We start from the raw sequence: 144,179 nt of genomic DNA, 5'->3' as shown, positions 1-144,179 counted from the left end.
ATCTTAAACATTGTGACTTTATATCAAGTTCATCTGGAGTCCAATCATGTGCGAATTAACGAATACCTTTGAAACCGCTTTAGATCAAGTCCAAGAGTGAAATCATTTGCAATAAATAATCTATTTAAAATTAAAAAAAAACACTTTAAAAATATGTCAGGTTTCTAATTCAAACACTTGTCAAACAGCTGAAGTTAAAAATTAACCATCGAAATAATAATAATTGAAGTCCAAGTGAAATCATATGCAAGAATATCGATACAACTTTTGATAAAAACATTTTTTTTAAAACTAACTTGCAAAAAACCTATTTCAAAAAAAGTCGTATTTTAAACCTTATGTCAAGTCATTTGCATAATAAATATAAAAATGATTGGAAAGCGGTACTTTGTGCAACTAAAGTGAATCAAGCGCTTTTCAGACTCTGGTCTTAAAGTCTTATTATAATACGAGACAGCACGTTGAAATTATATTGAAAATTGGCGTCAACCCAAAAGCGTGCCCTAACTAAAATCTCTCTAGTTAACTACTTTAAAGTCCCCGTGGACCAAACATAGTCGGCTGGACTTTTACGTCCAGCGCTTTCAGCTTCTTTTCGATGTTCGAACAGTTTAAAACCATTTAAATGAATATTAACTGCGATGTGTCCGGTGATCACCTACGGTTGGCTGGTGATCACAAACATGTTTTTTATCGTCAGCTACATGTTGGAAGTTTATACCTCACGATTTCTTGATAAGGCACAAAATAAACTCTGTTTTCCTTGAACGCCAATTTATTTTAAAAGTTTAATTAAATAAAAACTGTTTCTCAACCCATGGCACGCGACCACTTAGATATTAGGCGTAAGTAGCCTATACCGGTGAAGCTTGGGCGACCTAATTATCTTCAAATAACATTTTTGCAATCTTTAAATAAACGAAACACAAAGAACGTAACAGCATTAATAAATTCAAATTTAATTAACAGGGGGCATGTGTTGGCCTTGATTCCCCTCCCCAAATTTTTCGCCGTTTAATTTGATTTCTAATTGGATTTTTGTAAAATTGAAGAAAACTTTAGAAGCAAAGACATGACTAAAACTTATTAAATTCGATGCTTAATGCTAATTAATGTCTATTTTCAAAACCCATACAGAAGTAGGTTTCATTTTGAACGTTTCGAATAAGTCTTTATTCATTTTCAAAAATGATACCTATACTTCTGTATGGGCTTTGATATTCTTATTACGTCTTACTACAACCTCCAACCATTATGCTCCAAAGTCTATTTTGTTCTCCTAGTCCTACATAGAGTTAGTAAAGAAATTTGGTTTGCCAATTCTTCGCTGTTATCCTAGACGTAATGTTTAAAGCGCTGCGAAAACAGGTTGTAAAAAAACACTGGTTAAAAATGTTCGAACTTATAGGGAATACGTTGAATAGATGCAAAGAACCGGCCCGACTATGTTTGGCCCAGAGGGACTTTTAAAGTGGTTCGCTCAAGCGATTTGAGCTCGGGCACGCTTTTGGGTCGATGCCAATTTTCAGTTCGAAATAAGACCAAAATAAAACCTTTCCAAGAAGCGGGAAGTGATTAAACACGCCTGGTCGTTTGGGTGCTTTACTCGAGCACCGCGCAAAGCATATGTTAATTCGCAGCCAATGTTGCGACGCTGATGGATAAGTCGTCCTGGGTTAAAATTTGCACATTTTTTTTATGAATTTTATGAATTTATTTTTAAGAATTAACTCGAACTCTAAGGGAAATGACAAATAGTCGGAATAAGGTGTTAAATTAAAATAAAATAAAATGCAGCCCAAGCAAGATAAAAAAAAACGTTTTTTCGCAAAATACGGGTTAAGAAGTTTGGTTAACCTACTGTTAATAAATTTCACTGCCAAGATAGAAAACACTGCGTTGGTCACAAATTAGGGCTAAAATTTCAATACTAATTTTGTATAGGATCGGACCCATGTCACTCAAATATTGGACGAGTAACGATAGTTCCACCTTTAATTAATTATCGTGTATCGACTTCCATTCAAAATTATCGGACATTTCTAAAACTTATCCTGACATAATTCTTAACTCCACCAATACACTATCAAAATTAGACTAACGAAACGTCAGCGATGTCAATCTAGTATCGGATTACCCGTGCTACCATTTGGCATCGGTGAAAAAATATAGGTATTACAGATATTCCGCTGTAAAGCCCATACAGAAGTAGGTAGCATTTGGAAAACGTTTCGAATAAAACTTTAATCATTTTCTAAAGAAGTAGATATGGTTGCTTTTCAGGTCTTACTGTTTGTTTTATAAAAAATTAACCAATGTTTATTCGCGTTTGCAGAATGAACTTTGACCCTCTAATGTTCGGAAGCATTGAAGCGAGACAACCGAACGCTTACTTGAGAGAGCCGAGGAAATTACTGGAGAGGATTTGCGACAAAGATGAATGTCTCAAGGGAAAACGTGAGCGTTAAGCATTGCTTTAAATATAAATATTTTGAACTTCTTTTACTAAACACAAGGTAAAAAAAAGTTCTTGATGTGAATGTACAAGGGTTGGTTTAAAATTAAAAGCAAACCCAGAGCTAAACAAAGTGCCTGAGAAACTGATTGAACCCACAACATATAGAACTAGGGGTGTCTGATGCTGAATTTCCGATAAAATTAGGGACTTGGTATTAATTATTTGCTTTTTAATGATTGCAATTTTAAACGACAAAATCGTGATATAAAATCTGTTTCCAGACCAAAAGATTGTTTTTTGATTTGCTTTGAACGGTTTTGTCAGTTATCCTATTTACGTTTAACAAGAGCCTAGCATACTGGCCCATACCATTAGGCATTCCAACGATGCCTGATTGTTTCAAGTGGTCACTAAGACTACAGATAACGCCTGGTTGCCTTGATAAGGTGAACTACGAATTCCAATAGAGTTCCTTGTTGATAAAGTGAGTTGTCCTTTCTTCTTAAGTGGCGGTAAAGTGGTTTTTAGCAGGCGCGAAATCCAAGATTTTTTACATGACGTCACAAATTTACGTCGAACTGTTACGTCACAACGTTACTTTAGAATGCAAAGCGTAACTAACATCTTTGCTTTGTTTTCAAATTTCTGTTCATGTATATTTTTAAATTTCACTTTGTTTGTAAAACTGAGCTTTGTAGGTATAGTCTGTAGCAATTACGTCATACAGTGGCGAATAAAGCCCTAACAAGGGTGACGTCACTATTTGTATTGGCCTCAGGAGTATTGATTGATTAAATCCATGTTAAGCGAAGTAACAAGGGCCGCTATTGGGAATCGTTCCAAACTTCCGTTGCTAGTCCGTCTAATTAAGATTGCATGATGAGTGAGTTAATATGTACAGCTGCAGAAACCTGTGTGAAGATCAAACCTTTCTTCCCTTCATGCTTTTCGCGACTTATTTTACTAGTAAAAATTGTTTATCTTTTGTTATAGTCAGAATTTAATTTTTTTTGTCAGTTTTTTGTGAGGAATAGAATTATTTCTGTTATAAGTCCTAATTCGACTATTCGTATAATTTTATTAGTCAAATTTTGATTTTTTGTTATTATTGTCAAGTCAAAACTTGTACTTTTTGATATTGGCAATATTTTTTTTTTTCTAACATTATTCAGAATTAGATTTTTTGTTTTTGTCAAGAATTATAAAAAAAAATCCACATGCCCGAAAAATTTCCCAAAACTTTCCTAAAATTTTCCCTCCATTTTCTCGTAGAGGTCAATTGGACGTTGGTGACCTTCATCAAGTCCAAGGCCGACTATTTCCAGCGGAGGGAGCTATTGAGACGGACCTGGAACTCGGTCAGTTTTATGGACGGGGGCCGGTTCGAGGCCGTGTACCTAATCGGGAAAACCACCCACCCCGCAACCCTGGCCCTGTTGGATGAGGAAGAAGAAAGATACGGCGACATTTTGCAATATGATGGACCTGATCAATACGAGTAAGTTGAATGTTTGAATGTCATTGTAATTTTTTAATTTATTTTTTTTTTAAATCTTAATTAAGTTAAAATGTTTTTTCTTAAAATATTTTCTCTCTTTTTGGTAAAAGAGTAATTCATGTTTGATCGGTTAGTAATTTAAATTGACATTTTGCAATACGATGGACCAGATCAATACGAGTAAGTTGATGATTTTAAAGTCATTGTAATTTTTTAAATTCTTTTTTTTCTCAAGTCTTTAAAAAAAAACTGTTTTAAGGAGTAAGTCAAAACTAGGTTAGTTTTTTTGACGGGTAAGGACAATTGATTCTGGATTAGTTTGGGGTCAACTTGACTTATTGCGAAACGGCAGAACCGACTGTTGAGGATTTTGAAGTCATTAGAAAATTTGTAATTTTTTTTCTCGCAAAATAACCTTTCTTAAGTCTAAAAGTTTTTTTCTTTAAAAAAAAAAATTCTGAATTAATTTTTTTTTTTTAACTTTTCGTAAGGGCCAAGTCTTTTTTTTGCCAAGAGTAATTCATGTTTGATCGGTTAGTAATTTAAATTGACAATTTGCAGTACGATGGACCAGATCAATACGAGTAAGTTGATGATTTTAAAGTCATTGGACAAATTTTAATTTTTTTCTTAAAAAAAAAACTTTTCTTTAGGGGTAAGTCATAGGCAATTTTTTGGGGGGTAAGAGAATTGGTTTCTGGATTGGTTTGGGTAATTCAAGTTAACTTTTGTAATACTATAGGCCCGATCAATACGATTCAGTTGGGGTATTGAAGTTATTGCAAGTTTGTAGAAATAGAAAAATTTTTTTGCTGTTTTTTTGCCTCATTTTTTGTTAAAAAATCCAAGTTCAACGAATCAGTCCAAACACAGTAGAATAAACTGATGCTGGGTTTAAATGATGTCCGATAATTTCGGATCGGAGCCGATACCCGATACCAAATTAACCCAGGAATTTCAGGCATAATCTACGATCCATTGCAGCGATTGTAGTAACGCTAAAATAACCTGAAAAAATTCGAAAAAAATGGAATACATCGCTAACTTCTCGACACTAGTGAAAAATAAAGAGGAAATAAGGAATACTTTGAAAAATGTAATAAAACCTCTATTTCTCCTAAACCTTTGTGTGTGCTTTTTTTCAAATAACTGGATGGTCCTTTGAAAAGTATGCGTATTGTCGTCATATATGTACTTATTAAATTATTAAAAATTCCTAAAAACACCCCCCCCCCTAAAACCCCTATATAATTATATAATTGTGATTCCTATTTTCCAGTCTGATGCCCTACAAAGTGCTGGCCGGCATGGAATGGGCTTCCACCCATCTTCCACGCAACACATTCTACGCTTCAGCAGATGACGATTTCCTCATCGACATGCGTATCATGGTGGACAGCATTCATAAGGTTCTGGCCAATCACACGCGAACGCCTCACGAGCAGCTGCCAATCATGTGCATGTTCGTGAAAGGTGAAGTAGAGAAACCGCTGAGGGTGCAAGGCTGGAAATGGTACGTTTCCTACGACGAGTACAGACCGTCTACCTACCCGCCTTACTGCCATGGCGGCATGTACGTAATGTCGCTACCCGTGGCAACCAATTTGTACAATACGTCACGCACAGCGCCGATATTACGTCTTGATGACGTATGGATCACGGGAATACTGCGCAGGCGCATGAACTTTTCCGATCACCTTGTCTATCGAATGCCCGAGGTCACGAAACACTTCGGTTCGGTGAACGACGCCGTGAGGGTTGACATGAGCAGGACTTGGGATAAAATGAGAAAAAGCTTTGCCAATACGACCCAGTGCCGCTGCACATTGTAGCGTACGACATAGAAATCGCACGCGGCGCGCTGGGGGGCGCCCGAGGGGTACTTGTGCCAAGCGAAAAGAGTTGGAGATTTCGGCACGAGAATGAGTGCTCGGTACGAGTGAGTTAAATTACGAGTAAGTTATACTACTCGGTCGGAGGTCGATTAACTCAAAATACTTGATCGAGAGTTCCGAGTCAATCTGTAAAAATCATATTTGCGTATACAGTTAGCCAATATTGCCCACGGTTAAAAGATGTTTCACTGGTACAGTCCCAATACGGCTGTTTTAAATGCAACGACTTTGACTAGGCACGTGTGCTTTGCGCTACCGCACTCTTTTAAATCCGAGGGACAAATCACGTGTGCCTCAAACCTAAGTTAGCAAATCCTACCAATGATTTAGTAACTTTAGTTCAAAGAGTTCGCCGTATAGAACTGCTACTGAGGTAATAAGCTAAACGAGTTCTTTTTTGAAGTTAACAGAAGTACAATTAGTACATACACTTGATGCCACTTTATATTACTTTAGCAAGCCGAGTAATGCGATTAAAAATCACATCTAAAGACAAAAATTGAAAATATCTTGTAATATTGCTAATTTATAAAATAAATCTTCAGATCCTATCAAAGACAAACGACTACTCGGATTCAGTATGAGTAATCTGACTCTGCGAATTGTTACTTTCACTCGATTTATGCCAACCATTACCCAAGGGGTAAACTTGCTTACTGCCAACCTTTCGAAAAATGATTCCTCATACTATCGGTCGGCCATATCCCTAGTTTTACCTACACAGTGTTCAGAGCAAATAGTCGACTGATATGATATGAGCATGAACGTTTTGCAAACACTATTTATACCTTTACGAAACTTTCCTTGTTTTTTCGTGATGTCCTTACAACTAAAACACCCAACCATTTTGCTCCAATCAGTTTCGTTTTTTGTATTAAGTTAAAAAGATGGCAACTTAACTGCAAATCGGATACCCGACGAGTAACCGGAAAATACTCTTCATTTGACCGAATATTTTTACCGAGGTACAATTTATTAGGGAAAAAGGTGATAAAATTCTCCGTGGGCAATTCGCTTTGTCAGACCGCGTGCTTTATTGGCTTGCGTTTATCTTATTGCTTGCAGCCTTCGAATTGTGAGTAAATCCGCATGTTTGGTGTATAACTTGCTCTTCGTATTTTGCCTCACAAACCGCCAAGTGTTAATTCGCATGCTGGCCAAGCTGCTACAAACCTAATAAGCTTCTGTAAAAGAAACGTGCGAAACATTAGCCACAAAGTGATTGCGGAAAACTGTTGGTTCAACGCTTTAGGTCAGTGATTCTCAACCTTTTATGTCTTATGGCACCCCTCAAAAATATTAAATAGAAATATGTAGGAAAGATATAACGGTCTCAAATCGTACACAAATAGTTGTATCAGGAAGCTGACCAATTAAGCAAAAATCAGATTCATAAATCAAATACCTATCGGCACCCCGAGCATTAGAAATAGCACACCAGCGCGCCGCGGCACCCCGGTCGAGAACCACTGCTTTAGTTAAATGTAGGTTACGTATTCACTCGACCAAATCTCGCGATCTTTTGAAATCAATAGGTAAATAGCTTGTTTTAAAGTTTGCCGAGAGAAAATGTTTGCTTTTACGTTGTTTCCTATACTTTAGCAACAATATCTCACCAACTAACTTAAGGTAACATAAGCAATGCCCTAATTCGCACACCCTAATATAGTTAATCGCAAAAATGTACGATTAAACCCAATTTTCGTTCTTATCCTTAAATTAATGTCAGCAAACTAAATTGATATTATATTTAAAACACGTTAGCTGAAGGAAGAAAACTGTATACCAATTTAAAGAACCTCTAGTCTAGGTAAAATGTATACCAACTTAACTTTAACTATTTTAATTAGTCAAGTCTACTAAAATTGAAATATTTTATAGTTGGCTTGTTGTTTTTAGACATAATTTAAGGTACTGAAATGCTACCTTACGCTTAAAGTACTAAAATGTCGATATACCGTACTTAACCAACTCTTCTCGATGTTTTGTGCAATAATCAGCTAACAGAGCAATATTTCTGCCGTACAAAAATGGCTTAACTTAAAAGCCTTTATACTACTGGCACGTTTCTTTTTTAAAAAAGTGTAAATTTTAAATTGGTTTATTGCATCTTAGTAAACCTTAATATTTAACATACGTATTTAAGTTGTATATGATTTAATCCAACTTGATATTACCTGACAAATAATATGAAAGAGTATTTTTTTCAGCATCATAAAATCATTGCTATATTTGATCGTTTGTCCTTACTTTTATGCTTGTACTAGATCAAGGCGTATCGCTCAGTAGAACCAACACGATAGGTTTGGCGTCCATTGCACGGATTTAACGATTTATATTGGTTTGAATCTACGTTTCGTTACAATCGATTTTGTCTTGATTTTCTGTTGGAAGTTAAATGCAAAAATTACTTTAAAAGCTCGACCTTTGTAGCTGCTTTGAGGGTTAAGGTGTAAAAAAAACACACATTTTTTAACAACTTTTTACAACTGACAATAAGCACAAATAATTCAACATGCGCCAATGTGGCAAAACTATTTTTAGCGATAACGAAATTAAAAATTTATATTTTCCTTTTTCCTTCTTGCTACACGTCTTTGTGTTTTTAGCGTTTTTGTTCAAAATCATTTTAACACAAGCCCTTAAAACGTTTCAAAATTTGTGGAAATCGTACTTCTCTCTGTGACCCTGTGCCATATTGCCGTACTTTTATCAACCTGCTTTTTATTTCGTTGCCTGTGTTTATTCTTTCGCGTTTGTACATGCAGTGGCATTGTGACATAGATTCAGGACATTTTAATAAACTATCACTACCCTGAAAATTTTTTTTAGAGATGACGTCACGAAATGGCCACATGCCCCCCTAGATATGCCCCTGACAGGGGTCACTTAAAGTTTTTTTTTATATAAACACTCACTTAAAGTTTTATAAAAATAACAAGATAAATTTGTAACGCATCAGTTTCTTTGAATATAGCTGTAGCAAGATTCGGTACAACTGCAAAACAAACAAAAAATACCAAATTTGACTAATTTCTGTGATTTGTGGCTGGTATTTGGAATCTGTTAAAAAAGATTTACAAATTAATCTACTCTAAAAACAGTTTTAATATTTAAACTGGGAGTGTAACGAGCACTATAAGTACATTATTGGGCTTGTTACATGTGCACTACATAAAGGTTTAAAGCTGGAATTTACCCCGCACACTGTTCCATGACGCTAAACACAAAACCACGGCTGGCTATAGCGTTATCTACCGTTGATATAACGTGTGTAAGTAGTTCTTTGGGTAAAACATATTGGCATTTTTTTCGTTTTCAGAAGGTCTCATAATGCATATCGTTACTGCCGAATTTTGACTAAACCTAAAAATGTGTAAATTGTTCTTGATATGAACCCCCCCCCCCCCCGAATTACTACTTATATACATTTTGCTAGTTTAATTTTACCCCGTTCAAAGTTAACACTGCTGTTATGGTTTTTACGTTTTGCAATAGATACGTTGTTGTTGGGCTAAAAAATCTCTCCCAGATTAGTAAAAGCATAAATTATTATTGAAGATTTTCCAGAATGTGTAGTACTTTATGCTGCTCGTGTTAGGTTTTACTAGTAGCTGTCATCTACCTTAAGGGATTCATAGTACATCGGTTTTATTCTGTGTAATATAAATCGCTTTTTAACTCATTATTTGATTTTTGGCAAAGTTGCAATCTAGAGAGAAAAGAGTTTATGTTGCAAATTTAAAGTGTTTCAGATTGTCCGAGTCGTTTTGTGTGCAATTCAACGAATAGTGAAACCACTTTTTAAGTGTTTTTTTAAGGAACACTAACTGCAAACAAATCTTACAATGCTGCCAAACCATGAGAGTTGCCCAAAATGTTGCCTCCCAATGTACTACAAAATATCACCCAATAGTGAACCGTACTTTTTTTATCGCCCGGGCGTTTTATTGAGTTTTAAATTATCCTTACCTAAAGAATGTCTTTTCAAGGTATTTGTTTTAGTTTTGCGTTGAAATGCATGAAAAACGTAATAAAACTTACTGCGTTTTTATTTTAGCGCGCATTTTGAAGCTACTGTGAGAGTATGGTTTGTTGTGAGATGTAACAATACACTTCATCTTTCTTATTTCGTTGTTGTCCGTTTTTTTAGTTTTAGTGTGTTTTGAACTGTGCCAGGAGTGGGCAAACTTATAGGAAGGCAGCAGTTCAAAATTTATGGGTTTGAAGAGCCGTATAAAATGAATTAGAGTGTATACATATTCTCACATGAGGGTGAAGGAACACACAATAAGACCTAAACGGGATAATTTAAAATACCGTAGTCTTAAAACCAAAGACACAATAAAGCAAATTCGCAGTAATTTTCGCAGTAAAAGTACCACCTAAATCTGTCCGAATACGTCTTAAATTCATCGAAATAAGGCCTGACTAACGCCTGAAACTGTAGGGAAAGGGTATGGGACAAACGGAGGCCGTCGATCCGGCATCGGCCGTTTTGGTGTCGACATTTGGACGCCCTAGTTTGACGGGCGCCGTTTGGGCGCTGTTATTTTGGCACCGGATTTTGGCCCTGTTTGGGGTTATTAGTGGGTTTGCAGAAATTGGTTAGGGTTAAAATTATTAGGAGAGTAAGTGGTATACTTAGGGGTGGGGTTTGAGGTAAGGTAGAGTGTTGTTTAGGTCCATTTGATTTTATTTCGACGGATTTATGACTTATTTCGATTTAGCCGGTAGGCTACTACGACTATTAGGTATTAGTCCTATTTGGTCCTATTCCGAACTGTGTTTTATTCCGACGTTGATGTTGTTCTTGTTTCGGTCTTATGGCTGGAGTCCAAATAAATACCACAGCCCATACACAAGTTGGTAGCATTTTTTTAAAGTTTTGAATAAACATTTATTCAACTTGAGCACATTTTAACCGATTTCGCTGCTTGGGGATTCTAACACATTTAAACTTCCACGACTTAGGCCAACTGTGCACAAAATTCAATGTATAAAAAGGTAATAAGTTAAGGGGTGTTTTAACAAAACAACCTGAATAGCATTGCACGTGAAAAGTGCTGTAAAGTCACTGGTAACCACTCGTAACAGTATTTGACTTATTCCACGCCATCGCAAAGGTGACGCCATTCGAATGACGTCATCGCCACAATAGCGGAAATGACGTAAAAAGGATAAGTGAATTAGGTACCCGGGTATTCCCCAACTTAATTGTTAAAGTTTTGAATAAATATTTGTTCAATAATATATATTGCCAGAGGAACCTGTTTTAAATAAAAATATTTGTTCATTGTTTAAACCAGACGATATATATAGACTTTGTTAATCCAATGCTGTCAATTTGCTCACGTCATTTAAACACAAATTGCCTCAGAAACAATTATCGTCATGTATTTTCGAAGCAGTTGCATTTGCTTACAAAGCTTTTAAGCAAGAAGCGAATAAAAAAGCGCAAGCTAAAATGAAACGAGCCGCAGACGATAGAAAACATTCGGCTTGGTTGAAGAATTGAAGGTCAGGCTAGCCACATTTTAAAAACGTAAACGGTCACAAATGACAAACCTTGCATTTTGCACCTGTGAATAAAACGCACTCTTAAATAAGGAATTTAAATTTGAGCGCGAAACTTCTGCATAGAAGGGATAAAAGCTGTAACCATAATGAGCAATGATGAAAGTACGACGCTCGAGATACTTAAGAGAAAGAGATAGGCTTCTTTGCAAATACACTATGGACGTTTCATAACAGCCACATGAGCCTTTTTGCCGTTACCACTTTTGTTATGAAGAACCGGATGACTGTATGATATAGCCGGATATAAAAATCGAACTTCACTGACTTTATTGTTAAATCAAGGAAATATTGGCAACTAAGAAACAAAAACTGTAGTGAGCTTACGTAAAAAGTCGCACAGTTTTAAAATTTCATTAAAATCTGGTTTTGAATGGCATCCGACATCATTCCAACTTACTCATATTTATTCATATAATATGCCGCATTAATTAACTGGGCGGGGCGTGGTTTGGTGAACCCTTGGAATAGAGCAGTGATTCTCAAACCTTTTTCTTGTGACGACTTTGGAAAATACAGTCGGACTTAAGACGCAATAAAGTTTTACTATGTGTTTTACAAAAATGTTAATAATTTTATTCCTTGGTTGTTTGTATCTAAAAATCTTAGTCAACTGCTAAAAAAAAGTATAACCACTTGTGCAACTGCCCGGATTGATGTATAAAAAACTCTTAAAAACTGTTTTCTCGTAACAGTATTTGACTTATTCCATGAACGCCATAGCAAAAGTGACGCCATTTGAATGACGTCATCGCCATAATAGCGGAAATGACGTAAAAAGAATAAGTGAATTAGGTACCCGGGTATTCCCCAACTTAATTGTTAAACGGTCAGCTCAAATTAAAAAAGATAAATAAATTGGAAGTTAATTTAAACTGGCATTATTGTTGGGAAATATGTATTAGTTGTTTCATACTTTGCAATATGTTGAAGTTTTGCAAAGTTTAAAGGGGGTCATCTCGAAAAAATAAGGAACGCTAACCTATTAATATGCTAAACGAATTATTGCTTTTTGCTTACCATTAAGTGTCTAATTTTTTGTAAAAATCAAACTTTAAACTCCAAGCCTTAAACGCTTAAAAACAATGGCAAACATGATAAGGCCGTCAAAAAAATAGTGGTACCGTAAAAATAGCGGTTTAGGAATATTACTTCGCCAACAAAAAAGCACAATGTTTAAAGATTTTGAAATCAACATACCATCAGCCTGTAACCTTTTTCAGGCAGCCAAAAACGAAGACATAAATTCTTGGAAAAATACAGCAATGGTCACTGTTCATGACAGCAATAACCAAAAGCTGACTTTCCTATTTTTAATTCAAGAAATAGGGAAGTCAATCAAGCACTTCGTGAGAAATTTAAAAAGTTTACGATAATCATTAAAAGACGCCGCTGTCTTACAGCTTAAAAAAAGTAAAAGAAATATAATATAAATATACACGATTTTCGTTTCAGCTTTAGGAAGAGAGGAAATGGTATGAGCAGGAGGTTTTAGTTGTAAGAAATATCAAAGCCCATGTATAGAAGTTCAACCAGACCATTTTGAAAAGAATAAATAAATATTCGAAACACTTCGAATGGTATACCTGCTTCATTATGGGCTTTGATATTTCTACTACTTTCTGTGGTTTTAAATGTTGAATGGAAAAACAGTAAGACAACTTTTAGTCTACAACCATTGAATAATATTTAAAACAAGGCAACAAAGCAAATTATTTTAAATTACAAATTGGCTGAAAATGTGGTGGGGCACTTGTCTGTTGTGGATTGCGAACAGGCTTTCAGCCTACAGCCCGGAAAGTGATAAAAACAAGAATTCCATAGTAAATGAAAACGACAAACTATCAAAGTTTGGCTTTCAATTTAGCTTTATCTGTCAAATGTTCTTTAGCACAAATTATTCACCCAAAACCTATGGGTAATTTGTAGAAAATGTGGTAATGTCTATGGAACCCAATAAGGTTATAAGCGCAGAGCCTTGCAACATTACCGAAGACGGCCAAACGAAACCGTCTTTCAATCAGATCTAGATGTAAAAATAACTGGGGGTAATTAAAATATATTGCAAAAAAAGCGGGGCGTCCATCAAGCTTTTAAGCTTACGCCTACTAAAGCCACTTTACGGCGAAAAAACGCCATAAAACATCCTAAAAAACAGCTTAAAAGCGAGAGAATCAGCAAGCGCAAACGGTCGACGAGCTTTTAAAACTGTCGTAGATCCGTTTCCACTCTGCGCTCATAAAATTCCGGTGGCTGTCCGAGCCTTTGCCGTGGAACCCCTGAAAATGGTGGGCCGGGTGACTCTTGGCCATGTAAATCATCTCGTCGGGCATACCTATCCTATGACGTAATATCCCGGTGATCCATACGTCATCAAGAGGCAGGGGGTCGAGTAGCCGCGACTCTTCGTGGATCTGACGAGCTACGTCAACACTGGTGACGTAAAAGCCGCCATGACAGTAGTGGGGAAACACCGTCCAGCGGAACATCGATTCCGCTAAATACCACTTCATTGCCTTGTTGCGCATCGGGCCTTCCTTTGTGCCGTGCACGAAACCGCAGAGTATGGGCATCTCGGGCCACTTTCTGGCCGTCCTGGCCTTTATGGCCTCGTCGACGTCATGTTTTAGGCCGCCCAGGTTAATTAGGAAGTCGTCGTCGGCCGAAGCGTACAAGAAATCCATTGGAAGGTTCTTCTTGGCCCAGCTCATACCGGCCAGAGTCTTTTGGGCGATGTTTCTGTCAATTATGTGGTTAAGTGCTGGTTTGAAACAGGGTCTACAACCTTGTTTTGCATCGCGGACCGCTTTAAAACTTACATTTTATCACGGACCGGCCTTAAAAATCAAATAACTATGTTCAGTTATTATTCAAGCTCATACCAGCCGGCGTCTTTTGGCAAATGTTTCTGTCAAATATGTGGTTAAGTGCTGGTTTAAAACAGGAGTCTATAAATGTTCCTCCCTCTATATCAGGGGTTCTTAAAATGGGGTCTATGGACCCCTTGGGGGTCCGTGAACTAGTTTTAGGGAGTCCATAAAGGCCTAATTAAAAAATTAGTCTATTTTCACAGACCGAAATCAGCTGATTTATAAATCATTTTTGACTTTATTTTGCCTACTATGGTCCACGCAAACACAAAAAAATGTGAGGGGTCCGCGGTAAAAAAAGTTTAAGAACCCCTGCTCTATATCAGCTTTGATAGTCCTACTGGGTTAAAAAGTTGTTTTGCGCCAAAATCCCGCCAATAATCGTCAGGTCCCTGGAACACCAGGATAAAACGTCTTTTGGGCGATGTTTCTGTCAATTATGTAGTTAAGTGCTGGTTTGAAACAGGGTCTACAACCTTATTTTGCATCGATTTATCACCGACTGGTCTTGTTTTGCGTATAAAGCCCACCTAGAATTGTAATCATTTGGCCCTTGGAACCCCAGGATAAGATGTAGAATGAACAAGCCCATAAAGAAGGAAATAACATTTCTTTTTACGTTCGGAATAAATCCTAAGATAATGGCTGTAGGTTGTAGTTGGACAATCTGCGTATAGCTGTAACACTTTGTATGAACAGATGAAAACGTTAGCCGTGGTAGGAATATCAAGCCCAAACATTTAAAAAAAGTTTTACCTCTTTCGGCTTTACTATTCCTACTTAAAAAAAGGTTGTTTTGCGCCCAATATAATCGCCAGGTCTTAGAACACCAGGGTAGAATGTAGAATAAATATCAAAGCCCATATAGAAGTATAGGTAGCATTTTGAACATTTTGAACTTATACAACTTTCTATACCTCGTTCTATAATAAAGGCTTAAATTCCTACTTTGTTTAAAAGTTGTTTTGCTCCCAACCTCACCTATAATCGTCAGGTCCGTTAAACACCAGGATGTCTCCATAACGTTGATGTTCCTCCATCAGCAGCTCTGACCGCTTCCCATCCGGGGTCTCCCCTATGACGAATATGACGTAGAACCTCGCTCCGTCGACGAACCTCAAGGACGCCCACGTGCGGCGGAGTAAAGCGCGACGCTTAAAGTTGCCGGCTGATGATTTGACGAATGTGATCATCGTCCACGTGATTTCTGCCCATCAGAAACACGGATTTGCAAATTCTGTTCGCTAAATTCGAAATCAGTGTTTCTCAACCCATGGGTTTGAGTTGGTTGGGTCGTCGACTGTTGTAGTTTTATATTTGTATATATTTAATAAACTCTTATTTGGCATATTAACTAAGTGCCATAATGCTTTAAAAAATCAAAAAAAAATCGAAAATTTGTTGTTTTTGAGGAAACTTTATGGATATCGATATATCGGTAGAAGCGAAATATCGGCCGATATGATCGATTTACCGATATATTGGTATATCTCTAAATTTCTCTCCCTCAAGGTATGACGTAACTATGTGACGTCAAGGTATGACGTAAACTTATCACATCACGTTATCACCTAACCTTTAGACGCAACGTTATGACTTAAGTTTGTGACGTCACGTTATGACGCAACGTTATGACGTAAATTTGTGACGTCACGTTATGAAGTAACTTTGTGACGCAACGTTTTGACGTAAATTTGTGACGTCACGTTATGATGCAACCTTGGGATGTCACGTTATGACGTAACTTTGTGGCGTCACGTTATGACGTAACCTTGTGACGCAACGTTAAGACGTAAATTTGCGACGTCACGTTATGACGTAACCCTATGACGTCACGTTATAACGTAACTTTGTGGCGTCAACTCAGAAAAAATAGTAATGTCTTACGAAGAAAATTCCTAGATCCGCGCCTGTTTTTCAAGTCCACCTTATTTTGTCGGCAACCCTCTGCAATAACCAACCTTTAGATGCAAAGCACTCCAAGTTGTCGCACGAGTCGTTTCGAATAATCCACGGCTCGTACATAAACGTCACAGGAGGCCGCTGCGTGACGTAATAAAGGGGTTGTTGCGTCCCAGTGACGACCGAAGGGGGAGGGGCGATTTGTTTCACTGACGTAATATTGGTGACGTTGTAGATAACCTTGGTCAGACAATAACTGGAGAGAAATAAGCAAAAAAATTAGGCACTGGTCTAGAATATTACCACAATGTTTAAATTATTATTAAATCAACAAAATATTTGGGTTAGCGTTTGGGTTGGTGTGGGACCACACTGTGGGTCAAGTATTATTATATATTTATTCTCGCAGTTTTTAATATTGACGGCTGATTTCGTAACTGTAAAAAGGGTGGTAGGACTCCAAGTTAAGGACGAGGCTTGTTGTATTATTAAATGGCTTTGGTGTTTTTTGGCATAGAATAAATCCATTTTAATAACAAAAAATATTGTCTCCGAGATACTTTTAATTTAAGTAGAAAAAAAATGGTCAGAAAACTGTTTTTTTTTTCAGTTTAAGCGAATTCGATTATTCCTAAAATTCTGATCTAACTGTTATGCAAATTATTTTTAGTTTTTTTTTAAACTGAACAGATTATTTTTAATATAAAGTTTTAGTGAGTTTATATTTGCTGGAAAGCTAAACATATATAAAAAGTCAATGTTTTAGTGTTAAAAAAATGATTTCCGTTTAGGAAGACATCCAGAAAATATTTTTTTAGATTTTTAGTAAAATTACTAACTCTCAGAATTCAAATTTAATTAAAAACAAGTTCTCCAAACCTAGTCCTAATCAATGTACAATCACTAATGGGTGTAGGCGTAACACAACAATCCGGGTAAATATCCACTTTCTTTAAAAACATTTCTGTAACTGACCTTTTGACCTCGCGCCGTTTCGGTATCCCGTGATAAAGAACAAAGAATGACGTCATAATCACCGTGCACGCGACGACGGGATAGAGCGTCTTCATCATTATGCAGTCACAGAAAACTATTGTTACGTCATGATTCTGTCATAGCAAAATGCAAACCTTAAATTTAAATGGCAAAATGAAACATATAAGATGAATAGGTACGAGAGAATTGATGAAACAACAAACTGCTATTAAATCTATCTGACTTTTGGTAATAAAACAAAAATTGAAACAAGTGTAGAACAAGGCATAGAGTTTTCTTTCGAATACACTTATCTTCCTGAAACACGAGATAAAAAACAATGACAATGAAAGCTCGTTTTAGGTTGTTAAACTATAAATAAATCAATATTTTGTTTTCTGTATTAGAATAGTGCTTACTTGTTGTTGGCTAAATCTATATGCGATTATCAATAATTTTACTTCAACCTTTCCTAACCTTTAGCTGTGTTTTCAATGAAACATTCGCAAAACCTAATTGAAACACTCAAGAGCAGTCTATTTTTGAAGTCCTATTTCATCCTAGTGTTGGTGAACTAAGAAAGCTCTTGAAAATCCCCTTTCTACCAACGCGTGCTCTCTCTACAATACACCCGGGGAAAGCTAAAGAACGCTGTTATCGTTAGAATTTCACACATGGCTGCTAGTATTTGGGCTAGACAGCTTGATAAGGCCAATGGAGTTATTAAAAGTTTATGATACTTAAAAACTTTTTTACATAGGTACGTAATAAGAATATCAAAACTCATAGAGAAGTAGGTATCATTTTGATCGTTTCAAATAACTCTTTATTCATACTTTTTAAGGGGCTTTGATATTCTTACTAGCGTTTACCACAACTTTCAGGCATTATGCTCCTAAGTTTTTTTTGTTTAGTTTAGCAATGTAACTTTCCTTTAAGCTAGAAGTAAGTAAACTTTTTTTAGTAACTCAAACGCGTCAAAAATAACATTTAGGGTCGAACTTTGTTACCTTAATTGTTACGAATCGTTAAACGAAGAAAAAACAACAAACGACTAATTACCGAAAACTATACTGTGAGATTACAAAATGGCCGTTCAGCTTAATTTGTCATTAAAACTTAGTGTTTAATTCCATCCTACGACATTTTAACAGTATTTTTATCTTTATAAAGGGAAATGTGCCGCAAACCGACGAAACCACGCGGCTGTAATTGTCTGCGTAACCCTTCCTTTGTCTAAGCGGCATTTATACGCTTTATAAAACATTAGACAGTAATTAGCCAATAGGCCGTACAGGGGCCTACGTAATGAGTGTGTGAGCCACCAAAGCAAGTAAATCACCGACTAGTTCTGCATAAAACTGTGGCTAACGCGTAAGGTATACTTTAGCCGTGATTAAAGAGGTTTTGGGGTTGTAGCTAAAGGGCACACCTAAGCCTTTCGGAAACTATAGGCTATATTTGGACTATTACTTTATAGCATTTTTAATTAGCACTGTATAGTTAAGGTGTCGTTTTACGTGATTAAAAGTGAAGTGGCTTTTTTCTAATAGTTTAGTAATTTGCGTTTCGTCCAAAAGCAACTAAAAACGTTGTACAAATAACTCGGTCATTCTTGCTGTTAAAATTATTATATTTTAAAGCAAAATCCTGACAAAACCTGCATTTTTTGCTTTTTCATTAAGAACTATTACTTTTCAAGACAACGGGCGTTATAACATACAAGTGATGTTTACAATAGCAGCCATTCCTCTACATAAGGCAACGTGTATATATAATGCACCTTAACGAATGCGTTCTACCTACTTCAAAATACGCTACCTATCCTCGTATGCGCTTTGATATTTGTTCTACTGTATCTATATAAAATATGCCTAAACGCATACGTTCTTAATTTCTTGGTAATCTCTTGAAACCAGAAATCAATAGAGAGTTGTTTTTGTCTAAAAGAGCTGTTTTTCGTTGATAACTCTGTATGCTTTCCAATACTGCGTAATTTCGTCATGCGTTTCTCTATCTAATTCAAATTTTAAAGCTCTTGCTGAACATAGTTCTCCTACAGCTACATTGAGATTTATAACATCAATGAAAACAACATGGTGTGTAAGTACGAAAGCATGGCTGACACCACACAGTCAGTGCTCTACTCACTGTAAGTGATTCACCTCTCAAAGGAAGCACACGGCTATACTGAGGCGATTCGCTTCCTTGAACAAAAGTAGTAGGCTTTCTCAGTTAGTTTGAGCAATTTCTAATTCTAGCTTATTTTACCCGAAGTATTTTAGTCAAGAGTTAGGTGACCGCACCTGAAACCAAGTCAAGGTAATAAACGAAATGTATGCCGTAAAATAAAAAGCATTCTCAAACTAACCTGAACAACAACTTAGTATAATTAGACGTTTTTCAGGGTTTTTACATCCTTATAAAAACCCTTTAAAGAGTTAAAACTCTACCGTTTTTAAAGACCTAATTTTGGATAGCTCTACGCTTTTAGAATCTGGAAGCAAAACGGTGCTACGGTTAACACAATACAAGATAGTTTAAAAAAAATGGTTTTGTATTGGAAACAAATACTTTTGGAAAATCCAAGGGTTTTCATAGACTTCAACAATACACAAACTAATACCAAGACTATTCTTAAACTTTTGGAAAATCCAAGGGTTTTCAAAGATTCCCACAATACAAAAATTAATACCAAGACTATTGAAAAACTTTTGGAAAGTCCAAGGGTTTTTGAAGACCTTTGTCGCAACCCTTTGAATTGTAATGTTGCAACCTGGCAGGTTAATTTTAGAACTGTACAGTGTACATTTCTCTGTCCACTTTGACAGCTAACCTGCGTTGAACCGCGTTGCAGCAATTTGTCAGACATTGCGGACAGCGCCACTATTACTCACACATCGCCAAACAACATGCACCAGCTAACTAAACGGGGTGATTGATGATGAGTAAGTGGAAACGTCACTGATGAAAACAAACAGTGGACTGTCCTTTCAACAGAACAAATGTTATTACTTTTTCACTTTTATGATTACACAGTTCAATGTTTTGACTGAGTTTTTTTTTTTACTATTTCTCTTCATATATAAATCGAAAAAGTTAAACTCGGGCAGGGATAAATTTATTTACCTATAATGAAGGCGTACTCAGAAAATCAAAAAGGGGGTCCTGAATTTTCAACTTGAAGAATTCCCCTATTTTTCGTCTGACGTTAATGAATAATGACGTCATAAAACAGTGACAGTATGACGTTATAGAATCGTTATTGCAGGACGTCATAAAAAAACTAATCATAAAAAGCGAGCACGTGCGTCGTCGACAATCCTGTCAGACGCCAGCTGCGAAACCACGGTGTGCAATCGTTAACTTCAGGCAAAAAAAAACAAACCAAGACCTTAAAATATGTGTGTTTATTTGTGGTAGAATCGTACATAATTCGACTATCAGCAGTGCAGTTTTCAAGTTCCATGAACGGAACTAGCGCTAAATTACAAGCACGCCTTTCACCACGTGCAATACTGAACCAAGATCGTTTTTTCCGGGTGTTATTATGCCACGATTAGCGCAACATCTGCGCCGAGCTGTGTGCCAAGTCACCTAAATTACAAGCTGCGGTTGAGGGGAAATAAGTTGTGTCCATTGCACACTAAACACGTGGTCTTAGAGTATGCATAAAGAGCATAATTTTGCGTTAACTATCTTTACCTAAAAATGGAGACTTTGAAACGCGCACGACAGTCACCATTATACCTCCTTTTAAGAATCTGCTTCAGTTAAAACAATGTCGATGTCACACCAACATCGGATATTAGCGCAGAGACCGAACAGCGAGGAACATACTGCGTATAACTCGACGTTTTTTAGCGAGAAAAAAAGAAAGAAGGTTTCAGTTAGCGTTGTCAATTGTCGAAAACACACTTGCTAATCAGTCAACCTAAACAAATAACGAAAGAGAAAAACTTCCAGCGTTTACGGTCGACCAAACAAAAGACGAAAAACGGCGTTTTGCGCTCGATTTTGGTTTCGCATTAGATTAAGACGCGTGACCAAATTACTTAAAAAGCACGCCGCTTCGAACAATTTGTTAAATCATGACAAAAACGAACAATAAACGATAATATCACTTACAAAAAGGGGGTAAGAACTCCCGCCCCCCTGGATACGGCAATGGATAATGTATAATATTTTTAACCTTCATAAGTAACACATATTGCACTTACAAATAATGCTAATAATCGCATTTTCAAATTCCAGGGAGCGGGGCAAGTGCCCCCCTTGCCCCTCCGTGTAGGCGCCCATGTTAAGAGCCACATTTGGTTCTCGAATCGCTGATCTAGAACTATTAACCAATAACAAGTAGAAACTGATTCATTAACTTGACATTTTAAACGAGTAATCTATATTTTAAAACACAATAAGCGATGTCTGGTTTTAACGGCGATATTTATTACAAATCCTTATTTTAAACAGACACGAAATGCTACATACTTCTGAATGGGCTTCGATATTCATTTTACGTTTAACTACAACCTACAGCCATTAGCTTATTTTTTTAAACGTTCACAAAATGCTACCTACTTCTGTATGGGTCTAGAAATATTCATTCTACGTCTAACTGCAACCTCTGGTCATTATCTCAAAATATATTCGTAACGTTTAAAATGCTACCATACTATTCATTTTACGTCTAACTAAACAACCTAATCCGCTAGCTTTATATTTATTCGAAACGTTCACAAAATGCAACCTACTTCTGTATGAGCTTTAACATTAATTCTACATCTACTAACCACAACCTCCAGCTATTATCTTAAGATTTATTCGAAACGTTCACAAAATGATACCTACTTCTATGCGGGTCTTAATATTCTACGTTCAACAATAACCTCCAATCATTTCTTAAGATCGAAACGTTTACAAAATACAACGGACGTTTGTATGAGCTTAGATGATTCTATATCAGAATTTACGAAATTTCAATTGCGTTCTATACATGCACTCTGAAGCATTATGTTTTGCTGTATTTAAATTTCTTTCATTATAAGTGGAATTCAAATCTCTTTCGGTCATTCCATTCACTCTATTAATAACGTGAATTACAAATTACCTGGCAACTCTATTCACTGACTATATGTAATAAGAATGGCCTTTAAATATATTCTGATTAATTTGATAGCTCTTTTTACCTTTTATTGCAATCAATTCGAATAACCTGCAACTGTCATTTTTCCACCTATACATTCTGAATTGCGTTATTACCCTATAAATTAAATCACTTTCTTTAGATGTAATTCGAATTTACAAGTATTTTGAATCACATTCACTTTCACATTAGGCAGCAATTCGAGTCGCGTCCTCTATCAAAAAGGTGCGGAAACAAGCTGTAAATATCACAAATCTTTGTCCCAAGTCAGGGGTCAGCAACCTACGGCCCGCGGGCCGGATCCGCCCGTCAATGTAATTCACCCGGCCCGCCTATTTGACAAATTAAACACAAGTACATTTCAAATACGTTTTGACTACTTTAACTACGTAAGTGCGAAAATTTTGCGCGCTTTGCGGAAATGATCTATATACACTCGGTCGGTTTACGTTTTGAGGCTGTCTTTTAACCTAGATCAGCGCTTCTTTACCGTTGCGCCGTGGAAGGCTGCCAAGTGCGTCGCGAACAAACGGAAAACGTATTCAAAGATATTGGACATATATTTTTTAACCTTTATTTTACGTTTTATTTTCGGCAATGTAATAAAAACTTGCAAGAAATGTAAAATAATTTCTGGTATACCAAAAGAAAATCGCGCTCGTTTCGCTCGCGATGTGCGCCTTGACTTACAAAGGTTACCAAACACTGAACTAGACTGCTATTAAAAATTATCGGGTTGTTTTATTATACTTTTCATTAGATGTTGGATGCCGACTTGTGGACTCGAATTTTAAACCAAACAAACGCATTTTTTCGTGATTCACGTCAACACTTTACTGCCTCCTTAAATGTAGTTCAACACGCTATTAAGTGCAAAAAGATCCGAGGCCCGCCTGATTCACAGTTGTTCTAACATTTGAATAACACAATTATCAGTTAACATTTTGTGCGATCCACATAGATCTCTGAGTTTGGTTGTGGTCCGCGACTAGTATAAGGTTGCCGATCCCTGTCCTAAGTACTGTATAGCATTTATGCTTTTTTACTGTACTCCGAGTAGGACCGAAATGCGTTTTGGTGTTGTCAGGCTAACTGTATATAGCTGTAACTTAGTGTAACTTGAGCGGGGTTAAGCCATTCAAACGAGATAACAACGAAAACCACACACTGTTAATACTAATGGTGGCACAACGGAAGGCTTAACGAAAATTAACGGAATCGTTGCTCAATGTTTTCTTTTCCATAGACGCTGTTATAATAGGGGGCCTAACAACGGTCTTTGTTAAGCGATTTCACATGATTTTTTCACCAGTTGGGCCGGATAATGCCTTTTAGCGGCCCTAAGCACTTTGGTGCCCTAAGTGTGTCAAACGAAAATGGTGTTACATGATATCTGTAATTGAATGAGTAAGTTCCAGTATTCATTACTATTGAGGCTTAACCTCAGCCCGTGTTTTGCTTCAAATATCACTCGCCTTGTTTCGTAACAAACAACAATGGCAAGATTCAAACGACAATGGCCCCGTGATGCTCTTTTGCGTTTAAACGCTAATACCAGCGCAAATCGCAGCAAATTGCTACTACAGGATACTAGAACAAGAAATGTAAGCAAAATTTCAACCAGGCCACTATTAAGGTCTCAATTCTTGCTGTCACTTTATTAAAATTTCAAGCCACCAACTTTGAATTATTGCTCAATTTAAACAACTAAGTGGTTTTATTTTGTGCTAAGTCTAAAATGTCCCGAACCTAAGCAAAAAAGGTGTTTTTGTTTTATTACGTCACTCTTTTTAAATTGCTATAGCGATGATAACTTAATGCTCGCTGTAAATTAATGCTCTATTTAAACAATTAGGCCTTTTTTACGGTAAGTCCAAAATGGCCTTAGGGAGAAAATATCTATTCCACTTGTTTTCTGTCACTCTTTTGGGATTTTAAGCCACCAATTTTAAATTAATGGCCCATTTAAACAACTAAGCGGTTTTACTGTTTGCAAAGTCCAAAATTGGCTTTAAGTAGAAAAGATCCTTCCCACTTTTTTCTGTCACTCCATTTAAATTTCGAGCAATCTACTGTTAATTAATCCTGAACCTAAAACAACCAGCGACTTAGAATTTGTAATCATATAGCGTTTATCACCCAAATAATTTCATCGACTAAAAATATTTGTTTTTATAACCTCTTCAGATGCGTCCCCCTCGAATAGTCTTTCCTAAACAATGATGCCAGCCATAGAGGGATCAATCATTATCAACTAGAAGTGGTTCTAAAGTGAAGACCTGAGAGTAAAAACCACTGAGTCCCATTTTGTGAAAAAAATTTCGCCTGAAAAACGCTGTGGTTTAAGTCTTCGTGCAAAAATTCATCTGAAATCACTGTATTTCGGTATATAGTATTTAATTCCCCTTGCATGCGTTGATAAGTAAAAAGGCTAGTTGGGCCTTTCGTTAAAAAAAAAAAAATTATATGGGCCGAAAATTTATTTTCGGGGCATATCTCGTTTTTGCCGTTAAATGTTTCCGACCGATTTTTGTCCGAAGCTTTATAGAAAAAGTATATATCGTAGAATCTTTAGACAAAACGTCATAAACCTGCAACACAACAATCAATAGGCCCAAGATCGTTATACCTAAGCTTTAAAATCGCACCAATCAACGCATAAAGCGTCCAGCAAAAAAAAGTAACCCCTGCATATACGACTACATTGGAATCAGCAGCTACTGCCAAAAGCCCGGGTACGCGCTCCACAAAAGCCGGGCGCAACTGATTCGATCAATTTTCCCCCTGCAACCACAGGGGCCTTCTATTGGGGGACAAAAAACCTAAAATATTGTGACGTCATCGTTTTAGCTCTCTGTAGCTATCGACTCACATCTAGTTTTATATGTTTTTGTAAAGAAAAATAATTTAGGCCACCTTTAATGAGTTGCCTGTTGAATACTTTAAATAAGATATCAAATCAATATCATTAAAAACATAATTTTTTAGCTTTTTAATCTTTAACATCGATTGATTATCTCCAAAGTCGTATTTTGCGACTTAAGTAGTTTTTATATTCATGTCTTTCATTGCTTGTTTGTAGTAGATGCTCAGTGTCTTATTAAAATGTAACGGAGCTCTTATGCTGTAGTGGGTGAAAAATACAAACTGACTAATTTTTAGATGGCAAGTTTTGCCTGTAAAGAGCCCTGATTTTTCTCTATTTGTATGAGATGTTAGGATATTTAAAAATGAAAGATCAAACCAAGTGTAGAAAAATCTATTTTCTACATGGCGGAACTGATAATCTCAGTACGTGATAATCTCTGTACCTGTGTACATGCATTTATGTCCTCTATTTCTAAAAAAAACAAAAAAACATTTCAATCTACAAACACTTATTTTCAAATGGATTAACTGTATTAACCCGTTAAAAATTAACGAAAAATCATTTAAAGACAATAATATTAGCGCTTCATATAATAGACAAAATCTGTTTCAAACTCAAATGTCTATGTCTCTCTCTATAGCTCACAAAATAATCGCATCGTGAACTCTTCACGCTTCTTTAGACAGCGCGAAAGTACTGGGACTTGCCAAGAAGTAAGGCGCAGAGTGAATTACCGGCTAGAATCGACCTTTTTTGTTATTTTCGTGCAATCATGTGGTTTGCCGACCTTGTTAACTTAAAAATTGCACAAACAACAAAACGAAAAAAAGGTCTCGATATTTTGTTCGCGCAAACACAATCGAATTTGTTGTTTCTGTGGCATTTATGATGGAGATAAAAAGCAATGGTATTCACGCTTCTTAAGCAGCGGGAAATTACTGGGACTTTCCGAAAAGTAAGGTGCGGAGTGAATTGCCAGATACAAGAATCGTCGGTAAAACGACCGTGATTTGGAATTTTGACCGTTTTTCACCGATTTGAGCTCATTTTCCTCTTAACTGTAAGTCCACATTATCTGTTAGCTTTCAGAAGTAGATTTAAGCGTATGCTATATATATATACACATATACATAGCAGTGGCATGGCCACGTAGATTTATTTGAACGCAACTTAAAAAAAATTTGAACTTCTGAATGTATTATATATAACTTTATTAATAAGCGCCGAACCTTTAACTTCACGCAATGAACTCTTCATGCATAAATCAACTGCAAAACGGGAAGTCGTTTAATATTTTTGTACCGATACTACCACTTGGTATCGGGTATCGGCCCGATCCGATATTATCGGACATCCCGCAAACAATGAGCGCTATACAAACTAGAAAATCAAGCTCAAGTAAAAAAGGTTACCAATGGCACAAAAGGTCCGGTCCGTTGTTCTAAATTCAGCTATCTTTGACAGAAAGTTAATAAATCATTGATTGTGAAATACGCCCTAACAGACCCTCGCATGGTTTACTTCCACACAAGGGAGACAGTTCTTAATAAACTTGTCGGTTAAATATGCGTCACACGATTTTATAACCTTGTCGCCGCCTTTAAAAGTAAACACCGATGTTAGAAATGTCACACAAGATAAAGAAATCGAGTTGAAATAAGTGCCGCTTTGAGAGTTAGCGAGGTTCGAGATTTCATTGACACGTTACGCCATTTTGTAATGTAATGTATAACTACTGGTATTGATCTTTACTTAGTTTAATAAAATTCAACTCCGTTAAAAGCCTTGCATTTTTTGCCTTGTATTTTAGCTTTATTAAGACAATAATAACATGAATACAATTTTCGTGAGTGGTAAAAAGGAAAAAAATGCCGGTATTTATTGCGTTACATAAGCTAGTTGCCAAGATACGTTGTCGATCAAAAAAACATGGAAATAAAACAGAAAACTCGTATTAAACCCCGTTTTACAAAGATTCCAAGCGATTTTGCACACAGCTACGTTTTATTTTGATAATTCGGACATAACCATGGAAAATACCCTGAATTTTGTAAAATTGTAACATAAGATTTAATATTTTCTAAATACGTGGTGGGTTGTCGAAAACCACAACAAACAGCAAGGTCGTATTAATTCCCGTTTTACAAATTGACCACGTTAATTTGAGCACAATGGGATCGCTTTATACGAATCTGTAGACGAGAGCCGACGGCTGCCTAAATCCCTTACTAGTTATGAATCCGACTCCAAAGGAACAGGCCGCTAAAATACCTTCCCTTAACTTCTTTGAACTCTAGACAAAGTCACTTCACTCAGTAAATAATTACCCGTTGAGTATATTAACAAATCTCAAACACAACGATAAACGGAGCGGTGATTCAAGCCGCTATTAGTGAGACGTATAAAATAGAATGAATGCGAAACGTTGAAAGCGCACAATTCGGCGTTAGGTCACGCGTCAGTGAACAACGGTCACGTGTATAGTGACGTCGAATTAGGCAATGTCGAGTTATATTGCAGTTAAATGCTACACTTTATACGATAAAATCGAAGGTAATTTTGACAAATCGAAGATAAATAGATTTTCTAACGCAAAAGCAAGCTCCATTATCAACTTCATTACTTTGCTTTAATGTCGTGGTACCGGGGTTTTATTGGAACGGATGGTGATAAAAATATTGTCAAAATTGTCGGGTAAAAAGGAATTTGATTCGCTGGTTAAGAAGTTATTAGAAATACTCCAAGTTAATGCTGTGCCAAGAAGCGTTTTGCGTCTGGCGTTAGGCACAAGTGTCAGCTAAGTCTATTAGCGTAGGACGGCCCTGCAATTTGCCCACAAAGCTAGCTCAGGCAAGTGATGGCATCTGCATTTACGTATTGCCGGCATACTCCAGGATGCTATCCCGTTGCATTGCGGCTAATAAACACAAAACGCGTGGGAATTTTTGACGCTCGTGGATTCTTTAACATGCGCTGATAGAATATTTAGCATTTAAAGCAGTCTTTCTCAAACTGTGGGTCGTGACTCTAAATCTGGTGGGCGTATAATTTGGTTTGCGTATAATTACGCAAAGCAATAAAAAGCATACTCAACTCTAGAAATATCAACAAAATATTAAAGGTAATAACCTATAAGGTAAATATCTACAGTGGTAAATTAAATGCATTCCTAAAACTGGTAAAATTGTGTATATAAGGCACCATAGGTTAAAAGGATTTTAAAACAAACACTTGTTAAAACAAAAAGTATCTCAAAAAAGTATTCTATCTTTGAGAAGTTACAAAATATGAAACGTATGTGTCATTTCAAAATGACTGAAGTTCAAGTCAAGTCTTTTGCAAAAATAACAAGTCAAGTCCCAGTCAAGTCATTATGAGAGCAAGTCAAAGTCATGTAACACACTTCATATATGGCTATGGCTAATTAATTAAATATTTGTTCTGTCGCCGACTACAGTAGTTCACATTGTTAAATTTGTTAAATCTGCTCATAAAATTTTAGAACACATGAGCGAAATACGCAAATATATATGACTATGGCTATGTTAATTAAATTCACACTCATAAGAATAGTGTCTTAAGTTTTGTTCACTTACAAAAAGTTGAATAAATAAAATTGGATCGACAAAGCTTAGCTGCTGCTTTTGACAACCAAAATATTTATCCAACGTTGAAAACATGTAAAGAAACTTTATTTGATACTCATCAAACAGATTGGAACCAACCCTTAAACCCCCAAAATCAACCAAACCCCAAAACCCTTGTTTCAGAATTTAGTAGAAAGAGAGTGGCCCAAATAATAGATAAAAGATTCATTCTTTTATTTGCAAACGTTTCGGCAATTTCTTTTGCCATCATCAGTGCAGTAAGTGAGGCTAAGATAAAAACGTCACTATATAGACTATATAGTCACTATATATTTTTATCTTAGCCTCACTTACAGCACTCATGATGGCAAAAGAAATTCCCGAAACGTTTGCAAATAAAATAATGAATCTTTTATCTATTATTTGGGCCACTCTCTTTCTACTTAAGATAATGAATAGATCCGTGTTTAGTGTTCCTTGTTTTAGAAGTTGTTAAAAAAAACCCCAACATTCCTAAATTTGCTGGTTAAACACTATATGCTAGACTGAACTTTGCTCAATGTAAGGCAAATGCCACAAGCGTTGGCCTGTCTGCTTTCTTCAAAGGTGAAACAATTAATCATTTTGTCACTTTTGCAAAAAGCAGGAAGTAGGATCCACGAGCACACTTGGGCTGATATCAGCAAAAAGGACCAAACAGAAAACTTCTATGTTGTGGCAAACCGGGTACATTTATCAAAATATAAAAAAAAATTCTCACAACACGTGTGCAAACAAAGATATGCTAAAAATAGCAGCAGTACCGACAAGCGACATATACCTGTGAAAACAGACTTACATGATCTATGATATCTATATACTCAGTAAGATTTGTTAAATAAAGGGGGGCATTTGAAATCGAATAGACCATCTAATCTTTGAAATCATTTGGCCTACAAGGATAGCTAAAAAAGGGGGATAATGAACAACCAAAATGTAATACCTTTAGAATTCCCTAATGTCTGAAATCTATTGACACACTAGGATATGCTAAAAAGAGAGTAATGAACAATTGGAAAGAAAGTAATGGCTGTGAAATCTGATTTACTTAATCCCTACAATCTATCGGCACAATAGGATTGCTAAAAAAAGATCATGAATGCTAACAATCCGTTGGTGTGAAGTGCTTTGCTAAATGTGCGCATTGGCTTAACACTAAAGGATCGATCGTATCTAAGCTTTTACAAGCTTCAAAGTGCCGAACTTGACAAAAGCAGTCAGCGTTTCTTGCTTAAACGAAGTCAGACGGTCGGAAGAGTTTGGTTGAACTCATTTTCCAAAGGGCTTGCGTTGCGTAAGTTAATTATTTCGAAATTATAAGTAAGTTGACACTAACATTTGTCAGCAAGTAGACATTATCTGTGTGGACGAATACCTTGTAATTTGGAAGCAGTAGTTAAACGTACAATGATACCAAAGCCTAAATCTTAAGATAACGGCTAGAGGTTGTAGTTATACGTAGAATTATTTCTACGTTAAAATTATGTTGAAAATAAATGAAGTATTATTCGAAACGTTGAAAAAATTCTACCCACTTTTGTATGGTATTTAATATTGATTCTACATCTAACTACAACCTCTAGCCATTATCTTAATATTTATTTGAAACGTTCACAAAATGCCACCTTTTTCTGCATGGGCCTTGATATTGATTCTACATCTAACTATAACCTCTAGCCATTATCTTAAGATTTATTTGAAACGTTCACAAAATGCAACCTTCGCATGAATTGGCTTGATATTCTTTCTACGTCGTATAACTAAGAAAAGCCACAAACAAGCTCGGCCATATATTCCAAAATCTAGCCGTAAAATGTGCGAACTGCTTTTCTATAAGCAACACGCTCGACACGAAACACTGGCTTGTCAAATAACCCAGAGATTCTCAAACTGCGTCGCGGCGCCCTGCTGCGTCGTTTTCAAGTTAGGTAAACCAAAGTTTTTTTATGATTAAAGTATATATTATTATCCCTTGACATGTACATTTGAAATCATTGTTAGGAAAAAAAATGCAGCGGTTGGTTATTTCTTGATACAAAATAAATAAATCAAATAAAAACTTAAAAAACTAGCTCAAATTCAAGTTTCATTTTAGCAAATAGCAAGTTGAGAAGCATTTAAAGTCATTGCCAACACAATTCAAATCCAAGTCATCTTTTTCAGCATTAAAATCAAAATATATTATGTGAAACTTGTAAAATCGATAAACGTGTTACAAAGCGATGTTTTGCATAGCAGACACTAAACACCGAAATAAACGGCAAGTTAACATTTACTAGATTTAATAGTCGGCTGAAATAACCCAGTTGTACTAAATTGTTCTAAAATCTAAATTAAAGCACCTCAATTTAAGTCGGGGCATTGCCAAGCCTAAGTCAAACCATTAGTTTAATCTAAAGTAAGTCAAGTCGAGTAATTTTGCCCAACATCCTTTAGTCAATTTATTTAAAATCAGTGACTTAAGTTACTATAAAACTGTCCAGCCTCCTAATGGCACAAAAGGAAAATCAAAACACCAGTGATTTCCGTTTATACTTCCTAACGTCGCGTGACGTCATAATAACAGTCTGCCTCATTGAATGAGTTGAATAGGATTACCGAAGCATGTATTAAGAGTATTTAATGTACACAAGTATAGAGCTTACTGCGCTTTGTTTAATCGTAAACAATCGAATAGGGTTTGTTCAATGGCAGTTAGGCCTAGCCATGCGAAAATAAGAACCAAATGTACGCTGTATATACAAAATAAGGCTGAGCAGACAGTAATCCCAGTTGTTAACTTTTTAGACTAATTGAGAAATAATTTACACAAAAAAATACAATTATTTTAACTTTAGAGCCACCCGAACTACACGACAAGGAAATAGAAACGAACCATCAGTTATTAAGTGTTTCTCAACCCGAACACTAAGCGCAGGTAAAACAGCAAAGCTTTGGCGACCCTACTATCTTCACTGAACTTTTTCTAAGAGACTTAACATAAGCCAAAGCATAAATAAGTTCGAAACTATTTAATATGAGCCATGTCTTGATATTGCTTTCCACAATTTCAAAATTTGGAAGAGATCTTGCTAAGAACCAATCTCATTAAATCTAAATATGCGAACTTCTGCAGCGCTATCTATCTCGATATTAACAGATGTACCGCGGAAAACAGCTTGAGAATTAAAGTCCTATGCTCATACAAAACAGCTGGTGGCCTCGCTAACAAACACCTACGCATCTTTTGTGAGAAAGTATAGCGGATATTGAATTGGCCCGAGCTAAACGGCCGGCACTGTACTTCTTGGCTACTTGTATTTAACGGCCTGGCGGCTTCAAAACCGGGTGGTTTAATTTCTATACAGCACTAAATGCAATTTTTCAAAGAACTGGAAGGAAGAAAAATATTTTAAAATTGCGGTAAAGACAGCTCGGATATGATATTTTCTAATATTTATATTCATATTTTATAGAATGAAGAATTCGTACAATTTTCAGGATTAAGGGTTCCTGCAAAACGCGCATTTCTTAACTGCCTGTGTATTTTGATACCTATGATAAAATTTCTGTAAAATATGAAATTTGATTAGTATACTAATCGTCAAACTGCCCGAACAAACTCTATAAAATTAGAAAATTAACAACCCTTAAAGTTAGGGCCCGGTTCCATAGTTGGCCAACATTCAAATTTAGTTTTGGTGAGGAGTTAGCAAAGCAAAGTCTATACCTCTCACAACAAACAGATTTCGTTTTTGTATTGGGACAATTGTTTTTGCCATTATGCTTTATGCTGGAGAATTTGCCGAATCCTTACTGTAAACCTGCATGCATCAGTGCCTCCATTATACCTTCAAGGCCACTTTTTACAGGATATACGAAAGTGTTTGGCAACCTTTTGTAGCTTGCGGCACCCTACAGAAATTATAAATAGTTTGCGGCATCCTTGCTCGTAGCTGTGTGGTTAAATGTAACGTTACCAAAAGCGAGATTGAAAATGTACATTAACTGTGCAACAAGGTTGAAAAAAACTTTTTAATTTTGGGCATTTTTATGGTACACAACAAAATGTGCCAAGAAGCTTACTAATAGAGCAAGAATCTTAAATAACTTGAAATATCTCTCGGCACCCTTGAACGTTAATTATGACACCAAGAGTGCGGCAGCATCCCGGTTAAGAAACACTTCGATACGGTGGCACATACTTCAATGCTCCTATAAAATATTTGCAGAGCAACTTTTAACAAATGCTTTTCTTTATGCAAATTGACTAAATCATGGTTTGTATTTTATAACCAAATTTTTTAACCACATTTCCTTAGTATATTAAGAACTGCAGATTTAAAACTACACTGCGTATTATCATGTAGCACGCAAACAACTAAATCCTTTCTGATATAGCAAAATCCTTTTCATGTTCATAGAATATTAACCGCAGACTGTATATTGGATGGAAACTGTCCGAATTACACTTGACACAATAGTTTTTATCGAACGGTGAAATTTTTATTACCGGGACGCCATGAACATTTCCAAGCATGACGTCACAAAGTTGCGTCATAAAACAAGCAACCTTAAAAAATCTGGGCGTGTCGTTCGATGTCGCGTATAAAAGTGTAAATCAAAGAGGCAAACATTGTTTGGCGACATGACCTCGTTCGAAAATACATATTCTTGCGAGTGCTCATAATTATGTTACAGGGAAATTCAAAATTACTTTAATCACAGTGTATACCACCAACAAATGATTGTGCATTTACACCTAACTGCGGTAGCACAAATCGAGTGCTGGCCACTCAATTATTTTGCTTCGCATAATCAATCATGTTTATATATTTTTATCAACTTGTGACAGACTGTTTGACTTAACGGCAACAAAAGTATGTGAAGTTAAATCGACACGTCCGTTTTCGCTGGGCGTGCAGGCGCAAATTTGCACAGGCCATTTATTATTATAACCTCTTCTGAAAATAAAATTCATCTAACCATAAACCAACAACGTAACAGGAATTCTCATATGGTATTTATTTCCCCATTAAGAGACGACTCAATTTTAGCGTCTCGGGTACCCAGCACTTCTGTTATTAGGCTACATTTTTAGACACATTTTTTTTAATCGAACTTCAGATATAGTATAGTAAGTGAACCCAAACTGTCACGGCTCTAATAGCGAGACGTTAGATGACTTCAGCTAAAGCTTAGTTTATCCTTAGTTTTGAGCAGTACATTTCTTCCTAGTTGCAGCAGAATATTTATTAGTTTAACCTCTTATGAAAACACAAATCAGCCGACTATAAGCATTAAACAATTTACAACAGGCGTATTTTATCCAATAGGAAACACCATTTTTTAAGGCGTGGTTATAGCATTTTACCGTTTTGCAGTTTGATTTTTAGACACAAACCTTCTGCAAACACAGTTCAACAAAACATGCAACAAGTCAGCGTCCTAGTAAAACTTCGCCGTTTTGCAGTTTGATTTTCAGATTTTTGAAGTTTTGAATTTAACTATACATACGTAGCAAAACGATTCAATTTAAAGTAAGCGTTTTGGGCACACAGCACTACGTTTTGTTGCTACAATTTTGACACAAGCAGAATATTTATTAGCTTAACCTCTTTATGAAAACATATAGGAACAAGCATTAAACAATTTACAACAGGCGTATTTCCTCAAATACCAGACACCATATTTTAAGTCATCGTAGCAACACATCACTGTTATGCAGTTTGATTTTCAGGCACAAACCTTTGAATTAAACTACAGATGTAGGAAGTAACGTTAAAATGCAAGTCGCGGCTTTAATAGAAAGACCTGGCTAACCTGACCTTAACTAGTTTGATCGGCCGCGTTCACAAAGCCGCGCAGCTAAAAAAATATAAATTCAGCTAAAGTTGTTTACCCTGGGTTTTGAGAAGAACATATACTAGTTTAACCTCTTCTGAAAACACAATTTACCTGATAACAACAAGCATTAAACAATTTTACAACAGGTGTATTTTCTCAAATAACAGACGCTATTTTTAAGTCAGCGTCGTAGCAACACTTCGGGCTTTCGCAGTTTAATTTCCAGATGTAAACTTTTGAATTAAACTACATGTAGCTAATATGTAGCTTATAGCGTTAAAATGCACGTCTCCGCTCTTATAGCAGGACCTGACCTTCACTAGTTTGACTGGCCGCATTAACAAGACTTCTTTACCGGCAAGTTTAAGCAGCCTGATCTTTATCAGCACCTGTGTTCAATCACAACATTTCGAAGGGTGGTATTATCTCGTCTGCATATCTCAAACTGCGGATAAAAATGTATTTGTCAGTGGCAATGTTCTTTGCGATTTTAAAGACAAACCATGACTGAATAGTTTAAAATGCGCATAGCTTAACTATGGAATTCACATTGAAACACGTAAAAAAACGTTAATGCTAAAACGAACACAGAATTGATAAAGAATTGCAAACCAAAAAGTTCGAGCAGGTCGACATCATCTTAATTAGGACGTTTCGATACGAACTTGTACCATCTTCATTTAATGTAACTATAAAGTTTACGAAAGCATCACTTATAAAAGATGGTACGCAGTTGTTATAATTTTGAGTTTTTTTCGTCAAAGCATTAATTGTTTGGTTTTGACATTCATTATCAAGAAACAATACAGTTCCGTGCACAATGTAACCCAGTATTATAAAAAAAAATAATGGGCTATTTGTTTGTCATGTTCCGCAAACGATCTCTTTTACCAGAAAAACTCAATATTTCAAATATTGTTCATAAATACATAGCGTATGGCTGTAGCATGTTTTTTTGCATTGTAAAAATACATGTTTTCCGGTCGCATGTTTACCTGTAGCTTACAAATATGGGAAAATAATATAAACGACTGCATCACACAATACATCGCTACACTAGAGGTTTGTAGCAAAACACACCAACACCTATATCTAACTTACAACACCTGTACTGTTTATTAAACTTACAACACCTATTCCCTATACTGTATATTAAACTTAAAACACCTGTATACTGTATATTAAACTTACAACACCATGTCGGTAGAAATTAATGCTGATTCGAGCAGTGGTTCTCAAAAGTTTTTTTCATATTCCTTCCTTACAAGCCCAAACACTATTATTTCTCCAGAGCAGAAACTACAAATTATTCTACTTTTTTATTTATTACTTTAATGCATCCTGTTGGCAGAAAAACAAACCTATAGGAAAAAAATCAACAAAATTAAAAACATATGCAAAATGTAATAGACACAACATCTGCGCCAAAAGCCAAGACTTGCTACAAAATTAGGATGCGCTAATCGTCTGAAAGTTTTTTGAACGTATAACACAGCTATTAATTTTACACCAATGTAAAATTGCTTGCATTGCTTTATGTTTATTAAATGGCTATAACTGTGAAGAAACAATACACTTAGATTATGAACGTAAAATACTCTTTTCAATATCAATCACTGTTAAACAATCTTTTTATTGCATTATAACGGATCAAGTAACTTCTTTGGTTATCCAATCACCCACCCTTGGCTACTAAAAGTTTGGCTCTAGAGTTAGAAAAAAAAGTTAGGCTTACTTACCTAGATGCAGTGATTTTTTTAAGGTGTTTTGGGGGGCCGAAACGGTCCCCCAAATTTCTCCAGCGGTTTCCCAAATTTTGGACTTGCAACTTTTTGGTATATTTAAATGAAATACTTGCGGTCTCTTAAAACTACTTAGCGGTCACCCAAACCAAACCTTAAAAAAAACCTGCCTAGATGTTCCAAACTATAAAACAAGAGCTTTCAATAAAGCTCAATTCGTAGTTTATTCCGATACAAAATGACGCCTTTTCGATGAAGTAAGTCAAATTGGTCAAATAAGTGCAAACCTAATGTTTTAGCGAATTGTTTCAAAATGCTTAAAGTTAGTGGCATATATTGTAGATCAAAACGGGTTTAGGCCCTATTCTGGCATATTTCGTGTGCTAACTTAACTGCAGATCAACTAAACCAGTAGCTCACTAACGTACCAGCAGTCACCAAGGTTGCAGAACAGGTGAATAAAAATCACGTTCCCTTGATTTGCCCTTCAAGTCAATAAACAAACAAAACGTGGGTTAACGATTTTGTTGGCACCTAGTTGTGTAAAGAGAAAGTAGTAGGTTGTAAAAAGGCAGAAATGCTAACACCAGGGGAGGGTTCACTAGGCTAGCCCCCCCCCAAAAAAACAAAAAAACAAGCTATAGTCAGATGTAAAATATACATATAAACCTACTCGGATGGGCACTAAACATCACTTCTCAACGCATTGTAGATTGGGCCGTCGTCAACCTGAAACTCAAAGTAGGAACTACACTTTTCATTTAACAAAAAAACAAAGGAATGAAGGATAATTCAAATGGGTTTACATTTACATTTATCCTTTTGTTAAAACCGACAAAACTGGGGCGGAAGTCAAATCAAAGAATTAAGACGGGCACCTTAAAAAAAAAACAAGGAGAAGAAACAAGACGATATGGACTATAGACCACAAACTGTAACAGTGGTTCTTAACCTTTGGTAACCTGTCGAACCCCTATGCTATTCTGCAAGCGTTCGTCGAACCCCAAATATTCGCTCAGTATTCGTTTTTTCCTCCTAGCAGCTGAAACTGGGCATATTCAAATTATAAACTTGCATTTATATAGGTTAAATTGGAGCTTTCAATTTATAACGTTACAAGACACCTTGGCACATGAAAGAGATTCGAATTAGTTTGAAATGACAGCATTTATGTTTCAGAGGACGTTCTCACCGAACCCTTGAAACAGCGGCGTCGAACCCCAACCCTGGTTAAGAACCACTGATCTATAACATATAATTTTCCCACGAAATTTCAACTTCCAAGATGAGGTTACATTACACGTGAACGACCGGATATTAAAATCGTGTTAACAAGCTAATAGATCCGCACTATGCGAGTGTACAGCCGTGTATTTACTTTAAACACGCTAGTTATCTTTAGAGGGGTCGCAAGGCTGGATAAAAACACTAACCAAAACAAGTTTGTGAAACATCGTCGTTTAGTACCTTCGTGTGCGTTTGAAACAAATTATGAGGTATTTAAGGGTTTAATTAACGCTTAAAACGTATCTTTATTTATATAACACTGCATATGTCATATTTTGGGCCATTGAACTAATTTTAACGCATAAACACCACGAAATAAGAACAATGCGTCATATGACAACACGTAATAGTTCGTATTTTACATAGGAAAAGTTGGGGAAATGTAATTTTGAGAAACAAAATATATGTTTTTTGGCCTGGTGACCCTGGAACATTTCAAACACAGATAACACAGTTGAAATATAAGTTCCGAATATTTGGGAAAACTTCACAACGCAAATTAACTACCAATTATTTTACCTTACATAACGTTCAAAATAACTCAACTATACCTGCTGTAATACAGTTGCTTTTGAAAGACGTATATATCAAATAAGAGACATGTTTATCGAAATAAGTACATTCCGGTTACACTACTGCGGTTAGATCAAGTTACATGTTAAGATTGCTTTGGTAAAGTTGATCTTTTTCTGGTCAGTCAGTTTAAGCCAGTGCTTCTTAAACTTTTTCAGTTTTGTTCACCCCTAGCATCTATCTGCAGATTTCATTCACCATTGTTTCATGATATGATAAAACTATCTCGTCTATATATAACAGCACAAAATGACTTAGGTTATTTCGCATGCTACCATTCATTTCTGACGGTTCACCCTTATTCACCCCTTTTGCTTCGTTCACCCCAGCAAAAATTTTATTCACCCTGGGGTGAACCATTCACCTGATTAAGAAACACTGGTTTAAGCGATGGGGTTAAGTGAGAGTTAGGGTTCGAGTTTGGGTGAGTGAAGTATTATTATTATATTTATTCTCCCATGTTTATTTTTTCTTGCAATTTCATTTTTAACACTTCGTTTCTTAAATTGTCAAAAAACGTGGTAGGATTCTAGACCAGCGCTCTAACTAGTTCTGCTGCATATTGATTTCAAACAATATTATTCACATACCATACAACCATGAAAGATATTATCGAGTTAAAACAAATCAAATAACATAAACCTATAGTTAAATACACATACCCTCCATAGACTTAGTGCTAGTCACAATTCTGACACACAAAGTTACTCTTTCCCGGCAAAGATATGAACAAGGATGAATTAGGCATGAAATAGGCTACCTATAGCGTAAGTTTTTGACGATTAGGTATGAATGGCACTAGCTAACTGATTGCAACAGAACTTAAGTAGTAATCACAATTATACAGAACAAAACTAAGCCATAAAACAACTTTGCATGTATTCACTTAGAAACACAGATAGAGTAGCAATTTGAGCCGCAATCTAGTCTTTACAAAAAAGTTCTGCAAACCGTATTAACTGTGAAACCTAAATAACATAATCAGCCAACAATAACAAGATTTGCTTAGCGACTTCTAACTCTGAATGCTAGGCTACCAACATAAATGTTAACTGCTAACTGATATAAGCACGCTATTTTAATCCTCCAAATTTCCTGGTAACTAAATTTATTTCGCTAATAAATCAGACAAAGGTCATTTTATCTATTGTTCTAATACGTGCTCTTAATATCTGTGATGAATTAATCGCTTGCGTCATAGCTTCCCAGCATAAACATTAAGCAACTGAAAAGTATAAGTGCAATGAAACACGATTCTTTAAACAAAACAACGTCGATGCAAGGCATTAGATTGTAAAGCAGTGCTATGCCCTCTGGACAGCATTACAATTATAAGCCTAAATTGCTTGAACAACGCACAAGACCTAACGACTAGTAATTAGTGCTGATCAGCGCTTATTATTATGCCTGAGAGCACGAATCTGATTTTATAAGCTTTGCAAGCGTGTTTTTATAAACGCGATAAAAAAAAGCTGTCGATAATATTTAAACATTACTGGTTTTACTTAACCATTAACTTTCGGCTTACTTTGTCTGAGACTTTGGGTCTGCTGGCACTAATGCGTGAAATACAAAAAGCAAAAACGAGTAGGCCCTACTTCATTCTTTGCTAGGATGATTAAACTATAATATTAAACACAAAACTTTGATCAGCATTTGTGTTACACATAGAGTTACATGTGATTCATAGCAGTAACAAACAAACATTTTCCAACAGCCCCTAAGAATCAAAAAAAAAATTTATTTTATTTAATTCACGCTTGCAAAGCCTAAATTGCTTGAACAACGCACATGACCTAACGACTAGTAATTACACATAGAGTTACATGCGATTCCGAGCAGAGAAAAACAAACATTTTCGAACATTACCAAAATTTGAGTTTAAAGGTCTGTCTTAACTGTCGTATTTCCAAAATTAAATTAATTTACTTAGATTAGTACTAGGGTAGGTCGGGAGGGGTTGGGAATTTACGGCTCCTTATGGTAACGACAACTATAATTGACATACACAGTAAACTTAAGCTTTATTAGCGTGATTTTCACAAACGAACCTTTTGCGGTAATTTTCCATTACGTCACAGCCCATTCGGTAGAATCGTGCTAAAATGCCAGCCGTTATTTCTGCTATTTGAACATGTTTGCCAGGATTTTCCTGAGAATCGAGTTGTTTTCGAAAATATTTTGTATTTAGTCGATTTTGTGGAATTATTCCTTGAGGCTACGGGCTCAACAATCGATTGTTTTGCTTTTTTTTCATGAATATCACAATTTTCGCAAAATTGTTTTATAGTCGTATTTAGTTTGTTTTAAGGATATATTTTTAGCCCGAAGTTATAGCTGCGTTTTTGTGCCCTTAAAATTAGTGCTCTGCAACCTTTTCCACCTGCGGTACACCAACAAGGTATAAAATGTCCCGCGACACACCCACTAAAGCAGTGGTCCTAGTAAAGAAATACATGAACAGAACCAATCACTGGTCGAATTTTTTTATAAGTTTTCATTTTTTTCTTTTACGCACTACACGCCCCCGATTGAATAGTTACCGTGGCTTATACATTTTTACAAGACATATGTATAAATTATAAGCAATAAGTTTCAGTTAAGTGTTGCGATTCGAATGTGACCTACTGTGATGTGCTCATTAAAACACCGATCCACGACCATCAGTTAAGCCAAATTTGTTTCTCAACAAATTCCTTGCACCCCTTTAGAAAACATTGTTCGACTCATCCAGCGATAATAAATTTTACTTACTTATTTGCTTGGATGAGAAAATGATATTTAATTGTATTTGCATGTATGAAACTAAATTATTGTGCGACGCTCTTTGAATGTTAAAACCACGCCACAGGGCGCGCTCCGACGCACAATTTAAGAACCTCTGAATTGAACTATCCCAATTCAAAACAAACAACAAACAAACACCGATGTAACGGTCAATGGAAATTATTTAATTGCAAGACTGCCGCCAGATTGTTGCTAGATTTAAAAAAATATTGTTTAATGAAAACACTTTACCGGAAAATAACGTTTAATCTCTTACGCGACACAATCCACGCGACACGCGACAGTTGTGTTTCGCACCAGTGATTTTGATGTGGAGCATTTGTAAAAACAATAAAATCACAATAGTTGTTAAGAAAAAGATCGTTTTTTAGTGTTTTAGGTAAATTTTCTGCGTATATTTACACAAAACATGCTAATTTGATTGTGTACAAACTGTAACAAGTTCACAATTATTGCTACAAAAATATATTTTGGCGTGTTTCTTAAGTTTATGAATAAACAACTATAAGAACGAAGTAAAACCTCTTTTATTTTGATTTTTACTGATTTAAATAAAAAATACCAAGTTATATCACTTTCGAATATTGATTTGTTAGACTACATTAATTTTTTAGGGAATAAATTTGTTACCTAAAAAATATGGATTTCTGTAAAAATATGTTTTCCTTTTGTGATTTGAGCCATTTGAAAGCAAAAATGTAAATGTAAACACATTACAGGTGCTTGTAGTGGTTTTAAATACCACATTTCACCACAAAGCCTCGTTTTTGCTATAAAGTTGTAAAAGTTTCTCTTATTTTGATTGAAAAAAAAAATTCAGATTTAGCAAAATCCTGAAAATTAAACAAATGTCACAGTGGCTCAGTCAGGGAGTGATTTTAATCGTGCTTTGAGGGAATTCAACTTTGACCCACATCCAAGCACAATGGCTAACAAGTGGGAAGGTAAGAATAATTTTGTTTAAATGGCGTTTAATCATTTTGTCCATAATAATCATATTACTTTTTTGAAAGCAACATAGCATTCACTAAATTATGTGATTAAGGAAACTACCTGTTTGCAAAAAGAGTAAATTATAATCTCCAATTTGTAAAAAAACAAGTCCCTGTTTTGTTTATTATCCTTAAGGAAAACTTACCTTATTTAATTTTGTTTGAATTTGTTGACTAATTTGTTTTAATTTTGTTTGTATTCTTATGCTTAAAAACAAGCTGTTAACTGAATGTATATAGTCAGGGCATTCAAAATAATAAAATGTTTTTTTTTTGCATTATTATTTTTAAATTTCAGACCTTCGAAGACAGGCACGGAGACTTGAGAACGACCTTGATTTAAAACTTGTGTCCTTCAGCAAGTTGGGGACCAGTTTTAGTCACAATGCTTCGGCCACCAACGACAACACACCTCTTCTTAACAGTGTGTCCAGCGAACACATGATCGAAACCATGGCAATGGAGATTGAACAGCTCTTAGCTAAAGTAATTATGTGTATATGCATACTTTTAAATCTGGGATATTTAGATATAAATCAAGAAAAATAGAAAATAGTTTAGAGCAGGGCTTCTTGAATTATGGTATGGTGTGTGCAATAGTAATTTTGGGGAATTGTCTCACTGGTACTAAGACAATTTTTGCATCAGCATTTAAAAAAAATTGTTGCTTATGTGACAAGAGAGAAAAAGTCTAAGCTGCAGCATTTAAGCTAAAATTACCATGCTACACCTAGGCTAGGCTTATGGTTAATTTACTGTTAGTTGATGTTTTCAAGGAGTTTTAGTAATGTAATAAATTGGGTTTGGTTTTCAGTAATAAAACTTTTCATTGTAATAAATTTGTTTTGTTTTTTAAGCAAACTATAATTGAAAAACAAAGCTAAGATTACAAATAAAACTGTAAATTGGTTGTGTGTTTAATTATATTTAACAAAACATTTTATTATTTGTGTTTATAGCTGACTGGGATGAACAATCAAATGTCTGAGTATTTGGAATCCACGAGCAACACAAATCCAGCCTTGCTACACACTGTACAGCGACACAGAGACATACTACAGGTAATAGTATGTCAGTGCTACAAACAGCGACCTATGTAAAAGCGCCCTGGTGTTTTCACAACTTGCCTATATGATTTAAAGTAAATTATATGTTAAAATATGTGTAAATGACACATAGTTAGAATGCCGTTATATAGTTTGTATAAACAAAAATGATCTGTTATTAAAACCATGTACTGATGGGCTTTCATGGCATTTTCATTAGTAATCAATCATTTAAATCCTTGTAAATAAACAACTACACAGCATTTTCAAGAATGCTTTGACTGGGATTTAAATAGCATTTTTAAAATGGGCTTTATGAGAAAATTTTATGAGATTGGAATATCTAGTTGTCAAAAAAGGGCCCAAAATTCCGGGTGTGTTGCAAACTATTCTATTTATCCTCTCAAATATCGGCACAGGACTACAGCCATGAATTCAGGAAAACAAGAACAAACATTCATTCGTTCAGAGAAAGAGAAGATCTTCTTGGATCGGTCCGCCGAGATATCGAGTGGGTTTTATAATTAGTGTCAATGATTTACTGGTATATATATATAATCATATATATATGTTATACAAGCTCTAAAATTGACATAAAAAATCTTAGTTACATAAACGATGCAGAAAATGGTTTGCATGAAATATTCCGGAGCGTTTCTAATAAACTGGAAATGTTTTGTTTTTTTTGCAAATTATTGCCAATTTACCTTTTTCTTATAAATTTCTATGCTTTTATTTTCAGTGCTTACAAGAACTCAAGTGGAGTAAATAATCGCCGCACAGACATGTACATGAAAGAACAAGACCATTTAAGAAAGTAGGTTCATATTAAAGTCAATCTGACGCAGTATGAATCACACCTCGTAATACAAGTTATACTGGCAAATTTATGAATTTAGAGTAATTTTACAAATCTAAAAAATGTACTTTGTTCAAAAGTAAAAAAATAATTATATCTTGAATATAACAATTGCCTTATTTTATTGCAGTTCAGATCGTCTTGCTGACGAAGCAATCGAGTAAGTAAAATTTTGTTACCTTAATCTTTGAAAACACCTATATATATATATATATATATAAAACTGGTCGGTTTCTGCCTTTTACTGTTGAGCCTGTGTAGCTCAGTTGGTAGAGCGACAATCCCAGTATGAATAAGGTCGTGGGTTTGAACCTCACTACAGGTTAGTTTCACAAACAGGATGAGCAGGCAACGGTGCTAATTTGCTAACGTTGGTTGTAGACTCGCTCCTGAGCCTAAGCTCATTAGGTATAGCGAAGCTGGGGTGTCTGATTATATCGGATAAAAATTAATACCAGATGCCAAGTGGTAGTATCTATACTTTTGCGATACTTGGGTGATGTCGGTGGCAGTCCGATACTAAATTAATATAGGTATGCGCAGAGTACTCTAGAAAGCTAGTGATTCAGGTCAGACACCATTAAAATATATAGATATATATATACTGTATATATCACCAGCAAAGATATTGTAAGTATATCTTATTTTGAATAAATCATTAATAGTATCTGACCTGAGTTGCTAGGTTTGCTATAAAGAGTATTCTGTTGTTACTGATCAGGAGTTAACGTCGACATTTATCTTACAAGGGTCAAGGTGATTTCCATTATCACATATTTAGTACAACAATGATACAGGTATTTCAGCAATAATCTGCCACCCAAATTCACACTCTAAGCCTCAAGGCTTGTAGTTTAAACAATCCAGAGCTTTCAACTTAAAAATATTTTTGATTTATTTTCCAGCATCGCCATGGCAACAAGGGAGAACCTTGGCCAGCAGAGGGCGCTGTTCAAGGGCATTACAACCAGAATGAACAACCTGGCCAGTATCCTTTTATAAAGAGAGCTTATTAGTTGGAACTCTAAAGTAGTTGTTTTTGACATTTGTTAATAGTAACTAGTAAGGAATTATTTTTTAAAGGGCTATAAGATCTTTACAATACATAACCACATCTAAATCTGGAACAATGCCTAAATATTACAACAGTAAAAACGTTGCTTTTTTATTGGCTTTGTGAAAATGTCTGATATTTGTGAAATGTAGTAAATTCAGGCAAACCCGTACATACAAACCAACCTCAATCTTAGTAAGATATTGACTGGGGCATTAATTCATAAAGTATACTTAAACAGTTTAAACAGGCATATTTTTAGGTGTGTTAAAACGTCATATTTTGAACGGAAGCTAACACACTTTTTAAAAAATGCATTTGCTATGCCTGGCAGGAATTCAAAGCCCATACAGAAGTAGATAGCATTTTGAACATTTCGAATTTATTTATTTATTTTTTTCACCTACTTCTATATGGGCTTTGATGTTCCTTCTACACATAATAATTTTTTTTAAAGTGTGCAAAAACGTCCCATTTAAAACGAAAGCTCACCTACCCATACACCAACAAATATATCTCATCTAACACAACGGTTCAACTTTATTTCCTTAACCACAAAACCCCGCAGACCGATTCCCCGCAATCAACAACCTCGTGCAGAAAATCAAGCTTCGCAAGCGAAGAGACGCCCTCATAATCGCCTCCGTCATCGCATTCTGCATCATCCTTATATTAATCTACTGGCTGCACTGATGACGTGGCTGTACTGATGACGTCATGATGATGACGTGGCCTCAAATAAACAACCTGTTCTATTTGGAGGGACCTGGCTCACGTGTAGCCACATTTACGTTTACATTTCGGTTTATTTGCATCAGCATTAGGGATGTCCGATAATATCGGATTGGTGCCGATACCCGATACCAAGTTGTAGTATCGGTACTCGCCCGATAATATCGGATCGGAGCCGATACCCGATACCAAGTGGTAGTATCGGTACTCGTCCGATAATATCGGATCGGAGCCAATACCCGATACCAAGTTGTAGTATCGGTACTCGCCCGATAATATCGGATCGGAGCCGATACCCGATACCAAGTGGTAGTATCGGTACTCGTCCGATAATATCGGATCGGAGCCAATACCCGATACCAAGTGGCAGTATCGGTACTCGTCCGATAATATCGGATCGGAGCCAATACCCGATACCAAGTGGCAGTATCGGTACTCGTCCGATAATATCGGATCGGAGCCGATACCCGATGCCAAGTGGTTGCATCGCTACTCGTCCGATAATATCGGATCGGAGCCGATACCCGATACCAAGTGGCAGTATCGGTACTCGTCCGATAATATCGGATCGGAGCCAATACCCGATACTAAGTTGTAGTATCGGTAATCGTCCGATACTAGGGTGGTATCGGTGCCGATCATATAACAAATTAATTTGTGCTTTACAGTGATGTTTTGCGAACAAACCTAGAATTTTCTACCTTTAAAGACAAGTTTCCTAAAAAATTACATTATACATTGAATCTAAATTTCCTTACTACCACAAAAGCCAATTTCGGCCTTAATAGCCTAAAGATCATTACCATCGCACTTTGCAATTTAATCAACTTTATTTAATTATAGTAATGGCGTCACTTGTTATCGAATCGCGATCTTTGTGCTCAAAATATCGTGTATCGGTATCGCAATAAGTATCGGACATCTAATCAGCGGTCAATAAACTACGGTCAGCGTGGTGAATTCTTCCGCCCACGAAATATTGCCTAAATAAGGTGGTTCTTAAACCGGGCTCCGTGTACATTTTGCGGGACACGCAATTTGTGATGTGGCGCCAATTTTTAAAGATTTCAATTGTATTTCAGCTTTCATGGAATAATACGTTACGGAATAATTGAATTGATTTTAGGTTCACAACACAATGTAATAAAACCGCCTATTATATGATATCATCGTTTAAATGAATTTGTATTTATGCACAACTAAAATAAAGGGTTTATCTTACAATTCAGCCACAATGGCGAAATACTATAAAGCTGTAAAGAATTGAACGTTAAAATTATGTTGTGTTTTTTGCATATACGTTTGTAATTTATGCAGATATTGCTGTTGTGTATATAACCGAATTTCACATTATCGTATAAACAACTTAGTTGGTGATATTATTTTTTTAAAGGATCTTTTCTGGGAAATGTTGTTTAGCGTTCCCCATAAATATTGTCTATTAATTTTAATTTTTCACATATAATTTATGATTTTGTGCATTGTTACAATCTGCACGTTAGTTTTATTTATAGCGGATAACTTTGTATGCAGTGTGGGGCTACTGAAGTTAAAAAAAACTTCGTTTATTTTTTTGTCGCGTATCGTATTTTTACTCACCACTGCTTCGCAAATAAATGGTGTTTCGTGCCCAGCACTTACACAGTTTTATAAAGCTTAAATGAAGAAAAAGTTGCGAAGAGTTCCGTACAAAATTGAGGTGTGAGATACAACTCAAAGATTGCTGTTTTCAAACTGATGAACTTAAAAAAACTACAAAAAACGGGTTTATTTTAAAAAGAAAACGATTTCTCATTAAATAGCAAAAAAATTGTCTTCCAACCTGGTATATGTAGTCGGTTTGTTTCAAGACCGAATCGACATGCGCATTACCAAATTGCGAAACTTAAAAGGCCACAAACTCTAAACCAGGGGTTCTTAAACTGGGGTACATGGACCCCTTGCGGGTCTTTGAACTAGTTTTAGGGGGTCCATGAAGGTCTAATTGAAATATTAGTGTATTTAAGAAGTAATCAATTTATTATGGAAAACAATTTAATTAAGAATAAAACGGTGTTGCACTGAATGCATTTAGACTCCATTTCACTTTCACATTTTCGAACCAAAATCGTCAAATTTATGAAGTCTGTTTGTACTGTGACGTCAATTTATGGCGTCATTTTTGTAATTTTTTTGCCTGCAGTGGTCCACGCAAGATGAAAGAAAATTTTAGGGATCCGCTGTAAACAAAAGTTTAAGAACCCCTGCTCTAAACTGTAAAGATGGAATATTTTTAACCATGTGGATATCTCAATATTTAGTTCAGTAAATAGGTGAAATACAAAATGTAAGTTTGCACCAGGGCTCGCGACTCGACGAAATCGCACATTTGGTCGGAGTCGAACTCGGGTTCGTGTTTGGGGGGCCGGAATCGGAGGTTATTTTTAATCGACTCCGCGGCCCTGCTTTTAATTATTTGAATTTTATCGACATTTAGCATCAGGTATTTAATCCTATTGGTGTAGGTGTAGCAGTTAGCCTACTTTTACGTCACTAAACACGTGACCGTTGTCCACTGATGTGTGACCGCCGCGCCTAGCGAATCGCTTTTCCGCGTTTCAGAATTCATTCTACTATACTCTTCGTACTGAAAACATCTTACTAATAGCGGCTTGAATCACGCTCTGTTTATCGCTGTGTTTCTGAGATTTGTGAATATACTCAAAGAGAAATTATCTACTGAGTGGATTGTCTTTGCCTAGAGTACAAGAAGTTAAAGACAGGTATTCTAGCGGCCTGCTCCTTTGGAGTCGGATTAAGAATTTGTAAGAGACTTAGGCAGCCGTCGGCTCTCGTATACAGAGTCAGCAGCCTTCTTACATCTCCCCAAGAACCCTCCACGCTACATAGCTTCTTTAAACGCAGAAAAAGTCAACTGTTTTGGTAAATTGAAATAATTTTTTAATTAGGGTACGGAAAAATAACAGAATTTTCCCGATTTGGAAATCAGTCGCATTAGGGTGACTTATTCAGAAGGCCAATCCACAACCTACACATAGAGGTTTTATGTAACAGTAAATCAGCCATTAACAAAAGATAATTAAAAAATATTCAAATAAATGCTATTCCAACTTTATAATTTCCGGTTCGGTGTCTTAGCGATTTCGAATTTGGGACTGCGTGTCTTACTGGGGCCCGATTCAGACAAAATAAACCGGCTCCACAGCCCTGGAGGCAGGACTAAAGATAAACACGTCCAAATTGTATCTTTCGAGGAAACCAGGCCTAAGAATATACACTTTCAAAAAACAACTTAAAAAATTGGAAAGCTAGAGTATTACGTATAGGCTCGCCTGTTTTCAAGCTTAACTGGACAACAGGTAAGCAACAAGAAATACCATTAGGTTAATTTATTCTAAAATAATCATGCTCATTATAAAAGTTTTTTTGTAAATTCAACTCCATGGTCAAACTTCTGTCAAAACCATTAGTGTTATCTGAGACGAACTTGAAAATGAACAAACTAAAGCTTCGGCTAAGTATCTAAAAGGTAATTAATATAAGCAATTCTAAGCCAACTCAAAAACAATACTTCAGTTTATTTCTTTAATCCTTGTCACATAATTGCAATGAAGAAATCACAGGCTTTAAAGGCACAGGTGTAACATGCTATTGAAATCAGCAAACCAGGTATTCACAGTATAGTTTTACAAGTTAATTTAAAGCTATAAAGTCACTTAAAGTAGCCAGCAAATGCGAGGCACAGTATTGTGTCAAAACGCAATCAGTAACTATAGTTTAAAACCTATTTTCGAACTAAAAATTATTGTATATCAGTGATTCCCAACCCTGGGTCCATGGGGCTCTGAAGGGGTCGTGAAAAGGTTCTCGATTTAAAACTTGTTGGTAAGTGAGATGTCCAATAATATCGATTTTGGTCAATTTTTGTCAATATTTTTAATCGCGATAATTTTTGTCAATTTTTTTAATCGCGATAATTTTTGTCAATTTTTTTAATCGCAAAAATTTTTGATAATTTTGACAAAAAAGTATTATGGTGAGGTTAAATCTAAAAAAACGGGTTTTGTGACTAAAAAAAGGTTGGGAATCACTTAATTGCAAAGTACTCTACAACGATTGTACAAGGAGGCACTAAAATTGTCACAGTAATTCGTTTCAACCTTTCGATAGGCAAGTAACTAAAACATTTCCACAAGGGCGGACGGGAATGTTAACAATTAACAAAAGTTCAAAAAATAAATGAATAAAACGAGGCTCTCGGTACATAACAATGATAAAATATGTGCAGCTAAAATATAGAACTGTGTGTTGGAATACGTGGTATATAACGATTTAATAAAAGAGCTAAAATGTACATACACCTGAATGAGTGTTTCTCAACCGACGTGTGGCTGTTTAATTTGGTTGGGTTGCCGACTGCAGTAGTTAGGAGGTTTATTTAGATTGTTTTAAATCAAGATTTCTCCTAAATTAAAAAAAATGGCGTGAAACGAAGACTTGACTCATTTTCCTAAAATTTAACTAATTTTTCCAAAAAAAAAAATGTATTACCGCTAATGTCTTCATTGTGTTATGCTTACAAAAAGTTCAATGAAAAAACAGGTTTGCCAAAGGTTCGCTGTTATACAGTACAGTAGTACTGGGTCGTCGACATAAAGAGGTTGAGAAACACTGGTCTATATGCTACGCGCATATGAGGATGTGTTATATCAAGGCGGAATAAAAAACGCATTTTGTGAACAAAATACAAACCACTGCTGTACAATACAGACACAGCGAAACGAAACAGTTATATTGGTTTACTAAAATAAACTATTCGAAATAGGGTTTTTGGGGTCAGTAGTATAATCCAATTTTGATTTTAGTCAAACATGATAAAATTTTAAAGCATGAATTAAATTATCCTCAATAAAAAAACGAAGTTAAACACTTGTTTGGCGTACAATTATTTGATTAAGTGTAATTGGTTTTCTTTACTTGTAAATAAAGGTGTAACATACGTATAAAAAAAAATAAAAAAACATTTTTAAAAATCACTGAACTACAATAGAATGTTTAGCAGTACAGTTTGAGTCAATTGGTAGAAAAACTACTTAATCAGAACCAAACAAAATAGTTACAAATACCTCTGATTCAAACTAACAACTTCCCTTTATAATTTATTTCATTTCTTGGTAATTCTAAAGTAGTTAGAACAGTCTCGAGTTCATTTAATGTGTTATTTGTGTGTAAGTGTTAAGTATGCTAAACATCACTAAAAAACACCGAGTAGAAAACTAGAAAAGAGGCACTGGGTTCTGGGAATAAACAACCGCGCACGGAAAACAACTGGACTTAAAACACAAGACAGATAAAAACGCTTCATTATAATTCTTATTAAGGCTATTGTCTCTCGATAGAAGAGTGGTGCAACAACCCTTACAAAAGTTAGAAAAATCGAAAGACGGAGATTTTTGCATTAATACTCGAAGAATTGTTGTCTGGGCGGAATTCCAAATGGAAGAAAACTGTAAAAAACTCTAAAAGTAAGAAACAACAATCCAATCACCAAATATTTTCCCACTAAATACTTAGAAGCTTTCAAATTAAACAAGAAAGTGTCGATTTACAATATAAACCAACGTTTAAACTTAATCTGTTTTTCTACAACCCGAAATAATGCCAAAATCACTTGTCTTTCAACCCTAATCCAACCCACCAATGCTATGAGCATCCTCTTCTTCTTCACATAGTCTCAGCCATCAGCTGCGATCTGTAAACATCGTTCCTCAAGCTCCTGTACATCTGCCGGGAGTGGGAGCGAATTTCCTCCGCGGAGCGTTCGGCTCGCTCCATCGAGTCATCCAGGCGGGAGTCAGGGAGCAGGAGTAATCCTCCGCCTCGTTTTTTCCTCTCACCTGCTCCGGAGTGGAGACGAGACATTGAAGAGGATCGACGTAGACTCAGGTGGCTCCTGTTTGACGAGTTTGAGAGTGACATAGTTGGAGGATTGTGACGTCAATAATGCTATTGTTTTATTAGAATGTGCACACAATGCCGCCTGCATTTGTATGGGCTTTCTATGTATCCTATGCGCGTCTTATTTTAACGGTAACATTAAGAAAGGATTTTTTTCCGGAAAGCAACAAGATGAACGTTATCTAAAAATGAATTGCAAAATGTGGGATTTCTTGAAAGAACTTGTTTTCTTAACTCTTGAGAGGTGGCTTAATGTTGCGAACTTTTGCACGGGCGTTACTTGTGTTTAGTTACTGTTTGACTTAAAATCATTGTAAGTTAAAAAAAAAATTATCGAAACAGTTGTTTTAAAGCCTATCCTATTTGCACAACAGGCAGTTTTTTGTTTCGACCAAATTGAAAGCAAGGTTTTTCGTTACTCGTCCGATTTTTAATAAATAAACTCTTTGGAGCATAATGATTGGAAGTTGTAGTAAGAAATAACAAAGCCCATACAAAAGTAGCGAGCATTTTAAACGTTTCGAATAACTCTTTAGATAATGGCTAAAGGTTGTAGAAAGACGTAGAATGAATATCAAAGCCCATACAAAAGTAAGAAGCATTTTAATTCGAATATGACTATTCTTGCTTTCAACATCTACTCTAAAAAAGCAAATCCTTGAACACCATCTTACCTTCTCATCGGTTCTTCGTCGCTCTCGTCCACAATATAAACACTTGCTTTCCTCACACCAGAACGCCCCACGCTATGCTTGGGTGAGATGTACACAGACGCACGGGGCTTGCTGGGGGTGGGGTACACCCTGCTTTGACCCATGGGGCTCGGAACGTACACCCTACCAGTAGTGGGGGCCTGTTGGGGGTCAAGGTACACCACGGTGGGCGGGGGGCCAATTATGGGGGCCGCGTGTACAACAGGTGGGGGTCTGTACACAGGGGTGGGGTTGTGCATTGTTTGTACAGGCGATGGGGCCCTTGTGTAGGTACGGGCCATCATGGGGGTGGGGGATACCCACCCTGGGGCCACAACGGGGGCCGGGGGCACATAGGTCCAGTACCCCCCCTGCCAGGGGGTCCTGGTTTGGGACCTGGAGCGAGTTCTAGGGGTTCGTGACGTAGTTTCGGGGCTCGATTCGTTTCGCCGGCTGCTCGCTTCGCTGACGTCATCACGACCTAGTGACCTTGACCGGCGTGACCTTCGACCGCGCTCCGATGACCTTGACCTCCCGCTGGCAAGGTCAGCTGACCTTAAGCTTGCCTGGTCGACGTCTTCGGGCTGTTGAAATAAAATTGAACGTCAGATAAAAACTGACATTTCTGTTAATATATAAAGATATAATCAAAGTATTCATTCGAATAACAGAATCTGCCTGATTCCGAATGGTGAAAACAAACGATTCTGGTTGCACATCAATGATAAGGATTAAACTAAGACAACTTAGTAAAACGAAAATCAGTTTGTTGTATGTTATAAAATTATAAATATATTTCGCTACTAAAATCATCATCTTAATTCGATTTGATTAAGATACTGATGATGCTTTCAGTAGCGAAATATATTTATCATATTATAACATCAAAACAAACTGATTTTCGTTTTACTAAGTTCTGTACTTATAAGTAAAAACAACCGACTTGCTTCCAAGGTTTTTCATTTAAAGCTTTTATTTTTTTTGTGTTTTTCTTTCTTATCACTAAGTCGCATTTAAACGCACAATTTACAGATTAAGGTTAAGGTGGTCAGTGTTTAGAGTCATTTTTTTAAGATTCAGCTTATAATTAAGTTTGTGCTTATTTTAAGCTATTTTAAATATTTCGGGGCAGGAAGTTGAATATAATTAAAGACATTATGTTGAATAGGTCGACTTTTCAACGTATAAACTTACCTTTCTTGATTTCTTGTTTACTTCGTCTTTAAGGGCCTGGAAAAGAATATGAGGGATTAGAGAGAAAGCAATAACGTAAATAAACAAAATCAAATACATCGGTTAATTGAATCAGCACATAGTGACATGGTTATTAAAAAAATCGAAAAAATTAATTCAACTATTTTTTTTCATGTGGCTCATCAACTGATAAGTAGGTTTACAAACAAAAACCCTCCATAAAAATAAATTTGTGTGTTTTTTTCGCCGCTGTTATAACGAACCTCTTATACCGGTTATGACGCATACAGCGTAATGACGTCAAACAACAAAACGCGTGACATCACAACATGTCATAAAGCCAAGCTTTGTGACGTAACACATGTGTCACAAACGAGAAAAAAATTCAACCCTATGTGAAATTTTCCCGGCAATTAATAACCGACCCTCTGATAAATCCGCTGCGCTCTCGTCCGTGACCTTGGACTGTCGTTTTTTGACCTTGACCCGAACGAGCCGGCAGAGGGAGCCAGACTACCGACGTTTCGGTACTTTCCCCTTTGATAGATCTGGTCTTGGTCGTCATCGGAGTAATGTTGTCTGGGAGATGACTCGTCTTCGTAAATTCCCGATTCAGCGTCGGAACTAAATTCTTCTTCTTCGTAAAGCGGCGAGCAATAACGCCACGACATTTTTTTAGTGTTTTTTTTTAACTTTTTTGAGTCATAGTTGCTATCTCTGTTGTTTTTTTAAAACAATGATGAGTTTGCGTGTAGGTCATCTGCGAAATTTCCTAACAACTTTTTCAACATTGTTGCACCAATAAGCTGAAATAATCCGAAATTCAACAACTAGATTTACACGAAACCCTTAAACTTGGCCCCGAGCGAGCAACAGGGGTGGAAACGAGAGGACAACGGGCGGGGGTACATCCACACCCCCCAAAAATCTATATTTTACCTTTTTAAACACGGTTATGTCTATCTTTTCAGTATGCCTCAGTCCTCTGTGATAACACTTTTTCTGCAAAATGGGATCGTGCTGCTCATCTTACCCTCTACAACAGGGTTTTTAAACTGGGTTCCGTGGACCCCTTGGGATCGCACGAAGTAAAAATGCATTAACTTGTACTATGGGTCCATTAGAAACCCTTTTAAAATCTTGGGTAAAAAATTACAAAATGGATTTTTTTAACAAACATACTTCAAGAGAGAAATAAGTTGTATATTCGGTGAGATGACTTAAAGCAGGGGACACAAAACTTTTCTCATGAAGGGATGGATAAGGTCTGACGATCACGAGCCAGATAACAAAATTGTCGAACTTTATTAAATATTTATTGTTAAAAGGAAATATAAATAACTATGCAGTAACAAGTGTGGTGAGCTTTAACAAATTGTCGCACAGTTTAACCTTGCCCTAAACCCGCTCTGTCAACACAATTCGAAGAAAATTCTTGAATGGTTTTCCCAGGCCCTGTCATTTTAATGTATATTGGGATAAAGAACCGACGGAAGTTTTTGCAGACATACACACAATTATCTTTGAATAAATAACTCAATAACAGTGCCTTCACCAACAATGTGAAACGTTATTTGTAGTTTGTACAAGTTGTTACAGCTCTTTTGAAACTCTGTAGCCCACACAATGGAAGGTCAAGGTAACTAAAACCGTTGTCATTACAACAACAATCCAACATTGCCTTGTGTTCCAATAGAGGAAAATGTTTCAAATAATAATGACAAATCACTTTTTGTAAAAGACGACGATATCTTAAAACCATAATGTATGCTTAGAAAGTTGAAATTCCAATCATATACGGTCGTTTCTATCGTTTACATTTCAACGTTAAGACTAAAACCTGCGCAATTGTGAATCCGCCCTGGTCAAACTAAATACAACTTAAATCAACTGCACATAACAGTTTAACGGAATACCTGTTATAAAACTTAAATTATGCACATCTAGATCGAAATGCCACAACACATATATCTGTAAACCCAATGTGCAAATTAACTCCTTTTGTTTATCCGCACTTTGAACACGTTAAAGGGAAACAACAGAAATGAAACAACTGATTCTTTTCTATACACGATTTATTTCTATCTGGAGCTTTCTTTGGTATTATAGAAGTTAATACCAACAGCATACAACAATAGTACACCGATGTTAAAAAAGCTGGCTTACCAAAAAATGCAACAAATTTATAAATCACACCATAAAGCACAACCGAATACATTCAAACTAAAAAAAAATGCCACAAATCGCATCTAAGATGCATGTAGAGTTGTTTATAATCCAACATTATTTTTTCTCTGTATATCTTGATTTAATAACAGGCTAATCCTTCACGCCTTTCTACACAAAGTACAACCGAATAAATTCAAACTGCCCAACAAAAATGCCACAAATCGCATCCAGATGCCATAAAGGCATTTTAATGAGCACCTGTTCCACACACTACATACGCACATAGCAGCCTCAGCTTGGCAACTACTTGCCCTGCGTGTCTCTTCAAACAAAGCGGACTCTATTCTTGTCCCAACCCGCCCCTATCTTTTACTGGCCGGCTACAATGCCCGGGCGTGTTATTGTTTGCGATCCAGTAACAAGCCGCAGTCTTTTTGTCGCGAGAGCTTGATTGTTTCCAAATTGCGCGGCGGCCAAATTTGGAATTTTGATAGAGACGGATTTTTATTCACAACACAGTTTGACGCAATTTTTGGTGAAGTTTTTTTTAGACTTTTTTGGTCGTTAAATTTTTAAGTTTTTTTTACAGACTGTTCTGGAAACATTTTTGCGCGCCCTTTTGCCAAGTAACTATTTTGAGCTTATGTATGGATTTATGTATGTATTTTATCTGCATTTTAATACATAATTAAAAATTGTTCGTTCAGTTTAATACTAAAGTTGTTGCAAAATATTTTTTATTGATATCTTGCTAAGAAGAGGCCCACTTTTTATGCAACCCCTGTTTTACGCAATTTTTATCGATCGCAAACAACAATTTTTTTTCTTGTATTCAGTTCCAGTGACATGCATAGTGCATATGGCAGAAAACTTACTATACACAATACACAGTGTTTTCAGGGGGAATTGCACCAGGTCCAATTCTTTTTTTCGCGATATGCGCAACGATTTTTTAGTTTTAGCCCTTGTGCACCGTTTAACAAATATCGAACCTAATAAGCTGAAGTATGTCCGGGTCAAGTCAATTCATTACTCATTTGTCCAAAATACTTCAGTCAAGTCAATTCATTTTGCCCAAAAGACTGAAATCCGATCAAGTAATTTAAAAACATTGACTTAAGTTCACTTAAGTCGAGTCAGTACACGAAATCTTGCCCGCCAACAGAACACATAATGCGCACCATAAAAATTCTAAAAGTTTATAACAGCTTGAGAAGCACACCGCTTCGAACAACAGTAAGTCAGCAAGGTCTAAAACTTTCAATACAAATATGCATTTCGGCATCATTAATTTATCTATACAAATCAATAGTAAAAAAATTTTAAACTTTAAAATTCTAACATAAATATAATACATCAGTTCAGATAATCACACCTCTCTTTCGAATAACAGAATCTGCCTGAATCCGAATTGCGAAAAACAAACGATTCTGGTTGCACATCAATGATAAAGATTAAACCAAATACAGAAGTTAGTAAAGCGAAAATCAGTTCGCGTAGTGCACCACTCGTCTAGAACAGTTGGTTCAAGTTTATATTAGCGCACTTCTTGACTTATATTGTGTTATGTTTTTAGATACTGATGATGCTTTCAATAGCGAAATATATATTTATCTTTATTGTAACATCTAAACAAACTGATTTTCGGTTTACTAATTTCTGTGCTTAGTTTAATATTTAACATCAGTTTAGAGCAAGAAATGCATACGACAAATATCCAACCTTAATATCGTCCCTTATAAGCTGGAGTGTGTCCGGGTCGGCGTGCTCTGTTTGTTCCCAGGGGGGTCTACGGGGGGTCGACATGTGCCGTGGGTGCACGTTCTCCTTCTCGTTCGACTTGGCAGCCTTTATTTCGTCACGAAGACGCGCGATCTCGCCCCTTATGACGTCAAGCGTGCTGTCCTTGGAGGTGCTCGCGATTGACCTTGAGAAGAAGAAAATAAGAGTTTTTTTGTTTAAAAAAAATATTGAAATTTTTTTTTAAATTTAGTTTATAATTCAAATCGATTTGAGGGATGTCCGATACTTGACCTTTTGTTCCGATATCGATATTTTGATAAAAAGTATCCCATACTAAATGATCTCCTTAAATGCTAAAGCAAAGTACAAAATTTTAAATATTTAGGTAAATTTTCCGAATTATAATAATTTTTAAAGGTGAAAAGTTTAGTGGGCATTTACGATACTTGGTTATTTATTCAGATACCGATACCCGATATTCTAGATAAAAAGCGTTACAAGCAAAATAGATTTTTTTTTGAATATTTAAAGGTAAATTTTTCGAATTATTAGAAATTTTTAAAGTGACGCGAAAAATAGAGTAGGGATTTCAGATACTGGACATTTTATTCCGATACCGATATTCTAGATAAAAGTATCGCGATCCCATACGACACAAAAATGACGTCATTACTATGCTTAAACAAGCAAAATTGAATAATTTTAACTATTCGAAGGTAAATTTTCCAGATTTGGACGCGAAAAATTGAGTATCGGATCTTTCCGCCAACATATCGGTATCGGAATAAAATTACAAAACCCGGGCGAAAGTGACGCGAAAAATAAATTCACGAAATCTTTTGTTTACTTTCAACTTTTGAACTATGACGTCAACAATGCGTTTTGTTTTATTAGAACACCAACACAATGCTACATAATTTTAAACCATTTTTATACAAAAAAGTCCCCAAATACCTTTTGCTGTCTCTCGACTTGACGCTCGTCCCGCTTTTTGACCCATGTGGGTAAGCAGGGGCTTTCCCCAATCGCATGACGGCGGTTGCTTGGGAGGGGACGGTGGATGTGGAGCAGGAGAGGGAGGGGTGACGAGGACGCAGCGCATCCCGGACCGTGGAGGTCGTACTAAGGTCATCCAGGGAGTCATCCTGGAAATTGGGAGCAAGAGGAAAATGTCGGACGGGGATTTGATATTACAGCTGAATAAAAACATTTTCCTGGAGGAAATTGGAAGCAGGAGATTAAAATAAATGTTGGAAATATTTATCAGCTAAAATAGAAACGCCAGGTGTCCAGGTACAGTAGCTAAACTACAGCATTCAAAAACAAATTGGACCACAAAAAAAGTAAAAAAAAAGAAAAAAAAGGAGTAAAAACCATAGAGAGCAGGAGAAGATGTTTAGGAGGGGATAGGTATTTTTATTAGAGCTTAAAGTTGGCTAAAATGGGTTAACACTTCAGTAAAAGTTTTAAGAAATGAGATTGAGATTAGTTTAATAATTAGTACTAAGGTCAACCAGGGAGTCATCCTGGAAAATTGTGAGCAAGATGATTGTCTTTACGACAAGAATTGGGGGGTTTTTACTAGATCTGGAGGTTGGCTGAAGTGGGTTATCGCTTCAGTGAAAGTTTCAAGATTGAGATTAGTTGAGAAGTTAATACTCAGTTCATTCAGGGAGTCATCCTGGAAATTTGAGAGCAAGATGAACTCTTGTCTTTTGAGAAAATGATTGGGGAGTTTTTACTATATCTGGAGGTTCGCTGAAGTGGGTTATCATTTTTAATGCTTTAAAAAATGAAAGTGTTTTTTCAAGAAGTTTAACTTAATAAATTAGTGCACGGGACGTTCTAGGAGTAGTCCTGGATGAAATCGGGAAAAGGATGAGAAGTTTTTACTAGAGTTCATTTTTACTTTGGTGAAAAGAAGGGTTTTGAAAACAGAATCTATGTGAATGCTCAAAAGAAATTATTTTTAGTTTACTTTGGTATAATATCGCTTTACGAACTTAGTTTTTTCGAGCAAATAGCCTTTAAAATGTTAAAAAACAATAAGGGTAATAAGGACATATCTTTAAACTCAGGCCCACACGAAATTTGACAATTAACCTAGACTCAAATGTTTTTTTTTATATTTTTTACAGGTCAATAAAAAGCTTTTTGCGTAGCTAAGTTTGCTTAAAAAAAAATAGTCTGTCGTATTGAAAAATACTTCTTCTAAAACTGTGTGCATATATAATTATATATATATTGCATTTAACCAGCAACTTACGTGCATTGGAGGCGGTGGCTTGAATATTCCAACTTTATCGATGTAACTTGCCTGGGGTCGGTGCTTGGGAAACCTAAACATAAAAAGCAAGTGTAAGATTCATCGAAATCTAACAATACACAAACTTTTCCTTCACGGCAAATTTTAACTTTTTAATTTGGTTGTTTTAACTGATTGTGGCGTTTTAAAATCTTTTACAATTTATTCCCGATTTAAACCCAGTAACATTTTAACCTCTATTTGAATGCCATCGTTTTTAGTTATTTTACAAAACTCAATTTAAGCAAGGTACTGTAGTTTTTCATTTCACTAATACCTTAAACATTATTGCCCGCAAAAAAAATTGTCCAATTCTGTTTTTTTTTCACAGTTGATACATTTTGGGCGAGTTCAAATGCTGTAACTGTAACAGTTTGAGGTCACTACAATTATTATATATTTTTTATGTCTTTTATCTTCGGTAATATTTTGAGCCTGCTGTTTAAATGCAATTGCTGCAAATATTAAGCTCCTGAAAAATGTTGAAAAGGAATATAGGTATATTCGAAAAGTTCAAAATCTTACCTACTTCCATGTGGGCTTTAATAATCCTACAAAACTGATCTCCGATATATTGCAACTGTAATAGTTCGAGGCCACCTCAATTATTTTATACTTTTATTTTTTTTAATTTTTTTTTATCTTTGTTAATATTTTGAGCCTGTATAAATGCTATTACAGTACCATATTGAACTTCAATATGCTGTAAGTATAACATTTACCTGTCGTTTGTTGTCATGGTCGAGGTTGTATCTCCCGACACAGTCCGGTCTCGCTTCTCGGGATGACCACGTGGTTTCGGGGTCGGTTGAGATATGACCTCTGCAGGGGGGCGTGACACCAGTTTGACCTTGGCCGGCTGGAGGGGCGTGGCCGACGCTGATTGGCGGCTGCTCTCAGAACCAACGAATCCGCTGTCAGTTCCTTTGTCTGAAAAGACAGACGTCTTAGTTCATGTAACAGAACATTAAAGAAAAAATGATGATATTACCGAAATCTTTGAAAACAAAAGATGATAATAGAGAAATGTTTGAAAACAAATGATGATACTGCCTAAATCAGTTGGCCTAAGCCCTAATCAGTAGTGAAGTGCAACAATGCCAGGTTATACAAATCCAACATGGTGGGGTTCGAACTCACGACCTCTGGAATACAGGGATTGTCGCTCTACCAACAGAAAGGAGCGAGTCGAGAAACAACCATAGCACCATTACCTGCTGCATGCTGTTCGTAAAACTAACCTGTGGTGAGGTTCGACCGCATGACCCGAAATGTTTAAAACAGAATATTTGACGTAGAATGAATACAAAAGCCCATACAGAAGAAGGTAGCATTTTTCGATGTTTTCGAATAAAATTAACGCTATGTAAAATGAATCCGGTTTTATTGGTAACGTTAACAAATGCTATATACTTCTGAGCATTATTCTTTAATATTTGCAGAAAATTTCAATATTGATATGCTTAAATAACACCATATTTATATCTAATCAACCTTTGACCTTCAATTTTTTAAACTAAATTATATCTAGCCAACCTGGTAACTATATCAGGTAATCATGAGTACTTGAACAGCTTTCAACCACAAGTTAGTATAAATAGCAGGCACTATCGTCATTTATTCGCCGATCACTCGGTGATAGACTTTAATAACCATTAAGTTTGATATACATACTTAAAGCCATAACGATTTTAATTTGAATATAGGTACGATTATTATTCAACATTATATTGATATCCAAACGGTCCGATCCCTTTAAAAGTAGAGAAAAGTACACTTATAACTTTCAAATAAAACACATAATATACCTTTCTATATAATGCTTTGAAACCTTTTCCAACAATTTCTAAATTAAATGTTGTAAAGTCAACCTGACCTGACAACTAGCACTTAATGGCGGTTTTCCTAATTGTAGTTAGTCTTGTAAAAAGTGCTATACTGTACCTTTCAAATAAGGCAAAAAAGTTAACCTGATGGCATATGATACAAGTTTTAACCTCGTCTAACAATTTTCCAAATTAAATGATATCAAGCCAACTGACAATTATATCAAGTAACCCTGAGTAGTTTGATGAACAGCTTTAAAACACACTGGCTTGTGTGCTGGCAGCACTAGGTCGTTACACAAGGGACGCTGGTGCATAATTCAAACTTTAGCGGCGGATGTAAGTTAAACATTAACCTAGGGACAAAGCGTAGAAGCGGATACAACGCTGATGCGATTTGAGCAAATATAAGAACAAAAACGTTTAAATTTCAACTTAAGATTCTCCTCAAATCAAGTCTGTCATATTTTCTCGGTGCCGGTGTGAAGCATATTCTTGTATTTTGTAAGTTTTTTGACCGTTACTTTATTAAATGGGATGAATAAACTGGTTTATAGTATTTTAATTTTTTGCAAGTTTGTATTTATACTTCACTGGTATATATTATTTAATCATCTACGCACTATGAAGTAACAAGTATTAGAACGATCCGCTACAAATAGTTGCTATCTATTTATTTTATTAAGAGGCTTAAATAGTTGAGAGCAACTTGATAATCCTTTTAGTAAAATGGAAAGATTTGCAGACCGGCAACCAGCGGTACGCAAGAAGTGTGTTTCCCGGTCCGCGGTTCTCTTCTTTATCAGGTGTCGGTCTGTCATTTGTACATTTTCTTTAAAACAAACTCAAATGTCTCATTGCATCAAAATCGTAATAACACTGAACATTCGACCTTTTTCGGTCTGTGATAAAATTTCAGTTCAAAAAGGTTGATTGGTACAATGTAAAATGAGACCAAGTTACAGCACAAAGCCTTCAACACAAAAATAAAAAAATAGTGCCACCTACCGGTGTTGTGTTTGCTCTTCCTATCCTCGCTGGAGGGCGCCCTGCGTTCCCTTCCACCTTTTCCAACTGGTCGTGGTAAGCGCGTCTGCTGCCTCCTAGTGGGGGATGTTGGTGACGTGGACATGATGCTGTCACCCATACTGCTGAAGCTGGAGTAAAAATATGAGAAAAAGTGGTTATTTGTTACGTTTTGAAGGGGTTAAAAGTTTAATGCGAATTTTTCTAAAGGATGACCTTTAATATTGGATCTTTCGCTGCTAAAGCTGGAATAAAAAATGATAAAAGTGTTTATTTTTTAAGGTTGGGGTTACATGTTTTGTGTGCATTTTTCCTAAAATGCATTTGCTATTGATGTGTGGCAACGTTTTCGCGTTTGTTTAGGCATGATAACCCTAAAACGTTGTAAGGATATCTTTACTTATACGTCTAATTAAAACCTCCAGCCATTAGGCCCTAAAAAATGAGAAAAAGTTTTTTGTTGTTTTTGAGTCATAAGTTGTATGTGCATTATTGAGTAATAGCAATTTTTTTGCGCTTTTTACGCCAAAACTTACTATTTTAATTTTTGATAACCCTAATACTTGCTCGTTACCTAAACGTAAAACAAGAGCTCTGATAAAATTCACTTTCCTGAGATCATATTTAGGGAATTGGCGGCATTCCCACCTTAAGGGTGACATAATTAATTATGCAGCAAGGGTTCGAATTACCACAAAATTTCGGTTAATTTTTTAAGTCAAAGGAAAAATAAACCAGGAACGCTTTCATCGCTTTAGCTTCACTTATTTTATTTTAATAAAAGTATCAAAAAAGTAAGTAGAATAGCAAGAAGCACCTTGAATTGAATCGTTGCCTCGCGTTGGTTTGTGGAGATGAAACTGGTGTTGGTGAATATTGGGTCTGTGACGTTGTAGAGGTGTCGTTACCAGTTGGCTGCAGGTACCTGGGATAATTATAAAAAACAAACTAAAGCATATTTTTTAACCAGGGATTTTAACGTTATCTGGAGCTACTATCTTGATGCCAAAAAACACATCTTGGCATTTTAAGAGTTTGATATGATCTGCATTGCTGTAGGCTTGCTTCGTTTGCAAAATTTCCATAATATTGATAAAAAAAATAAATATAAGCAAACTTGAGAATAATTCTTTTTTGACAATTACTTAAGAGTAATGTTATTTTAACAACAGTCAACTCAAGAGTTTTTATTAGATGTTTAGTTTATATCATATAATATGACTAAGAAGTACTTTAAGCTTTAGGCATATCGAACCTTTTAATTTTTTCAATTGTAAAATTGTTCTTCCGGCATAATTTGATCAAAGTGCCAACGCTCCGACCACCTATTCGGGCAATTTTCTTCAGGCAATATTATTGCAATATGTTTTTCGCCTTTAGTTGCAATTATATTGCCCCTGAAGAAGTTTCCCCGAGTTGTAAAATTGTTCTTCCGTCAAAATTTTATTAAAGTGCCAACGTTTCGACCACCTACTTCCTTCTTCAGGGCAATAAGAAGATTGCCCGAATAGGTGGTATATGCCTGGTAGCCAGGGCTGCGGAGTCGGACTCGGACTCAACGGAGTCGGTTTGTTTTGCTGGAGTCGAACTCGGGACTCGAGTAAGTTCGCGTGAAACTACCCGAGTCCCGAGTCCGACGTGCGCATGCGCAGTATCTAATTTTAAAACTGTTAAGGCGGCAAAATGTAAGTAGTAAAAGTTTAATAGCAAATAGTGAAATATTTTTAAACCATGTAATGCGAGTGGATCAATTATGACACCAATATGAGTGGATTGCAGAAAATCGACCTTAATTTAGTTGCATAATTGGTGAAATAAATACTGTAGAGTCAGAGCTGGACTCGGGACTCGACAAAATCTTACTTTTGGCCGGAGTCGGACTCGGGACTCGGGTATATTTTTTTGGCCGGAGTCGGACTTGGGTTGTTTTCAACCGACTCCGCAGCCCTGCTTGTAGCAAAAGCACATTCATTTTAATTTTTTGGTTACTGGCTATCAACGACACGCCTTAACCAACTTAGTGTAATTTTACCTGCTCGACAAAGGTTGAGGGCTGACGTCATCTTCCTCAGATGACAGATATTGGCTCGGAGCGGTTGTGTGGCCGTCATCGGCAGGGAGGGAATTGTTGTATCTGAACGGTTTCACAAGATTCTTATTTAGAAATTCGTGAAGAATTTTAAGAAATGCGTGAACGCTTTCGTTTTTAATTCAAAAACTGAAGACTTGATAACTGTTAGTTAAATGCAGATTTTACAAGGATTAACAAATAGCGTTTAAATTTTTTTCGCAAAGAAAATTCCAAAAAAAAAAACTTGCTTTTTTTATATTCAAGTCGAAATAAATGACGACAAATATTTGAAAAGTTATTTTAAACCGGAAAGTTTAATTGAATAAAATTTTTCAAACATAAAGTTATAAAATCTGTATTTAAATCTGATTCATAAACAAAAAAAATCAATTAACAAATACAAAAAACAATTTTTCCCTAAAATTAAAAAAAAAATTGGCAACATAATATGAACAAACTTTTTTTGGTTTGTTGTTTATGGAGAAAAAATAAGTGTTTAAATTATGTGTTTTTACATAAAATTTAAGTTTTTAAAGATTTTTTTAGTGCTGCCTTGGATAAATATTAAAAAAAATATTTATTTTTGCCTATAAAACTTAAAAACCCATGTTCAAAATCTACAATTCAACAAACCTTAGAAGCAACTGGTTGAACTTGCTGTCAACGTCGCCCTCTGGTGAGCTTGGAACTTCTTCGTCGACAAAATTTCTTCGAGAAGATGCGGGTGGAGGGGGCGACACTTGGTGGAGAGATTCCTCGTTGATGCGACGCTGCAGTTGCTGGACCATGTCGCCCAGGCTGAAAATTAACAAGTTTTTAATTTTTTAAATAAATTTTTATGTCGAATTTGATTGTATTTTCGGCTTATTTGCATAGGTGCTATCTCTCTGCAAATCAATGATTTGAAAAAACTCTCATGAACTTTTTTCAATAATATATTGGCAATATAGTAATATTTTTATTTGTGTCTATTTAGTAATAAGGCAGTAGTTCTCAACCTGAGTGCCGCGGAACCCTGGGGTGCCATTTCTAAAGCTAAAGGGTGTTGCGACATGTTTGGGAATCTTCAAGAATCTGATTTTTGCTCAACTTTTACAACTTTTTGTGTCCAGTATATTTATGTTCAATTCAGTGATTTTCGTCTTGTTTTTCTAAATTATTGCATTTCTGTTAAAGACCTGCGGTATTTTTTATCTTCATTCATAAAGAGCATGATCATTTTTAATTGTTTTTCTTTGCTGAAATTTCTGGGCAATTATCGATGTGACTGACAATTCACAAAGTTTTAATATTAAATTTAAGTTAAAAACGATTATGTTATGTTGATATACATTGTGTACTGACATAGCATTTGTACTCAACTTTTTTAATAATACTATTGCATATTTCAAATATATTTTTTAATTAAAAGATATAAAAACATATACAATACTGAAGTAATTTTCCACTCTATTATTTTATCAACTAAACTGTCTTATGAAGCTTTTTTTTTTCACCAAAAAGTTGTGATTTTAGCCAAAACTTTAGCAATTCAACAAATTCACCTTCCAATGTCTCTTTCCATTGACCTCGAAGGGTCAAATTCCTGCTCTATACCGCCACCAGTGGCCATGGATAGTTTTCGTTGTTCAGCTGCATGCTCGTCGATTGCGTTCAGGTAATCTTTCTCGAGGTTTCTTAGCGTCGCTTCTATATTCTCCATGGCGCGTCCCTTGTCTATCGGATCCAATACTCCCTCGTTTAGGAGAGTGTTGAGAGACTCAATCTTGTCCTGAAATTGAAATACAAAAATTATGTGCAATAATCTGAGATTGCAGTTGTAAAACACCAATAAATTTGACATTATTTTTTTCAATTTTTTACGAAATTTTTGTTTTGGAATCAGTCATTTTTTGAGGAATCAAACTGGTATTTATTAGTTTGGTTAAATTGTGTTTTAGTTAGGTAAAACTTTTTATAAAAAAGTATTAAGTTCACATAATCCAATAATAGCAAATCAAATTAAGGGCTTCTAAAGCAATAAACGAAAAAAAATTTTGGTGACAAAACCAACTATTATAGCGTTTACATATTTACCTGCAAGTCTTTGGCTTGTAATTGCAGGGCAACTTTAAGGAACTCGGTTGTGGCTGCAGCGGGCAGTTGGAGACTACTTTCGACCATACTGTCGCGCTTCGAACCACTAGAGTGAGCACCAGAGGGTGTTCTGTGATGCTGAAAGTTGTTCCCGCCATCCTGGTACATCGCAGGACCAGATTCCTGGCGAAATATGGTGTTAGTTTCCAGAAAACATATAGTTTTAAGGGAATATCGTAGTTTAATGAGAACTGTTCAAACAGCTGATAAGTTGATAACTCTATACCAGTGATTCCCCAACTGTGTGTCGCGGCACACTAGTGTGCCTCGAGAGATGGCCAAGTGTTCCGCGAAACTTTTTGTAATTTTTTAAAATAATTTATTTGTATTACCAATAGGCATACACGCAAGCATTTTACTTAAATACACACCATCCATTACAAATTAATCATATTGAGACATTTACATATAGTTTGTGGTGTGTTAAGGGCGATTGTAAAATTACTCCATTGTTGTTCTGTTAAAAGTTTGCCGCGAAATATTTAAGATATTTTTAGTGTGCCGCAAGCCAAAAAATTTTGGGAACCACTGCTCTATACTATAAAGTAGAATTTAGAACTACTATTGCTCTTAGAATCTAGATCTATCATTGCTAGGTCTATGCAGGGTCACTATAGAAGCATTTAAAATCTTCTATAGGCCTTACATGTAAAAATAGAAATTTTGTGTCGAATAAATTGTATATTTAGACTGTAAACAAAACAGAGAACAAAAGCATGAATCCTTTCTTGAAAAGACCAGAAAATTTCTGGTAAATTAGGCAACAAAAACTGAATGAATAAAGACACAACAGGCATTCGCAATAAGCATTTTAAAGCACATTTCCTTAGGACACAGTATAATTTCCTTAAAGATACATAGTGGTACTGAAATATTGTGGTTTGAAAACTCCTGAAACTGCTAACAACTCTCTATGAATATTAGAAATCTTCTGTACACCTTAGATGGAAAAATAGGAATCTTGGTAAATAAGTTAAATATTTAGACTGATTCATGAAAAACAAGAAAGCATACATCATTTCTTAGAATTACCAGAAATATTTTAGTCTATTTCGCAGCAAAAACTGCATCGATAAAGACAGAAAGGCTTTCGCATTGAAGCATTTTAAAGGGACACAGTATAATCCAATAAAAATGGAAAAACAGTGGATAGTTTTTAGGGTAAAAAATTATATCAATAAAATAAATTAATTTAAATAATAATAAAAAAATCTTAATACTAAAAACCTGGGGAAATTGTTGATTTTCTTGTTCTTCTTGTTTTCGCAATTCCGCCTCCTCAAATGACAGTGTTGGGTCTTCGGGATTCGCTCGAGGTACAGCAGCAAAAATGTTGATCTAAAAGGTACAGTCTCAATTAAATTCCGCCATAAGCGCAGTATTATAATAAATAACTATGTAATAAGATTAAGAACATTGACTATCTTCAATGTCCAGAGTTTTCTATATAGTTTATTAATTTTGTTTCACTAAATGCAACTACAATAGTATTGGTATTAAATTATTATAATTAAGGATAGATTAACATTAAGAGCACCAGTTATATTAACAGAACTTAAAGTCTTTTTTATACTTTACTAACTTTAATTGTTCAGTAAAATATTAAAACTTGTAAATTAACAAAAAAAATCAAGCAAAAATTTAAGAAAATTAACATTATTTTATTATTTACGACTATAATTGTATTTTTAATGCCATTTTAAAGCAGAATCATTATTTTAGGGTCGTTTTTACATTATTAACCGAACATTTTTCAGCAGTGTAAAAAAACGAATGGAAAAATGACAGCTAGAATATATTTTTTTATGTAGGATTTTAAACTCACAAACTCTACCCTAAGCTTATTAAATAAAAGTTTGATAAAAAAGCAAATTATACCTTTGCACCGAGTCGAAGGTGATCTATTGTATTCTCTGCTTGAGCGTATTTCATCAGGAGCGAATCATAATTGCTCTGTTAAATTCAAAGCAACAATTCTTGACAAATACAATTATAAAAAAAAAAAACTAAATTAAAAATTTAATCAAATTTAATTTTTTTCATCTCGTGAAACTCTGTTTTAAATTCAACAACAATATTCACAAAAAATTAACAAAAAAAAAAAATTAAAAACCGAACTTTGTTCTTTATTATAAGTGGAACTCAATCAGCATAAAATTCAGCCAAAACAAACAAAGTTATATAATACAAGCTTTAAAAAAATGTTATGTGGTAAAAATTATTAAAATGCACCTTGAAATGGTAAACTTGTAATCAAAGCTTCAATCAACTTAATTCACATTCTGTGAAATGCCTCATATTTTATTTACTCAAAAGTTGTCCAATATTAGTTTTGCTCAATAAAGCTTCTTATCAGAAATATAACTCTTATCAGCAATATAAGCAGAACAACTAAATTAAAACTTCAACCGTTTTTTTTTATAAAGAAACTCTGTTTTAAATTTATACACCATATTCACAAAAAATAACAAAAAATTAAATGAAACATTGATCACTGTTCTTTTAAATAAATGGAACTCCGATCAATCAGCATAAAATTCAGCCAAAACAAACTAAGTTCAACAAGCTCTAAAAATTTTGGATGAGCTAAAAATGATTAAAACGTACCTTAAATGGTAAACTTGTAATCAAAGCTTCAATAAACTTAATTCACATTCTGTGAAATGCCTCATATTTTATTTACTCAAAAGGTGTCCGATATTAGTTTTGCTCAATAATGCTTCTTATCAGCAATATAACTTAAAAATTTTAGTTAAAAAATAACTATACTGACGTAGTAAGAATATCAAAGCCCACACAGAAGTAGAAAGCATTTTTTTTTATCGTTGCAATAGCAGGAGAGAAATGGTAGGTTTACAAGCATCCTGCGTAATATCTCTTTATTCATTTACAACATTGTATTTCTAAAATCCTAATGCTTCCTACTTCTGTATGGGCTTTGGTATTCTTACTACATCGTACTACAACTTCCAACCATTATGCTCCAAATTAACATTTGTACCTACATATTCTCTTTAAGCGCGTGTCAGTTTGACAAGCCATAGCTGTTAATGTCTTCACAGAAGTAGAAAGCTAACAACAAGGGAAACATCCAGTAACCACACAATGCCAAAATATTTTTCACCTTAGGCCTCAAGCCATTGTCATAGAGATTAAATCGCTATGTTTTTTTAATCCCTTCACAAGATTGCTAATCCATTAAATACACATTAGCTCTAAAGTTGATTTAGGCTGGCTGGCAAAATCAACAAGTTAAGGTTTATTATATGACTGTCTTACAAAACTGTGAAAATCCTTAGTGATTTTGCGACAAAGAGCTATAAAAACAAAAAGCCATTTAAAACCTACAGATTTTTATCTTACATACGAACAACTCTGAACCAAACAATATAATATTTATATCTTTTTAATACCTAGCTGTATGCACTGACCCATACCTCGCCTTTTTTCGTTGCTATTTTTTGTTATTTTTGTCCTTTCTTTTTACGTTTTATCGCTTTATCTTCACTTGATTTTTACACTGATGATGGCATGAGTTATTGCTGAAACGTCTGTAAATTCCGATATGTCGTTGTTATTGAATATTATGGCTTTGATATTTTTATTCAAACAATATAACCTTTCACACAGAACGTGATAGCATATTTTTAAGATCTGAAATATCCTTAGTTCATATCTGCATTTCTCTTTGCATTGACATATTTATTTTACATCTAACTACAACTTCAAGCCAGTATCTTAGATTTATTTGAAATGTTCCCAAAATATGCTACCTACTTCTGTATGAGGTTTGATATTAATTCTACGTCTAAATACAACCTCCAGCCAATATGCTTTAAAAATAGAATTTAAGTAAAATGCATGAAACTTGGCAAAATTATCAATAAAACAGCAAGAATTTCAACTAAATTCTGACATCTATAACTTGGGACACAATAGAACAGCTTTGCCACAATGGCTTTTTCCACACAAGGGCAATCCTGCTATGTTGTTATGGTGAACAATGGAGGTTTAGTGACTACAATGTTTATATACAACATGTCGACACAACTTGGAAATTCTTTTTCAGTTTGGGACAAAAACAATTTAAAGGTACCTAATGGCTTTTTAGCATACTCTTGTTGTTCTTTGAACACAATTACTTGCTGAATAGTTAGTTTACTTCCATAAAATACCATTTTTTTTATAACTGTTGACAAAATAAATCTGACAAATCTAAATAAAGAACACCAATAAAAACAACATTTTTTTGTAAAACAGAACAATATTTCCAGCTTTAATAGCCTTCATTTTCTCCAAGAGATAGTATGTTATTTTAAATATCATCAAATGTGACCTTTAAAAATCGAAAAACTAAAATATATGCGTAATCCTAGATATTTATATTTTTATGCTAAACAAACATGAAAACAAATAAAAATAAAGGTCATACAAGGGTTAATAAAAAACTATTTTACCTCATAAATTATAAATATGAAACTTTCCCTTGAGTATAAGTCAGACAAAAATTTGAGAACCTCTGAACTAAAAAAAAAGGTTGCCAAACAAAAAGAAATACATTCAAGTACATGATTATTTACCGTGTTTTTTAAGCGACTATTCAAAAAAATGATAAAGCAATTCTTTAAATAGTGAAACCTAAACTTAAAACCTTTGAAATAAGACAAACAAAGTCAACAAATAAGATTAAGAAAATATTAATTGGACCCATTTATTTAAGTACAAGCAATAAAAAAACACCCTCATTTCACCTGGAGTTCTCGCACAAGATCTTCTTCTCTCTTTCTGCTCAAAGCTTCCTCCTTAAGTTTCGATCTCAGTTCGGTCCGTGAGATGTCGGACCTTACACTCATGTCATCCGTACTGCTCTCACGATGAAGGGTGCTCTTCCTAAAAACAATAGCGACGAAAAATTGAAAATAGTTTATATAAATTTTCTATATTTTTTTATTCAAAACAAACTACAATTGTAACATTTTATTCTTAGGGTGTAGGACTTTCGGCAGTTATTAAATAGGAAAAAAACTGGCAATGAACGTTTTTGCGTATCTTTACTTAACACAGATTTGTAGAGCCTTTGAACACATTTCGTTAATGAATAATAAAAAGTATATATTTAAAAAAAAAATTTTGATTGCTTTATTTGAAATAAACAATCTTTTTTTCAAATGTAATATACTAAAAATCAACATTAAAAACATCAGTTGGCTGATATGTGCGTATTTTAAAAAGATTTTAGCTACAAAGTATAACTCTATAATGGTTAATTTTCATAATTAGCTTTTGTGCAAACCTTCCATTTGCCGCGTTGCTCTTTCTACGTGCTCTACTTGCAGCTGGAGAACGAACAGGGCGGGTTGAACGACTTGAATAACCGGGGTTTGACGACGTTAAGTTTTCTCTGCAGGAATCAATCAAGGATGGTAAAAAACAATTAAAATATAGGTGGAATTTTTGATTTCTTCTAACAAATAAATTGCTCATGTGGGGTCTATTTTTGAGAAACATTAGTTTTTTTTAATATTACATTTATCTGTCCTTTTTTTGCTGTCAGTGCTATAGCAAAGAAACCGAGCGTTATTTAAGTTTCACCTAGATGACTAAGAACCTAGAAAGTCACATAATAGTGGTATGTTATTAACTGATAAAAAACAGAACATATTGCATTTACCTGCACTCAACGAAACATAAGGTTTATAAGGTTGAATTACTTTTCTAAAGGTCAAGCACCACTGTGCTAGTTTAGGGTCACCAAACTTTTACCAAAAAAGGCCGGATAACTGGAAGAACTGATGATCACCCGGATAAAAATTTTGTGTCAAACTTTATTTACTTGATTATCTTTAAAAAAAGGAATTTCAACAAAACTGCAGTGAGCTTTAACAAATTGCCGCTCAGTTTAAAATTTAATCAAAATTCAGTTTGGATTTGAGTCCGCCAAAAACTGTACCTTTCTTTAAAAAAAAAATATGCCAGTAGAAATTAACTATTCAGGTCAAATTAAACCCAGACCATAGTTTAGTGATCTGTGCCCTATATTCACCCCTACAGTTATCAGCAGGCTATAGTTAAAATAACCTTGGTGACGATTTGTTGCTTGAGGACAGCTGTAGTTTGTTCTTGGCTTGAGGTCGGACTTGCATGCTGCCTTTGTTCGATGATTCTCTTGGTGACGATCTGCGACTAAATTATAGTAAATATTAGCTTTCAACTTAATATAAGACTTTTATAGTATTATTTAAACGGCATACTGTTTGACAACATACATCAGTGTTTTTTCTTATTTCACAGCAACCCCAAAATTAAAGTGTAAGTATAAGAGTGCCTCAATTATCTTCACTGAACTTTTGTATGCAAACAAAAAAATAAGAAATTTGAAAAATTTATTGCGAATTTAATTATTATGGGCCATGTCTTTGCATTGCGTCCAAATTATTCTCAAATTTGGAAAAATTCCCAGAATTAATCTTAATATATCTAACCATATAAACTAGTGCAATCGGTGACTTAACATAAACAAACGGCGACTGAATTTTAGTTGTGACTAGAGATAGACCGGTATCACTTTTTTTGGACCGATACCGATACCTGATCTTTTACAATTTTGTCAACCGATACCTGATACCGATTTTTTTTATATATCTGCTAAATGTTCAAAACTTGAATTAATTGAAAATAAAATCCAAACAACGTTTTATTATATTTACCTTTATTAATTATTTAACTATTATTTTGCATATTAACTTGGCGTGATGTTAAAATCCAAATTTCTTCGATCACAAACTGGGTAAATCATTTGTTGAACAGGAAAAATTATATCATATTTTCATACTAAAATATCGGCCAAAGTATTGGCCTACATTCACCGATACCGATATATCTATGAAAGGCAAATATCGGCCGATATTATCGGTAAACAATATATCGGTCCATCTCTAGTTGTGACCCATAGGCTGAGAAAAACAGTATACATTATTAATAGAACTCATAAGAATGTGTATATGGGGGCAATTTCAAACAGGGACCTGGTTTACTAGATGAGACAGAAAAAACAAGATAAACTCAATACTAGGACAAAATGACAACAAGGCTGCAACTTTTTCATAAAAAAACGCCTGTAGATTTAAAATATTTGCTGGAAGAACAATTTTAAAATTATTAAATGTTATATACAATAAAACTAAAAACTTACCTTGATCTAGCTGGGGACTTTCCCCTTTCTCGTGGCTCACTGCATTGAAATATTTAAGTTTTAATAATTAAAACGACAACACATCAGCTTCAGGTGTCAGAGTTATCTATTCAAGCGACCAATGTGAAATATAAACATGAAAAACTGCTAAATAAATTATATATACATATATACAATAAATATAGCAGTCAAGAGTCAATGTATGACTTCAAATTGCAAAAAAACTATTTTTTTGACTCAAAGTTAAAATAAAATTGCAGCACGGCCTTTTTACTCTGCTATATACAAATAACTAAACAGCAAACTGGTCTTACTGTGGTTTGTACACAGCCAATGAATTGCATCTACTTGCATGACAGTTCACAAGCTCAATTAGCACTACAAGCAATTATGATTAAGACAACTTAAACCTTGGAAATGAAATGATGGCCCCAGGCTACTTCACTTACTCTGGTAACTTCTTTCTCCTTGTGGAAGTTAATGGCCTTTGTTCAGCTCTGTTCTCTTCTGAAAAATAAAGGTAAAACTTACAAGTGCAACAAACAACCTATTTATTATTAATGAAATTGATATAGTTTCATTTGTAAAAACTTCACTTCTGAAAAATAAAAAGGTAAAACTTATAATTACAACAAACACCTTATTTATTATTCATAAAATTGATATGGGTTCATTTGTAAAAACAGCTAAATCTTTACACATTTAATAAAAAGTATACAACTATAGAATTCCAAAAGGGCTTTAATATATTTTTATTGGTAACAATTTGTTTTTATATGAATTTTTTAGTTGAAACTTTGTTTTATTTCTATTTAGTTTCTTTTTACCTTTTATTGCGGCATTTGTACCAGTTAATCTGCCAGATCCGTCTAAAAAATATAAAATATACACAATTTATTAGGGTCTGCAACTTAAAAAAAATACTATAAATCAGAATCAGATCAAATGTGTTCCAATTGTGGAGGAAATTTTCATAAAGTTAATTTTAATACATTTTATCTAATAAGAGAAAACATAATACATTTAAAAGCGGAAAGAAGAACCAACATAATAACCATAAAAATAGACTTGTTAACAAAATAGGCAGCATATTTTAAGGTTGTGCAAAAAGCTTTTGTTTCACCCAACTTAGATATGCTTAATTGCTTATACATCGTCGCAAAAAGTTTACGGTGCAAAAGAGTAACCAATAAAATAATAATAAACCGTGCAAATCTCACCGAGTATTTCTTCAGTTCCCATATCCTCAAGCTGTTGTTGCAAAAGAACCTCAAAGTCCTGCGTTGTTCCAAAAGTTGCAACCAGACTAAAAAATTTAAAACAATTACAAATGAAAAAAACGGTATTGTTGAATACCACGTGAAATTACGAAGCCTCAGTATAGGCAAAATATAGTAAAACAGTAAATATTTTCACATATCACACATACCAAAATTATGCAAAATGCATTTTCACTAAAATAACTGAACCCTTGTATGCATAAAGATCTCTTACATAACAAATTAACAAAGGTGATTTTTTTGTTATTCGGATCGAAATGCTAAAAAATAAGATATAAGATGAAACTATTTCCTCAATTTTGAATTCTATGCTTTAAAACTTTTTTAGTTGTACAATGTAATTCAAGAAATCAATTGCAAGTGAAAAAACAGTTTTAAAATACTTTGTTCCACATGAAATTACTGAGCCTTACTTGAATGCAGCAGACAAAAAAATGAAAAAGTAAATATTTCACATACCACATAACAAATTTTAGTAAGAATGCATTTTTTTGAAAACTAAATCCTTTTGTGTTAGGGCATCTCTTTTTTGTTCTTTAATTCAGGTCTAATTTAATATTATTATTTTTTTTTTAACTTCTAAGGTCAGACTTTATTATACTACGATTAAGAAAGAGAAAAAGTTGAATTTTATGTTTTAAAGCTTCATTTTTGGTTGTAAGTTGCTATTTAGAACTCACCTATCAGGTTGATTAGTTTCAATGCGAGTTGTTGGCACCATGAACCTGTCCAAGGTCACATCAAGGTCAGTGTTGTTGGTCTCATCCAGTTTTGGCGTCTCTTGATCAGAATCAGTTGACGAAGATGAAGATGACGATGACCTTTGACCCAGATCGGAGGTGCGTGCATCGGGAGAGTAAACTTGGTTGAGCTCGCTGTGTGATTTTCCGCTCGTTGATAAAAATGACTCATTCTGTTGGTTTTGAGCCGGGGACAATTCAGTTGTGGAATTACCTGAAAAGTAAAAAGCTGATAAACAAAAAATTAAGAAACTCACAGTTATGTGGCAACAAAAGGTTTGTGCTAGTTTAATGTGTAAAAACGGGACTGTGGATTCGGTTAAAACAACCGGATTTTGATTGAGGCCAAAAAATCAAGTTAAGTCTGACTTCAGAGTCACAACTCTGCAAATTTGCTGATCCAATTGAGCCCTGTGTCCGGCTTCTACAGCGTGTATTTCACCCATTTATGTAATTAAAATAAGGTTGATTTTTAGCAATCCACTTATAGGGGTGTCATATAATTCATCCACTCACAATGCATGGTTCGAAAATATCCACTATATGCTATGCTGCCTTTACAACTTGAAGTTTGCGGCCTTATCAGTTTCAAAATTTGTTACTGCGCATGCGCTTGTCGGACTATGGTAACCTTACACGAGTCACAAGTTCAACTCCAATAAAATAAACCTATTACAATGAGTCCCAAGTCCAACTCCAAAACCGCAACCCTGGTTATGTTTTCAAGGCAATGACAGAATAAATCAAATTTAGATTTAAAAATTTATTTATTGCACAATATTAATAAATTCTAAACCTTTTGTAAAATCTAAATATTAGTGTAATTTGTAACTACTTTTGTCAATTGCATTTTAATAAGTTAACTTTTCAGGTGTACGCTATAAATCTTGTCTACTTGCAAACTAACAATTGGAAATGACCAAAAAACTATTTTAGACCTAAATTAAATTTCTTATAAATCACTGCAGCAACTGGTTTTTATGATTACCTTGTGCAGAGGGCTGTGGAAAACTATTTCCTCCGATGTGTTGAGATAAGTTGACATTGGAGGGACCTGGAGAATTTGTGAGAGCACCTACAAAATTAGAAGTTTAATCAGGTTGTCATCAAAATAAGGCAAATGACAAAATCAGAATTTTACACTATAATATTATTTTCATATTTGTAGTAAAATGTATATCTGGAAAATATAGGCTCAAATTTGCAGATATCGATATATTGGTAGGAGTCGAATATTGGCTGCTATTATTAGTCAACCAATATATCGGTCAATGTCTAATAAACGCAATTTTAAAATAATCTGACCTTCGCTCATATAACCTGTGTCGTGATGGCCAGGCATAGAGCCAGATGCAGCTTTCCTCTTTGATTGACCCACTATAATATAAAAAAATAAATGTGTTTTAAATAAACAATCCAGTAAGAAAATGTTTCACTTCAGTAAAAACAATTCAATGGTCAAAAACTAATGAGATATCATCCACTTGTTTTTTTCACCAGTTAATTACAGTGTTTTTACTGATAAAATTTTAAGGTCGAATTTGCAAAATGATAAAAATAATGCTACAGAATTAAAAATGTTTTAGTTATGTGGTTAGTATACATGACTTTAACTGCATTAATGTGCCCCGGTTGATTCCACATTTGTTATTATTAAGGTGGATATTTTTGACTTGGCTAAACGGTTGAAATTACCAGTTAGACCTGAATTATTTTATGTCGAACTTGTTCACAAAATGCACAAAAATTGTTTACAAAATTAATATAAAATGTTAGTGAGTATTTTGGAATTGTCTTTACTTCAACTTTTTTTTGTCTATCTCTAGTCTCTTGTTTTGAATTTATTTAATTGTTTAACGATCAATAATTTAATTTCTTTTACATTTACCTGATCTTCGTGAAGAAGACGTAGAACTGGTGTCAGAATGATTGGAAGCTTTGAGACTCAAGATTCCCTTCTCGGACCTTGTGTCGCTTTTGTAACTTTCTGTAAAATCAGGCAAAATTTATGTAAAAAAAACTTTGTACTTACAGTGAAATCGTATTGGAGAAAACTCATCCAACAATAAAGTATGATTGACTTTGCAGTCAAATTACGATTGAGTTTTTGTAAATTTTTATACTTATATCTCACTGTAGGGCCAGAAATAAAAGTAATTTGCTGTTTGTTTGTTTTTTGCTAAAAAGGGCGTGAGTAGAATTTTCACTGCCTTAGCAGCCATTCTATTAAGACAATATCTAAAAAGAAAGTTCAGGCTAGGTCAAAATATACAACTGTTTTGGTTTGTTTTTTTAATTAGTAAATGGACACTGGACAGCATTATATTTAAAGAAATACTACAAACTAACTAGATGATAAGGAATATAGTTTTAAAATAGGAAAAATTGTAGTTAAATAGAAATGAATAGCATAAAAATCTCCATAGGTATAATAATAAAATCTCCTAAGAAAATAAAACTATTCTTCTTAAAAATACATTAAACTTAATTTTGAAAAAAATCGAGATTTTGTTCCTTACCTCTGCTTTTCCTTCCAGAAAGAACCATTTGTTCCAAATCTTCAGGGATGTCCGACAGGTCGTCGTCGCTATCGGCAACCGTGTTTGCTTGAATAAGTCGCTCGATTTCCTCGAACTCGGTGAGCGACTCTGTCTCCTCCTGGTGGGCACCTGGAAAGTTGATCCGGAAAAATTATGTATGTGCTCTGTAACAGATCTAGTTGGATGTAAGGATTAAAGATAGACCAACATAACGCTCCTACAAATACATCGGTATCTGTAAATTTTAACTGATATTTTGTTATAAAAATAGGGTAGACCTTTTCCTTTAAAAAAAAAAATTATTTAAAAAAAAAAAACTCATTCAGCATCGTTCAATGTTAATATGCAAAATAAGGGTTAAATACATATAAGAAGGCTAGATAAACTGAAATGCTATTCAATATTAATTTTTAATTAATTTAATTTATTATCATATTCCAGGTATATTAAAAATGGGTATCGGGTAGTGGTTGGCAAAAACATAAAAAAATGGGTGTCGGTATCGGTCTAAAAAAGTTAAATTGGTCGTTCTCTAAGAAGGATGTCTGAAAATATCGGATCGGAGCAGCTGCCAAATGCCAAGTGACACTATTCAAGGGTCGAAATGATGCAGATCCCATACCAAATATACATGTTTATAGCAATATTAGTCATGAATTGTAACCTAACGTAATGATTTTTGTCTTGAAACAAGGTATAATGAACAAAAAAAACTAAGGGAAGAACAAAAGGAAATTGAACTTCTTAACATAAAGGTAAATTTTGGCCTAATAACCGAGAAAAAAAAATTTTTAAACATTTAATTTCATCTATTCTGCCAATCTGAACATAGTAATGATCGTCATTTGGTATCAGATCGAAATGCATTTACTTTTTGTCAGAAATAATGGGTATCAGTATCGAAATAAAATGACAAGAATCTGATTTATCTAGCTGGAGCTATAAATTCTGTGTCTGCCAATTGAAACTTGATTTCAGTAGATTTCTAATTTCTATCTAACTTCAAAATTATTTGTCCTGATAACAAAACTTAGAAAAAACGTAAATATATAAAAATACTGGTAAATGCAAATATATATAGTTTACACAAATGTAAAAAAGATCACCATTAATTTTTTGTTCGATTTTAGCAATTTTTGGGGGGTGGAATTTAATCCGTTTCTCGTCTTTACAAACTTACTTCCTGATTCCTGAGAGCGCTTTGTTCTTCCTCCTGCATCGCTGGCACGAGAAAAGTCCTCCGAACAACCAGTTAAATCAGCTGTGAGATCTTCAAGTTGGATGTGGAAGTCCGATAATCCAACATTGCCTTTTAACAACATATTTTATAAATATAATTTGCTCCACCAGAAAACTTATCAATAGATAGAAATCGCTCTATTGGTGTAAACGAATTATAAACTGACGTTTCAGCAGCAGATACCAGCTGACCTCATCAGCTTAATAATTAAAACGAGAGTGCGTTAGCCAACTTATATTCTAAAATAAAAAATCTATCGATAAAAATACGTTGGTATATACTTCGTTCACACCAGAAGAGTGATTTCTATCTAATATATTCTTGTATTTAGATATTGGGTCACAAGGAAGAAGTCCAAGCCATGTCATTCAAAGCTAAATAAGTATGTCAATTATCAAAACAGGCAATATGAGTAAGTACTTAAAAAAAATGGGTATCAACCCTCACTTATATTTTTAAACAGTTACAAAAAGTACATTTTCGTTGCATGAAGGTGGAATAAAAGTTTGATGTGGTGCGTAAACCAGAAAAATCTTTCAAAAAATTTAAATGAATTCAACCAAGTACCAAAACCACTTTTGTGATAATTTATTTAATAAGCATATTAGAATACATATGTCGTGAATTATTGTCCTCTGTTTTATTCACAAATAATATGTTTTTAGCAATAATAAATTTGAACTCAATAAACGCAATACAAAATTTTTCAGACGTGTGTCATTAAAAATATATTAATTTGACAAAAAGTATTATTTATAAAAAATCTTTGAGATTTTAAGAGTTGATATTGTTTGAAAAATAAAAACGTTTTTGGGCAAATAAAAAACAAAAGTTTTTTGGCAAATACAAATGCATATATACTTTTTATTAGATGAGCAAATATATCACCTGATGTTGCACTAAGTTCCAATAGAGGCTCGGAGTCTGAAGTTGTTCCGATGTGGTTTAAGTCTATTGCAGACGGGGATTCATTCTCTAAAAAGTTTTAGTCAACGAAAATAACAACGAATAAAAGTTTTGACTAATCCTAAACTTAGACTTTTTTTATTGTTGGCCGGAATCAAGGCTATTTTACTTTATAAACAAGTTTAAATTACATACAAAACATTTATAGTTACTGGGTTCTTTTGAAAAACAGCATAATTTATATATACTGTAAGATGCTAAAAAAACACTTAAAATACAGGGTGTTTTTCAGCAGATTTACAAAAACATATACTGCGCTATCAGCTAAACGATGGTTGTTTAATCGACAAAATATTTAAAAACAAGCACATGTAGCAGTGCAAGAATGGGGAGTATTTCTGTGAAAATATCACCATTTTCATTTGAAGAACAAAACACCAATATCTAAACTTAAAATTTATAGTTTCGCTCACAACACAAATCCGAATCCGTTGAAATATATTTATGACTTTTTTACGAGATAGGTTTATTTTTTTCATTATTACCAAAGGAAAGCCGATTTTTCGATGAAGGACGTGAGTTAATTAATAGCAACCTGAAGCAGTAGCGTCGAGAATTTGTTGACTCAAATCGTCGTCGGTCGGACTAAATCCAGCTTCTTCGTTTTGCGTCGAATCATAACTCATCCCTTCCGCTCTCATGATACCAAACTCGTCAAACATTTCCGATCTACCATCTGTGGAAGCCTTGCTTTGGGACTTTTGCCTGTAACCACACAATTCTTATTAAAAATATCAAAGTCAATACAGAAGTAGGTGTGATTTTTCAGATGTTGAAAATAAATAAAAAGTTATTTGAAACGTTTACAAAATGCTACCCATTTCAGTATGAGCTTTGATGTTCTTAATTACGTCTTCTCAAACATCCAGCTATTATACTCGCAAATTAAATACTTAATTAGAAATTCCCAGAGTGAGACAAAAATAGTAAGCTTGATAACCATTTTATGCCTCGTCTTTAAACAAGCGAATTATACAGGTATAATATAAAACCAAGATTTAAGTCTCATGTATGGTGAGTGTCTGCCAATCAGCATCCACCCAGATAAATTTACACTCGCCAAAATAGTGTAGCCATGCTCTCAGTGAACTTATGATTTACTAATTGTTTTCATTGATGATTTAACCTGTCTTCTATTCATGCGAATTTTAAACCGTTCTGTTGAAGGTTCAAGATTGTTCGACTTTTACCAAAGTACAACGCACTTGTTTAATTCATTGCGTGAGTCATTCAAACGTGTATCGTTAGCGATACACAACAATTGACTGTTCATGTTTGGCTTCACCATATACTACAGTAAAATTGAAAAGCATAATTATTCAAATGTGTTAAAGTTAAGACCATGTATCGAGATTTTCTAATACCTTTTGACAAGTAATATTTTAAAATTTTAATAAAATTATTGAAAAAAAATTAAGAAAATCTCTAATTTGCAATATTAAAAACTCGTAATTGGAGATACACAATAAAATTGAACGTTAATCTTTGGCATTTTCAACATATACTACAGTAAAATTAAGAGCATATTTATTCAAATGTGTTTACACATTGTATTGCTAGAATATGAACCTGAAATTTGTAATCATATTAACAAGTAACCCGACTTTAGAAATAAAGTATATATAATGGATATAAATACAAAAATTAGGAAAATCTCTGCATCATTGTAAACTAAGGGATATTTACCATTATTCTAAACTAAGATCTACTTACCTATACATTGCTTCATCTTTCTTTCTATTGGTTGACATTTTGAAACTGAGAGATTTATTCTTTCATATTTCACGAAACAAAAGCTCACTACTAAAATTAACAAAAAAAAACTAAGCTGTGAAAAATAAAATATTGTAATATTGTTGTTTTGAAGGGGAATGAGCAATTTCAATTTCATCGGCAACAAAACAAACATAGTGTGTACATTGAAGAGCAAAACACACATTGTTCGATGTACTTTTCACTGATATGCATTCAAGAGGTTGGGAGCTAAATCAACAAGAAGCAAAACCAAAGTAAACACAACAATTTAAAGGCCAGAATAGCGTCAAACACACAAGTGCCATCTTCGACAAGTTACTCGGCTGCTTTCTTAATAAAAACTGTTATAGAAGCTGCTGTGTATATAATAATATATTTGACAATTTCAAATGTATAAATTGTATAAATCTCCTTTTTTAACTAAATCTATACAATCTAGCCTAAAAATTATTTTTTTTTTATTAACATACGCTGTTGAGAGGCTGTATATTTAAAAAATAAAGATGTCTATCTGCTCTTCCAATGTATAAGTTGTACATATACCCTTTATATCACAGTATTTTATAACCACATTTTGTGTACTTCATAAAAAAAGAAAAGCATATAATAAACTTTGATGTGTTGATATACAAAAAAAACTAAAAAAATAATGGAAAACATTGCTAATTTTATAAACTTCATAACAAAATACTACATTACATGTCATTCCAATCCAATGTATAAATTAAACATAGTTAAATTAATAAATCAGAATTTTCTTTCGAATTACAAAATCTGTCTGAATCTGAATGGTGAAAGCAAACGATTCTGGTTGCACACCAATGATAAATATTAAACTAAGTACAGATCTTAGTAAACTGAAAATCAGTTAGTTAGGATGTTATATGAGATAAATATATTTTTAGTTGCAGCTAATAAATTAACTATAATTCTGAAGCAACTATTTTCAGAATTTCTCAACCATATTAGATACGACTATTCTTTTTTAATTGCAGTTATAAATATATACTAAGCAGAAATTATGAATACCTAAAGTTATTTTTATCTGCGATTGGCTACCAATATTCAACTGTTTACACACTAACAATCCAACATGTCTGATCTTCCCAAGACAAATGACTTATTACGATAAGGTCACAGATTACAAGCCCACACGAACAAAGGTATGTGAGCAGAGTTTCAAATTCCACAAGCCTCGCTATTACGACAGGACGCAGATAGAGTGAGCAGCGAAAAGCGAAACCGCGTAATCTGGATTAGGTTACCGGACAAAGGCTAGCAGGGTGTCTACACACCACTAACTGTGAAATTAAAACCGATTGCTGTTAGCACATTCCAAACAATTGTTACTGACTCATGGTAACTAGAAAAACATTTTTTTTTAATAACAACATAATTTTATGAAAAAAATTCCAAAACATTCAAAGACTGTTCAAAGCCAATTTATAGCCTTTCAAAGACCTAAAGTTGGATCGAGCCACTCTTTTTAAATATATATATTTTTAAAAAAAGTATAAACATAAAATTGATTTAAAGATTTTTGGAAAAACATAGGGTTTTTCAAAAAAAGAATTTTAATACACAAGTTTATTTATTTGTGGCAACGGTGTATAGAAATCCGCATAATTGCATGTAGCAAAATCTAGTCAAATATTCAACACCAAACAAAAGAAAAAACTTTAGGAATCGTTTTTTTTTTATATGAACGAAACAAAAATATTGCACTTATAGTAGTTTGATTACAACAAAGCTACTGATATTTGAATAATGATATTTGAATGATAATATATTGTACCCAGAACACCGTTTTTAAAAGACAATTCTTTTTATTAACAATCTTACATCAAAATGTTAATATTCATTTAACTATACATTTTTTGTCATAATTAGGACTTCATAATGAGTCAATACTACTTTATTCTAAAAAAATAAGTGGAAATATTAATGTGTTTTCCACATGCTGAAGATCAAAAAATATATATATTAAACATAAAGTGCTACTTACACAGAACCTGAACCCCTCTTACAATATTAAAACTACTCTTACAAGACCACAACTATTCACATAAGTCAGTATTATAAGATGGCATACAATAATATCGTTCTTTCAAAATATTTCAGGCGCCTATAATGGCAGGGTAACAATGGACTGAGAACCACAATTGCCACATCACAATGGAAGGCATGTACTTAGGGGGGCAAATCAAAACGATAGAAAGGTGCTGGTAAAACAAATAAAGTTTTGGCATATTTATTCAATGCTCTGTCAATTTTGGGAACACATTTCTGGCATAGAAAACAATTATATTTTTACTAGCAAAAATTTAAGTATAATAAAAATATACAACTATTTTTTAATAATTGTAAATACTTATATATATTTGATATACATATGTTATAAATAGTAATTAGGTTTATTCAATTTTAGAAAAGGATGGAAAAAAATAAAACAGTTTGGACAAATATATTTTAAGGGTGGGAAAAATAATGCACTTCAGGATTAATATTGCCATGCAAAAAATACTTACAGGAAACAAATGAGAAAGTTACAACATTTAACAACAAATTTAAACAAAACAAAATGGGGTCCTTCGCATTTTAAATAATTAAAAATTAAAGCTTAAATAGAAATATAAATTGTTGAATTTGTAACATCGAAAAAAAGCACAACATTAAAAACCATATGTAAAAACTTTTTGGGAGCCAAAAAAGGTAAACTTTAAAAAAGTGACAAACATGTTTTACTAGTAAAACAACTTGACCATTTAAAAAAAATTGTAACTTAAAATTTAAATCAGACAAATACAAGTCATTGCTTGTTGACTTTTTTAATTACACTTCTTTACAGATTTTTTTTAAATAGAACCCACAAATAATAAGACGGTTTCCACAGCTTTCATCAAGAATAAACCTAGCTAGTGTATATTGGTCTTATTAATTTGTATACAGGCGCATCATTATTTTAGCTCATCCGTAAAAATGCTCCATGTTTTGCCTTCTCTACAGTTTCAACTGCTTTACTAAAATATAATACAAAATAGAGCAAACTGTCTGCTCTTGGTAGCATTTACATAACACCTTTAAATTATGGGTCTTGGAGTTAATGCAGTGGTTTTCAAACTGGGGTCCGCGAGACAATTTTCTGGGACCGCAAAGCACCTAACAAAAAATCAACATGACGCTTCTCAAGAAGATCATTTTTTGTGCAATAAAACTTTTCCAAACCAAGCTGATTAGTTGTTTATTCACGTTATTGCACACTTTAAGTAGTATTGTGCATTGTGACCGTAAGCAATTAAAAAAATTTGGGAGGACCGTTGCATAATTCTTTTTTAAAGTTTGAGAACCATTGAGTTAATGTGTAATACCATCAATGTAGGGCTTTTGTTTAGTAGTCAAACATTTAAAACTAGAGATGGACTACATTTACCACAAGTTAATACTTTACATTTTAAAGTTTGGGTCTGACTATGAAACCAATTTCAACTAAAATATGTTCTGTTATTTATGTAGACCTAAACCTCCTTTAAACCCTAATGAAAGGGTTTGGAGCAGTGATTCTCGACCTTTTTAGTGCCAGAGCCGCATTTTAAACCTAAGGTTTGCAAGAATCCCGTATAAAAAACAACAGTTTAGGCATATAATTAAAACACAGTAAGAAAGCAAGAAGAAAACAACTTATATGTTGAAATAGATATTTCTTATTGCTATAGCTTGTCGGGAAGGACTAAATATATAAGGATAGGATAATATTTTATTTGGAACGTCAAAAAAAAAAACAAAAAAAAACGAGAATCGCCGAAATCACAATGTTTTGAAATATTTGACGTTCCCAGGAGACAGCGAAAGACCGTAAGGTTCATCGAGTCAGCTGTCTCCTGGTTTAGATTCAGTTCGAAAAAACGATAAAATTGGAATGCTAAATTCAAATTACATAATTGACATTACTTGTATTACTTACAATACAATACATAAGACATATACCATATTATAACATCACAAACCACAAAATTATTTTAAACAGCAGGACGGAAGTAACCCGGTAACATTAATACTTCGTACTCGGAATCCTTGCTGATACAATTCATTAATTCTTGGTTTCTCTTACTTCCTTTGTTGCAATTCTGCTACTGCTAACTAATTTTTCACTCCGTTAGTGAGAGCCGCAAAATGTACAGTTGAGAGCCGCATGCGGCTCTGAGAGCCGAGGTTGAGAATTACTGGTTTGGACACATTTAAAAAAGTTCAAAGATCTTAGAAAAAATAACTATTTTTCTTTCCGAACCTAAACTTGATGAATCTATCGACATGTTTTGATTATAATTCAAAAACAAACCAATATAAATGCCATGGCCAGCACAATACTAAATAGTTCAAGATTGCTAAACACATAAATTCAAAGACATATCTTCAGCTTCGCATAAAATCCATGTCACAAAGTTGGTAAGCACCAGGTTGAAAAATTAAGCCAGTTGCACTCTCAGTCATTGCTGTAGCAAGGCATTTTGTGTAATATCGCCGTAAAATGCAGTCAGCCATTAAAAGTCTCACGTCAAGCAAACGGTTTTGGTATTTTATATATGCCATTTTCAGCTGTGTAAATTTTAGAAATGAAGTTATTCCAGACGCGCAAATTTGAGGAGAAATTTATTCTAGCCAGGCATATTTAAGCTGCATAAACGTATAGCCACTCAACACCTAAAGGTTCCAATCTAGATTGAGCATAGTGCCCATTTTTTACTGTTTATGGATTTCTGGAGCAAACCAATTGCATTTGCCAGGTATAAATTATAAATTGGTGCAAGTCTAAATCTCTACTACCGTGATTACAGTAACTTAACAATTTGTTAAAAATTAAAATGTGAGGAAAAAATGGGCACTGGTCCAGAATCCTACCACAGCGTTGAAACAATTATTAGGGCAACGCACATTATTAAGGTTAGGGTTTCGGTTTGTGTGAGGGTGGGTCGAGTAATATTATTTCTTAACCTCCCCAAACCCTATACTAACCCACACCCTAACCAAAATATGTTTGATGTGGTAGGATTCTAGACCAGCGCCAAAAAATGTAATATAATAATAATACATGACCAAAAATATAGCCCAAGAAGTGTTGTTTAAATTATTGTATAGAGTGAAATTTGAAAAAACATGGCGCAAAAAACATAACATAGGAGCGCATATGCTCAAATATCAACCAAAATGTGTGCCTTGTCCTATTACACTATATCTATGCAATACTAAAAGTGCTGTTTTAACATATTGTATACTGTTAATTTGACAAACAGCGCGCGCAAAATATGATAAAAACCATAACGGTAAAGCGTACAGGCTTTAATTTTCAGCCAGTACTTGTGCAATGCGCTATAACACGAAGAAACCTCACAAACCACCGAACTAATGATCGTTTCCGGAAAGCAACGAGCAAATATTCAAGTGCGTAGAGTTGGTCAGCGAGGCGTGTAGCAACCAATTGTCGTTTCCATTGACTTTGTGACGTCACAACTGAATGGAATTCTGCTCTAAAATCAATTTCTAGAACGAGCCTTTGTAAGCAATAAGATATTGTTTATTTAACAATATGACGAAACAAAGCAATTTTACCATTATTGAGTTATCTAACGTTTTAAAAAGGGTCTTTTTGACTTTGGACTAAAACCTAATGTAAAATAAATTTAGGGTTGCGTACAGTTTTTTTTAATCGTTCATCCGGAACAATTTAGGAAAACCATTGGATACTTCACGTGTGCTGTTAAAGCTTCGAAGAGACGGCTTAAGAAAAGCCTAAACCGTTGTTAATTTATCAAAATGGTTTCTAAATCTACCTTGAACAGACCTAAACAGGTAAGATCCGATTATGTTTTGTTATCTGCTCTTAGAACAGTCAATAGTAGCTAAAATTTCGTTTTCTTCAAATAAAGCTGTCTAATAAGCTTTGTATTACACAGCACCTTTACAAAAGCAATGAAAGGTTGCGAAGAGTTCAAAAGCAGAGAAGAAAGAAGAATCAGCATCAGAAAACTGGCGCAATTCCCGATAAAGAAATCGTGCCAAAAGGAATTCTAAAAAAGCGAATGTAATATTAAAGGAACATTTTTGGTTAAATTTACAAATAACTTGTTGTTTTAAATATATTTTTTTGACTTCCATGTAAGTTATTGTTTTTAATAGTAAAGTTACTGACATTTGTAAAATCTTGATTACTCTAAATACAACTTTCAAAAGCTATGTTTTATTAAATTCTTACGTTAAAAAGATTCGATTAACTAATTATATATTTTTGCAATATTTAGGACTTCATCGCGAGCCAATATTACTTTATCCTCAAAAAAGAAGAGAAAAATATTGAAACGTTTCCGACATGCTGAAGCAGAAAATTCTAAAATGGATGGTAAGTTAAGTTATTTGTGAAATTATTATAATTAAAAAAATTCTGATAAACCAGTCTGAAAAGTATGGCAGATCTCGGCAAGATCTTGCGGGTGCACGGCCAACAAAATCTTGGTTATTGGGTGCAATAAAGGTAAAAGGTGCACCTTGGGTGCACTTAAATTTGCGTGTGCACTTTATGATTTTCCGATGCACTGTGTATTGCATTCATCGCACAGTAAACATATGCAGCAAAAGCGTTTTACATATTTGTGGTGCAGTTCAGATTTTTTCGGAGTGCATTTTTAAAAGGTTGTAAAAACCTGTGGGTGCACTTGCCATACTTTCAACAGTGGTTGATAATCTATGACGTAATTGTGAAAAAATGAATATTTATTTTAGTTTCAGCTACTGTTGTAAAGCCAAAGAAGCAAGCACAGAAAAACAAAAAGAAAACTACTGATCAGAAAATGGACTGCGATTAAATGTTGTTCAATTCAGCTGTGTATAATTTAATGGTGATAAATTGCCAACCCAAGGTGCCAAGTGAAGAGAGGATGGGTTGTTAATTTTTCGCATGACTTTGTTCTTCTTAAGCTATTTTTGGCATAAAATTTAAATGCTGCTCTGTTATATTGCAAATGATCACTTGTGTTCAAAGCTGTTTGCTCTATATTTGCCATTGGTATCAAATTATCAGTGGTAGGTTGTGTTAGGAAAAATTGTAATGTGTAATGAAAATAACAGCTCGAAGAATAAATGTTCGAACTATATGCTGGGTGTTTTTTTTAATTTACAGCAGCCAAAAATATGTGGTTTCAGTCTAACAATGATTACTATGTTGTTTTATTTATTTGCTGTTTAAAGTTAAACATTTTGCCAAATAAAGGTAATCAGATTACCTGATGTTCATTTTTAAGCAGCATAAAACCGTAAAATAATCCTTTAAGTGTGCCTTCTAGATTTACTTTTTTAGAAATCCCAGTGTTATGTAACTTTGTGACGTCATATCTGAAACTTTTTTATGCGTTTCGCTGGAAAATTTCAGTGTTTCTTTGTCAGTAAATTTGTGTATAAAGGTACAAAAAGAATGACTAATAACCACGTTAAAGTACCTAGAAAGGGCTACGGTTTGGTTGCAGCCCACTGTATACTGTACTGTTGGCTTCTTAAATTACTCTTTAACATAAGGTCGCATGATTGGGCTGCGGAGTCGGTTAGAAATAACCCAAGTCCCGAGTCCGGCCCTGACTCTGCAGCCTGCATTCCTCCAAATTTCGTACGTAACTAAAATAACGTGGATATTCAGCAATCCACTTATAGGGGTGTAGTATAATTCATGTACTCACAAAACATTGATGGAAAATATTCCACTTTTACAATTTCCAGTTGGCGGACAAATCAGTTTGAAAATTTGATACTGCGCATGCGCACGTCGGACTACGGACTCTGGTAGTTTTACGTGGCCTTACTCGAATCCCGAGTCCGACTCCGCAGCCCTGGATTGCAGTAAAGAAATAGATATTACTATTTTGACTGGGAGACTAAGGCGATCTCCTTTAGAAGAGAAAAGACACAGTAGAGTCTAAGCCAGCGCTTGTTAACCGATGCGCCATGGAAGGTTGTCAGGTGCGCTGCGAGCAACGGGAAAATATTTCGATTTTAAAACATACATATGTTTTTTACTTTTCTATTCGGCTGAGCACATTGATTACGCAGTACTTTCAAGATATGTAGCTATAGAGAAGGGGTGTCCAACATGGGGCACGCGTGCCCTAATAAAAAATGGCACGCAAGTCCCCCAAAATACTGCCAATTGTCAAAAACGCTATATTTGTTATACAGCATATTGTCTTTGTTTATTCACAATACAAAACAATAAAACATAATAATTAGCAACTATTTGCTAAACTTTGGCACGGGAAGAAGTTATAAGATAAAAATTGGCACGTCGGCATGTTTGAGTTGGACATCCCTGATATAGAGGCTAACTATTGAGAATATACCAGCAATTCAAATACCGGTATTATACGCCAAAAAAATCGCGCTCGTTTCGCCAGCCAGATGCTTCAAAAAATGTCTCTAATGCGCTAATCTAATGCAATATAATACGAATTCGATTGGGCGAATAAATAAGCTACTGCTAAGTATTTACTACAACTATCTAATAATCACACCACATTAGGGAAATTCCGAAATTTTATTTGGGGGCTTAATTATAATTAATTTAGAGAAAACTGTTGTCTGTCAAACTCTTGCTCAAATGTGTCACTGAAATGGCGTGTCTAATTATTTATTCCACTAAAACAAAGCGTCAGCGCGAAGAAAACTGGTTTTTATTTGTTTTAAATTTGACACACTTTTAAGTGACGCGTAGGAACGCAAAACACCCACACATTGCTCGATATATGGTGTTCATCAAAGTTTTACGCAAACAATGCTGTAAGTTGGGTGGGCCATTGATCCAACAACTGTACAAGGCTGTGAAAAACAGGTGATAAAATTGTCTTGTTGAAGTTTTTGATGTCTTGTTGAAGTTTTTGAAATTTATTTTTTCCCTGTCCAATTTTAATCAACGCACATGCAAAGTAAGAAAGTAATTAAGTTAAAGAATTAGGAGAAGGTCAGCCTTGAACCACTAGTGGTTATTCAGAGAGGCTGTCCCTAATACTTTTTTTTGCAATACTTTGAAGATTGATTTGCGAGGAATAAATATGAAGTCTTAAGTTAGAAAGGTTTTACATAGACTGGCGCACGTTGTTTACTAAATTAATTTTAAGAAACAGTGATTTTTCACAAGTGGATGCCAGGCTTATTAAGCTGAAAGGTAAAAAAAAAACTAGTCGAAATTAGGTGAAATTCAGGACGCCTTGTTTACGTGTTTCTATAGTATTAATTCACACATTACAATTTTTTTAATTTTTACACAGACTTCTAAAGATTTTTTTGATTCGCGTTGACCAGGGTCGACATGACATTTTGTATAAAAGACGACCTTAAGTAGACCTGCGAACAGATATGCAAATACAAAGCAGATCTATTTTAGTTCATTCACAATATTTTTAAATAGTCCTTGATTAACCCTCTAAAACCAATTCGCGTTTAGCCCCAAGGGGTACATGGACTTCAGTTAAAAGAACCCCTGACATAATACATCAACGCTTTGTATTAAAAACAACAAATGTGCCGTATGGGCGTTTATGGTGCTTAACTATATCTATAGCCCTCTGTTCTAAATTCAATGTTAACTATTAGCAGTGTTGTAATAACTTAAGTCAATGACTTGACTTTAAGTCAATGACTTGACTTAAGTGCACTTAAGTCTCTGTTTTTAAATGACTTGACTTGACTTGAGTCTTTCGGACAAATGACTTGACTTGACTTAAGTCTTTTGAACAAATGACTTGGGTTGAAATAAAGCATTTCTTGAAGTATTTGTTTTATAAAATTGAGCTATTTGTCCAAATTTTTGCACAAAAAACAAATTGCTTGCTATATGTTCCGTTTTCCTTATTTTTTAGTTCAGTTATTGTTCATAATCATGCGAGTGTAAAAATTCTAATAGTTTAACGTTTTATTTTTATGACAAGGACATGACTTGAATTTGATTTGCTCTAATTATGACTTGACTGGGACTTGACTTGGCAACCGATGACTTGGACTGGTGCTTGACTTGTTATTTATTTGAAAAGACTTGACTTGGACTTAAGTTATTTTACGAATGACTTGACTGGGACTTAAGTTATTTTACAAATAACTTGACTGGGACTTAAGTCATTTTAAAAGGACTTGTTTACAACACTGACTATTAGTCTCATGTGATGGATGTTTTGACATAATCTGACTTTACTATACTTTTACTTCCGCAATATAACTCCGCCCATGCAATGAAGGACGTAAAAAAACCTGCGACACACTTCCCCCAATAGTGTAAAGCTCCGAAACTCCTTGTCTGCGATTCATTTTAAATTATCGAAACTTTCGACGACCCTTTAGGTTTATCAGTGTTAGGCAAATCATTAGCAGTTGACTGTATGGGTGCAAGTTTGTTAAGGTAGTTTGTATTTTTAGGGTTTTGTTCTGCATCTGTTGTCAATTTGTACATCTAAGAAAGAAAAAAACATAGTTATTCATAAATTTGGATAAACCGATTTGTCCGGTTTGTGCCGATTTATGCCGAACCGATTTGTGTCACATTTATGTAACCTTATATTGTGACCCCTACAACTCATTGAGCTACTCCCAGTTTAAAAACTCCTGCATTAGGTATGCTGTATACAGTACAAATATTAAATTTAACTCATGTTGTGGTAATAATAGCGCGTAATATTTAGCAGGATGTATATTATTGGAGACGGCTCTTTAAAATTTCCATTAGACTTAATTAATCGTTATTCGGCTAGACTGTACGTTAATTAATAAGCCTAACAACTGTTGGACAGACTTCATACTTTTTTGCTTTATATAGCCTACGACTGTTATGAGAAGCAGACAGAAAGACGTTGAAGGCAAAAGTGGCTAAAAATCTGTTATGGTAGTAAGACTAAAAACGGAACTATACTTTACCTGTTTTAAAATTGAATCTCAGTTGAACTAAACCAAAATGGATTTGCCTCAAAACGCATCGATGTAACATTGGTCTTTGTCATTATTTGGCTAGGTTGGAACATAGCAAACAGCTACGGTCTATATAACTGTCGAGCCATTTAGTTTTAAACGGTTTTAACTTTTAAGGTATTGTTTCTCGACATATTTGTTTGATTTGGTTGGGTCGCCGACTGTAGTAGTTTTATATGGTTAGATCAGTGGTCCCCAAACTTTTTTGGCTCGCGGCACACTTTTAACAAGCATCAATAGAGTAATTTTACAATCGCCCTGTACTCTATGGAAATGTCTCAAAATTATTAATTTGTAATGGATAGTGCGTATTTAAGTCTAAAATGCTTGCGTGTATGCCCATTGATAACACAAATACGTTATTTTCCAAAATTCCAAAAAGTTTCGCGGCACACTTGACAATCTCTCGAGGCACACTAGTGTGCCGCGACACACAGTTTGGGAATCACTGGATTAGATGCTATAACGACTGGTTCTGAGAATGATTTATCCAAATTTGAGAATATTGCTGAAGCAATGCGATGACATGTCTCATGTTAATTGAATTGGCACTGATTAAAGCTAAATTATTATGTTTTGTTCGCTTACAAAAGTACAGCATGAGAAATGTGGCGCTAAAGTCTTTTGAACAAAATGACCTGATTGACTTGGACGTAAGTCATTGTTTCAATTAAACTAGTTAAAATTAAGTGTTTCATTAGATATTTATTTATTTTGTTAATATTATTGGAAAATTAATATCAAATTTTGCACATAAAACAATATGGTCGCTTTATATTGCGTTTTTCGTATTTCTAGTTAAGTTGTGGCTCATGTCGGACGAGTTTACCCATTTTAGTAGTTTTGCGCTTTATTTTTATGTCAATGACTTAATTGCTCTAACAATGACTTGACTTGGGAAACTTATGACTTAAACTGTGACTTGACTTTATGTTTAGCAAGATAATTGTCTTAGACGTAAGTTTTTTACAAATGGCTTAACTGGGACTTAAGTCATCCATTTAAAACATAACTTGTTTACAACACTGGTGTTCAGCAGTAGCTTGCAATCAGCTGTTGTGACAATTAGGCAATAAACATACAGAATGTTTGCTCTATGTTAAAATGTCGGGCGGGTGCAGACTCTTGCGTACGACATCCGTTGTTAGCAGCAGTTTTTCTGTTAAATTAAACAAGAGTATTTACAGTTTTGGAGCATAATGGTTGGAGGTTGTAGTAAGACGTAATAGTGCCTTCTCACTATGTTGAAAATGTATAAAGATATATTCGAAGTAAAGCTAATCGCGCCAAGCGAAAAAATATATTTGTTTAGCTTAAACAGCAAAATACTCTAGCAAAGCTAGCAATTTAGGTCATACACTTTTAAAGTGCGTCTTAAAAGATAAATAATCGCCAGCAAAGGCATTGTCATTCGAATTAAGACATACTGGTGTTGCCTTTGCTGGCGAAATACTTATATATAAATATTTTAAGCTTTTTTTAATAACGCCTGACCAGATTTCCAAGCTTTCCTAGAGAATTATGCTGTTACTGATCAGAAATTAAGGTCGACATTTATCTTGCGAAGGCCTCCAGTTTTTAACCTACTACATTGATTGATAAATTTAACTTTAAACGTAGAATTGCTGAGTTTAATCGCAAAAAATCACTGAAACTCTCATATTTATTTGGTATCGGATCGGCACCGATACCACACTAGTATCGAACGAGTATCGATACTACCAGTTTGTATCGGGTATCGGTTCCGATCCGATATTATTGGACATCCCTACTGACCGTATTATCATAACCACCAAAAGTCATTTTTTCAGGTTCTAATTACACAATGAATAGCTGTCCAGCAGCGTTTGTTCTGTGTGTTCTGCTGTATTTTCGTCTGAGCGATTGTAATAATGTTGAAACTAGATTGTTTCACGTCATCAGGCCTTCCCTTAGCAAAACGTCGACGGGATATGGCGCCTCGTCTGCAATAACAAAAACAAGGTAAGCTGATATGCTGCTTTCGTTATATACTGCGGTAACTCGCAAGCCGTTCAGCAAAACTACATTCCGTAACAGATTTGCTGGGTAACTAAATAAATTTCTATTTCTATAAAAAAATGTGGCTAATTCTAATCCAATTTGAGAACTGATTGTGTGCTCTAATTCTAGTTCTAATCTAATTCTGTGTTTACCAAAAAAAATTGTTAACTTGAAAGCCTTTATAGCAATAAGATGTAAGACTCAATCATTCCGTAACAGACTAGAACATCTCGATAAAATTCTAGTTCTATAATTTAAAAAAATAGAGCTAAATGCGTCTAATTCCAATTCGAATCCAATTTGAGAACTGCTTGTGTGCTCTAACTCTAGTTCTAATCTAATTTTGATTCTACCAAAACTGCTACTTTTTCAAACGGCTTTTTTAGTCGCTCATTTCGTCGGTCTGGCATCGGCCGATTTGGTGTGCATGTTTGTGCTCCCTAATTGACCGGTGCCGTTACGGCGCCGCTGGTTTTGTCCCTGGCTAGTTTGTCTCTGTTTGGGGTTAGTAGGGGGTAATGGTAGGGGTTAGAAGTTGGGTTAGGGCTGAAATAATTAGGGGAGTTGTTGTTGTATTTATGGGACGTGTTTGGTGTTAGGTAAAAAGTTTGTTGGGGTTAGGTAAAAGGTTAAGTGTTGTTTAGGCCTTATCCTCACCCACTACTATTTTGGCGCATTTAGGACCTATTCTGATTAAGATGTTATTACGACTATTAGGTAATATTCCTATATTGGCAATTTACGTCTTATTCTGACTGGTCTGGGTCTTCTGATTACGTTATTACGACTAATAGTTAGGCTATTGATTTTACTAAACTTCCTTACTCCAAAGCAAATTTTATTCTCATAACCTAGAAAAGCGTTTCTTAACCTTTTTTACTTGGGGGCGCACCTAAAGACGTATGAAAACGTGGCGGCGCACCTTACGAGCGAAGCGAGCGCGAACTTTTTGAGGTGTACCGACATTTCTCTTAAATTGCCTGCAATTTTTTATTATATGGGTTTTAGAGTTGCATATCTTTAAAGGGACTTCCAGCCTTTGAGACTAAAAACGTTAGTTTGTCCATTAAAGTCTTATTCCGATTAATTTTGGACATACTGCGACATATTGCTCGCGGCGCACCTAACAGCCTTCCATGGCACACCAGTTGAGAAACGCTGGCCTAGAAGAATGGCTTCAACGTTCGATTTCATCAATTTGCTTGCTGGGCATGGAATGACGTCATAAAATATCGGATCGGATCGCGTTTCAAATAAAAATGTCGGATATCGGACAAAAATCCCAAGTACCGGATGTAACCGTTACGAGGTCTATTTATACGAGACAAGAAGTTTTAAACAAAAGTATTTTTTTTTTGGAAAAAAAAATCCGTTTAAAAAACTTTCAGCCCCATGACGTCACTCTACATCGGAGCCCCCCTCTTTAATGCGACCCCAGGAGAAGTCCCGAACGGTGCGCTGTACAGGTGCGCCTTGGACGGAACCAGGAACGGAACCACAGTTTGCGACCAAAGGGTTACAGGTGAGGTACTTGTGTAACCGGGAGCTAACCCCCATGTAATAAAAAGTAATTAAAAGTATCATGGTAATGATTTTCAAAGTATTCGGCGGGAATTAGCTTTTGCGCTGGGAAGCCTATTTATCTTATATTTTGTATGTAAGAAGCCTGTGGAAATACAGTGTTCTGATGACTTAAGTGCACATAAGTCACGTTTTTTTACTTTAAAATAAATGTCTTTCTTTGTCTTTAAAATTATTTGACTTGTAATCAAGCTTGTTTTGCAAATGACTTGACTGGGACAGCAGTCCTTTAGAATGAGTTGTTTACAAGCATGGAAAGACTGAACTTAAATAAATCAGCCTTTAAACATCTTAAAGCAACAAGCACATTTCTAGAAATACCTCGTTTGTGTAAAGATTTAAACTCAACAACTGTTCTACAATACGGCCTTGTGAACTGTTTTGTTTTGCACCTCTTAAAGGTGGCCATTTGTACTTTATTGGGCAAGTGTTAGCAACTTGTTAGCGTACATCGCTCTTTTGATATTAGGCTAATGTTAAAACACATGCTCAATCTTGTTATTGACTTTTGTTGCATAATGAATTGCTTTTGTTGATATATATACAGACTTGGTAGCCTTTTGTATGAAACCCCATACGGAAACCAGCGTTGTTTGAACATTCTACAATGCACAATAAGCATTGTTGACGACATAATGGCGTGACATAAATTCCAATCTTTCTTTTACATTTTATGGTCTGCGGGAGATTCCTTACTTTCTCAAAGAGTTTCAACCTATTTACAGTGTATGTAATATCACAGTATGAGGATAAACAACAGCATTTAACAAAATGCGCAATATTATCTACGACGGAATAGGTCCTATATCCGTCAGAATAAAAGCTTTAAACGCATAAACAACATCTAAACGTAGAGCTAGGATTTGTGACGAATGGCTGCCGCGGGTTTTGGTTTTATTCCGACAATGGTGTTTATCTAGTTTTTGGTATTGCCGTAGTTAGAATTTAAGGTTATTCCACGAATTTAATGTTGTTCTTCGGTATTATTTCGACTTTGGTGTAATTCTGAAATTTAATGTCATTCCCGCTATTGCTGGAGTCCTTTCGCATGTCAAGAAACATTGTTGAGTTTTATTTACTTAGACAGCGCTGTATCTACATCCCACCATCCGTAACCCACATTCTTTGTTAGCTTAAAACTATATACGCCTTCACCTAAGACCATAAATACACAAGGAGTAAATACTAATACCACTGTAGCAGGTTATAACGTGTTTTGAATAGGTATTTGCAATGCAGAGGTTTGTTTTGCAAGCGGCTTAATGTAATCAAACCTCGAACACGCATGTGTTCACCTGCGATTTCGTTCTCTGAAAACGCACTGACCGACGATAATGGCACACTCTTTAACAGTATTAGCTCATTACAAATGGTGTTTGACAAACTCGGAAATAACTTAACCGTTGTTATTCATACACAAATGTTTATCTGTGACTTGATGCAACTTTAATAAAATCGTATTGACCAACAATAACTGCACACATATCAATAGTACACAAGCAGATGCGTATCTATTTTTTTTTAAACATTTTCGGAGTTGACGTCGCAAAATTACGTCAATATTTAACGTCACCAGCTAAACGTTTAATCGTGACGTCATGAATAAGTAACCTTAAGAACTTCGCACATTGCGTTTAATTCTTAAATTTTAAGGTTGGAGAGGTGTTAAGAATTGTTGCATTGAATCGGTAAAAACAGGTAAAAATACAGTCTGGTGTTGGGTGGGGCACAGTCTCTAAAATTAACTAGGTTTCGGACCGGTTCCGCTATGACTTAAGTATCGAACAAGTACCGATACTGGGGCCTGGTATCGCTTTTTCCCCGATATTGTCGCACAAATTTCTACGCTAATCATATTTTTGCCGAGCGCAGCAAAAAGTGGAGCTCTTGGAATGTCGATTGACCTCATCAGAAACTCAGAAGACGTGATGGTAAGTTGACATTTGTAGCAATATTAGAAGGAAAAAATGTCGCCTTTTACTCGCACTTATGCTTTTACTTCGTGCATTTTAATTGCTTTCATTTCTACTTTGGCCTGACGAAGCACGGTTGTGCGAAAGACCCTACTGAACAAACACGGCCATTTACAAAGATTAGAAGGATAAAAGTGTCCGCGATTAAGATCTTGCAAATCTATTTTAAACGAAAACCAGTCAGAAATAACCAAGTAGGGGCCTGTATTCGTAAAATATTCTTCAGCAAACGATCTTTGCTCTGAAAAACTTGCAGTTCGCTTCAGGCAAGTGCTGATTGACACCAACCCGTCCGACTGGCGAGTGCCGAAAGCAAGATTGGTTGTTTGTGTAAGTCGCCAACGTAGAACTGAATATGTGATAATGGAAATTACCTTGACCCTTGCAAGATAAATGATGAACTCTATTCCACCTTAAAAGATATATATATATATATATATATAGTTCGCCAGCAAAGAAATCGTCATTTGAATTAAGATAGAGTGACGATGCCTTTGCTGTCGAAATATATATATATATATATATATCGTCACGCTCATAACCAAAGTACTTAAGTCATTTTTGCACATGCGCATGCGAAATGACCTAAAAAAAAGACCTAGGCAGTTTTTCTATGGATGGGGATGGTCATACGCTTCCAGGCCATTGCCCCCCTTAACTAATCTGTAGTTCAGGCCTAGGCTAACTTCGTCCCACGGGCCGGATCCGTCCCGCAAAGCAATTTGATCCTGCTCCGCTGCCTATGATGGTTCTAAAATGCATTAGTAAAAACAAGCTTATCCTTTAATGGTTTTGAGTGTACATTTTTATATATGCTATTTGGTTGTACATTTTTTCCTGAGCTCAATGCGTCACGTTCCTTTCTAAATCTAAATTAAAGTTTGCATTTTAAATCAACTAGCCGCAATTATTTAGCGCTTTGCGCGAAGCCTTTTCTTAAAGTTGAACTTCAATGGAACACAACCACCAATGTAATAGCAGTTTTTTTAAGTTATTTGTTTTAAAACGTCACAGTATGACGTCATATTGTGTGATTTTAAGATGTCATTTTGGACCCGGCCCGCCACAACATTTTATGTTTCCCATACGGCCCGCGGTAAAATCTAATTGCCTACTCCTGCTCTAGTTCTTGGAATATATAGACCAGTGCTTCTTAAAATTTTTTTGTTTTGTTCACCTCTAGCATTTATCTCCAGATTTCACTCACCCTTGTCTCATGATATGATAAAACTATCTCGTCTATATAAAGCAGTACAAAATGATTTTAGGTTGTTTCGATTTTTGTTAAGATCAACTCAAGCTAAGTTTACCATTGAAAATCTACAATTTCTCGAGTTCAGAAATATAAAGCTAAAAAAGCACAAAACACAGTCACAAAATTTTTGTAGTTATACACTCAGTGCAAACCAACTTCATTATTACAATAAGCGAAAAAAGAACACCAAAGAACAACAGTTCTGTAGTCAATTTACTGCAGAGCTATCATCCATTTCTGATGGTTCACCCTTGTTCACCCCTTTTGATTGGTTCACCCCTGCAAACATTTTGTTAACCCTGGGGTGAACCATTCACCAGTTTAAGAAACACTGATATAGACAACTACAAACTTGTCTAGTTGTCAAAGCCTGCAACAACCAGTCAGGCTTAAAAGTATAAGTTCTCATTGTATATTTCCAGGCCTGTGCTCCTCAATACAGTGAGGGTTGTACATCGCTGGGTCAAGCTCCTTGGATGATGGGAGCCTGCTACAAGGCCGGACTTCACGGAGCCACTGAGATGTCCAATCCCTGTCGGGAAGGTACGTCACGCTTGATGACGTAGTTTCGCTACAGTCAACCGCTTTTTAATCGATAATCCTTGTACTCAAGCCTGCCATCTAGTATACATAAACAGTTTCCACTAGGCAAAATATTAGTCAAAATAGCTCATCTGGTAATTATAATTGTTCGAAAATTGAATGTCGAGAAATCATGTTGATAAATACGCTTTGATACGAACTTGTATAATCATCAGTTGATGTAAGTGTGTAGTGTGCCAATAAGACAAGTTGTAAATGTAAGTTGTAAAAGTGTAATAGCAAATGTGAAATATTTTTAAACCATGTAATGCGGGTGGATTAATTATGGCACTAATATGAGTGGATTGCAAAAAATCCACTTTAATTTAATTGCGTAAATGGGTGAAATACAGGGTGTAGAGTCAGAGCTGGACTCGGGACTCGACGAAATATTACATTTGACGGAAGTCGGACTCGGCACTCGGGTATATTTTTTTGGCCGGAGTCGGACTCGGGTTATTTTTAACCGACTCCGCAGCCCTGGTTTGCGGTCCGAAACATTTAAAGCTTAAATGGAGTCTGAATATCGAATCAGATCACGTTTTTTCAAAAATATCAGCTATCACCAAAGTGCTGTCGCCAAATAATAATAAATTATTTCTTTATTTTGCAGAGTCGGTATGTCCGAGCAAAACTCTGAAAGTCGACATGATTTTTGTGATGGATCACTCTGGCAGTGTTTATATAAACCCTTTCAAGCAGGCCTTAAAATGGGTCAACGATGTTTTCGCCAACTTCAGGTATTGTATGTTTGAAAAAAACAAACATTTGATATCTTACGCGGAAATATTTATCATACACAACTGCGATTTAGCCCTCCAAAAGCCTTACTAATAAATAATAACAGCGCAGATACATAGTACACCTTGGTCCTACATAAGAGCTGACCGAAATTAGTCAATTTATTAAGGAAAAAAAGTCAATTTCGGCCTAAATTTATTAAAATTTATTATCACCTTATTTTAAAATTTAATCCATTTTGCTTATTTGAACATATTAATGACGTCATTTAATATCGGATCGGATTGAGATACGATAAACCGAATGATCGGAATAATATCGGTATTGACATTTCTACTCTGGTTATCATTCTATTTCCTAATAAACTTATAGTACACCGAGAGCCATTGCAGACTCTTCACCGAGTCTGTAGATCAATGATGCAAGCAGGGCAGACTAGAAAAACAACTAGCCTGCAGTGAGGTTCGAACTCACGACCTCCGGTCAAGCCGGGACCGTCGCTCTACCAACTGAGCTATGCAGGCTCAGAAGGGTCGAGAAAACAACCATGCGCCAATGCTTGCTCAATCTGTTAGTACAAGCAACTTCAATTGAAGGGGATTCACAGTACCATATCATTATCCAATGAAACATGAACACACATATTTGTGTTTTTACAACTGAAATTTAGCCCTTCTGAAGCTGCTTTTTGACCAACGTTTACGGCCGTAATCGTTGATCAAAAAAGCAGCTTCAGAAGGGCTAGATTTCAGTTGTAAACATACATATGTGAGTTCATGTTTCATTCCTAATAAACATATACAATCTTTCTTGCTTGAAGTGTAGCTTTTAAGCATAATGCCTGAACGGTTTTGATTTGACGTAGAATGAATATCAAAGCCTATACATTAGTAGGTAGCATTTTGTTAACATTTCGAAAAATATTTATTTTATTTTTAACATTATTTTATTAGTATCCGGAACCTTCACAAAATGCTGCCTATACTTTTGTGTGGGCTTTGATATTCATTCTACATCTAACCACACAAAATGCTACCTAAATCCGTATGAGTTTGATATATGTTTTATGTTCTGTGTTTATTGCATTGCAGGTCGGAGATAGAGAACGGTTCAGTGATAGCGGGAGTCGTACCCTACGGTAACACTGCTTCTGTCGATATTCCGCTTGTAAAACGGTCCTACTCTTCATTGACATGTGAGTGCGTTACGGAAAAGATTGATTTACGCCTTTTTACTTGTTTCGCACTAAAGCGTAAGTGTCTATACTTGTCGGTATTTTAAATTTTTTATTTTTTAAATATTATTATCTAACTTAATGTTACATTCGATGCACGAACAATATTTACGCAAAGCTAATATCATTTGTTTTGTTTAAATAACCAAAACCAAAAAAATATGAGGAATGGCCTTGTTCCGGTCCTCATAGTTGACATCAATATATATTAGTTTAATCTAAAAGCCCTAGTACCAGTAAAAATAGCCCTAATAATTTATAGCTGCGAGATCTATTCGCTTAAAGCGTGATATATCGAATTTATATAAGGTTACATTACGCAATACATGGCAACGGCACGTTGTAATTTGAAATATATTTTGTAGTCAATAGAACGGTGAGTGTGTTTCTTTAGTGAAAACATACAAATCCTTTTAAGAGAGTAATTTTGTGCAATCAAATAAAGTGGAAAGTTCGTTATGCGAAAATATAGTGCCCAGTTTTTAAAATAGGTCGCGGGCGGCATGATTAGCGTTGGCGGGCCGTAGTTACCCCTGCACTAATTTATAAACTATGGCAGCATATCGGTTACAATCTGGTGTCACCGCAACTTCTTGTGTTTTCAGCCAAGGTAACATCAATAGAGTACAAAGGAGGTGGAACTTCAACAGACCTCGGTATCGAAAAAGCTGTGGAAGAGTTTGAAGACAAGGGCAGACCAGGAGTGCCTCGGCTCATGGTGGTTATAACTGACGGGGTATCAAGAAGTAGAAAGAATACGACTGTTGCTGCGAATAACGCAAGGTAAAGGTGCCAGGCTTAGCGTACTTCATCCAATGTTCATTGGTTTATTCTTCCATTTTAAACAAGTTTAATCCTAAAACTATAGGGAAAAAGGCATTAATAAAATGTTTTCGGCGCTGATATAGAATCCTACCACATTTTTTTCCGTTTTTTTTTTATTGCTAACATTATTTGGGTTAGGGTGCGAGTTAGCGTTTGGGTTCGAAGCGGTCAAGTAATATAGTTATTATGTTTCTTTCTAATTATTTAATTTTTTCTTGCAATTTATTTTTTAGCAACTCGTTTCGTTCCTGTAAAAAAGTGGTAGGATTCATGACCAGCACTATTTGTTCCAACATGAATTCTGTTGGTCTGCTTTCGACTGAGGCCCGTAAACGACTAAACGAACAACGACAGGCTTAAGCGTGTTTGTTTGTTCGCCGCTGGCCTAGACCAGAGCTCCGCAACCTGTTTCACTTGCGGCTCGCATACAGAGTTAAAACAATTTGGCGGCACTACTAGAAATATATGTTGTGCTACAATAGAGAGCAGCCAAATGTCGCATTGGCAGCCAATAAAAAAAGAAGCGATTAAAAGTAAAACATGTTTTCCTAACATTTTACGTAGCCTACTACATTTCTTTGTCTTCTGATTTTGCAGACTCCCTAAACTTTCCGAAGCCGGTTAAAGTCCTGAAAATTGTACCAATTTAAATAGCTGGTTGGAGAACACTTATTAATAAAAAATTGCCCTTAGAAGCACAAGTAATCGGTAATGTCGCGGCTCACCGGTTTCGGAGCACTGGTCTAAAATCCTACCACATTTTTGTCCGGGTTTTTAAATTGCTAACATTATTTGGGTTAGCGTGCGAGCTTTTTTTGTATTGGGGTGGGTCAAGTGTTATTATTATGTTCATTTTCTTTTGACAACTTGTTTATTTACTCTGAAAAAGTGATTCGATGAGTCTGCAATGGCTTTTCGGTGGACTTCATCAATGTATGCACAGCCGGTCACCCGCAGCATACTGACACCACCGGAAAGTAACACTACCAGAACAGACAATATCACAAAATGACACAAACGCGAAACTAGACCGCCGCAATCACTATTAAGAAAAGAAGCCTAAGTTTTTTAATCACCCCTAAGAATAAACACTATCGTAAAATGACATAATCGCAGAATGACACTGCCATAAACTGGATATTCCCTTGATCTACTGCAATAGAGCGAAGGTCCCGGTTTGACCGGAGGTCGTGAGTTCGAACCTCACCACAGGCTAGTTTTACGAATATGATACAGCAGATAACGATGCTATAGGTTGTTCGACTTGCTCCCATTAAACCTGTGTTGTGTAACTCATTTGGTAGAGCGACGGTCACAGTATGACCGGATGTCGTGAGTTCGAACCTCACCACAGGCTAGTTATACAAACAGGATGCAACAGGCAACGGTTGGTAGAGCGACGGTCCCGGTATGGCAGAGGTCGTAAGTTCGAACCTCACTGGATGCCAGTTATTTTTAGTGGTTTTTCCAGCGGGCTTTGCTTGCATTTGTTGATCAACAGATTCGGTTAGTCTGCAATGCTTTTTCGTTGTACTAATCTGAAAGCGTTCAGTATTTTTCCTTTATTAACATAATCCTCTGCTTACAGGGCGAAGAATATTATAATGGTTGCGGTCGGGGTTGGGGGGTACAACCTGTACGAACTGGGGATCATCGCGGGAGGTGTGACGTCACACGTCCTTACCGTGTCCGACTTCGGCAGCCTCGGAACCGTCCTGTCCACCCTTACTGACGTCATCAGTCAGTCGGCCCAAGTTCAACTTGAAGGTTAGGACTTTTTTTTTTAGAATTTATGTAAATAACACGTAATAAGAATACCAAAGCCCATACAGAAGTAGGGAGCATTTTAAATTGAGAAGTTCTAGAAAACTGCTAATGACAAACTCAAGGCAAAATTAATCTTATCCGTTAAAAATCATTTAATTTTTGATAATTAAGTATATTCCAAACAGAGTTGAAGGCATTTCGAGGCAAAATATTTATTTACACATCTCAGAAATTTTTTGACTTTGATCAGATTTGATTTTGACAAACAGAAAAAAGTTAGTTAAGTAAAGGAAATTTTGACATTCCAGTTAGTTGTGATGAACTTATAATAACATTGCGTTTCTTTTGTAGGATCCCGAAGCAACGTGACTTCTGAGTTCGTCAATTGTCAGTACGGAATCTCGCTCGGCGCATCGCCGGTAAGTTGCAAATACGCGTCCGTAGACGCCTGTACAAACACGGCCTTGTACGCTTCTGTACACAATAAACATGCCTACAAGTCCGTTCGCGTACGAACGTCGTACGCACTCATCTCTGTATGAGTAACTGCGCATTCTTATAAACCCATGCGCACGCATCCTAAAATATCCCAAAACGTAGCTACGCACCCTAAAACGTACGTAGGCATCATAAAACCTAAGTACGCACCCTATAACGTACGCTTGTATCGTAAAACGTACCTACTCCTCCTAAAACGTAGGCACATATCCTGACCTAAAGCATACGTACGCAAAACGTAGGTGTACATCCTAAATGTATACCTGTACATCTTAAAGCTTACGTACGCATCCTAAAAACGTACGTCCGAATCCTAAACGTACGTACGCACGCATCCTAGTACGTAGGTATGTATCCTAATACTCATCGTAAAACACACGTACGCGTCTTTAAACGTACGTACGTACGTATGTAAGCATCCGTACGTACACATGCTAATACGTACGCACACATCCTAATACGTACGCACACATCCCAATACGTAGGTACGCATCCAAACACCATCCTAATACACAACCTAAAACGTACGCACACATCTTAAAGCATACGTACGAACGTATTCTAATAACCATATACCTAAACAGTGAAACGCAGATGAACGTTTAACGCGATTAAACGGTCATCGAGAAAGTCCAAACATATAAAACAAAAAACTAAATTATAAAATTTTGGCGCAGGGAGGCATACCGCTAGTGGGCGCCGTCGGGTCGTTCGATAGAGCCGGATCTTTTGCCAAGTATGGGAAACTCCCAGGTGATCTACCCGAAGTTCTCAACCTTACGGCGCTGGAAACAATAATGTGGCCGGAGAACATCACTCAACTAAGAGAAGCATATCTGGGTTGGTAACCGCCACTAAATTACAGGAATTATTCTTCTATCCGTTCGTTTGTCCCCTGGTCGTCTGTCTTTCTTCTTTTTTTGCCGGTTTGCTTGTTTGTCTGTATGTTCGTGGGTGCGTATCTTTTTGCCTGTTTTTCTGTCTTGTTTTTTTGCCAGCCTGTGTTTCTGTCTGTCCGTCTTTGTGACGTTCCGTTTCTGTACGTTACCTCCCCGTAAGTCTACCTGTCTGGATGTCTGTCTGTGTGTTTGTCTGTTCGTCCGTGTTTCTGTCTGTCTTAATTTTTGTCCGGTTGGCTGTTTCTGTCTGCCTTGCTTTTAGTTTGGTTGTCGGTTTGTTTTCCTCTTTGCGTGTCTGTGTCTTTTTGTTCTTTTCGGCCCTCTTTGTCTGTCTTAGCGCCTTTATGTTTATCTGTAAGTTTGATCTTCTGTTTATTTGTAAACTTGTTATTAGTGTTTAATCTCTAAACAAGGTACAAATAACTAATGCATTCCTTTAAATTTACCGAGGGTTGTTTTGCTTGTCATGTGATTACAATCAGACTACATGTCAGGGTACATTAATTGGATTGTTTTTACTATTCTAACGGAGCTGATGCTATTTAAATAGATTAGGTTTAATCTGATTTTTGTCGTTTAAGGTTATTCGGTCACCAGCGGCAAATTCCTCGGAAACGGCATCGCATTTATCGCAAGTGGATCGCCACGTTATCACTCCAAAGGACAGGTGACTTGTAAACTTCGATGTTCTAGGCCAGTGGTTCTCAACCTTTTTCCTTTCGTGGCAAATTTTCGCTGCACAAAAATTCTGGCCCAATAATTTTTTGTGAAAGAACAACCTATAAAAAAGGTTTAAAACAAACAAAATAGCGTAGCATATATAAAAACAGAATATTATTTATTCAACCGTATAAGGTACTTGCCTCTGAACAAAAAATAAATTTACATTCCTTCTCAATTTCTCCCCAAGCCATTATTCCTGTAAAATTCGGTGTAGTTACACAAATGAAACTAAATTCTTCAATAAATCTAGATTTTTTAAATTGGTCTGTGGTCCACCGAAAACGTTTTCATGGCCCACTGGTTGAGAACCGTTGTTCCAGGCGAACTTTTTAATCTGCGGGTCAAATGTAACTAGCTGTGCCTTTCCAACTCAATTCTATTACTTTTCTGGTGATTTATAAAAATCGCAAAAAATTTTGCAACGATTTTGAAAGCGAAATATGAGGACCTAACGTAGCGGTGCTCGACAATACTGTAAAACAACCCTGAGAAAAAAATGTAACAATTTTTTTATATAGAATTGCCTTCAAACTTAAGCCCGTCAGTTAAAGTGTTAAGTTCAGTTCATAACCAGTATGTATATTTAACTGGGCGCTATAAAGATCAACAAAAAGCACCTTTATACGATTGTAACAATGAACATCTTCTAAATGTAAAAATAGGGTAAACCGCCAAAACATCGTTCATATTATTCATATGAAGCTCAGGTTTTAACATTTATACGGGTTTACCTTTCTCTTTATTTTTGAAGATTTACAGATCCGCAACTTGTGTATACATGTAGTCTGATAATGATTTTAAAGTAAAAAAAGGTCGACTAAATTGACATCATCTTGATTAAGACGTTTCGATACGAACTTGTATCATCTTCAGTTAATGTGACTGAGAAGTGAATCAAAGCATCGCTTATAAGGTGGAACGCGATTCTTATCATTCTGAGTTCTATAGTCGGAGCATTAATTTGAACAGGTACAGCAATGTAAGGAAAGGTGTCAACGTTCTTGTCTTGATGATGTCGATCTACTCGACCTTTTAGACTTTGCTATTCATTTCAAGCTACAATACAGATCCGTTCATAGGGTACCTAAGTGTATATTTTATGATTCAAATTTTGTAATCAACTTTAAAACGAAATTCTCGACAGGTAATAATCCTTCCCACTGACCAAGTGAAGCATCCCACCTCAAGCTACTATTCGCTTCATCCTAACGGAGCTGATTGGCAGCTTGGAGCGTACTACGGTCACTCGGTCGTAGCAGTTGACCTGAACAACGACACCTTTGATGACCTGCTGGTGTCCTCACCCCTCTATTGTGACGTCAAGGGGTTCGATCAGGGGAGGGTTTTCGTGTACATGAATGACCCCAAGAACCCCGGACCCCAGAAATGGGTAAATTTCTGTGTAATTTTGTTTAAATCTTTGTCCCCAAAAGCTCAGTATGTTTTTCAACAACAGAAGTAAATGGCACCATCAGTTTATCTTATTCAAGTAAACTCTACTCTACAGTTTATTTGATTCAAATAGACTACGAATCAATCCGATCGAACTTTCGAACTTCAATTCAATGAAAGATACACACACATGTGTTCTAACACTTTTAACTACAATTCATAAAAATGCCGTTACGAAGCGTTTTCTAGTTTTTGAAAGGCAAATTAAAATTAAAAAAGTAAGCCTAAGATCATCAAAGCAAATTTTGGTCATTAACAAGTTCTATAGTCTTTGAAAAGAGTTATATATTCCTTTTTTTTAAAGACTAGAACTCATTAGTAACTGACTTAGACTAAGACAGGAAAGTTTAAAGAATATTTGCGGTTAGCATCAGGTTGCATCCTTTGTCGAAAATATCGGATACCGGAACGAAAACAATGTATCGGACATCCCCATAAGAACAACCAGCAATTACAATCAAATTGTTTCCAGGCTTTGCCCAACTACGTGCCCCTCAATTTGACCGGTTCCGGGGCCAGCGGCGCCAGGTTCGGCTTCTCAATCACCCCCGCCGGGGACCTGGACCGGAACGGGTTCCATGACGTCATCATTGGCGCTCCCCGCGAGCTTACAACGCCCTCTAGCGGAGGATGTATTTACGTATATTATTCGAGCGCATCCGGACTGTCGGAATCGCATAAGCAGGTTCGATTGTGTTTTTATTTAACTCATGTTTGCAATAATAATATCAAAGTTCACACAGAAGTAAATATAATTTTGTGAATGTTTTGAATAAATCTTAAGATAGTGGTTTGAGTTTGTAGTATTTCGTACTTAAAATATCAAAGCCCATACAAAACGAGGTAGCTTTCAGCGGATAGGACATTTGTTGAAAATAAATAAAGAGTACAATATCAAACCATTATCTTAAGATTGCTGCGAAACGTTCAAAATGTTACCTACTTCTGCATGAGCTTTGATATTCTTACTACCTATAACTAAAACCTCCAGTCATTATGTTCCAAAATTGCTTAAGTTTGAAAAACCTTAGAAAAAGCTGTAAAAAAGCTTCATTTTAATCATAACAAAAGCCGCGCAATAATTAAAACACTAATTAGGCATCGGAGCTAAAAAACTCGAGAAATTCTTTTCCAGAGGGTTCTCGGAAGCTCTGTGACGTCAGGCCTTGTCCAGTTCGGTTATGACGTCACAAAGGGCATGTCGGGCGGCTATGACGTAGACGGAAACAGCTACCCGGACTTGTTGGTCTCGGCGCCCGGCAGTGACGTCATTGTTGCGCTCAGATCGCGTCCCATTGTTGACGTCACTTCGAGCGTGACGTTTCGCACGCCGTCGATTGACGTCATCGCATGCCTGAATGACGTCACTAAGGCTTGTGGAAGTTTCGAGGTTTGCGTCACTGCTAAACGGAGAGTGGACGGGGGATCCCCCGCGCCTAGATATGGTGAGTGCTGGAATCGCTTTATCGGAACAACGTTGTCCGATAATATCGGCATTTGGATCTTTATCGGATTTTAAACTTAGGGCCGATAATATTGGATCGTCGAACTAGGGTAGTCCGATAATATCGACACTTTTATCCAATTTTGTCCAATAATATCGACACTTGGATATAGGGTCGTCAACATTTTTAATGACTTTACTTCGCTTGAACTGGTTTGACTTTCACTTATATATTATTTTTTTAATTACTAACTAGCACTTACATATGAGTTGAACTTGAGTCATTTAAAAAAAACGCACTTTAACTTGAGACATTTACAAGGATTTGGTTGTGATTTAAATCTCATAAAAATGGCTTGACTTGGACTTTCAAAATGACTTGGTCACAAGAGCAGCTGATTGCTAACGGAGTACATTTTAGAACTGAAGACCTCTGTGGATGTGGATAGCCTAGTGACGACCTTAACATCGAAGAGACTGACGTTTTACGGCAACGAGACTTCCAGCAGAGTTGAACAAGTCGGGGAAGTACCGACCTGCAGGCTGTTCGACATCAGACTTAACGTGAGTGTTTTAAAAAAGAAGTGAAAACTAGATAGGAGTTGATAGCTACAGAGAGCTAAAACAATAACGTCACAATAGTTTAGACTTTTTTCGAAAGGCGCCTGGGGGTGTAGACTCCTAAATATGATATATGCACCCACATGTCTGGAATTTTCTTTCTACGATGTATAGTTTTTCTATAAAGCTTTGGACTAAAATCGGTCTAAAACATAGCAATAAAAAACAAAGTAACCAAAAAAGAATAACGGAAAAAAACAGTGACTAAAAAACAAGCAAAAATTCGAACAACAACAACCAGTCAGCAAGGTGTAAAACTTTTAATATAAATATGCATTTCGCCATGTAAGTGAATGGCATCATCAGTTTTTCTGTACAAATATTAAATGGCAAAAATGTTTAAAATACTTGATAATGAATCTCAAAGCCAAAAATTTTGAGTAGATCGACATCATCTTGTTGATGTGACTGAAAAGTAATTCAAGCATTTTTTAAAATAACTGAACTTTTGTTTGGGTACACTATGCACGTATCTGTAAAGTAACTTGATAATAAATCGCAAAGCCAAAAAGGTCGAGTAGAACAACATCATCTTGAATTAGACGTTTCGATACGAGCTTGTATCATCTCCTAATGTGACACTAACTGAAGATGACACGCTCGTATCGAAACGTCTTAATAATCAAAATAATGTCGATCTATATCGACCTTTTGGGCTTTGCCAATCTTTAACAAGCTACATTACTTTTTTTTAGTTAAGCCAGGTTATTGACGTCATTACTACACAGACTAAATTTCTCCATATTTTTCAGCCGAGCGCATTTAAGAAGGCATCCAGTCTTGATCTTCCTGTGAGGATTACTTACTCTTACGACTTTACAACTTCGCACAAGGACACGCCCCTTTCCGCCGTCATGGATCAGTTCACATCGAGCCACGCCCACGCGGATTGGCCAATCAACACCGGGTGCTCGGGTGGCAATGAAACGTGCATTCATGACCTCACAATGAGCGTTACATATTCGTAAGTAAATAAACTGGTGTGTCTCGTAACAAGAGATTTTAGAATTTTTGAATATATCCTTAAAATCAAAACATCAGGGTCAAGTCAGTTAATTCTTTTGAGAGAAAGTCCTGGGCTTCGTTTTTATCAGGGATTTATTTATTTTTCAAACTTGGTTGATGCACATAAATAATTTAAAAGTAGTATTTTTCGGACTCCAGCCATAATACCGACATTACCACAACATTAACGCAGGAATAAAACACAGTTCGGAATAAGACCCAAAATGGACTAATAGCAAAAATTCGTAAAAACATCTAATTTGGAATAAGACCTAAACACGTTGGAATAAGACCTAAATAATCTTTGACGTAACCCTTTTTCGTCACAATGAATCGTCTTTTTTTTCAAAAAAAATTGAGTAAAAGCCAGGAATTTTTCCAGTTTGTTCGCCAAATTAAATTTTCATTTTGTCGCAGGATACCACAATCTAACACACCTTACGTCATCAAAGGAAGTGAGTCCTTCCTTCGAATCGACGTTGCTATCGGCAACAGCGGCCCGGACCACTCGATCTTGATTGCGATCAATATTAATTCAAGCGGTGTCCTGCTAACCCAGGTATCAATATACGACCTAAATATTCAATGAAAGATATACACACATATGTATGTGTTTTCATCGACTGTGATCTAGGTACAGTATGCATGGATGGATCTGTAATGTAGCTTGCAATCTCAAAGCGCAAAACACATTAACTGATTATGATACAAGTTCTTACAGAAACTTCTAATTAAGATGATGTCGATTTACGCGACCTATTTGGCTTTATCAAGCTACATTCCAGATCTATGCATAATATACCCAAGTACACTGGCTTTGATTTGGCAAATTAATGGTGCAATCAAGGAAGGATAGAAAAACAACCAGCCTGTAGTGAGGTTCGAACTCACGACCTCGGCCATACCGGGACCGTCATTTTACCACCAACTGAGTTACACAGACTCACAAGGGAGCAGGTTAAGAAACAAGCCTAACACAACATCCTGCCTTAATGTTCGTAAAACTGGCCTGCATGGAGGTTCGAACTCACGACCTCCGACCAAAGCAGTACCGAGTTCCTCTGGGCCTGTGTAGCCAATTTGAATTTGGAATGTCAGCCATGATTTTTGATCTAACCCAGTGCCTTTTACCTTCTATAAAAACACGCCTTATCGAAAAACAGCTTCGAATAACATTAAACATCGTTCTTTTGTGATGATATTGAGACATTTTCAACTCATTGATCATCCATACAATCATTTTGGCATAAATTAATATTACACACTTTACAATCCGGCAAGCAATTGATAACTGCTTCTGACATATCACGTGCTTTTTTAGGTCACCGGATCTTGTGCCGTTCTCTCATTGGACGAAAGTACGCCAGAATATTCTGTGATTGAAATAAAGTCACACGGATCTGTGATCCTCAACAAAGGCACAGTAAGTCAACAAGAAATAAAATTACAATTTACATTTTATTTAAATATTTCTTTCGAATAACAAAATATGCCTGAATCCGAATGGTGAAAACAAACGATTCTGGTTGCACATCAATAATAAAGATTAAACTAAGACAACTTAGTAAACCGAAAATCAGTTTGTTCGGATGTTATAAAATGATAAATATATTTTGCTATTAGAAGCTTTTTCAGTATCTTAATTCGAATGAAGTTTACATTTTGTATAGAAATTAAGTATAAATTAGCAGCAGCGATTTTTTAACATTCAAAAACTTTCTACCATACCTAATTCATTCAAATATAATTTGAGCTTTTTTCTCCAAAAGACTTGTTTAAAAAATTTGGTTTAGTTACATAGCGTTTGCCAGTAAAAGCATCGGTTCAAAAGTAATGTTAAGACATATATTTGTTATATATATATATATGTATTTAAAGTGCAATGTATTCCCAGTATTGTAATGACTTGACTTAAATGCACTTAATTCACTATTTTTAAATGACCTGACTTGACTTAAGTCATTTAGGAAAATCACTTTACTTGACTTAAGTTTTTGGGTCAATTGAATTGACTTTACTTAAGTATTTCGAACAAATGAATTGGGTTGAAATAAAGCGTTTTTATTAGGTTGTTTTATAAGCTCCTTGTTTTATAAAACTGGGTATATATTTAATTTTTTCTACATAAAACAATCCGCTTGCTATATGGAGTTATATTTTTGCGCTTCATTTAATGATATATGTCATTCGCTTGATAATGACTCGTTTTTTCATAAAATTGCTTTCCCAAGAATAAATAGATTTATTTACTTAAGTGCTCTTTCGGCATGATTTTCTCGCTGGAAAAGATGAAACGTACAGCGTCGATCAATGAAATGTCAGTAAGGGGAGAAGTAACATCAAGGTGAGAATTTTAATGCGCTTCAATATATCGCAACCATTACCGCTAAAAGAGAATTGGAGTTAAAATGTCAATTTTTATATAATTGTAAAATTGTTTTTCCGGCGAAATTTTATTGAAGTGCCAACGTTTCGACCGCCTATTCGGGCAATCTTCTTCAAGGCAATAATATTTCGACAATATATTCAATTTTTATATAAGTTTCACCACAAAAAATATTTTTTTTAATTAAAAATAGAATCCATTTAATTAGGCTAATTGCACTAATCAATAAGCCCTTGATTTGGTATTTTTGTGACACATTTAAGGCTTTAGTATTATTATCGTTAGAATAATTTGTAGACATTCTTTATTCACCAAAGAGGTAAGTATTCGTTGGTCACTAGTTTAATGTGGACGTCCATTTTTTCTTATACGCCAAATGCTAAGGCACAAAAACACTCTGTTCATGTCTGTTCATCACACAAAGTCATAAACCAAACAATTGTAGCCTAAAACCCATAAAGACTGGGGTTTTAGTATTCTCCTGGGCAACATTTCGGCATTACGTCTCTTTACTTGGGCTTCCTAATGAACTTAATCTTTTTGCAATATTTAAGTAAGTTCCTTTATCAGTTGAATGCCGTGGAGATTGTTAATTATCCTGCTTTCGACAATTTAACTCAGTGTTTCTCATTAGTCTCGACCCAAAATTGTGTCGTCGTTTGATTTGGTTTTGTCGCCGACTGCTGTAAGATTTTTTGCTGTTTTCTTATTTTTTCAAGGTATTTTTTTAGTCTCCAACAGTTTTTCTTTAAATGTTAATCACATTTTCCGTTTTTAGGCCAGTGTTGGTGAACCCTTGGGTTAATTGCGGGCCAAAAATTGGCTGGAAGTTTAAGTTATTGGGTCGATGTTTGATTTGGTTGGGTCGCCGACTGCAGTAGTTCACATGGTTGGATTTATAAATTGGTTCTGAGCAAGATTTATCCAAACTTAAGAAAAATGCCGAATTGATACGAAGACGTGATTAATAAAAATTTATTTCAAAGTTATTTATGTTAATGTTCATGTTTTGTTCACTCACAAAATGTTCAGCAAAAGAATGGGCTCGCCAAAACTTTGCAGCAATACTACCGCTTAATATTTGGGCCACTAAAAAAATCAAAAAAGGTAGAAAAGCAGTGGCGTAACAAGTTTTTTATCGCTTATTATTTGAAGATCCAGCAACTCGAAAGATCCAAATTCTGCCAACAATTTGTTCCTGTACAAGACCTCGGTTCTCTACGATGTAAACCTCGTTATGAGTGGGTGAGTGAATGTTTGTAAAAAAAAGAATCGCTTTTGCCAACGAAGAAAATATAACTGACCAGTCTAAGCGATGCAGGCAATCCTGCGAACCGGGTTCGATTCCCGCCTAAGGTTCGCGTTGAGCATTCCACAACGGTAGCCTAAATTTTAAGCCTTAGGATTAAAGGATTAGCCAGATACTAAGTAAATATTCAAGGCGAACTTGAGAACCGGGTCGGGGTGTGGGAGCGGAACATTTGGATACTGTAGCCTAGAGCAGTGCTCTTCAACCGGTGTGCACGGTGCACCCAACGGTGCATCAAAATATACATTGGGTGCACCACTACGAAAAGGTGTACAAGGGTGCAACACAAACTTTTAATGAACCATTAACACTTTTTATTGATAAAATAGTCATTAAACAGTCTCTTGCTATTTTCCTAAATTTGTTTGAATGCTGTTTTATGACATGCAATAGTACTCGCAAGCAGCCTGCAGTCATAATCAAACTCTCACCAATAATTTGAAAAACTTTGGTAGATCCGCTTGTTTGATATAATGATATTGATATGCATAACGATTTTTCAAACTGCTTCTTACCTCAGTACACCTTTCAAGTAAACAGGTTGCATGAGTTGGTCACAACAACCTAAAAGAGAGCACTGGCCTAGAGGTTCTCAAACTGTTTTTAAAAATGTCGCGCAAATGATTTCGCGTTTATCTGAACTCAATCGCGGCAATAACATGTTTTGTGTACTAAGAATATCAAAGCCCATACTGAAGTTGGTATCATTTTAAACGTTTCGAATCAATCTTTATTCATTTTCAACATCAATGCTTCCTACTTCTGTATGTTTTTTTACTACGTCTGACTTGACCTCCAACTAATATCTTAAGATTTATACGAATCCTTCACAAAACGCTAACTACTTCAGTATGGCCTTTGGTGTTTATTCTATGTTCAACAACAACCTCCACCCATTGACTTACAGCAGGGACCAAACATTTTCTCCAACATGTTATTATGGTGGGCCGCATTCAAGATTAAGTATTGGCCTTTAGAGTTATATATACATTTTTTTACTCATACTATACTATTGAACACGCCCCTGAAAGCTGACTGGTACATTGTAATTAGGCTAATATTGAACGTTTAAAATACTACTTGGGGGTGAAAATGACTAGCGGGCCGCACAAAAATTTTAGACGGGCCGCAATGAGCCCGCGGGCCGCAGGTTGGACATCCCTGACTTAAAGGTTTGTCCGAAACGTTTACAAAGTGCTACCTACTTCTGTATAGGTTTTGATATTCTTACTAGTTACTACTTATACCGGGACTGTCGCTTTACATAATAAGATCAAGGTTTAGAAAACACCGCCTTAGCATTTAAACGCGTCCGTATTTGTCAACTATTATATTTTCTAGCCTCTCTTCTCGTGACCTTGAAGTGTTCAATCACACGAGCAAGGAAACCTTGATCCGGACCACTAGCGACCGAGTATTGGGGACTCCCCTTATCCACACACACAGGGTAAGGATAGGATTTTGTGTGAGAGAAGTAGCGAAGAAAAGTTATAGTAATTTAGCCTGGGATAAGTTGAGATGCTACAGTATTGTTTATATCGATGTCTGATAAGATGGGAATTAATAACAGCTTGTAATCAAAATTTGTACACAAGGCAAAGCAGACAAGGGTACCAAGGTAAGGTACGATCATGCGTAACCAAGTTTACGGCGTTATATGCGGCGGGAATTTGATTCCGTTCAACAAGAGTATGACGTCACAAACACAGTCGCGATTTTTCGCACGAGTTTAGGGTGTTGCAACTATGCACCAACTGCTAGTGGGAGATACACACACTTACGTGTTAAAAATCAAACCAAGTTTAAATTAATTGGTATTTTTGCTATGAAAATGAATGCAAAGCCCATTAGGTCGATTTAATCGATAACATCTTTAAAAAGGCGTTTCATTATCAGATGATGTGACTGCAATCTATTCCACTATCACTAATTATTAATGTTTTAGGCAAAAAGAGGTATGGTAATTAGGCTCGGGATGAGTTAAGATGATAATGCTTTGTTTCTAGGGATGTCTGTCAATATCGTATCATAGCCGATACGCGATGCTTGATATTATCGCAACTAATCTGATAGGGTAATATATGCCGATTTAATTGCAACATAATATAATTTTTGTAAAATCGCCGTAATATCTTCCACTCTGCTATTTGGCGTGCTAACATTCTACCAATCTTTGAAAATGACCGTATTTGTCTAACTTTATATAAACATTTTTTCAGATTTTGTGTTTTTGCCTTTAAAAATAAATATTAGGAAGTTTAACTAAGAAAATAAGTTATGGCGTTTAAAACTTGATTTGTACGCCTCAATTTAAGCTATTAGGGTTAATATTATAAAGTTATAAATTGGTTAGTAAAGTATTGGACATACCTATAAAAATTTCCACTGTTTATCCCACCCATCATATTTTATGTGTGAAATGACAAAAATTCCAATATGAAGTCGCAAATATCTCATCAAGGGCGTTTTTTCCTTTACGTAAGCCAAAAACGCCACGCTCATGAGTTGCTCTGAAAGTCTTCCATTTTTTTCCTCTGTTTTAGATTTACAACCGTGGGGCCAATCTGCTGTCCTCAGGTTGGTTTGAATTTACTTGGCCCAAACTCACAAAGGGGGGATACCCTCTGCTCTACCTTCAGGACTTCGAATGCAAGGTAGAAACAATTTTTCGTCAATAGTCTCCATTAAGAGTAACTGTAAAAAAATTTAATGGTATGACAAATTGAATGTAAACTAGTGGGTTTGTTTAGTTTGGTCGTGGTAGATTTTTATGTTCAGCCCTTTAAGTCAACAAGATCGAGTTTGCATGACGCATTGAAGAAAAGCTGCTAAAGCGGATTTACCAATTTTTTGCATCCAGCCTTTAAAAAATTGTCGCTGTCAAATTGGGAAGGGAACCAACAGGCTGGGAATCCCCCAAAACGCAACCGACTTTAGCTACAAAATCAGCTATCCTTCTCCCAATCAAGCCGTTGTTCCAGCGTCTGTGGTAAGTATATTGTGTGTCTTGTACTTTGTATTTTACTCCGATAAGTAAAGTTTTATTCAAAACCTACGGATTTAATACCAAATGACGCCATCAATTTGATAAAATAAACATGTAAATCGAGTTAAAATTTTCGAGTAATTATGCTTTTTCAGTTTATTAGATCTAAATTTGCTTCAAACAAAGTTCAGTTACCTCCAATTGTTATTCACCACTTTCTAAGAACCGCCTTGTAAAGTAAAAACGCTGCGTAGGATCGTAAACCAGGACTAATGATATTATTGGGCATATTATAATTAGGTATATAATATAAGATAAATTTACGATATTTGTTCTGACTAGGGTTGTCAGATAATATCGGAGTTTTTTTGATTAATTTACTATACCTACATTAATTTGGAAACAAATATCTATATTAATATGGCATCGGATTAAAACCGACACTATCGGTCAAGTACCGATACTCTACCACTTGGCATCTGCTATCGTCTCATATTCGATATTATCGGTCACCCCTGGGAAAGTACACTACAAGAATTTTAAGTAAGAGCTGCATTTTGCTAATTTAAAAATTGTGTAAATCAGATGGCAGATATCGTATAAAAAATGCAACCTGGCTAATGGAGTACATCAGTAATTTTTTTCCTTCTTGTCTTACAGCGAACTATATAAACATAAATAGATTGCGGCATCCTTATAAGCCTTTTCGCAAGTGTTTTACTCTAATGCCACAAAAATGATATTAAAACAGTGCATCAATTAAATACTTGTCGATTGTAGACTTGTGACACTGTCGTGTGCGGTTCAGTCATGTGTGACGTGTTCAACCAATCACAGCACGAGACGATCAAGGTCGAAGCGACCTTCAGGATTTGGTTTCCCACGCTGTCCCAGGTAAAAAAAAAATTTAAGAAAAACACAGAGAACTACTTTTTCTAAAGAATTACTTTCTTTCTAAAGAGACCGATATAGAACCTCTATGATAGTTGGGTGTAAAGTGTATGGATCTGATAAAAAGCCTATTAAGCCTGTGATTTAGTTTTTAATGCTTGTTTTCAAAATAGTTAAATTTTATCAACGCCCATACAAAAATAAATAACGTTTTAAACGTTTCGAATAACTTTTTATTGATTTTCAACATAGTCATTGATATTTTTACCAGGTCTAACTACAACCTACAACCGCTATGCTCCATATAGGTTAATTCGGTTTTATTGTTTTATTCGTATAGTTAGTTGAGTTATTCAGCCAAACAAACTGACCACTGAACTGGTTATCCAGGCTTGGTTTAACTTTAATTGGTGTTACATTTTTTCCCGTCGACATTAAGCATAAGTATTACAGCAAAGCTTAGGCGCCCCAATTACATTCACTGAACTTTTGCTAAGGCAACAAAATATAAGACCGCAGCTCAATAAATTCGAATTGAATTATTATGAGCCATGTCGTCGAATTTGTCCCACGGTTTCTCAAAGTTTAAAAATATTAATCTCAAAATCAATCTAAATAAACCTAACCATTTACAACTACTGCGTCCCAACCCAAAATAAACAACGACCCAATTTTGGATGGCGACCTTGTAAAAACGTTTAGTTTACAATCCTGACTTATACAAACGTTTTCCCACGGTCGATGGTTCGATTCTCACCCAGGGAACAGTTGATTTCGCAAGCTTGACAATTAACTAATTTTGCAGCCGACGCTGAACGTGATATTTTCATCCAACATTCTTCTCAAGACTTCAAACTCCCCAATATCGCCCACGAACGCCAAGCGAACGTCAACTGTAAGTTTTTAACTTTTGCATTGGTACCAAAATATGAAAAACCGTTATGCTGTTATACACAAACTGTTCGTATGCCAACAACAGACAGTAGAAAGATGATTATATTTAGATGGGTACTGTAAATTTAACTTTTCTATTGATACCAAAATAAGTAGGACTGTTATTCTGTTGTCCACAAACTGTTCAAATGTAAGATTTTAACTTATGCGCTTTTCTTTTGTACCAAAATATGTAGGACTGTTATGCTGCAAACTGTTCGCATGAACAGGCAGTAGAAGATGCTAATATTTAGATAAGTACTGTAAGTTTGGCCATTTGGGCTTTTCTAGTAGTGACATATGACTATTTTGTTTTAAGCTGGAAATGTTTTTGAAAGGCAATAACCGACAGTACAAGCGGGCTCTTTTTAGATGGTTGTTGTTATAGGCGTTCTTTTATTTTGGTTTGGCCTCGCAGTATTCCAATCCCTAAATGGTTCCACCCCTTAACAAAAATACAATGACATGTGTTATAGGCCAAAATCCATAATGAACCGCAAAATGCTAATTTGGCTCAATTTATTTTTCTGTTTTGGAATAATGTTATCAATAAAAACCTGCTAAAACTACAAAACAGCATTAAAATGCCAAACTTGGCTTTGTTCGGCTACCCTACTTCGGTAAACTCAGCTATAATTAAATCAAGCACCAAATGCAATGAATGAAATCCTAGGCTCTGATTGCGAACAAAGTTTTGTGAAGATTTAATCTTTAATCGTACAGGATTTAGCGCTGAACACATACAAACCGCTTTTTACGTCAATTCACCAAAACGTAACAACAAATTACAGCTTTTGTATTGTTAGCGCCAAACCCAGGAGACCGCAAAAAAATAAACAAGTTGCTATCATATCTGCTATAGTGGCAACTCCACACGCACACACACGCACGCACGCACGCACGCACACACACAAACGCGCGCGTAGTGATGTTCGGAAAGGTGAACATTTACAATTGTTTGATAATGAATTGCAAAGCCAAAAAGGTCGAGTAGATCGACGTCATCTTGATAAAGACGTTTCGATACGAGCTTGTATCATCATGAACTTATCAAGATGATGCCGATCTACTCGACCTTTGTGGCTTTGCTATTCATTATTAAGCTACATGTTCAGATCCGTGTATAATATACCCTTTTACAATTGTGAATAAAGAAAATGTTTGACGCGTTTAACTGATGAAAGTCATCAAATAACCAAAGTTAATGAAGCGTAACGTTGGAATTTAAATAGAAATCTTACTTGTGAACGCGTCAATCGTTGTGAGAAAGCACTTATCAAGCTTTCGTTTGGTAAAGTGGTGTTTTAGGCTTTAAGGAGCAATGTGGCAACACAAACATGGCTTGTTATATACAAACACATACTACGTGTGGTGTGTTGTATATAAAACGTTTTCTAAACGCAGCGGCACAAATATTTTTAAGGCGTGGACGACTTTAGAAACAAAATAAGTGTAAACGTCAATTAAAAAAATTGATAATGAGCAGAAACAAGATAAAGATTTTCACTGCGTTTTTGTTAAACATGTTGAAATTGGACTTGTGATAAACTCTATTGTTTGCAAATGAAAAACATCTGTTTATCCCTAGGCTCTCAAAATTGTATTTAAAAAAAATAAAAAAACAAAAAATTTCGGCCCCCATAAAACTTTTTTCTAGCATTAGTCCACGCAGTTCGTATTTTTCTGCTTATTCGCAGCTCATAAAATTGTAACAAATCCTCGTTTTTAACGTGCACTTGCGATGAATGCGTTTTTTAAGGTTAAATTGGTATATTTAGACTCTTTGAAATTGACTATCCCCACCCGACATTTAATGGCTGGGCTCCACACAAGACAATTATTGAGAAATGTGTCCATTATGTTGAACGAATTGTGATCACAATGAGTATTTATAACTTGCCCATGCAACGCTATATAATTCAACACCGTTCTGTCGGATTATGACTTAGCTAAATTAACCTTGCAGTATATTTGCACCTTAAACGTCATACACTCATCACAAATACCGATTTCTGACCATACAAACAGCTTGTATTTGTGCAACATGTATGCTATTATACAAGCTTGCTTGAAATTAACTGTGTCCTCATGTCTATACCACACAACTACATGTATATATAGCAATAAGGAAAAAATACTTTTTAAGTATAATAATATTTTTATCGAAATAACCTGCTCGCGATACTTTTTAGAAAGGTACAATAAATAATATAAATTGAACAATAAATCGAGTAAAAATATGAGAAATAATTTACCATTGTGGGCGTATCTGGCCCGCGGGCCGTAGGTTGCCCAGCCTTGTTTAGACCCATCGAAGATTTTGTAAGATTCGATTTGCTTTACAGGCGAGCACAGCTGTGAGAACATTCGTTCCAACAGATCCGAACGCAAACCAACCAGAAGGCTTGAATATTGGGGCGATTATCGGTGGAATAATTGGAGGTCTTGGCCTCATGGGAATTGTAATCTTGATTCTATGGAAGGTGAGCAAAGTTTGGTTACTTTGATGAGAGATACACACATTTGTGACCAACAACTGTTATCTAGCCCTTCGGAAGTCGGACTCGGGACTCGAGTAAAACTACCCGAGTCCCAATTCCTACATGCGCATGAAAAAAAATGGTTAAAAAATTATTTGACAGGTTCAAGATTTTTTTGAGAAGTCTACAAAAAAAAAATAAAAAAAAATTCTCAAAAAATGTAAATACCACTGCAGTCTTGTTTTCGCTATAAACCGCAGCTCTGCTTTCCGATACAACAAGTAAAAAAATAACAGAAAGCTAAAAAAATCTCATTTTTTGGTTCAACAGAGCGGCTTTTTCACGAGCAAGTACAAAGACCTTATAAAGGCGGCTCAAGAAGCAGAGGACAGCGGCAAAGCAGAACCACTGTACGTCAACAACGCTCAGCCGCCCGTCGAGCTGGACGACTAGTGACCTGTTTACGCTTTATGACGTCATCAACATGGAACGTCAACCTTTATACCCTATCCGATTTTTTTTTTGATTTTTTTTTAAGTTTTAATTTTTGGGTCGATTTTTTTTCGTTAACCATGCGCCTTACTTTTCTTGGTATTTAATTTATTAGGTTTATTAGGGGGATTCCGATACTTTGTATCTTGTTCCGATTTCGATACACGATATTTTGGGCCAAAGAACGACCGAACGATATTTTATTCTTAGTTTTAATAAAATTTCTCTGTTGATTTTACAATATAGATCAAGCGATAAACGAGGGAAATATTTTTTTTTCGCTGTGCTCTACAATTGTTAAATAACGCCCTTATTTCGAACTTTCATCCCTATTTTGTTATATCTATTGAAGACATTGCTTATAATAAACAATCATATTTGACTTTGTTCTTTATTTTAATGTTAAGTTAATAAAACCTTTGGGTGAAAGTCGTTTCATTTTATTATAACACAAACGTGATGTTATTAAAGTATATGGATAAGCACGGATTCATGAAAAATAGCAACAAAACTGTTGGAGACTAAAAAAAACACCTTGAAAAAATAAGAAAACAGCAAAAAATCTTACGGTGCAGCATCGGCCAGTCGATACACTGCAAAAACAACACGTATCTAAATGTACGACTGTACCTTAATTTTACTTGCATTTGTTTTGATATTTGGACTGGGTTTGCTGTCAAATGTTTTGAAACAGTGTTTTTTGGCAAATAGAGAGGTGCGGGTAAGCCCAACAAAACATAACGTTACGCATTTTTTGATACTTGACAGTCGCTGTGCTGGCCAAAAAACACGTACCTCTTGGTTGGAGACTAAAATATATTGTTTTTTTGTATAGCTTGCTTGATTGTGAGTTCTAAGGAATATGGTGGGACTTAATAAAGAGCTTACAACAAAAGGCGAAAGTGCCTGAAAAACCATTTTGAAATTGGGCACTTCAGCTTGTGAGGCTAAGTGGTACTCATCTGCCGTCCTATGAAAACAAATCAGCTTTGGACAAAAAAAAAACGGGTCATGAATATTTCATCCCAGTAGAAGGACAAAAAAGCCGAATAATCCGTCGCGGCAGAGGGCATCTTAAATATATATTGCTAACTACTAATTTTACTGTTAGCTTGTTTAGTTTATTCATCCCAGAAGGATAAAAGGGAATAGAATGACGAGAGAAAAAGGCCTTTGCCCGGGTAACTACATTAATCCAGGGATGTCGGATACTTGACATTTTAAAGCGATACCGATGTAGGGCATCTAACATGTGTATCGCCGAGTACAAATTGTACCGTTAGCTTGTTTTGTGTTTTTCTATTACAGAAGGACGCTCCTTAATGAAATATCACTGAAATGAAATTGTTATTTAATTTTATGGCATTTTATCAAGTATTTGTTTTTCCATGGCCTATTTGAAAATTGTGAAAATGTGTAAGACTCAATTTAACAAACCCCAGTCAATTTTAAATCTGGGTAAAAACTGTGACCTATTTCCCACAACGGACGCGTTTTATTTTCTAGCTAAAGTATACGAAATGAAATTTTATTTTGAATACAAGGCTAAAAGTTGTGCCTTGAAGCCTAAAATTAAAAATAAAATAGAGGTGACAGCGACCAGAGAAAGCTATTCTGGCCTGGGCGAGGGACAGAGCTCGAAGATAGAAAGTACAAATGATATAAGCATAATACACGGGAAAAAGGATCGTTAGAATTTAACAGGAATATGACCACTGCCGTTTTAAACAGGGTTACCATATCGTGCTTATTTGCGTTGTCTTAGAAAATACTAATGTGCTTATTTACATAGTTGCCATTTTTTTCTTACAGTGAACATCTAGAATTACAATACATTTAATCTAGAAACATCTAGATTTTTATAGAGAAATCCAAAAATAAATTTAAAATTTAAAAAGGATTTTGAAAATATTCAACATCTTTGGACAAAAAAAGGCCTAATGCTGTATAAAGTTGCATAAAACATCTTGCTTGAAGCTTTATATCTAAGATTTTCCGCTTTATAAAGCATTTTACTGAACATGACCAGTTACTGAAATTCTGATTTTATACTTCATTATTTTTTACTAAATTTACAAAAATTTTAATATTTTGAAAATTACTGAAATATTTATCATTGGGTGCGAATCTGTCACTAATTTAAATTATACAATATTTTTTTATAATAATACCAAAAAAACATCTAACATCTAGATTGTATAATCCTAATCTAGAATCAAATCAAAACATCTAAATTTAGATTAAAATAATCTGGAATGGCAACTATGCATATTTATAAGATTTGTGCTTATTTTGTGCCGTTATGAAATAAGTTTGATGAACCCGGGCCGATGGCTTGACGTCTTATTTTATATTAAAAATTTTGCCAATTCATCCTAATAAACGCATTTTTTTCACACTTCGAGTGCATTTGGTGCATTTGGCGTGATTATTTTTTGTCTTAGAAGATGGTAACCCTGATAATAAATTGCAAAGCCAAAAAGGTCGAGTAGATCGACATCATCTTGATTAAGACGTTTCGATACGAGCTTGTATTATCTTCAATTGATGTGTTAAATGACAGTTATTGACATTACCTGAAGATGATACAAGTTCGTATCGAAACGTCTTAATCAAGATGACGTCGATCTACTCGACCTTTTTGGCTTTGTGATTTATTATTAAGCTACATTACACATCCGTGCTTGTGTACCCAAACAAATGGTAACCCGGGTTATCCAAATACCCACAGAGTCCCTACAGCGGCGTTATAGGGTGATTAAAGCCCCAGAGCGTAGCAGCGACCCCGGTTAAGGTAATTTAAGATTCCGCGAGGTTTGCAGAGCTTTGGTATCAAGTCAAGCGTTGCTGAGTGACGCCGGTTTGTGTGATATGGTGAACAGACTGTTTACAGAATTACTGAGAAAGTGTACAGTTTCTTAGCGGTTAGAAAATGTTGTGGCACCCTTTAGATGCAAGCTGTTAACCTGTGAGTATAGCTACCACCGAAGGTTTGAATTTGACAATTAAATCGAGGCATCGCTTTTATCTTCAATTAAACTTTTACACCGATGATGACGTGAAGTATTGCCAAAACTCTGAGCATAATGGTTTAAAGTTGTAGTTAGACGTATAATGAACATCGAAGCCCATACAGAAGTAGATACAATTCTTAAGATAATGGTTTGAGGTTTTAGTTAGACGTTAAATGAATATCAAAGCCTATACAGAAGAAGGCAGAAGTATTTGATATTTCGCGGTCCTGTCACAAGAGACATCATAAAACGCGCTAAGTTATCGAATGTTTAAGCATAACTTATGACTAAAAAGGATGACATATAAAATGTTTAAAACATAAATTAATATTTAAAAACATTTTCTAAAGCCTAATGTTTAAAAACTTAAAGACTAATTCTCATTGCGGACCTTTCTGAAACTGCCCCAGTTTGAGAACAGCTCTGTTTTTTTGAAACGCTGTTTTGCACACTTATTAAATGGGTTATGCAAACTAAAATAAGTTTCTAGTGTTGTGCAGTGAACTTAATAATTTTGACCGTTTCGCGGTTAGATTGTTTGTTTTTTTAAATGCTCTTTTGACACCAAACGGGCATCATAGCATAAAAAAGTAGGTTTTGAAAAATAAACCAAGTTCTCCACTTTGTGTAGTGAATTTTAATTAATGTTTTATATTTTAGCCGTTAATGGTATTTTAAAAAAGTGTTGTAACATCAAACAGGCATTATAGCAAAATAAAGAAAAGGTTTTGTACACTCCCGGGCTGCTAGTTCTTCCGCGTGCTTTATATAGGGTGTGTTCTGATACAATTCGGGGGTTTAAGATGACAAAGGCATTTTTCTCTTCATCCGTTTTTACAACGCTGTCACCAGCCGTTGAAAATAAGGTTCAGGTTACAGTGTTACAGCTGCTAAACGGATGAGCTAACACATTGATAGGCACTTTTGACAGGGGTTTGGATGGAGCGGTTAGTAGCAGTCCTGCAAATTAAGGGTGTGGCACCAATATGGGTGAAGAAATTTTTCAATTATTTTTAGGCGAGCAGATTGTGTCTTTCAAAAGCAAGCATTACTAGCAGTTCTGTAAATTAAATGGTGTGGCACCAATATGGGTGACCAATTTTTAACATTTTCTTCACGAGAAGAGTTTATATCATTAAAAGCAAGAATTACTAGCAGTGATTTAATTTAAATGTCGCGCACATATGGGTAGAGATTTATTTTTTTGTATTTTCGTCCAAGAACAGTTTATGGAATTGAAAAGCAATTACTAGCATTGCTTTAAATTAAGGATGTAAATATGCTGTTGATAACAGTTATAGTATACTTAAAAGAAGCTCTTGCGACACTTATGTATTTCAACCTTTAAATGACTTTTAAAGAATAAGGAATTGCCGTAAGTGCTTATTTCATAAAATAAAGTTTAGGTGCACATATGGGTAGGCTACAGATTTTTGAATTTTTCGCCACGCAAACAGACGATGTATTTAAATAAAGAAATACTAGCAGTGCTGTAAATTAAAGATGGCGCGCACATGTGGGTATATTTTTTTATTATTTTGTTGTTAATCGAACAGTTGATGGCATTTACATCGGTGAAATAAAGTGAAAGTTTTTTGCCAGAATTACTAGCATTAAACAATATATTAAGTGGTAGTGCCGCCAAAATAGGTACTGGCTTTGCTTCAAATTCGCGTTACACTAACAATTTTATTTTAAATCGGTGAAAGACAGGCGGAGAAAAGTTACATCACATCTATATTTAACGCGATGGATAGCGTGTGTTAAACTTGCAATATCCCTCAAACAAAAACCTAATCAGCCACAGACTTGAACAGCAACATCAAACTAAGAACATTAAGTTTCGTGTTAATAATTAACTTATGTTTTAGAGTTTTCAGCAAAGAGTTACAAAGCAGTGTAATAAGAATATCGAAGCCCATACAGAAGCATAGATATTATTTTGAACGTTTCGAATAACTCTTTATTCATTTTTAACATGGGGTTAAAAAGGCACTGAATAACCAAATGAATATAGCGTTATTCGAAACGTTCAAAATTTTACCTACTTTTGTATGAGCTTTGATTTAATTATTTCTTCTTACTACAACTTTAAACCACAATTCTCCAGTGTAATTAAGTTTTAATCTCATATGGTGAACGTGCAAGTAACCCAAGTACAGTAATTCCTTTGCTTTATCAAAGACACGAATCATTCATAAAGTAGGAAATGACATAATTTCCTAAGATATTTTGTGAAAGTCATCAGGGTTTGCTTTGTTTGTCTTGAAGGTTTTGAAGTACAGTACAAGAACTAGTTGTAAAGCATAGCGGCTGGATATTGTATAGTTAGATGTGGAATAAACACCAAACAGAAGTAGGTACCATGTTAAAACGTTTCAAATAAATCTTAAAGTAATTGGTAGAGGTTGTAGTTAGACGTTGAATAAATATCAAAGCTCGTACAGAAGTTAGAAGCATATTGTGATCGTTTTGAATATATTTTAAGATAATGGCTGAAGTTTGTAGTTAGACGTAGAAAGAATATCAAGTAAATAGCATTTTGTTACGTTTTGAATGAATGTTTTATTCATTTACACCTCAAAATACGCTAACATATACGTCTGTATGACCTTTGATATTTATTGTCGGACCCAATAAGTTTTAGAATACAACTTTAGCCAAGCCTATTTTTTACAATTTTCATAACCTTCTAATTCTAAGAATTTTTTGCATGGCCAACAACAATTTGTGAATTAAATGTAGTTGGTTTTATAACAGATGCTTGTTTTATAGAGTAATCAGGTGGGGCTATATAAAGACAAATTGTATTGATTCTCGACAAGCTTTCCCACAAGCGTGCTTTATCGATCAAAGCGGGAATTGATTTCTACTTTAACCTAATGAAGCACGGTTGTGCAAAAGCTTGTCGAGAATCAATACAATTTGTCTTTATGCAGTGCCTTATACCCTATTCAGAATCAGACAAATAGGCTAGGACGATTTGAAAAGACTGCTTAATAGAGTTAACAGCAGGCCTTCGCAACTAGACAACGACACAAATAAGCTCAAGGGACCTTCTAAGAAAACATCAGCTTGTTCTACAAAAAATGCGGCTTAAATTGAAGGAAGGAACAATTCTGCTTCTCTCGTGCATCTGTATTGTACTCTACCTGAAAATTATCAAAAACTCGGCGTTTCAAGGTAATTTATGAGCTTGTTGACTAAAACATTTATATACATAAGTGTTGAACTGCGATCTAGCCCTTCAGAAGTCTTACTGACCAACTATAAAGGGCGCTCATATCTAAATACACGGGAAGCATACAGAGAGGGGCTAACCGAAATTCGCCATTTTATTTAGGATTTTTGTGACACCAAGGAGCTTAGATCAGTGGTTTTTAATATTTTTTTTATATTCCTCTCTTACTAGCCCAAACACTGTCAATTCTTCGCCGTAAAAAAACAAGAAGTATTCTACCTTTTTCGTTTATTACTTCGATGTACCCTTCTGGTATAAAATCAAACCTGGAAAAATACATACAATGAAACATATGTACACACATATGAGTGTTAAAATCTGAGATCTAGCCCTAGGGACATCTGAGACCATATGTGTGTGCATATGTTCATTGAACAAATGATATGGTACTGTGGATCCCCTTCAATATGAAGTTGCTTGTACTAACAGAGTGAGCAAGCATTGGCGTATGGTTGTTTCTCGACTCGTTCCCTTCTGAACCTGCATAGCTCAGTTGGTAGAGCGACGGCCCCGGCTTGACTGGAGGTCGTGAGTTCGAACCTCACTGCAGGCTAGTTGTTTTTCTAGTCTGCCCTGCTTGCATAAATGATCGACAGATTCGGTGAATCTGTAACGGCTTTCAGTGCACTACAGGAAAAGAGTCGCAAAACATTAAAAAATATGTAAAACTCCAAAAAGACACATCTGCGCCAAAAGGAAAGCCTTTTAAACTAAAAAAATCTCCGATTTGGTCAACTAACTTCAGTACGTCTATCTGAAGGCCTTAATTGATGACCTAATTATCTAAAGTAAAAGCTAAATAGGGCATTAAAAAAGATGCTTTTTTACGTTTTTTTTCGTGTTTTTTGAAGCGCATTTCACACTGATTGTCAGGTATGACTAATTAATTCCAAAGTCTAGAATCTAGATGCTTACATAATTTTTTGCAATTTTGTTTGTTCAACTTAAAAGCTTAAACACGATTGATATGTTAAAACATTGTGTTTTACACTGTAAACAGGTGTCCAGTTATATAAATTAGGGCAAGGCAACAAACAAAGAAAATAAATATTGACAAAAAATTACAATAAATCAACCAATAGAAAACAAACATACATATTTCATCGTTTCATTGCAACCAAAATAGGGAAATTTAACTTTTACTTAACTTTGGCATATCTTTAGATTTTTACCTTTCGTTGAGCCTTTGAATTAAAATTTGGATTTTCCGTTAAAATATAAATAGAAACTATTTAATAGGATCTCGACTCGTTCCCTTCTGAGCCTGCATAGCTGACATTTTGTTTGCCTTTAGTACTGTATTGTAATGCAGCCTCTTTACTTTTCTTCGTTAAAACCATTGTATTTACCCACACAGACCTGACGGAGGGGAAATTGCGATTTGGAACAACTGATTCATACCGGGTGAAAATGTGGCAACACGTCGTCGAAAAGATTTCAAACCAGGTACACGAGATATTATAGCTTTACTGTTACACACCCAAGTTTTCTGACACCAACTTGAAATGACTTAAGTCCCGGCCAAGTCTTTTTTGTAATAACTTAGTCCGAGTCAGGTCGTTTTAAATAAATAACAAGTCCAAAGTCAAGTCATCAGTTGCTAAAGTCTCAGTCAAGTCATAATTGAGATAAAATTAACCTGTAAGTAAACTCTTTTTCATAGAAATAGAATCATCAAACTATCAAAAAAACGAAACTCGTCCGAATAGGAGCAATTAACCTCCCAAAACAATACATTTCATATAGCAAGCAAATTTTTTTAGGAAGTTTCAAGTCTCTTTTAATTCTTTTAGATTCTTCGAAAGACTTAGACCGGGCAAAGTCATTTTTACCAAAAAATTAAGTCAAATCAAGTCTTAGTCATTTAAAAGCAGTGACTCTGGTCCACTTAAGTCAAGCTATTAACTCATGTCGTTACAATTTGTCAAATTCTAAGTAGATGAATCCGGTCCGCAAAAATTGTTTTAAAATTTTACCGGTCCGTAAGCTAAAAAGGAGAAACACTGTTCTACATTAAAAATAAGCACCAATACCCCAAACTATACGCCGCTGTATCGATAAACGTTTGATACTTGTATATAGAAACCGATCCAAAACCAAATGTAATAACGTTTTTCAACCATGGTGTGCAATCTAACATAGCGTTGTCTATTTAAAATGTTTTTTTTTGGGTAAATTATCAGATTACAAACTAAAGGTAACTAAGCTATAAAACAAACTTTGGCAAGTTACCTATTTAATATACTCACTATAGCATTCGCATATTGAACCCAGGCGCCATGCGTGGTACGATCCAAACCTACCTAATTAGTTTCAAAGTAACAACACATTTGCGTCAAATGATTGCTTCACTCATATTTCAACTAATTGTATGTTTTTGTGAATATCTTCTCAATAGAAGCATGATTTCAGTGAAAAATATATCAGTTGAAAATGATTTATTTTTATATGATATCGCTGTGCGTTGTTTAGTAGCAACCTGGAAAAACTAGGTTGGCACGTCATAATGACGTCATTCGGTGTTTGATTGAGTGGCTACAATTCTGTTTAAACTATAGGTATTCGAATAATACACGGAGTAATGGATTTAATTCAAAAAATCAAATGACTAAATCGACTGTGATAGAAATAGTATTAAAATTAAATTATTCGCCGGAAAAAGTTTATGATTTTGATGTTTTTGTTCGTGAAAAAAATTTATGCAAACATTCCAAGAGCCTTGGAATACGAAAAACTCTTTTCAGTCTTGTATTTAGAAATCTTTTAAAAAATATAATAAAAAAATTATGTTTTATAAAGGCTGGTGAAAAATCGTTTTCCATAAGTGGGTTTTAAAAGTCTCTGGAGTCTTTCGTTTAAATAATTAATGACATTGGGACGCGAGACGACCATTAAAAAATTATCTGTAACTTGAACGTACTTTGTGGTAAATTGTATTTCCAATTGTAGGTTTTGATATTCATTCTACGTCCAACTACAATTTCCAGCCCTTATCTTAAGATTTATTCAAAACGTTCACAAAATGCTACGTACTTCTGTATGGGCTTTGATATTCATTCTACGACTTACTACAACTTCCAGCCATTATGCTGCAAATGTTCATGTTACGCTCTTTTTGAATTCCTTTTAACCTGTGGTTCTCAAACTTTTTTACCTGCTGAACCCCATTTAATTATTTTCAATAAGAAGGACCTCATAATTTTTTAGAAAATATACCAAAATTCCCGATTAAAAATTACTCTAATTTCCAAATCAATAAGACGGAGGTGCTTCATGTCAATAAACGTTTTAAAAAATAATTTTAAAGATGTTTCGCAGACCCCTTAAAACTTGCTCACGTTCCAGTTAGAAACTTACTGTGTTAAACTCATAGTTAGAAACTTACTGTGTCAAACTTATATTTTTAATTTTTTTATATCTTGCAACTTTTTTGTTTGTGAATCACAAAATCAAAAATATTACAAAATAATTACGCCATATAGTTTAGTCCTTTAAATCATGATATTTGCACTTAACAGTTGAAAGCTTTTAAATGAAAAAAATGATAAGAATTAGTTAGATCCAGATTTGCGTTATCTCAGTATTTCCTTTTGGTTGTATGAATAGTTTGGCTGAACGATGGTTAAATGTGTGACGTCACAACATACGTGTGACGTCATGTGGTATTACGCCCGAAGCTAAGGGTAAACAAAGATGTTAGGAAGAACATGTAGTTTCCAGGGGCAATGTGGCCTTAGCTAGAAAGCAGGGTCTCCTTTCCGTTAGTGGGCGCAAAATAGAAATTTCGTTCAACCGGTGGGTGTCGCACGAGATCGGGTGTAGCTAGCTCGCCAATTGGGTTAAACGCCTTTGTTAGGTTTAACTTGTCGAACACATTTTGCTTGGTTTGTTATTAATGTGGCACCTATACTGCCTAAATGACAAACTTTAACTCTAACTAACACGGTGCACAGAATATCCTACATATATAGGTCAGGGGCCACCAACGTGCGACCCGAGAGCCAATTAATCCTGCCTGCGGCCTTTTTCTTTAAGAACATTGTCGAATGCAATTCAAAACAAAATTTTAATGAAATTTTAAACAGAACAACAATTTATAAGGGCTTACTACAGTTTTCATTTCATAGTTATTTATATTTCCCTTGTATAAAGATAATAATTAGGTTAATTAAGTTCAACAAAAAAATTATATGCGGCCCGCGATCGTACATTCTCACAGTTATCCGGCCCTCAATGGTCAGGCCTAATACGTCTTTACGAAAAATTTTGGTTACCCGTGATATTACTGAGCTAACGACGGCGTCACGTCACAATTACCATATTCAGTTTGTCGCATTTTTCATTTATCCATATGTATTGCGACAGTGTTTCTTACTCAAGGGCCACCCGAAATTGTGTCGCAATGGGTTCGTAAAACTAGCCTGTGATGAGGTTCGAACTAACGACCTCAGACGTACCAGGACCGTCGCTCAAACAACTAAGCTACACACGTTCAGAGGGGAGCAAGTCGAAAAACAACCATAGCTCCGTTGCCTGCCGCATCCTGTTTGAAAAACTAGCCTGTGTTGAGATTCGAATTCACGATCTCGGTCATACCAGGGCCGTCGCTCTACCGAATGGGTTATTAAATCGGAACACAACCATAGCACCGTTGCCTGCTACTGAAAAACCACAGAACTGTTGAATCCCGTTCGTAAAACGGACATGGGTGATTCGAACTCACGACCTCCAGCCATACCGGGACCGTCACTCTACCGACTGAGCTACACAGGCTCAGAGGAAAGCAAGTCGAGAAACAAACATAGCACCGTTGCCTGCTGCAATCTATTTGTGTAACTAGAAAGTCGGTTAAACCAGGACCGTCGAACTGAGCCACACAGGCCTGGAGGTAGCTGGTCGAGAACTCCATCGAAAAAGCCATCGAGCAAATTTGACAAACAAGAAATTTAGTACAAATCGAACTCACACTTTTATGCAACTTAATGTTTGTTACAGACGAAGCAGAAACGACTTCCCGACCTAATAGGAATCGGGGTCGAAAAATGTGGAACCCACGCCCTGCACCAGTTCCTATCGGTGCACCCTCTAATCCGATACAACATCACCAAGATTGAGGCGCATTTTTTCGACGGAAAGCGGAAGAATTTGTCAAGTTACCGGTGAGTAGGGTTAAAGCCTTTATGATTTATCTTGGTACCCTAAATATACCAAAGTGAAGATATATATCTTTACACTTGGAGGCCCTAAGCTTAGTTGAAACCTGGGCCAGTTAAAAACAGATTTGAAGAGAGATTAATGTGACGTAAGCGCGATGCAATGAACAGAGTGGAATTACTAAAGAGAAGACGCAGCTCGAAATTTTACCGTGTAATATATCCACGAAAGTAAATAAGATATCAATCACAAAGAGTTACACATTACTCAAATTAATATTAACTTAGCCAGCAGTCAGATTTTCATTAAAACGATATCATTAAAATATTAATATTTATATTTTAATATTTGCTCAAAAACGGTCAAAAAAGTAAACCAGGGTTAAAAATTAAAAAAAAAACGTAACTATAGAGAACTAACAAAGATTTCAAGTTAAAATTTTTACACATTACCTAAAGCATACTAAATTAGCCAGCAATCAGACTTTTATCAAAAAATATTACTAAATATTATTATTCATATTTTTGAATATTAACAATAAGTCAGTCATATTCAGCCTTAAAAATTAAGACTGTCAAAAGTGACCCACATAGGGTGATACTTTAGCTTAGAGTCTACTCTTCAAAACGAGCCATGGTTCGACCGCCGGTTATTCAGGGATAAGGTATTAATATTCGCTCAAAAATTCATTAGCGTAAAAGAATGAAAATTGGGCGGAAAAGCAAAGACCCCTTAACTAAAGAAATAACAAAGATTTCCAGCTAAAATATTCACACATTACTTGAAGCAATCTAAATTAGCCAGCAATTAGACTTTTATAAAAAAATATTACTAAAATAATAGTGACATATTTATGAATAAATCGGTCATATTCGGCCCTAAAATTAAAATGTGCTCGAAGTGATTTACACAGTGTGATATCTACGAGTCTAATCTTCAACATGATCGTTAGTTATTCAGGGAGGAGGAGATTAATATTCTCATAAACTTAAAAATATAAGACTTTCATCAAAAAATATCATTAAATTAAAAATATTAATTTTTATGAATCCTAATAATATTCGGTCAATCAGATATTTGTTCCTTGCAGCGAAAAGATGCCGTTTGCGGAGCGGGATGCTGTTGTCATGGAGAAAACTCCTGCCTACTTTAGTTTTCCTCCTTATGAGGTTCCTAAGCTGATGCGAGAAAAAGTCCCGGGAGCCAAACTTCTCCTGGTCCTTTGCGATCCGGTCAAAAGGGCATTCTCAGATTTTGTGCACGAGGTAAGGATTTTATGTGGCAAGCATCAAGGCTGGTTCAAGGCTGGATCATTAGACGCGTCTAGCGTTAACGTCAAACGTTTTTAAAAAACGCTTTCGGTTGCGGAAAAGTTGAAATATTTCAACTTTGACGCTTTCGGTTAGAAGTGAGGAAATTCGCCGTTAACGCTGGCGACGCGTTATGTGTGAACTGGACGACCTTAGCCGTTAGACGCCAGACGTTAACGCGTCTAAAGTGAACCAGCCTTCAGGCAGGCGCGGAGTTTTTTGGAGGGGGAGGGGGCAAATAATTTTTTTCAGAAATGACGTCGTTTACGCCAAAATGTAATATGGAAATTTACGTAAGATCGTGACGTAAGAAGTTTACGTCAAAATGTGACGTTACAAAGTTACTTTTAAGACGTCATAAATAGTAACGAACACTACACAGTTCGGTTATTTGATTTAAGTTTTAGATTGGACAGGCGTTACTTTCAATGTAAAGGCTACAACAATGTCATGGATTCGCGCAAACGCCTTTATACCGTTTAATGTCCCCCCAAACATTGATTGTTGATGTTGCGATCGGATGTAAGATCCCTCAGGGCAATTTTTCAAAATCGAGCACGAGGTAAGGGTTTTGAGTTGGAATGCAAGATAGCCGCTTATGGTAGAAGGATAGGTTGAAAACAACCAGAGTCCAACTCCGGCCGAAAAGGCAACATTTTTTGCAAACTTTACAATGAAAAAATTCCCTGAAAACCATTTACATTGCTTCGACTATAATACAACGTAGAACAGCCTTAAATGAACGCATTTGCAAAATAAGGACGAAAAATCCCTAAAGTTTGCCATTTTTAACAAAAAATAAATAAAAACTTCACAGAGTTGCTTTGAATTGGCCACCTCAATCCGCTCACTTACATATTGAACTTTTTTTCAGGGAATTTTGCGTCAGGTGATCGACACAAAATCAGGAATAGAGCGTTTCAAGGAATTCGACGAATATTTGGACGAATACATTCCGCTGGTCGAGGGCGAAATAACAAAGTGGTCAAACCCGAGCGGCAAAAACAATGAAGAAATGCACGCATCGAGAGAAATCATCAATTTGCACAGGAGAAACTACTTAAGCACCATCCTCACAACAGGCATGTAGTTTTCATCGGCAGAAACTATTTTACCCTTTAATCTATCGTGTAAGTGTAGTAAAGAAATTCTGTGGCAACAGGCTCGTATTTTTTCTTTATTTAATACTTTTTCCATTTTTTTTACTTTTGTTTACGGTGTTGGTGTAAACAACAGGTCTGTATTTAATTTCATTTATTTGTTTTTTTGTTGTTTTCTTTTTGTTTATGGTGCGAGTGTAAGTGAGGCAAAATATTAAAATTTCTTTAAATACAGGTCTGTTTGTTTTATTTTGACTTTTTTTTTTGATCGGCAGACGGTTAACTACTTTACCTTTTCGTTTATTGTGTTAGTGTTATTGTAGTAAAATATTAAAATTTACTGACAACAGGCCTGTGTTTTCCCTTTTTTGTTTACAGTTTTAGTTTAAAAAAACAATAAAACTCCATTGACATCAACAGGCCTGTACTCTCTACACCTCCGCCGCTGGCTACAGCACTACAACCACACGAACCTGATGATCATTGACGGGGAAGAGATGTTCGTAGACCCGGGCGCAGTCATCGAGAGAACTCAAAAATTCAGCGGGATTCCGAGCCTCGTAAGCCGGCGGGATTTCGAGCGCGACCCGAAGACAGGCTACTTCTGCTACAAGGACTGGCAGAACGGCGGTAGCCTGGAATGCTTGCCGCCGAGCAAGACGCGGACTCGAGGCGGCAAGCGGCAAATGAGCAGTGACGCTGCGTCAAGACTAAAAGAGTTTTACAGGAAGCCGAATCAAGATTTGTTTAGGCTCCTGGGTAGATCGTTTAACTGGTCGTAAATGAAGTGGGAATTTCAAAGCCCATACAGAAGTAGGTATCATTTTGAACGTTTCGAATAAATCTCATGTTGAAAATGAATAAAGAGTTATTCGAAAAGTTCAAAAATAAAAAGTTTGATCGAAAAATTCAAAAAAAAAGTTCAAAATGCTACCTTATACTTCTGTATGGGCTTTGATATTTTACTGCGTCTTACTACAAACTCCAACCATTATGCTCCAAAGTCGGAATTATTTCACGACAAATAGTTTGCCGTGTTTTGCAGTGGGAGCCCATGGGATCGGCGTTACCATACGTTTTAAGGTTGTGCAACCGCATTCGTTTCTAGACGTGCTTAGAATTATTTGTTTGAATTAGTCCACGATTGGCTTGTCGACACAACACCCTTTTATTTATTAAAAAGTTTTAATTTTTTTATGAAAACAATTCCTGTTTAGTTGGGTATCTTCACTATGCACGGAACTGTAATGAAACTTGATAATGAATGAAAAGCCATAAAGGTCGAGTAGATAAAAAATGCTCCAACTACAGAAACTTAGACTTGTAGCAAATGCGTCCCACCTTCTATAAGTGATGCTTAAATTAATTCTCAGTCACGCTAACCCAGTGCTTCTCAACCTTTTTTTCGCGGCGAACCAAGTATTAAGCGTAAGTATGACGACTAAGCTTTGGCGACCCAGTTGTTTTTTCTTGTAAGCGAACAAAAAATAGGCATTAGCATAGCCATAGAGAATTTCGAATTTTAATAATTATTATAAGACATTATTTGTATTGCTTCCTTAATTTCAAAATTGAAAAATCTTTCTCAGAACCAATTTCAGTTAATATAAACATGTGAGCTACTGCAGTCGGCGACCCAACCAAATTAAATAGCGACCCAATTTTGGGTCGCGACCCATTGAGAAGCACTGCGCTAACCGAAGTTGATACAAGTTCGTATCGAAACGCCTCAAGAAGTCTACTCGACTTATTTGGCTCTTAATCAACTTCCTATTTAATAACCGGTGTTTAACTAAATATACGGCGGTCCAATTTAAATCAACGGAATCTTTACTACGGCCATCAATGAGTTGAAGTTAAAACATACATAGGCCATGATTGACCGTGTTAAAAGCCACATTTTACCTTATTGTTAAGAAGTTAAGTTACCAAATTTACCTTGCAAGGTATAAAACGCTACAGAAATCACAAAACAAGCTTAAATTGAAGTTTGAATAATATGACCTTTAAACCAACAATATCTAAAACAGAATTATCCCAAATACAATAGTATTAAGGCAAAGGACTTAATAGATTCCGACTCCCGAATCCCGCATCTTCTTAACAGCGATCCACTCATATGAGGTCATACAACTCACCAACGCACAATCAGTGGCGTAGCTGCCCGAAAATTCTTTTTTTTTAGGGAGGGCCAAAAATTTTAAAGTGAACTTGTAAGACTGCAGTTCTTGGCATGACTTAGAAAATATGTCTAAACTTACTTTTTTCGCTTTCGCCATTATATTAACTGCCTCAAATGTGCTTGTGCGATGAAACTAAACTAATGTGACTCCGGCCAAATGTGCGATTTTGTCGAGTCCCGAGTCCAGATCTGACTTTACAGCCTGTATTCCACCAACGTAATTCAAACTAGGTGGATATTCAGCAATCCACTTATAGGGGTGTCGTATAATCTATTTACTCACAATACATGGTTGAAAATAACCACCATATGCTGTTCCACCTTTACAATTTACAGTTGGCGGCCATATCAGTTTTAAAATTTAGTACTGCACATGCGCACGTCGGACTCTGGTAGCCTTACGTGTTCTTAGTCGAGTCCCAGTCTGACTCGCAGCTCAGGTTAATTGTTATAAGTATTGTTGTCATGTATGTATGAATATGTTGTCAATAAAAAGTGGTACAAATTGGCCTCTAAAGAGGCTCACGTAAAAGAGATTGTTGTGCACAGTTTAAGCCCATACACCATTATGCATATTTTACCTGTTTCATGACATTGTGTTTTGTGTATGTCGTTATTAAAAGTGTAACTATATATAATTATTTTGATAATAAAATGATAATATTAATGAAAAAGTGTTTAAGATCTTTTTAACATTTGTGGTTTATTTTTGGATCAACTTATTTAGTTTTCATTTTCTCACATAGCGGAATTTGTTTATTAACGGTTCGACCTATTTAACATCGACACTTATTTTATTTGAAACCCATCTCGCATCACCAGGGCGTATATTAAATTTACAACCTTAATTTTACACCGTGATCCATCGCGGACAACGAATCTGTCGAATAATGACGCGAGCAAGCCATGCTAGATCAGGGGTGACGAACCTATTTGCTGTCGCGGGCCACTTTGTCAGTTACCGCTGAGTAAGCGGGCCACACAACTCATACTATAAAACCTGTTAAAATCATAAACAATTGTTCATCATACGAAACTAATCAAAACCCATGCAAACCATACGTGACTAACTCTTACGTCACAATAAACGAGATTGAAACAGCACATTAACTGTGCAACAAGGTAGAGAAAAGCTTTTTAATTTTGGGCACTTTTATCGTACACTAAATATTGTATCAAGAAGCTTACAAATCGAGCAGAAATTAAAATCCTAAAGAATTTGAAATATCTCTCGGCACTTTGAGCGTTAAAAATGGCACCTCATAGAGAAACCCCGGTTGAGAACCACTACATTATTCATTACCTCACAAGAAACGTCATGTTTGATTTCCTGCCAAATGCGCAACACATCGCTATTAGCGTCGGTAGGACATCGCACCTGGTCGATTGGCGAAGCATTTATTGGAATTTTTCCCACTGGCGTCTCCACAACATGCTAGTATGCTTGCACAGAGAGGTAAGCTGCCGGATCACAAGGCTAAAAAACAAAACGCTTCTGTTATTTCCTGAGCCTTTTGTTACACCGTTCGTCTATTTTGTTTTGATGCTGCTATCTGTGGTAGCGTTTCTTTATTAGTGTGTCGCGACAGGTTTTCATAAAATATCAAAGCTCATGCAGAAGTATAAGTTGTACTTTGAGCGCTTCAAATATATCTTTATTCATTTTTAACCAAATAAAATAGGCGGATTAGTTTTTGCATTTTGCTGGCCTGTTTTTATAACATTATCCTACAGTGTACTTGATGTATCGCAGTGCTTAAATTAAATTAGCTAAAAGTCTAAAATCTGTCTAATATACATAAAAAATGAAGCTAATTCTTATTTTAATGTTCTGTTGCATCTTGGTCAACGGCAGCCCTTTCAAAACTATAACTGGTAAGTTAATTCTAATGAAAACCTTGTCTTTGTCGTTGTAGTTCAATAAAATGACGACTTCTAAAGGGTTAGATCACAATCGTTTTACACATATGTGGCTGTTTGTTTAAATCAGGGTTGGGCAACCTACAGACCGCCACCTTATTTCAAACTGGGCATGAGTCGATTCCTTATATAACTTTGGAAAAATTTCGACTTTGCGCAAAATTTCGTGTTTATGCATCCCATGTGTTTGGAGGAATTATTGCCAGGCCAAAAGCTACACATTTTAACAACATAATTGTTTATAGAGTTAGCGTCAACAGGCAACATATGATTAAGTAGAAATTGCACTTCTGGTGTAAACCGACGTTTCGGCAGCAGATATCAGCTGACTTTATCAGGGTTAATAATTAAAACGAGAGTACGTTAGCCAGCTTATATACTGAAAAAGTAGAGATAAAAAGACTACATATAAACGAAATTGCCGGCGAAGAATTGTTTTGGCTTGCTGCGACTAGAAAATTTTACCCACCCCTGATTTTAATGAATTATGTAATACGTGCTTTATATTATTGCTGTCCACTCTTTTTGCTTCGTTCGTTAAAACAAATTACCAGTAAAAATACGCTGTGACGACTTTGCCTTATTCTTTAAGAAACATTATAGAGCAGTGCTTTTTAACCTTTTTAGCGTCGTTCACCCTAAAAAGAACTTTATGGATTCCAATTACCCCTTTAAAAATTAAAAAGTTAAGGCAATGTCGCCAATAAAGGAGACATAACATTAGAAAGAATCAATAGTTTTTTGTTTAAACCTTAAAGGATTAGTTAGAGTGTACCAATAGTTTGCAATTAGAGAGGCAAATTTAGTCACTCAAAATGCGGGGAATTTTTTGTGTTTGAGCGAAAAAAAACTACCCGCATAAAATTGTCAACTACTCTTTTAGTGGGTAATTGCCCACATGTTGAGTCCTATATGGCTATAGGACTTGAAATATGATATAGCTACAACGGAAGTATTTGGTTGGGGAAAGCTTGGTATTGATAAGCTAACTTAAAGGGAGGCCGCATGAGGTTATAATAGGGCCTCATAAATGGAACAATGCACATGTTTCATACTTGACTAGAGCAAAGCAAAGCATTTCAATTAACTTTAAGTAAGTTGGCCAAAAAAGTCGACAAGAAGTCTGCAAATTTTGTCCTGCCAAATCGTTTTTCCATTAATTTCAGCTGCCTTTTTATTTAGGTGGGTATAAATACATAATCCTCGTTCGGCGGGCTTCGATTGTTTACCATACTATTAATCAAGGGTTTCTCAAACTGGGGTCCATGGACCCCTTTGGGGGCCGTGGACTAGTTTTAGGGGGTCTGTGAAGACCAAATTGAAATATTGGCATATATTTAAAAAGTTATCAATTTTTCTAAGGAAAGAGTTTAATTAAAAATAAAACGTTTTTGCACTGAATGTCTCTATTTCTATTTTCCTTTTCACATTTTGTGGACTGAAAACTGCAGTTTTCTACAGTCTATTTGTATTGTGACATCAATTTATGACGTCATTTTATTAAGTTCCTTGTTTACCGTGGTCCACGTGAAGCAAAAAAAATTGGGGGTTCCGCCGTGAAAAAAGTTTAAAAACCCCTGTATTAATCCGCAGAATTTTTACCAAGTGCGATAGGCTTGTTTAATTCTGTAAGTGCGAAGCGTGTCCCATTAGCGATTTATGCACTTATAGATTCATTTCTGTGGCGTTTAACATCATTTAGCGCAAAATTTACGCGCGTCGGTCCAATGACAACAACTGATTTTAGCGTTTAGCACTCGCCAGTTGGTCCAATGTCAATCAGCACTTGCCCGAAGTGAATTGCACTCGCATTGGCGAGCGGGCGAGTGCAAAATCCCGACCCTGAGAGTTAATTTTCAAGGTCTTGTCACGCCGTTTTGCCTGCAATATTTCAGTAAATTTTAAATTTACTAGAATACATTGCCTTGTTCAATTACAAGATAATGTCATACGTTTTGAGCCTTTATGTAATGCTTTGCTCGTTATAACACGCTGTATTTAATTTCAGTCCAATGTGATGATAATTTCTCCAAACTAACAGACGACATAACAATCGTCAATTGTCCGCGAGGATGTAAAAACGAGGGGGGACCGGTAAATGACTGCGGGGGCCAAGGCTACGACAATAACAGTCCAATTTGCAAATCTGCAATCAAAGAACATCGGATAAAAGGTACGTCGAGAAAAAATCCAATCCTTTTTTATAGTGGTTCGCAAACTTTTTTACATGGCGGGTCCATTTTTTCTTTTTAAAAGATTGGCGGACAAAAACGAGAAGATTTTTTAAACTACCCTACCAAGAATAAAGATTAAACTAAGTACAGAACTTAGTAAACCAAAAATCAGTTTGTTTGTATGTAATAAAAAGATAAATATATTTCGTTATAAAGCATCTTCAGTATCTTAATTCGAATGAATTTTATTACATACAAACAAACTGATTTTCGGTTTACTAAGTTCTGTACTTAGTTTAATCTTTATCATTAATGTGCAACCAGAATCGGTTGTTTTCACCATTGGGATTCAGGCAGATTCTGTTATTCGAAAGAATACTTTGATTATACCCTACCAAGAACTACTCTAATATTAAATCGAAAACCATACAAACTAAACAGTAATAAAACTAAAA

The 144,179-nt window shown here is 35.4% G+C and overlaps 7 protein-coding genes and 1 non-coding gene across 8 annotated transcripts in view; 5 read left to right on the top strand and 3 right to left on the bottom strand.

Annotated features, from left to right (window-relative positions):
- The window catches only part of LOC146131822 (beta-1,3-galactosyltransferase 5-like), a 6,857-nt gene extending 244 nt beyond the window's left edge, over positions 1–6,613 (top strand). Inside the window, exons 2-4 of the mRNA XM_083396844.1 lie at positions 2,336–2,457; positions 3,731–3,956; positions 5,236–6,613. Coding sequence (XP_083252970.1) covers positions 2,336–2,457; positions 3,731–3,956; positions 5,236–5,788 — 901 coding nt within the window. The 3' untranslated portion in view covers positions 5,789–6,613. The remainder of the gene's footprint in view (positions 1–2,335; positions 2,458–3,730; positions 3,957–5,235) is intronic.
- Positions 6,614–13,327: 6,714 nt separating this feature from the next.
- LOC146131821 (beta-1,3-galactosyltransferase 5-like) lies at positions 13,328–17,324 on the bottom strand. Its single transcript, XM_083397333.1, has 4 exons — positions 17,176–17,324; positions 16,260–16,456; positions 15,280–15,505; positions 13,328–14,167 (listed from the first exon to the last, which is right to left on the bottom strand). Exons 1-4 carry the CDS (start codon positions 17,271–17,273, stop codon positions 13,603–13,605), a joined length of 1,086 nt encoding a protein of 361 aa, XP_083253459.1. The 5' UTR covers positions 17,274–17,324; the 3' UTR covers positions 13,328–13,602.
- Positions 17,325–41,846: 24,522 nt separating this feature from the next.
- Positions 41,847–46,066, top strand: LOC146131820 (Golgi SNAP receptor complex member 1-like). The gene is made up of 8 exons (XM_083396865.1): positions 41,847–41,972; positions 42,319–42,506; positions 42,980–43,081; positions 43,486–43,577; positions 43,809–43,883; positions 44,056–44,085; positions 44,831–44,913; positions 45,548–46,066. Exons 1-8 carry the CDS (start codon positions 41,954–41,956, stop codon positions 45,670–45,672), a joined length of 714 nt encoding a protein of 237 aa, XP_083252991.1. The 5' UTR covers positions 41,847–41,953; the 3' UTR covers positions 45,673–46,066.
- Positions 46,067–51,415: 5,349 nt separating this feature from the next.
- Positions 51,416–82,610, bottom strand: LOC146131819 (uncharacterized). The gene is made up of 31 exons (XM_083397072.1): positions 82,503–82,610; positions 81,325–81,494; positions 80,712–80,798; positions 79,764–79,892; positions 78,563–78,712; positions 77,932–78,030; positions 77,349–77,420; positions 77,032–77,118; positions 75,984–76,257; positions 75,244–75,329; positions 74,851–74,892; positions 74,473–74,530; positions 74,024–74,062; positions 72,910–73,008; positions 72,125–72,232; positions 71,583–71,721; positions 68,710–68,784; positions 68,059–68,169; positions 66,772–66,954; positions 66,240–66,466; positions 65,329–65,493; positions 64,657–64,758; positions 63,442–63,549; positions 62,607–62,755; positions 60,495–60,702; positions 59,734–59,806; positions 58,422–58,612; positions 57,447–57,651; positions 53,556–53,591; positions 52,344–52,945; positions 51,416–51,664 (listed from the first exon to the last, which is right to left on the bottom strand). Exons 1-31 carry the CDS (start codon positions 82,538–82,540, stop codon positions 51,436–51,438), a joined length of 4,341 nt encoding a protein of 1,446 aa, XP_083253198.1. The 5' UTR covers positions 82,541–82,610; the 3' UTR covers positions 51,416–51,435.
- A 5,664-nt stretch (positions 82,611–88,274) lies between these two features.
- Positions 88,275–89,676, top strand: LOC146131818 (uncharacterized protein C11orf98-like). Its single transcript, XM_083397479.1, has 4 exons — positions 88,275–88,388; positions 88,493–88,620; positions 88,838–88,935; positions 89,316–89,676. Exons 1-4 carry the CDS (start codon positions 88,353–88,355, stop codon positions 89,396–89,398), a joined length of 345 nt encoding a protein of 114 aa, XP_083253605.1. The 5' UTR covers positions 88,275–88,352; the 3' UTR covers positions 89,399–89,676.
- Positions 89,677–96,944: 7,268 nt separating this feature from the next.
- Positions 96,945–123,590, top strand: LOC146131816 (integrin alpha-2-like). Its single transcript, XM_083397071.1, has 26 exons — positions 96,945–97,074; positions 99,006–99,064; positions 100,784–100,904; positions 101,557–101,683; positions 102,776–102,879; positions 103,524–103,701; positions 105,332–105,510; positions 105,862–105,929; positions 106,686–106,848; positions 107,489–107,574; positions 108,775–109,020; positions 109,555–109,767; positions 110,218–110,527; positions 110,948–111,090; positions 111,900–112,111; positions 112,570–112,711; positions 113,474–113,575; positions 114,408–114,496; positions 115,694–115,783; positions 117,189–117,294; positions 118,391–118,501; positions 118,708–118,836; positions 119,614–119,727; positions 120,530–120,619; positions 123,003–123,140; positions 123,468–123,590. The coding sequence occupies exons 1-26, from the start codon at positions 96,945–96,947 to the stop codon at positions 123,588–123,590; spliced, it is 3,573 nt and encodes a 1,190-aa protein (XP_083253197.1).
- Trnaa-ggc (transfer RNA alanine (anticodon GGC)) lies at positions 102,134–102,208 on the bottom strand. The gene has a single exon. It is a non-coding gene; the product is annotated as a tRNA-Ala (tRNA).
- A 6,142-nt stretch (positions 123,591–129,732) lies between the features above and the next one.
- On the top strand, positions 129,733–138,230 carry LOC146131815 (heparan sulfate glucosamine 3-O-sulfotransferase 1-like). The gene is made up of 6 exons (XM_083397068.1): positions 129,733–129,826; positions 131,242–131,330; positions 134,880–135,043; positions 136,129–136,342; positions 137,223–137,430; positions 137,869–138,230. The coding sequence occupies exons 1-6, from the start codon at positions 129,733–129,735 to the stop codon at positions 138,228–138,230; spliced, it is 1,131 nt and encodes a 376-aa protein (XP_083253194.1).
- The last annotated feature ends 5,949 nt before the right edge of the window (positions 138,231–144,179 follow it).

This window comes from Ascidiella aspersa, chromosome 9 (assembly GCF_963924565.1).
Source record: "Ascidiella aspersa chromosome 9, kaAscAspe10.2, whole genome shotgun sequence".
In the NCBI taxonomy this organism is placed as follows: Eukaryota; Metazoa; Chordata; class Ascidiacea; order Phlebobranchia; family Ascidiidae; genus Ascidiella; species Ascidiella aspersa.
The sequence above is the reverse complement of the archived record's forward strand: the minus strand, read 5'-3'. Positions and strand labels throughout refer to the sequence as shown.

Excerpts from the sequence above, each read along its gene's own strand:
- LOC146131819 (XM_083397072.1), bottom strand. The coding sequence starts at position 82,540 with ATGTCAACCAATAGAAAGAAAGATGAAGCAATGTATAG. Across the intron at positions 73,009-74,023 it reads AAGTCCCCAGCTAGATCAAG|ATCGTCACCAAGAGAATCAT; the intron begins GTAAGTTTTTAG and ends ATTTAGTCGCAG. Across the intron at positions 72,233-72,909 it reads AGCAACAAATCGTCACCAAG|AGAAAACTTAACGTCGTCAA; the intron begins GTTATTTTAACT and ends TGATTCCTGCAG.
- LOC146131820 (XM_083396865.1), top strand. Across the intron at positions 42,507-42,979 it reads TTGAACAGCTCTTAGCTAAA|CTGACTGGGATGAACAATCA; the intron begins GTAATTATGTGT and ends TTGTGTTTATAG. Across the intron at positions 44,914-45,547 it reads CAGAATGAACAACCTGGCCA|ACCGATTCCCCGCAATCAAC; the intron begins GTATCCTTTTAT and ends AAAACCCCGCAG.
- LOC146131818 (XM_083397479.1), top strand. The coding sequence starts at position 88,353 with ATGGTTTCTAAATCTACCTTGAACAGACCTAAACAG. Across the intron at positions 88,389-88,492 it reads CCTTGAACAGACCTAAACAG|CACCTTTACAAAAGCAATGA; the intron begins GTAAGATCCGAT and ends TGTATTACACAG. Across the intron at positions 88,936-89,315 it reads AGAAAATTCTAAAATGGATG|TTTCAGCTACTGTTGTAAAG; the intron begins GTAAGTTAAGTT and ends TATTTATTTTAG.
- LOC146131821 (XM_083397333.1), bottom strand. The coding sequence starts at position 17,273 with ATGATGAAGACGCTCTATCCCGTCGTCGCGTGCACGGTGATTATGACG. Across the intron at positions 16,457-17,175 it reads AAACGGCGCGAGGTCAAAAG|TTATTGTCTGACCAAGGTTA; the intron begins GTCAGTTACAGA and ends ATTTCTCTCCAG. Across the intron at positions 14,168-15,279 it reads AACGGACCTGACGATTATAG|AAACATCGCCCAAAAGACTC; the intron begins GTGAGGTTGGGA and ends CATAATTGACAG.
- LOC146131815 (XM_083397068.1), top strand. The coding sequence starts at position 129,733 with ATGCGGCTTAAATTGAAGGAAGGAACAATTCTGCTTCTCTCGTGCATC. Across the intron at positions 135,044-136,128 it reads AAGAATTTGTCAAGTTACCG|CGAAAAGATGCCGTTTGCGG; the intron begins GTGAGTAGGGTT and ends TGTTCCTTGCAG. Across the intron at positions 136,343-137,222 it reads AGCATCAAGGCTGGTTCAAG|GGAATTTTGCGTCAGGTGAT; the intron begins GCTGGATCATTA and ends ACTTTTTTTCAG.
- LOC146131816 (XM_083397071.1), top strand. The coding sequence starts at position 96,945 with ATGACGTCACTCTACATCGGAGCCCCCCTCTTTAATGCGACCCCAGGA. Across the intron at positions 120,620-123,002 it reads ACGCCAAGCGAACGTCAACT|GCGAGCACAGCTGTGAGAAC; the intron begins GTAAGTTTTTAA and ends TTTGCTTTACAG. Across the intron at positions 123,141-123,467 it reads TAATCTTGATTCTATGGAAG|AGCGGCTTTTTCACGAGCAA; the intron begins GTGAGCAAAGTT and ends TTGGTTCAACAG.